The following is a 144,179-nucleotide window of genomic DNA, read 5'->3' as shown; positions in this document are numbered from 1 at the left end:
AAATGCACAACTTCACCCTGCATAATTGCATGCTAGATTCTTAGGCCTCCCATAAACTTATGCCAAAAGAAATTATGGATGCCCTGGGTTTAGATATCATTCAAGAGTATAAGGATATTTATTCTTTTGATTCCCGTAGAGTTAAATGCCTCAATATGATAAGAAACTCGGTAGTTGTCTTAGCGAAAGTACTAGTGAAGAGTGTAATTATGGATGTATGTGGAAGACGTCCCACCCAACTATGGGATGCTTTTATCTTGGTCTTAGGGAGCCAAGATAGGAGGTTCTCTCTAGCTTGACTTGTCCTATGCAACCATACATATTTTGGGGAGTGGTACGAGATGACTATATCGTATGTCATGGTTTACTTATACTATGAGTTTTGAGAACACTCTGGATAATTTTCTTGTTTACACATTTAATGATAATCTAGGTAATTGTGTATTAACCATAATAGATGAAGAAAAATACCTTTTAAATAAAAAGCAAAAGCTGAAAGAAGTTGTAAATATATATAAATACCAAAATATTATTTGCTTCAACCAACAAATAAAGAAGGATATATTGCCCGCATTTGATCAACCATCTCCCATGTAGCTTCATCGGGCCCAAAGTGCTTTCACTGCACTTTAACTTGCTCTATTACTCGGTTCCATAGTATGAGTTTTTTTCGCTGCAATATGCATTGTGGCTCTAGATGGAACTCTCTCGTAGGTTCCACCTGCAATATAGATCAATCAATTACATGATCAACATCCTGCACATATCTCTTAAGCAATGAAACATGGAAAACATCATGGAATTTGACCGATGGTGGCAAAGAAAGTTTGTAGGCCACTGGTCCAATCCTCTCAAGGATCTCAAAAGACCCACAATATTGAGGTGCAAGCTTGGCACATGACCCAATCCTCAAGGATCCCCTCTTGGGCTTGATGCATAAGTATACATGCTCCCCAACCTGAAACTCCTTGATTGTCCTATGTTGATCTGCATAGCTCTTCTTCCTGTCCTGTGTTGCCTTTAAATTCCTTTTAATAACCTGCATCTCCTATTCCATCTCTACCAACATATCTGGTCCAATCAACACTTTGTTCACTGGATCACTCCAACTGATAGGAGTATTACAACTCTGCCCATAGATACCCTCAAATGGACTCATCTTCAAGGATTCTTGATACCCATTATTATAAGAAAAACCCACCAGTGGAAGATACTCCTCCCACTTCCTCTGTTGATGCATGAAATACATCCTCAACATATCATCAAAGATCTTGTTAACCCTATTTGTCCTTTCATCCATCTACAGATGATAATTTGTACTGAAGGCTAACTTTGTCCCCAAGCCTACGAACAACTCCTTCCAAAACCTGGAAGTGAACTTGGCATCTATGTCTAATATAATCCTCTTGGGAACTCCATGCAACCTCACTATCTCCCTGACGAAGATCTGAGCCACTTCACTAGTTGAATTAGTATATTTCACTGTAATGAAGTGAGCTACCTTGCTAAGCTTGTTAACCATGACCATGATGGATTCATGTTGCCTTGATGTCCTAGGCAACCCTGTAATGAAGTCCATGGGAATGACCTCCCATTTCCATTCCAGAATCAGAATAGGTTGCAATAAACTAGCTGGATGTTTGCATTCAACTTTCACATATTGACAGTCTAAATACTTGACAACAAACTCAACCACCTCTTTCTTTAGATTCAACCAATAGTATAACTTCTTAACAGTTGTCAAAGTCTTCTGGTATCTTGGGTGGCCTAAATATGGCTTGACACGAAAGTCTCTCAAAATAAGCTTCTTCGACTTGTTGTTATCCAACACATAGATCCTGCTCCTAAATATGATCAAGCCATTTGTTGTGAGGTGATACTCCTCATCCTGATCACCCTCACCCTATTGTTGTAATCTCTACTTCAATTGTTGATACTTCTTATCATGTTGCCCTGCTTGTAATATTTGATCCTGTAAATTTTTCCAATAAGAGCTCACAACTAAAATATGATTCACCTACACTCTCCTATTGAGAGCATCTGTAGCCCAGTTCTCTTTACCCTTCATGTTCCTGATCTCAAAATCAAACTCACTAAGAGTAGCCAACCATCTTGCTTTCCTTACATTCAGATTGGTTAGTCAAACAAATACCTTAGTCCACTGTGATCACTCATCAAGATAAACCGCCTACTAAGGAGTAATGTCTCCACATCTTCAATGCATGAATGATAGTTGCCAACTCAAGATCACGAGTCACATATTTTTGTTTGTGTTCATTCAACTTCCTTGATTCATAACAAACCACATGTCCTTCCTGTATCAGGACTCCACCAAGTCCTTTCTTACAAGCATCTGTGCAAACCACAAACTCCTTATCATGATCTGCAATCTTCAAAACCAGAGCATTGGTAAACAAATGCTTCAACTGATCAAAGCTAGTTACACACTCAGTAGTCCATTCAAACTTATTCCCTTTCCTTTGCAAATATGTGATATGATATCCAATCTTGGAGAAGTTCCTGATGAACCTACTGTAATAACCTACTAGTCCCATGAATGATCTGACCTCATCCACATTCTTTGGAGTTGGCTACTCCATGAGAAGCCTTAATATTTTTTGGATCCACTATTATCCCTTCCTTGGAAACAACATGTGCCAAGTAATGGATTTGAGACTGAAAGAAACCGCACTTGCTGAGCTTGGAATATAACTAATGCTCTCTTAACAATATTAACATTGATGCTAGGTTCTCTACATTCTCCTCCTCATTCTTTGAATATATCGATATATCATGAACAAAGACTATCACAAAATTATCAAAATACGGACAAAACACATTGTTCATCAAACACAAGAAGGTGACTGGAGCATTGGTAAGACCAACAAGAACGACCACAATATCATAATGCCCATAGCTTCTACGAAATGCAGCCTTGTAGATGTCTTCTTCTTTGATGTGCACCTGATGATATCCTAATCTCATATCAATCTTTGAAAACACTACTAGTTTCTTTAACTGATGAAACAAATCATCAATCTAAGGCAATGGATACATATTCTTGATAATCACCTTGTTCAACTTCCTGTAATCAATGCACAATCTGGTAATATTATCTTTCTTCTTTACAAACAACACTAGTGCACCCCAAGGAGACACACTTGGCTTTATGTATCCCTTATCAAGCATCTCTTTAAGTTTCAACTTCAATTCCACCAACTCCTGAGTGCTCATCTTGTACAGTGCCTTAGATGTTGTTGATGCTCCTAGTACCAACTCAATAGAGAAATCCACCTCTCTATGAGGAGGCAACACTAGAAGATATGCAGGAAACACATCTTGAAACTACTACAAAACATGATACCTCCTTAGGACTTCATCATCGTCAACATCCTTCCCTTTGTCACTAGAAATTTGACTTGCAACAATACACACCCTTTCCTACAACTGCGTTAGCATAGCTGTAGTCATTCTCACTGATGTAGGTTTATTATTTCCCTGCAATATTTTCTTTTCTCCATCATCATCCAGACACTCAATGGACTTCTCATAATAATCTACCTTGGTCATGTGAGTACACAACCAATCCATGTCCAAAAGCTTGTTATATGTACCCAAAGGAAGCACATTTAGGTGTGTTGTTGTAGGCATATGATTAAGCTCAAATGCACAAGACTTCACCCAAGGATGAACTCTTCTCTTGGGTCCTATAGCCAATTGCACCAACCAATATTTTGCATGCAATTCTCTACTTAAACAACATTGATCCACCATGTCAAGACTAACATAGCTATAATTAGATCTAGGATCAATCAAAATGGAAACAACTTGATCACGAAGTTTACCTTCCATCTCAATAATAGATGCTTGATGGTCTATTTTCTTGTTATCAAGTGGCATAGATTCGGGGAATGCTTTGACCAACATCCCCAATTGTCTACGCCTCTTGAGCATTGTAGATCTGTGGCATGCCACCCTGGTACAATGGACAATTCTTCTTCCGATGGTATTTACCGCAAATCCAACACTTCAACAGTTCCCTACCATTTCCTTTATTATGCTGCTCTCCAGGCTGAGACCCATATCCTTTCTCAATTGCATTAAACTTCTTATGAGGGGATGCATTTTTTTTCTCACCTACATCCTGAGATCTTCCTTGCTTCTTGGGCCATTTTCCTTTAGTCTTCTCATTACCCTTCCAATCACGCTTGAACTCAGGCTTGCGCTTTGACTACTCATAATAATGCTTCAAATTCCTAATAGCTTCCTCCAATGACAGAGGGTCGTTAAACTCAATCTAGTCTTTGAATGATAATGGAAATCCATTGATGAACCATTGGATCTTTGCTTTCTCATCCTTGAGATAGGGCACATACCTCAACAACTCTAGAAATTTGGTTGTATACTCTTCATCTGTCATAGAACCCATCCTGAGCTCATAAAACTCCTTAGCCTTTCCATCATAATATCTCTCAAACAAGTACTTCTTCTCGAAGAGTCTTTCAAACTCATCCCAAGTTAGCTCTTGTTATCTGATGCCTTTGACATTCTTAATATCTTCCCACCAGATATTTTCTTTTCCTTTGAGACTGAAGGTGGCTATCTTAGCTTTCATGTTCTCTGAATAATCATGCAATCTGAAAAATTTCCTCATCCCAAGCAGCCATGCTTCTGCATCTTTTGATTTCTTCATTTCCCCATCAAAATTAGGAGGCTTGGCTTTCTTGAATTTCTCTGGAAAATGCTTGCTCCTGCTATGATGTTAATGATTATGGAGATGATGTCTCTTGGAAGAAGAGCTAGAATAAAACCCATGCATACCAGTCCTTTTCTCATGTGTATCCAAAAGTCTACCACTCTTCAATATATCATAGTTGTCCATCTTGTACCTTCTTTAAGACCTACTTCCATCCACCCCATTAGTCTTCTCCTCCTGCCTATCTCCATAACTGATCCCCAGTTGTCCCTACTTTTGTAAGTATGAAAGGCTTTGAAGAATCATTGCATTGACTTCAACTTGCTTTTATTGAGCCTTTGCAAGTCTTTCCTATGCCTCAATCAACCTATTATTATATGTTTTGTAACTTCTAATCTTTGCCCTCAGACTCCTCAATGTATCTGCTAGATCAAGAGAATATTCCTCTCCTTGTTGCTCAATTGACTTTTCCCATTCCATTGATTTCACTTCGGGCCTGTATGGGGAGTCATGTGAATTGTAATCCACCATTCCGCTCTTCATCTTTTGGCCTTCTATTTCCTATAAACATACCATGTTAGATAAACCAAATAGAAGACATAATCAAAAGCATACCTTAATGAAACTCAAGGGAGGCAATTACATCTGCACAAATCAGTCCATATTAGCACAATATATAATAATAACAACAACATATCAACATCATGCATGAATCAAGATGAAAATACAGAACTGAAACAATAATTGCATGCATGGTAACCATAATCATGTGCATTTACTTGGAGGTACAATACTGTAAACCTCACTATGATACCACTTCGTAACATCGATACCAGAGAAAGGTTTATAGGGAATGGAATTGCTCTTATACCACCCTGTAACACCCCACTCCACATTTACCTGCTTTTACAAGCTCTCTAACATAAACATGAGCTGAGAGTTACTATGCATGACCCGACATCCAAGTTCTAGTTATGGAAGTGGGACCTATTACCTTTAATCTTTATTGCAACCCCTACGAACACCAAATCATACAAATGTGAAGAACACCTATTGGTCAACTTTACCTTGACTAGAACTACCTTTTTGACTCACCTCACAACCTAGACGCATGCATGCCAAGCTATCCATGCATTGATCCAGGTGGATGTTGGTGGCCACCCACCTATCCCATTTGGACCCCCACAACTGTCTCTTTCAGTTTTTCAGTTTCCTTAATTATAGCACAGTTTACTATTTTTAGCAGTTTTTTGGGTCCTAAACTTCCGGAGCCGTTTTGAGGCCCTAAACGATGTTTTTTGGGTGTTAAAAAATTGTCTTTTTCGTCGTAGTCCTCGGAGAGATCTTTCCAACGAGCTATCATGCGCGTCAAACGGATATAATACGACCAATTCGCGACCCCGGGAAGTTGATGTACCAACTTACCCAAAAACGGGGCCCACAATTTGGCGTTTCATCTTCTAGGGTTAGGTTTTGGAATGTGAAGGGTTTTCCATTGTTTCTCAACAATAAATAGGCCTTCGAGCCTCATTGTAACCCAGTTTAAAATAGTTCAGAGGCATGTAGCCACCACATCTCTTCTCAGAGATAAGCTACCATTGCCCTAGCTGGTTTATTTTCATTATTATTTGTAAGCATATTTCAGTATTCCATTAATGAAATGAAGTATTATTTCCGCTGCATCTTTATGTATATGGTTATCTCTATATTTTGTTGCGTTCCTGTTTAAATCCGGATCAGTGGTATTAGAGCGGTCTGCTTTTTCTCTGTTTTTCTTTGCATGTCCCCAACGAGGTCAGGATATAAGGAGTAAGGGCTTGAACTGGTCGAACCTTTGCAAGACCAGCCTCGTAAATCTCGACGACCTCCCATGGCGGACGAGAAGAAGGACGATGGGGTAGGAGATCCTATTAAAATCTTGCTCGAAGAAGCCCTCGAGCGGCAAAGGAACACGATGATGGATAGCTTTGCGCAGATCCTTCAATGGCTACCTAGAGCCGACGCATCGGATTCCAACAACTACTCTCGAAACGCCACACCGTTTAAGGTACAAGTTAATTTTGAAATCCCCATCTTCGAGGGTCAAATAGACGCAGATGCCGTAGATAAATGGTTAAATCTGCTAGATGGGTATTTTTCTGTTTATGAATTTTCAAGTCGGGAAAAGATTGTTTTCGCTCTTCTCAAAGCAGCCCCCCACGTCAAGGACTGGTGGGAAACCTACTGCGAGCAGAAGGATGAAAGTACAGGTTCACTATTTTTAGCCGCACCCACTTGGAATGACTTCCGGGATGCCATCAAGGAGCAGTACTACCCTGTCAAAAGCTATGAGGACAAATACATCAAATGGACCACATTGTGGCAGGGACGAGACCAAGATGTGTTGGAGTTCACAAACATTTTTCATACCCTTCGCACACAATTGGGTATCAAAGATTCTGAGCTGCATCTGGTACTCAAATACCGCGGCTGCCTACACAGATACATCCAGGAAGAGATGGAGTTCTTGAACATCTCCTCACTCGGCACAGTGTACCGATACGCTGTCAAAATCGAGCAAAAGTTCAAACAGAAGAAGCGAGACTTTGGATCTGCAAATCCAAAGCCCAAAGGAAAAAGCCAAGGTGGGGTTACCCAAGACAACCCGTCGAAGCCACAAGAAAAGAACAACACCACGAAGCCGAAGAAGGACACAGGAAAGTGGTGTGAGTTCCACAAGGGTCCCACTCATAACACAAGTGAGTGTCGAACCAAGCAGTCGCTGGTGGCCGAGTTGAAGGCTTCCAAATTAGATGCATGTTCTAACCTTGAGCTAAAACCTGACAAGGGGAATGGCAAAGGGAAGCAAATCATTGATGCGGAGCCCAGCGCCACTGTTGCCACCACCAAGATCCAAAAAAATGAGCCCGAAGATCCAGAGGAGGGGGAATGTCTTTTCCACTCACAGATGTGAGTGAAGGGTTCGCCGCTGCAATTCATTGTCGACAGTGGCAGCCAAAAGAACCTCATTTCAGCAGAGGTCGTGAAGCGGTTGGGCCTACCAACTACACCACACCCACAGCCATACAGTATTGGGTGGCTTCATGAAGGACGAGATCTCAAAGTTCGCCAGCAGTGCCGCCTTCCCTACAACATCAAACCCTTCACAGACGAGGTATTGTGTGATGTTACACCTCTGGATGTTTGTGATGTACTATTAGGCCAGCCATACTTGTGGAGGCGACATGCTGTGTATGAGTCAAGGTCTCGCACTGTCATCATTTCTTTGGATAATTCATTATACAGGATACCGGAGGTGGCCCCACCTACCGCCACCTCTTTGATCACTGCTAAGAAAGGCAGCAAGCTCATCTCATAGACTAGGAAATTTATTTTCTGTCTGGTTCGCTCCCAAAGTAAGGGGATGATCGTTGCTACATCCATGACCCCCGCGAAGGGTTCCTCCACACAGCAGCAGCAACAGAGGGATACAGTCATGACAGAACACAGGAACAACGTCTCCTTACCCAGAGGGGTACCACACAAGTTTCAGGTGGGCGACAAAGTTTGGTTACATTTGCAGAGGGAGCGCCTTACCATAACCCATCAGAAACTCAGACCACTTCGACATGGTCCTTACACCAGTAACAAGGCTACGGGAAAAAATGCTTTGAAGCACAAAATTCCTCCATTCCTTTGCTTGCACCGAGTGTTCAATGTGGACTGTCGCCGACCATGCTCCCCACCATTTCTGGACACATCAGAGATTGCAGAACAGCTCACCAGAGACCCAGCTCAACAGAAGCTTCCTCATCTCAGGGAGGAACTCAACGCAATGGGGACCATTGCTTCCTAAGGGGGGAGGAATGATCCAGGTGGATGTTGGTGGCACCCACCTATCCCATTTTGACCCCCACAACTGTCTCTTTCAGTTTTTCAGTTTCCTTAATTATAGCACAGTTTACTATTTTTAGCAGTTTTTCGGGTCCTAAACTTCCGGAGCCGTTCTGAGGCCCTAAACGATGTTTTTTGGGTGTTAAAAAATCGTCTTTTCCATCGTATTCCTCGGAGAGATCTTTCCAACGGGCTATCATGCACGTCAAACGGATATCATACGACCAATTCGCGACCTCGGGAAGTTGATGTACCAACTTACCCAAAAACGGGGCCCACAATTTGGTGTTTCATCTTCTAGGGTTAGGTTTTGGAATGTGAAGGGTTTTCCATTGTTTCTCAACAATAAATAGGTCTTCGAGCCTCATTGTAACACAGTTTAGAACAGTTCAGAGGCATGTAGCCACCACATCTCTTCTCAGAGATAAGCTACCATCGCCCTAGCTGGTTTATTTCCATTATTGTTTGTAAGCATATTTCAGTATTCCATTAATGAAATGAAGTATTATTTCCGCTGCATCTTTGTGTATATGGTTATCTCTGTATTTTGTTGCGTTCCTGTGTAAATCCGGATCATGCATCCAGAAGGATCCAACCACACGCAGAGGCCATCCTCCATGTAGCTACAACCAAAATTTCTCAGTTAAGAGGTTGTAACCAGAAGCCTTGTTTCGTATTTGTAGGGCTAGCTCCGGCCCAACTGCCTAGAACTGCCTAGAATCTTCCAGAACTCTGTCACTAACCTATAGGAGTCTTCATTTATTGTTCTTGGCTTTATCCCTACTCAGACTTATCAAATACCTGAAAATCATTTAGACAAACACTTGGTAGAAAAGGTACCTATAGGTCATGAATGCATGAATTCATTAAGTCCATCAAAGAATCACCAACAAGGCTTGCTACCCTTTATTACTAGTTGCAACAACACACATTAGCTCAGGCATTTATACAAGATAACTAAGAGCCCACCAAACCATGGAATATATCCATAACTAGAGCACATCATAATATGAGAAATATACCATGCATGTAACCAACATTTAACCATAATAAAACCATGACAAACCAATCATAAAATCACACCTAAAATCAGAAATTATGTTCATTAATCACAATAAGAATCAACATATAATAACATATGCAAATGCCAACCAAGTCAAGGACTTCCATGTACCACTCGACCATAGATTAGTCTGAACCAAATCTCTCTTTCATACATTCATCCTTGTGCCATATTCCGAGCATGAATGTGGGATCTCATGGGATAAACCAAAACAAAACCAACCAGGACATCCAAAGGCTAAACCACCTCACCCTCAACCACTATGATTTCAGCTAAACCGGTCTAGAAATCACCAAACCAACACAAGCTTGGATGCCTCATAATTTCTTCACCATACCCATAGGAATTTTCTTGTCTCCACCCACTTGTCAAGGGATTCCCTGAGAAAACCATCTCCACCCCCAACCCTTGGGATTTTCCTAAGACCACCTCACCCGGATCCAAAATCTTCCAGCAATCCAAAGCTCAACCAAGAATGAATCCCATCACACCATGACTATCTAGGAAATTGAAAGCAAGGTTGTAACGCCTTTCAACCTAGAAAAATCTCATGCCAATGACAGTAAAATAATCATGTAAACCAAATGCATGCATTGTGCATTCAAATTACAGCAAGTAAATCTCACATGCAACCTATTCCTTGCAAAATTTTCCCGCTGTATGTAGCAGCCCTAGTTAAAAATCCATGTAAATATAACAATATAAGACCACAATCATGGGACACGTATTCCAAGTTGAATGGTGGGGAAAAACATCTTAGTGGATGTTCATTCAATTTATTATGGCTAAGGAAATTGGCAAAGGCAAAGGCAAAGAATTTGGAAAGGCAAAATTGCATTTTTGACACATTAATTTATGAAAATAATGGAAATTAGGAGAAAAGGAAGGTGAAAGGTCACAGGTTGCATGTGAGGAGGAAAATGAAGGAAAATAATGGCAAATGAAGAAAATAGAGGTCTCATTGATAAAAAGGCTTCTGAGGATGAGTATACAAACTTTTGTCAATCCAGTTTTGGAGATTTCTCTCTATTCTCTCTCTACTACTCTTAGACACTTAGAGTTTTCTTGGAGCACTCTTAGAGAGTGTGGCATACTAGGAGTTTTGGAGCAAGAAGGCAAAAGAAGAGTAGGAAAGCGCAAAACGACATCGAGATCAACATCTACAATGAGTTTTTCTTGTAGGTACCGAGTTGCATGTATTTTTTTCTCACTAGTTTTGGCATGCATGACATATGCATGTGGTTTATTGGTCATGATCTGTCATTGGCATGGAGGATTGTCTGGATTGACAATGGATTCACCTAGCCTTTCCATTTCATGGATAGCCACATTGTTATGGGTTTATTTCTTTGCTTTTCTGGTTGGTTCTCATGTTTCCTTTAGGTTGGGTTGAGTTACTAGTTCCTGGAGCCTTGGTTGGACAAATGCTCTGGAGCCATGTAACAACTTGGGTTGAGTTAGTAGTTCTGGAGCCTTGGTTGAAAAAATGCTTTGGATCCCTTGGTGGGTTGAGTTACTAGTACTGGAGCCTTAGTTGGACAAAGGCTCTGGAGCCCGATGACAGTTGTGGGTTGAGTTATTAGTCCTAGAGCCTTGGTTGGAACAAACGCTCTGGAGCCTTAGAAGGCTTGGATAGAGACCCATCTGGTGATGGTTTTGTGATGTCCGACCGTGAGGTGGAATCACTGTTTGATGGGTTGAGGTGTTTTGGCCTTTGGAAACCCTGGATGGTTTTTTATTGATGTGTTTTATGAGATCCCACATTCATGCTTGGAATATGGCACAGGGGTGACTGGCTGAAGAGAGATTTATCTCAACCATGTCTACGGTCGAGTGGTTTGTGGAAGTCCCATAACTGGTTGGCCTTTGCATCATTAATAATAGGTTATTTCTCCTTGTCATTTCTTGAGTAATGTACTTGTTTATATGTGGATTATATGGTTGTTATTTCCTTGGTATTTTTGTTTCTATTATGCTAGTTATGCACATGTATTATGACAATGGCTACGTATGGCTCTCATCATGTGTTTACTTGTAAATGAATGAACAATGTATCTATGACCTAATGGATGAAACTACAACTAATGTGTTGAGGCATCAATGCTTCTTAGCGATTCTCATATGAGTATGAGACCCCTATGCTTGAATATGTTGCTTAAACTTGTAGATTACATATTTGTGATATGTTTGATGAAATTCTTGTCATGGCTAGTAGGGTTCTAGTCAAGGGCTTGTTTAAGTAATTGCATTTGTATCATCATTCCCTTGCTACCTTTCCTTTGTGAAGGTGTCATTCAATTATGGGCAGTGACCTGGGCTCTGGGCCTGAAAAAATGGCTCAAATCCCGGGGACGCTAGCACAACACTGAGCAAAATAGTCCCTGGACGTTGGCATGCCATGTTGTGGGAGCGTCTAGAGTCCTTTGGATGTTGGCATGCCATGCTGTGGGAGCGTCCAGAGCCCTCTAGATGCTGGCATGCCCATATCATCGGAGAGTCAGGGGATTAATTGGTAAAAAAACTCAGTGGGACTCAGGGGCTGGTTACCTAAGAGGTGGGGATGGTTCCTAAGAGTCTTGTTGTTGTTGTGGAAGGTCTGTATGGTGTGTTTCCATCAGTTCCACTTCCTTAGCGTGACTTAGGAGGTTGAATGATATCATAGTAACTTATCGTCATATGTTTACCTCAGTTGGTCGGTTACTTGGGTAGATGTGGGAGGAGGGTGTTATAGAGTGGTATCAGAGCATGGTTCACCCCTTAGATTGGATGGGCGGTGTGTTGGTCATGCATTCATGTCGGTTGCATATGTGTTCCTTATGCTTATAGTCCATGTTCTTGTTGCATTTGCATGGTGTTGATCATGGTTGTAGTGATGTCGCCATGTGAAGGTTGATGATGTTGTTGTGGGATGTGTTGTCATGAGTGTATGGTTGTATATGCATTTGTTATGCATGTTGGTGTCTATATGTTGTTATGCATGCATTGTCATGGTTATGGTTATGCATGTATGCTAGGTCATACATGCATTGTGAGGTAATTGTATGCAATTAGGTCATCATGATGATATTGGTATGTTATGATGCTAACGTGTTGGCTAAGATAGAGCGGGAGATGCATATTATTAGAGTGTGGTTGCAACACTAAACTTTGGGGTAAGAGAAGATCATCATACATGTATTGTATGTTTGGCATGCATGAATGTTACTTAATGGATTTTTATATGCATTAGGGTTATACACATGTTTGTCATTCTATTATTATTATGGATACATGTATGATAAATGCTAGTTGATCAGTTTAGTCATATACACGTGTCAGATAGTCATGAATGATAGTATCATGTGGTTGTATCCATTGCTACTGTTGTTTTAGGTTAGATAACTTGATGATTATGTTATATGTTGTTGATGAGTATGTTATAGGTTAACTTGTTGTTTTATGATAGTTAGCTTGATGATTAGGTTATATGTTGTTGACGAGCATGATATATAACCTGTTGTTGTTATATGCTAGTAACTTGATGATTAGGGTTATTACATTAAGATCTTGATGTCATGTGTATCATGCTAAATTGGATTGGTCTATGCAAATGGTTAGGGTTATGACATTCTGGTATAAGTTAATACGTTGTGATATTACATCATACAAATCTAGACTGATCATACATACATGATTGTTATGCATGAACGACAAATGTTTATGAGCTTATGATGTGAACATGTTAGTTAGTTATTGTTATGGATACCATAATCTTATTTATGGTTGAGTTGATATGTTGCAAAGTTATATCGTGCTAATCTAGCTTGATTGTGCAGACAAGATAGCCTCCCCTGAGATACATTAAGTTATGAGTTTTCTTATGTTGTATATTGGGTGCTTGACTGTTTGATTATGTCATTTATTTGGTGTTTGAGTGTTGATGTCTATTATGTCGTCTATCTGTTGTATGTTTGATTAATCGCATGATATGAGTATGTAAGACTGCATCAAGGAATGATCTTGTTTTGAGATGGTTTTACTCACACATATGTGTTGAGATAGTTGATATGTACTTGAGTGTAAGTACGTGACAATTGTAGCATTATGTCTAATGACTATGAGTTGAATATAGATTATGACATGATTATTAGTCTTGGTAAAGGTTGATTTCAAATCAATAGATATGATTGTCTTGATATTTGGAACATGAGGTTGACATGTATGAGCGGTTGCAAGAAACATGCTTGGTATTAGCATGACAAGGTAATAGTTGATGTGTTTATATAAATAACAACAAGGTGATGTGATAGTATATAGTAAGACTCAGTTGCAGCAAGGTAAAGGTAAAATAAAGGAATTGGGTGAGAATTCCTTTGGCTATATTTGGAAACTGCAATTCCAAACAAATGAGTGTTTTGCATACAGGAATTCTTCTTAACCCTAATTTGTATGAAATTATGTGGATATGTGCTATATTCATGGACATGTATTTGACATGTATAACAACTGGTGTTTAGCTATAGCTATATCTGTCAAGGGAATTGGAAGACGTGTTCAACTATAAGGCAATGTGCTTGGCATAACAAGGTAAGCTAAATGGTATATTGTTATATTTATTTATACACTGACAATTACGTGTTTATGGTAGTGTGATGCAGGGGATTGCATGGCAAAAGAGATTGCCATGAATTCTCAAAGAAGGCTCGGGTTGAGCTTTCCTTGGGAACCATAGGGATTGAGTCACGGTGTCTATTGAGAGTCTTGTGATTTCGATTCTTTGTGCTTTGTTTGCGCTTGATTTGCAACTTTGTTTATGTCTAGTGTATGGCCATACCACTTTGTTTGTGATGTCGTGTTGTTATTGGTTTTCATGGTTTTCGCTTGTTTTCTTTCTGATTCTTTGCTTTTATGTTCGAGAGTCTTAGGAATTGGTTTGGGAAAGAGGAAAGTTAGTGGAGCTTGGGGAGAGACAAATGAAACCTAGCAGGTAATGTAAGACTTGGATGAAGCACGGTGCATGTATAAGGGCAATTGAAGGCAAGAGTATGACAACCAGTTGCAATGGTTGGGTCCATTGGTGTAAATGGATGATGGAAGGAAAGTCATAGGAAAGGTAATCAAGAAAGGAAATGTGAATGGATTTGAGGCATCATATACCTTGGCTATGTTGGAAATTGTTGTTCTCGATGTTGCGCATGTGTTGCACACATAAAGGGAGTTCTCTTAACCTTGACCTTATGATATCTAGTAATTATGTTGCGATCATGATTATGTTGATGTCTATATGTGTACACATGTATGCATGTATGTATGTCATGCAAGGCAGGGTCATCATGGATCATGATTATTAAGGCTAATATATATATATATATATATATATATATATATATATATATATATATGTATGTATGTATGTATGTATGTCGTTGTTTGACAGATTGTTTAATGCTAATATATATATATATATATATATATATATATATATATATATATATATATATATATATATATATCTGTTGTCTGACAGGGTTGTTAGGAATCATTCTTGTGGAGGAATGGTTGCCACAAGAATGATTTCTTATGCATGAGAATGACATGAAGAGGTTCCTGGTTTGTGAGGAATAAAGTGGAAGAGTAGTCATGAAAAATATACGAGGTCAGTATCATGTGGCTAGAGCTGATATTATGTGATTATATTATGTCTATGTTATGGACGGGCTATATCGAGGGATACATCAACGAAATGAAAGTAGTGTGGTTAGCGGGGTGTTGGGATAAGCATGGATTGCAGAGAGACATTAGAAGCAAGGTTACTTGGTAGAGACAATGTGGTTTTGGATGTGTGGTACTAATATTGTGCATATGTTGTTTATGTTGTACATATTGCATTTGTGATGTTGTGCATATATAGTGTGTGTACATGTTGTTTATGCAATGTTATGTAAAGGGTGGTACAGATAGTGTTGTGTGAATGTTGTATATGTAGTGTTGGGTATGGATGGTGCTATGTACATGTTAGATATGCAGTGTTGTGTACATATTGTACTGTGCGCATGATGGATATGCAGTGTTGTGCGCATGTTGGACATGCAGTGATGTGTACATAGGGTTCTATGTGCATGTTGTATATGTAGTGCTATGTACATATGGTGTTGTGTGCATGATGTACATACAGTGCTATGTATATATGGCATTGTGTGCATGATTGTACAAGTGGTGTTGTGGGCACGTGGTGCCATGTACATGTTCTACATATGGTGCTGCGTACATGTCGTGCATATGGTGTTGTGTACATGTGGTGTCATGTACATGTCGTGCATGTGGTGTTGTGTATGTCTGGCATCGTGTACACGTTGTACAGGTGGTATGATGTACATGTGGCATTGTGTACACGTTGTGCAGGAGGCGTTGTGTACATGTGATGTTGTGTAGGTGGTGTTGTGTATAGGTGGTATTGTGTACATGTTGTACATGTGGTATTAGGTGCATGTCATACATGTTGTGTTGTGTACATGCAATACTACGTATGTGCATTGTGTAGTCGTGGCATCGTGACATGTGTATTCGTTGTTTGGTACTATGTGTATTGTGTTGTAAATCGGACGTAGGAGTATGTATGTGTTGTGTCATACACTAGGTGTAGGTGTATGTGTGTATTGTGTTGTATCATACACCAAGGTGACATCGAGTGTAGGTGTATGTATGTGTTGTGTTGTACACTAGGGGTAGGTGTATGAGTTGTATGTCAAGTGTAGGTGCATGTAATTCATGGTGTTGTATGTCGTGTGTGGTTGTATGTGCGCGATGCACACTATGTGTAGGTGCACATGGTTGAGGAGAAGGTATTGGGTGTTTATTGGGTGTGGTAACCGATCCAGAGTGCATATGAAATAAAGACAAAGGTAGAAGCCAATGATTGATTAAAGGATAAGTATCAATATTTATTTCAATTTTATTATGCATGTGATTTATGATTATGGTCTATGATGATTACATGTGATCTATGATTCTGGTTTATGATGGTTACATGTGATTTATGATTTTGATCTATGATGGTTGTGTTTTTAGCTAATCCGATGTGATATGTTTATACATGATGATTTGGTCAAAGATGCTAGTTTGACTTGTTGTGATAGGAGGCAAACAAATTGCAAGTGTACCTTATTGACGAGCTACCAATGAGGTATGATGTGAATTCATTTCAATTGATTTTAAATCTAATGGAAGTTATGTGCTTGGTACAGGAAGCACGGAAATGCTCGGTTGGGTGGTTGAAAATGACTACAAGAATTAGCAGCAACAGTGAAAGAAATTATAATAGGCAATAGTATGTTGGTAAAGTATTCAGGAGCAAGGCCATTGTGGGACACTGGTACTCAATAATGTGCATTGATTCCCATGAGCATGATATGATTAGTATGATGGTTTTAAGGCAGGGATATGCCTTGGTTTTTGTATCTTCCAATGCAAGGAAGCCTTGCCAAGGGATGGACTGCTCGGGATGGGGGTGCAAGTAGAACTTGGAAGGTGTGTGATTGCACGAAAGGGGGTGACCGAATTTCCCAAGGGACTATGTAGCAAAGAAGAGAAGGTCGAGGATATATTTGTTTTGGTCATTAGCATTTCCAGATGGAATCAAATGCACTTCCGGAGTGCGCCCTGAAACAATGAGCTGATAATTGTTCACTGAGAGGACAAGTGGCATAGGATTGTAACACTGGACATTGGATGCAACTTTGACATTGACAGTGGATTTTGGACTTCCTGGGAAGGAGGTGAATCCTGGTACTACTTTTGAGGGTGGAGGTGTGAGCCTCTGGATTCCCTTGTTGATTGATATGGGCATCGTATCCTTTTATTTGTTGGTTGAGAAAATGTGTATATGTGTATATTATTGTAAATATTGTATCGAGTTGGTTTATAAATCTCCACAGATAATATGGTTATTTGCTGGGTGAAGCAAATGTGTATGCGTATATGTGGTTCTTGTATATACCGTAATGAGATGTGTTATAAAGCTCCAGTGAATGGTATGTTTGTCATGTTTCAGTAGTGATCATTGTAAATACTGCAACGAGCTGTGTTATAAATCTCCATGGGAAGTATGTTTTGTTTTCAACAGTCTTGTTAGTTATAGGGGTAATTGAACACCGAGGACGACCCCAAAGGGGGAGGGTTCTGTAACAACCCTATACATGTAAATATAAAATTATAAGACCACGGTCATGGGACACATATTCCAAGATGAACGGTGGGAAAAAACATCCTAGTGGGTGTTCATTCGATTTATTATGGCTAAGGAAATTGGCAAAGGCAAAGGCTTTGGAAAGGAAAAATGACATTTTTGGCACATTTATTTATAAAAATAATGGAAATTAGGAGAAAAGGAAGGTGAAAGGTCACATGTTGCATGTGAAGAAGAAAATGAAGGAAAATAATGGAAAATGAAGAAAATAGAGGCCTCATTGATAAAAAAGCTTTTGAGGATGAGTACACAAACTTTTGTCAGTTCGATTTTAGAGCTCTGTCTCTATTCTCTCTCTCATGCTCTTGGACACTTAGAGTTTTCTTGGAGCACTTTTGGAGAGTGTGCCATACTTGGAGTTTTGGAGAAAGAAGGAAAAGGAAGAGCAGGAAAGTGCAAGAGGACATCGAGATCAACAACTACAATGTGCTTTGCTTGCAGGCAATGAGTTGCATGTATGTTTTTCTCACTAGTTTTGGCTTGCATGACATATGCATGTGGTTTATTGGTCATGATCTGTCATTGGCATGGAGGATTGCCTGGATTGACAATGGATTTGCCTAGCCTTGCCATTTCCTAGATAACCATGGTGTTGTGGGTTTATTTCTTTGTTTTTCTGGTTGGTTCTCATGTTTCCTTTAGCTTGGGTTGAGTTACTAGTTCATGGAGTCTTGGTTGGAAAAATGCTCTGGAGCTCGGTAACAACTGGGGTTGAGTTACTAGTCATGGAGCCTTGGTTGGACAAACGCTCTGGAGCCCTTGGTGGGTTGAGTTACTAGTCCTAGAGCCTTGGTTGGACAAATGCTCTAGAGGCTGACGACAACTATAGGTTGAGTTATTAGTTTTGGAGACTTGGTTGGAACAAATGCTTTGGAGCCCTGGAAGGCTTGGGTAGAGACCAATCTGGTGATGGTTTTATGATGTCCGACCGCGGGGTAGAATCACTATTTGATGGGTTGAGGTGGTTTGGCTTCTGGAAACCCTGGATGGTTTTGATTGATGTGTTTTATAAGATCCCACATCCGTCCTTGGAATATGGCACGGGGGTGATTAGCTGAAGAGATATTTGGCTTAGCCATGTCTACGGTCAGGTGGTTCGTGGAAGTCCCACAACTAGTTGGCCTTTTAATCATTAATAATAGGTTATTTCTCCTTGTCATTTCTTGAGTAATGTACTGGTTTATATGTGGATTATATGGTTGTTATTTCCCTGGAATTCCTGTTGCTATTATGATGGTTATGCCCACGTATTATGACAATGGCTACATATGGATCTCATCATGTTTTTACTTGTAAATTAATGAACAATGTATCTATGGCCTAATAGATGAAACTGCAGCTAATGTGTTGAGACATCAATGCTTCTTAGCGATTCTCAGATGATTATGAGATCCCTATGCTAAGACTCGTTGCTTACACCCGTAGATTACATATTTGCAATATGTTTGACGAAATGCATGTCATGGCTAGTAGGGGGTCTAGTCAAGGGATTATTTAAGTGATTGCATTTGTATCATCATTCCCTTGTTATATTTCTGTTCTAAAGGTGTCATTCAATTCTAGGCAGTGACCTGGGCTCTGGGCCTGAAAAAGTGGCTCAAATCTCGGGGACGCTGACACAACACTGAGCAAAATAGTCCCTGGACGCTGGCATGCCATGTTGTGGGAGCGTCCAGAGCCCTCTGGACGCTGGCATGCCCATATCATGGGAGAGTCCGAGGGTTAATTGGTCAAAAAACTCAGTGGGACTTAGGGGCTGGTTACCTGAGAGGTGGGGATGGTTCCTAAGAGTCTTGTTGTTGTTGTGGAAGGTCTATATGGTGTGTTTTTGTCGGTTCCACTTCCTTAACATGACTTAGGAGGTCAAATCATATCATAGTAACTTCTCATCACATGTTTACCCCGGTTGGTCAGTTACTTGGGTAGATGTGGGAGGAGGGTGTTACACTGTTCCAATTTTCTCCTTATGCTTCCTTGCCTTCCTTTGCTTGTCCTTTGCTTGCTTACTTGTTCTTCCTTCTCTCTCTCTTTCTTGGAGTATGATTTCTGAAACTGATCAAAAGTTGCCAACTATTTCTTAGATGCCTTTTTGTCATTCATGTCTAGTGTCTCTTCCTTTCCTTTTTCTCTTTATTTTCCCTTGCATGCATATTTTTGTCTCTTCATCTTCCTTTTCGCCTATTTCCCTTCATTTCTTGAATTAATTACCATTTATTGCCCTTTGCCTTTTGCCAAGCCAATTTCCATAACCATTAATTAACTACAAGTGATACCCACTTTAATGTTTTTCCCTCCATTCAACTTGGAGTACATGTCCCATGACCTTGTTCTTATTTTTTCCTTTATAATGTCCTTCCATTTACATGGAAAATCAACCCGGGGTTGTTACATAAGACAAGCAAGTTTCATACTTCCACCTCCAAGATACACTGTTGTGCTACTTGGGACACCTTTGTGTTCCTTCAAGCATAGTAATGACTGTCTATTTGTGGTCATTGATAGATTTGCTAAGATGGCCATATTGGCTACCTTCAAAAAGAGTATCGCGATAGACGCCACTGCCAAAATCTTCTTCGAATGGGTGTGGGTACATTTTGGGATCATGCATACCATCATATTAGATCAAGATAGTATGCTCCTAAGCACATTCTAGACGAGCCTCTTGACATTGTTGGACACCAAGCTCGCCAAGTCAACTGCTTTTTACCCCTATACTAATGGCCAGACAGAGGTTGTCAATAGGATGATCATGAACATATTACACATGTACAAATCTAAGCATCCACGAACATGGGATGAGAGTCTTCCCTATGTTCAACAAAACTTTAACAAATCACTCCATAGCTCAACTGACCACAACCCCTTTCAGGTGGGTCTGGGATTTCAACCATTGCGTCCCACTAATGTTGCTATGACCATTGTAACTACACAGACATAATCTGCACATGTTTAATCCGAAGCTGATAAAGCCACCAAGTTTATTGAATGCATTTGACACATCCACCAGTAGGTTCATGATATCTTGCATAAAACCAATACTAAGTACAAACAATGTCATGATTAGCACCAAGTGCCACACAAGTTTCAAGTGGGAGACAAGGTTTGGTTGCATTTGCAAAATGAATGCCTTACAAGGGCCCATCAGAAGCTTCGACCACTCCGTTATGACCTTACACCATCACCAAGGTTATAGGTGATAACGCTTTTGAGCTCAACATTCCCCCATTTCTTAGCCTGGACCCAATGTTCAATGTGGACCACCTTCGGCCATACTTCCCACCATTGTTGGACACAACAGGAACTGCAAAGCAACTCACACTAAGAGAGCTCAACCCAGTTTGCATTGAACAAACCACAACTGATCAGATCATGGACACATAGATTAAGAACACCTGCCAACAAAGGATCCAACTATATCGGGTTGTTAAAGCAGACCAACTCCTGCATAAAGGCAAGTGGCTCAACAAGGACCGAGTTCAACAAAAGTTTCTTCATCTCATTTAGGAACACAACACAATGGAGACCAATGCTTCCTAAGGGGGGAGGATTGATCCAGGTGAATATTAGTAGCCACCCACCTATTCCACTGACTCACAGTATGATTTTCCTATTTTGGTAGTTTTCTATTTTTGGCAAATTTCAGGTCCTAAACTTCCAGAGCCATTTTGAGGCCCCAAATGGTGTTTTTTTGGGTAAATAGGCGATCATCATTCACATTGGTAGTCGAAAATTGCTCGCATTGGATAAAACTTTCTAATGGGCTATAATGCGCACCAAACAAAGATTCTATGCCAAAGTTAGGACCATGGGAAGTTGACATTCCAACTTACCCCATCGGAGCCCATAAGGCTTTGGTGCTTCATCTTCGAGTTTGCTTTCATTATGCATGTAATCAATTTTAACATTTGTTATTTATCAATTGAAGTTCAGTTTCACTATATCTTTGTGTTTCTATTTTAAATATGTATTTCATTTTATTCCTTCATAAATTTGGATTAGGCGTAGAGCTAGATGTGAAGTTCTTTGATATTGTTGCTAGTTGTTGTTGATCACAAGTTTTACTTTCTTTGATTCCCTTGGGGTGAGGCCTCATAACTAGGGCTGACCATCCACAAAATGTGGGAAAGTACTATGAGTTTCTAGTGTTTTCATTCCAAGTTAAAAAAGAAAGTCAAAGGTTTTTGTGTCAACTATGTATATATTATATATGTTTACAAAAAAATATAAAAAATCTATGTATATATTATATAAAATTAATGAAAAATAATAATTCTTGTGTTTGAAACATTTCAAAGAATTTCATTATTTTAAATTTTAGCTCTTTTTAATATATATAGAGGTCAATTTTGTCTTGTTGAAATTGCAAGTTTAAAAATGTTGAAGGAAATTTTCAAAGCATTAAATAATTTATGCATTCTATTCTAAAAAGTAATTTAAACAATGATATATATAATTTGTGCATTCTATTCTAAAAAGTAATTTAAACAATGATATAGAAAGGAAGAAGAAATAAATTATTTTAACGTCTACAAGACTAAAGATAGCCTATGGGAAAGATTGCTAAAGATAGGCCGTGGGACAGATTGCTTATTCATGTGCTTGATGTATTCAACCCTTTTCTATGAAGCTTCACAATAAATACTCCTAGCTTTTCAACAAACCCCTTACTAAATTAAAAAGATATCCATCAAAATAATTTAAATAATATATATAGAAAAGAAACAATAATAAAAGAAATATCGATAAATAATACCTAAATTTTGGTAAATTTTTTTCCAAGTTTAAAACTACCTTAATAATTTGCACTTCAAATTATTTTTATTGTTCCCTCCTTTTTATTGTATCCTCCTCCTCTGTACACGACATCTCTCTTTAATATAGATATAGGTACATCCCTCTGTGTTTAATATAGATCTAGTACTCTACATCCCTGTCTTTAATATAGATCTATAGTAGTTATTTATCCCCGAGTACACTACATCCCTCTCTCTTCAATATAGATGCATGACACGTTGCTCCACCTCATTCGTTTCTTCTTTCATTTTTTCCGCCTTTGGCCCTTCTTCATGCTGCTCTATCCACTGGATTTTATTCTCCCTAATCGTCGTATTCCTAAACCTGTACACCATCGGGGCTGCAAGGGGAATTTAGTCAACAGCTTGCGATAATTGAACGAAGAGGAACCTTCAATTTGATGGTCGGAGAAGGCGGTGAATGAGCTCTGGTTGGCGTGTCATCTTCATGCCTTTATCAGGTCAGCCATTTTTCTCTCTGCTTCCTAATCTTGACAACCCGTTTAAACTCTCTGGTCGCAATTAGTGTCTAAACTCGGATCGCGGCACTGATATGTGCTCATCTGAGTTCCAATGTTTGATACGTGGGCCATTTTTTCGAACTTCAAATAAGCATTCTCGGTGCCATATTATCCCCTGGATTGAAGCTCATATAAGCCCTTGGCTTAAATGGGTCCGTCATGGTGTCCTTATTCAGTGCATCCAATCCACTGTCTATATTCAAATCACCGAAAATTCAAATAATGGATGACCCAATCCCCAACCGGGATGCAGGACGCACCTGCATCATTTTGGTGCAACAAAACATTAGTGTTTTTCTTTAAGCATTGATTGGCTTTTTTTCTTTAGATGAACAAAATCCCTGAAATGGTGGAAAATATATATATTTCTTTGCTGGACAGATACCATTTCATTGCAGTCATCTCTCCGGACTGGTGTTCTTGTAAAGAGCTTCTACCCATTGTCTCATGGAAATTTTTTAGTAAACTTCGTTAAGATTAACAGCGATAAACTGCCTTCAAGATGGAAGACTGGATTGCAATTTTCCAGCCGACCAGCTGCCAAATTCAGGCATCTGATAGTGCTCGGATCGGTCGTGATCAAGGCTATTGCGGCAATTTTAGCAGTAGAGAATGTCTTTCCTGTATTGCAAGAAGAGAACATAAATATAAACAACGGAGTACAGAGCGGATTAGATATAATCTCTGTCAGTGATACGGAAGAAATGCCATCCAAGAAAGATGAACGGGGGATGAGAATCCGTAATGGCAATAAAGGAAAAGTGCCCTGGAACAAAGGCAGAAAGCACAGCCCAGGTAAACTCCCATAGAGATCATCAGGTACCGGATATGTATGTATGTTTGAGTATTTATATTGTTAGTTTTGTGTATCTTAGGCTACATCATGAGAATAGATTCTGTTTACTTGTTTCGATTTCCATACATAAGTTTCGTAAAAGGAAATTAGAAGGTGATCTGGGATTAAAGTATTTCAAAAGAGCACCCATCTGCATAACAAATTTTCTGTTTTTGTTCACTGAAGGGTTTTCGTTTAATTTAAAATTATCTGATCTAAGAGTGTATGTTTGACTTCTCTAGTTAGAGAGTACTGAGTATTTGTTGGCATTTACCATTAAGTTATATCACGACTCGTCTGGATATAAACAGATTGTTGTCCCATTCACTTATTCATATGCTATTATATGTAAGGCAATATTAATTGTTGTTGTTTTAATGCAGAAACTCTTGCACTGATACGAGAGAGGACCAAAAAGGCAATGCAAGACCCCAAGGTGATGTCATGTAAGGATAATTTTAGAGCCGAATGTAGTCGATAATGCCCACTGCAATAATGTCCAGAGATTTATGTTATTTTGGCAATTTCAATGTGGGGAACGTGCTCTTTTAACTTGGTTTTATTTAGATTTGCAGGTTAGAAAGAAACTCTTAAACTGTGCTCATCCTCGGAGGTAAGCTGGTTGTTTAAATTTGGTCGTATATTGCTCTCTGCTTCCACTCTATGCTTCATATTGCCTTGCGAAGAACATTTCTTGTTAAACTCAGTGTCTTATCAGATATACATGGTTTCACAACGTGCATAATCTTCCCCAATGCAATAGATCCATTTACAATGTACAATTAATTACACATGGTAAGGATAAAGTTGAAATTGGCCCAGCTCTCTTATACAAGGATGGCTTTGCTTAGGACTGTAAGAATGATATAGAAAGATGACTTTTGAAGGAATAAAAATTATTGGTAGGCGTAGTCCTTCTGAAGTGGGTTGGGACTTGGGAGTGGTATCCCGTGGGATTCTGTCATTGCTCCCTCAGAATACTGTGCATGTACGGAAGAAATTATAATATTATGATATCACTTATCAAAGTAAGGACATATGAAATACAAAAGCACAGGTGTAGTGTTAAATGTCACATGTGATATTAGTGAAGGGATGTCAAATGCTACGATGCCCCACTAGCTTTACATTTGATTCTAAATATTGAAAGACATAATATTATGATATCACTTATCAAAGTAAGGACATATGAAATACAAAAGCATAGGTGTAGTGTTAAATGTCACATGTGATATTAGAGAAGGGATGTCAAATGCTACGATGCACCACTAGCTTTACATTTGACTTTAAATATTGAAAGACATCCACTTTGACAGCACTGTTGAAACGGCAGTCTTATGTTCTCGTATAACTGCTTTTAGATGACCATAGCTTCCTGTACTTGCAGCAAAAGGACCGGTGCTAATGAATTAGTTTAATGAAACTGGTGAATGTGAGACAGTGTATAAATCATAGTTTCCTACCTTTCTATCTCTATACTTGAGCCCTTGATTCTGGAAATACATTTTGAATAATGACATTACTTTGGTTCCTTTGTGTATTTCTTCCATGAGTGGTTTGGCTATATTTTTATTGACTTGCGTATGTAGTAGTTTTCTTTTCTAGGAGACAGTGGCACCGATATTTAATGGTCTTTACTAGGGCCTACAGCTCTTTCCTGATCCTTCAAGGCTGACTAGGAATTAAGTATGTTAAGTGAAATCATAAAACCAATGCAACCACTTGATGAGATCATCAACATCATGAAACTTTCCCATGTGTTTGGTTATGAACCAAAACAAGGATGCATTAATCATTGCATGAACACAAGCTGGATTCTCCATTGTTCTTTGGTCAAAGGCTGAAGTATGATATTGAAATAAGAAATCAAAACCTTGGAAAGGCTGGTCAGTATTGCTGCAAACTTCTTCTATCCAACAATTGATGGGCTGATGTAATCATTCTTTCTGATATAACACTGGGTAGCCCGTTAACATCACTTATCGAGTCATCAAGAAAGAGGGACTTTCGAGGTGGCAACAATAGAAATCTTTGTTGCCTTTCTTTGCTGCCGGAATCAAAAGAAATGTGGGGGGGGTTGCAAATGATAATATCGATCAGATCTAGAAGAATACACATACCCACAACCGGAAGTTTGTCTTCCTTGACAATAAGGCTGAAAATCTCTGCATTAGATCCAGATTGAAAATATTGTTGCTCAAGAAATATTGCAGCCTCAAAAGTACTATTTCTGGATGGATTTGTATGCTTGAAGAGAGAATAAATTGTGACGCACATGACTGAAAAATTTATAAGTTTATTTGGCTGTGAAAATTCTCTTTGTGTACCACCAAATCAACTTCCTAAGTGTTCAAATATCATAATAGTTGTCTTGCTTGTGCTTTGGTGTTAATTTTAGGTATGTTCTATGCTGAGAGCAATTTACTTCAATTTTTCATTTTAGCCCAATGACAATATTCAGATTAGCAATCACATCAGCATGATAGTAAAGTGCAGATAGAATATAAACATAGACATAAACAGAAGATAAGCCACGACAAGAGGACACAAGATGTGGCACCAGCCAGGGACAAACCCCAATGTGGGGAAACCCTTGATCAATTCTTATATTCTTCAATAATTCAGCAGAGAGAGAGATAATACAAATACATTTGAAGTCAATACTTGACTTGCCAAAATAGAAGATCAGACATCAGAGATCTTTACCATGAAGATGACACAATGCAGCTGATGAGCAGCTCAACCAATTACCCAGAATACTGAAGCTTTCCTTCTATATAAAGCTCTTCCTCCTTTGCTGCTTCACTGATCATGTCAAGGCTGCTGATCTGGCACCTTTCATATGCAGCAAGGACTGATGCATTTCATGGCAGACCTGGACACTAGATAGAGCACAAACGCTGTGAGCTACAGCACTCTAAACAAACCCCACAGTCCACCTATTGACTGCAGCTTGCCTTCACACATTTGCTCCAACTGTCTGCTGCCTGAGGGGTTGCTATCCTTCTTAACGCAGTACTTTAATTGCCTCCAACTGCTGGCTATGGCCTGCAGCCTAGCCCAGCAGTGGGCTGAGACTTAGGTCCCTTTGATTAGTGCCTCAATCAGCCCTTAAGCTATAGTCTCTTGATCCTCCTTTCAGCGGCTTCTTCTGCCCTTCAAGTCAAGCTCAAAAACAATACTAATGTGCCCAAACAGCCTTAATAGAACACGCTGTCACCTACAAGAAATCAACGCAGATCCTTCACGCTGTAATACTAGGTTCAACCTTCTGATTAGGGTCTCACAAACTGTGGTTAGGAGGGCTATGTATAAGGCCTTTTGTGACAGCAATAAGGAGCCTTTTTGACATGCGTATGTGTCTTCTTGACAGCAGATTAGGGCAGCTGTTGCTGCGTAACTTGACCTGCGTTTAGGGCACAAGGGACTGCGTATAAGAGCCTCCATAAACAACGTATAAGGGCAGTTGATTAGGCCTCTAGTAAGGCTTGCGTTTAGGGCATAAGGGCATTTCTAAGACAGCAGTTGTATCTCCTCCTTTAGGACTGTGTTTAGGTCATCATTAGGGCTTCTTGAAACAGAGATCTTGGACAGCGTTAAAGCCTCTCCTTGCTGTGTTATAGAAGCCTCTTTTAGGACAGTGTAGGAGCCTCTCTTTACTGTGATAAGACTCCTCCATGACTGCGGCTAGGGCATGCTTCATTGACTGCATTTTAGACTTCTCTTTGACAGCATCTAGGGCTTCCATTGACAGCTATAGAAACCCTCTCCTTGCTGCTAGAAGAGCCTCCTCTTGACTGCATATAAACCATGCGTAGAGCCTTCTCCTTTTGACTGCATCTAGGGCTACGGTATCTCCTCTAGGGCAGCTCCCCTAGTCTCCTTTCCTCCTGCGTCTAGGGCTTCTCCCTCTTGGTCTCTCTAGCCACCAAAACCCAAAACAAGTGGAGAGAGATCTTAGGAGAAGTGTATGTATCAAAATGACTTGAAGACCTCTTCTGTTTATAATAAAACGTTGAGGGTAAGTGGGGGTAATTTGGTTGCTGGCCGACCTTGACGAATCGTCACATAACACAAATAAATTCATATCTCCATGAATACATGTAGAAACGGATGATGTTTAGATCAGTCCTACACCTCTCGACGAGAGGAATCCAAGAAAAATATCAGCTGCCATAAATATGAAGATCCACATGGAGTTTGGGCCTAGTTTCCAATTTTAACACTCCCTCTCAACTAGTGAGAACTCCTTTTGCTAATTCATCTACCAGTTCATACTATCTCTGCCATCAATGCAATGCGCTACACTGCTCTGCTGAACTATGAAGAAGAAGAAGTGATTGAGAATGTATCACACCATCCTCTACTGACCCGAAGTCAGTCCCATATAAAGAAAGTGTCTCATACCACTCTTATTGATCCGAAATCAGTTCTAAATAAAGAGTGTCTCATACCACTCTTACTGATCCGAAATCAGTTCCAAATAAAGAGAGTGTCTCATACCACTCTTACTGATCCGAAATCAGTTCCAAATAAAGAGATTGTCTCATACCACTCTTACTGATCTGAAATCAGTTCCAATTGATCCTAGATCAATATCATCCTAGCATAGGGAGTACGGTAGTACACGATGCGTCCATCGGTAGTACTATGGTCCCTATTCTCATTTCCCTACTCATTGGCCAGATGAGAGGTACTTCCCATGAGTCCCAGGTTGCATGGGTAGGATGTCTCAGCAAGAGAAGGATGAACCACTCATCCTGCCTACATGTCGCCATGGGGTATCCTAAGGGAAGGTTGAACCACTCACCCTGTACACAACAAATCACTAGGGGAAGGTTGAACTACTCACCCTATGATTGTGTCTTAGTAGGAGAAGGATGAACCACTCATCCTGCCTACATAGCAAACCACTAGGGGAAGGCTGAAACACTCACCCTATGGTTGCTCATCGCTCCAAGAAGTACCCCATGCCCCCCGAAGCTCCTAGAGCTCGATATATCATACAGGACCCTCAAGAGAGGGTCTCTCCATGACTCCTAGTCTCGGAAGGTCAAGAATTTGACCTTTCACAGGGGCTTCATCTGAATATCGGCGACCTGCACATCAGTCCCAATGTGTTGGAGCCTTCTTGCTCTTCGTTGTACCATATCCCAGATAAAGCGGTACCTGATGTCTATATGCTCAGAGCGATCATAGAACACGAGATTCCTCAACAATCGAATCCCACACTAGTTGTCACAGAAGATTACGATGGTATCCAGCATGTGCCCAAACAACTCACAGAAGAGCTTCTAGAACCAGACAGCGTCATAGGAGGCCATACTCTTAGCTATGTATTCGGCCTCAACGGTGCTCAAAACAACCATCTTCTGCTTCCTGCTCATCCAAGATATCGAAGCAGAACCCAAAGAGAACCAACATCCAGAAGTGCTCTTGCAATCCTCCGCGCTGCCTGCCCAGTCAGCATCAGAATAATCATGTAGCTTCACATTTTCGGCAGCGTATTTCAATCCATGAGAGATTATGCCTCAAAGATATCTCAAAAGATTCTTGGCACCAATCCAGTGAGGCTCAACTATATATGAGCTCAACATGCTAACTACAAAACATATATCTGGACGAGAGTTCACCAAGAACATCAATGTTATTATGAGTTGACGAAACTCAGAGGCATTTCCCAAATTAGATCCGGCAGTACTATCGCATAACGTTTTAAAGTTAAGCTTCATCGAGGTAGTCACGGGCTTGTAGTTCATCATTCCAAATTAGGAATCCAACTCCCTCTTACTTTTGCAAATGAGAGGGTCTATACCTGCCAGAAAGAGGTCATCCTCATAAGGTACTAGTATGAGAGGTCTATCATCCGCGAGCTTAAAGCAATGGTTTGGATCGGCTTCATGCCTAGTGAATCTCAGCTTCATCAGATAGCTATCAATCCTCTCACACCAAGCTCGAGGTGCTTGCTTTAAATTATAGGGAGTTTTCTTCAACCTGCATACATGAGATTCTCGATCATGAATCTCAAATCCCTCGGGTTGTTCCACATATGTGGTCTTGCTATTACATGAGGGGAATGGTCCCCTTGTAAGCTTTCCTTCGGTACATCTCAAACATGTACCTTCATGCTCTTCTTTGAATTCAGGTATCCCTGTCACCATCTGTCTCACATCGGGTAGGACCTTACAATGAAGATGGACAGACCTCTGGTGCCATTGGAGAGACGAGTCACACGACATGGTTCCTAGTGGACTTCCTGTAACTTGATACAAAGTGCCAACCCTGAACCCAAGAGTAAAAGCATCTTTTAAAATTCTTTTTCCAAACATGTACCTTTCCATTGAGGAATGCCACCTTTTTAACCTTTAACTTCCATTGCTGAAATGGACACCAGGTTCTTCTTGAGTTTTGGTACATAAAGAACTTCTTGCAGGTTACCCTTGAAGAGTAACATTCCCTACACCCTTTACGGGATAGGTGGCATGGTCTCCAAGAATAATCTCCAAGTTTGTTTCCTTCTCTATCATATTAGAGAGCGCTTCCTTGTATCCGGTGAAGTGCCTTGAGGCACCACTATCAATAAGCCAATTTCCCAAAGAGTCCGGAGGAGAGGTAATGGAGAGGGCCGACATAAGATAATACTCCTTTTGCTTATCAGAAACAACATTTGATTTCATACCTGGAGTTCCTTACTTTCTTGGAGGGTCGACCATTCCCTTGATGTCCTGCATTCCTTTTTCCTTTGCCATTGTACCTGTCATTCTTTCGATCATTGAAGATGCCCCTGGAATGATTATCATCATGTGATGTGTCCCTTCTCTTTGGACACTCCTTTGCATAATGGCCAAACTTATTGCAAGCAAGGCAACTACCCTTCCTTTCACCCTTAGATCCAGACATTCCATTGAAGTGACCTGCTTGTCGATGGAATCTCTGAAAATCTTCTTCGCTTCGACTTCATCTTTGGAGAAGCTGGTGCATTTGGTGGAGGCTTTGGGATTTTACCCTTCATGAAATTCAGCGTTGCTCTTCCAATGTCAGATTGGGAAGAGGGATGAGGAACCCATTGAGCCTTTGACCTTGTCCAATTGTCTTCGGTGATTGCTCTTTAAAGCATAAAAACTAATAGCTTGTTGACTTAATGTAAAAATACACAAAGGTATTTGAAATAATAATTTATTGTATATATATAAAATGTACAAGTGATGAATGTTACAATGAGGACCCGTATATATATACCTAAGCAGGTGTCCTTTTGTGACTAGGCATGTCTTTTAGACATGTCTTTTCATTTAACTTAATGACTATTTAACATTATTTGATTATTTAATATTTACATTTATTTTAAATATTTACATGTTAAGAATTATATTCATAACATAGCCCCTTCCTTCAGAGGCTTTGTCCTTAAAGCTGTATTGTTGGTAGTGTCCTTCACCTTAACTCCAAATAATTGTCTTCATCTGGCTCATGTCATTTTTAATAATTGGTCACTGGTACCTCCTTCTGTATAATTCGTTGGTATCCTTGTTTTAAATCCAAGGTTATTGATTTTTATTTATATATATATATATATATATACTTATATTTATTTATTATATAACTATATAATATAGTTCTTTTTTATATATATAACTATTTGATATAGTTATTTAATATATGCATATATGGTTCAACAAACGCATACGTGACTCCCGATAGGCAGTTGAAATGTGACTTAGATTGGTCAAACTACGTGATGGAGGACACAGATGCGTCTTTTGATGGGGACAAGGCTATCAAGAGACAGGCTACTAGTGCATTGATCGGAAACTGTCTTTTAGCGCTGCCGGGGCAAAGCACTACGGATAGGTCCGAATGTGTTGAGTACAGTGGCACGGTGGCTATCGAATACTCATTAACAACAATAACGATGGAAGGCAGAGTAAAATCACGCCCAGCGCTGCATTCTTTAATGTCATCCGCCCCACCCTAGTTCAAATTGAAGACGTGAACATTTTCTGGAGCCACCGCTACACCTGACTGCTCCTGCGAATCCAAACCTCGATTTCTTCCCAAGGAACAGGTATCCGACCCCACCGTAGGCACATGCGAACTGTTGGCGGAGTCTTGTGCTCCATTGGTTGAAACCCCATCCCTGCAGTCTGACGTCGTCCGCTTAATGTTGAACTTCTCTCTGTCCTTAAACCCCGAGGTGTTGAAGATGATGTTTATGGCAACTGTTATGTCGTTTTTGCTAGGTGGAGGGCTCAAATTATCTCCATGTCGGAGGCTTCGGAGCCAAGAACCGCTCGCATTGTAACCAAATTTTGCCCAAATCTGGTGCACTTTAATTCTGTCATTTTAGAATCCTCAGAAACTATCCTCTTTGTTGAATCACCTCGAGGCGACCGTTTCCCTTCCCTAAGCTCACGACAGCAAGAAAGATAAGGATCATACTCATAATCATCACAATTTGTGTGGAAACTTATGATAGATGTGTGGCAGTTGTCACAAAAATGACGCTCTACTAACTTCACATTAGACATTCGAATCTTCAGGCCTTCTGCAGGTTTTTTGTTTGTTTGTTTAATTTAGTTCTGAATTTTGGCCTCCACCTCCAGTTCTAGCATTTGCTCATCATGAATCTTGGGGTCTTTTGATCTATCAATTACATCTAGCTTTGCACCTCTGCCACCAGAAAATTCCTGAAGTTTTTTTGTTCTCTGATATGCAAAACCCCTATCTGGACATACAACATTACCTGACGGAGGAAGAACTGGTGGGATGAAAGAATAAATAGCTTTTAGCAACGCAACATTATTGAGAAACCAGTCATGATGGGAGACAACCAATCCCTCATAGGGTGCATTTTTAGGCCCTGTGGCATGCTTTGTGTTCAATAAGCTTAATTTTGAACGTGTTGGCAACATCAACATTCTAGTGACAGCTCTGAATTTTCCCTCCCCCATCTGATCATACTGAAATCTGTCTTCCTCACTTTCCAGAAATTCTTCAATGATTTCATTTAATTTTTGTCGATCTTGTGTTGTGCAAGATAACAATTGTTCCATATATGAAACTTTAGCGACAAAAGCCACCTCCCTTGGTGATAGGCCAATCATGTGAGAAAAGCCAAATGTACCACTTTTAACAGGTGAAACAGATCCAAGAGAATCTGCTTGTGGTGGAAAACCCGATGTATGAACATACTGCGTAGAAAACACATTCAACAAGTTGTCCAACCATTTTTGTCGAAACCCTTGAGCTGATCTACTATAGGACGTAGACAGGCTTAGAGTACCCTCTCTATAAATCAACTTGGGGACATTGTATGAGATAGGTCTTTGACTTCTAGCATAGTGTATTTCTTCCAGTTCACCAAAAGGAGGCAGTAAAAGAGAGTTTGGAATTTGTGCAAAATGTAAGAATGTGCGGCCTTCATTTCTTTCAAATAGATCCGGATGATTGCATACCTTCCTCAGCTGCATAACAATGTTGATGAGTTTACAAACATTTTTCTTCCTAGGACGAGCTTGAATGCTATCAAATAATTCAGCCATGGAGATCTTATTCTTGATGGCTCGATAAAATGCTTGTTGACAAAAGCTTAAAGTGCAACTCACAGTAACTTCCTTTTGTTAAGATATTGTTCATCTTTTTGTTTCTCAAGATAGTCCTCATCCACATCATCTTGATCTACATAATCTTCATCGACATCATTTTCATCTGGATCATCATCTTGATTTATATCATTCTCATCCACATCAAGATCAACTTTATTTGAATCCTTATCTTGATCTATATAAGCTTCCTCAGAATCATCATCTAGATCATTTTCCTTATTATCGATTTCCTTTCGACATTCTTTAACTTCTGCAAATAATTTTTCTAAATGCTGAAATGCTTCTTGAATTTTACTAAATCGTTCAATGCATTCAGGATGTGAATGTAATGGCACATTTTGCGGTGAACAACGTTCAAAGACCCGCATGATTATATTGTTTGCCATGACTCTGATACCACTGAAGCATAAAATCTGATAGCTTCTTGAGTTAATGTAAAAATACATAGAGGTATTTGAAATATATATATATATATATATATAATGTACAAGTGATGAATGTTACAATGAGGACCCGCATATATATACCTAAGCAGGTGTCCTTTCGTGACTAGGCATGTCTTTTAGACATGTCTTTTCACTTAACTTAATAACTATTTAACATAATCAATATTTGATTATTTAGTATTTACATTTATTTTAATTATTTACTTGTTATGAATTATATTCATAACACTCTTTCACTCTTGCTTGGGTTTTGTCTTCACCTCACCTCTGATACCATGTTAATTTTAGGTATCTTCTATGCTGAGAGAAATTTACTTCAATTTTTCATTTTAGCCCAACGGCAATATTCAAATTAGCAATCACATCAACATGATAGGAAAGTGCAGATAGAACATAAACATAAACATTAGAAGATAAGCCAAGAAAAGAGGACACAAGATGTGGCACTAGCCAAGGACAAACCCTAATGCAGGGAAAACCTTGATCAATTCTTCTTATATTCTTCAATAGTTTAGCAGAGAGAGATAATACAAATACATTTGAAGCTAAGTTGCAGGAAACGTTGCACAGGGGTTTGTTTCCAGCCGGAAACGAAACGGAAACGAGGAAACTCATATTGTATGGTATGGCCTGGAAACTTGTTTCCGACTGTACTGGCTCGTTTCACGCTGGGGAAACATGGCCAGTACGACCGGAAACAAGTTTCTAGTCAACACTTGACGTCTTCTAATTTTTTATTGGGTGACTAAAATATCTTCTGGATGCTTCTAGATGCCTCTCTCAAGCTATAAAAAAGATGATTTTTTTGAGTGGGGCAGCCTAATGTTCAAGCCTATGGCCCTATTGTTGATATGCAGTTCATGGTAATGTTAAATTCTTAAAGTAAAAGTGACATTCTCCTTTATCTTTCTTTTTCATCCTTTTACTTAAATTTTTAACATTACCATGAAATGACTTAGGATGTTTGAGAGTGGTTTCACCCTCATTGGATTTCATATGGAGAAAATAGAATTTTAGATCTCACTCAAAATCTAGCAGACTTATCTGCTTTTCAGGATTTCAGGATTGGGGGGATTGCAATGTTGCCATTGGATTTTGTCATGTACTGGGGTATGGAACTTGTATTTAATCAAGAGAACCAAGCCCTCTATGCAGGGGAGACTCCCAATAATCAAGAGCACCTAGGGTACTAGGGTATGGAACTTGTATTTAATCAAGAGCACTAAGGTCGTTCGACTATGTAGGAGGAGACTCCCAATCAAGCATGAGACAAGAAATTAGAAATTTCTTGTGGCTGATTTTGGATATTGCTATTTTCATTATGTGATCATTCATGAGTAAATGTGATGTAAATTTAGAGACTTATAGTTTATGCATTGACAATTGACAATTTAATCATAATGTAATAAATTATAATGTATCATGTATGCTTTATGATTGCACATATTTCTTAAATGTCCTAATATATATATATATATATATTGCGTTTCCCCGTTTCCAAAATTTGGTGGGGTGGGGGACCACGTTTCATACCCGTTCTCGTACTCGTTTCCCCGTATCATGCAACTTAGATTTGAAGTCAATACTTGATTTGCCAAAATAGAAGATCAGACATCAGATATCTTTACCATGAAGATGACACAATGCAACAGATGAGAACCTCAACCAATTACCCAGAATACTGAAGCTTTCCTTCTATATAAAGCTCTTCCTCCTTTGCTGCTTCATTGATCATGGCAAGGTTGCTGATTTGGCACCTTTCATATGCAGCAAGGACGGATGCATTTCATGGCAGACCTGGACACTAGATAAAGCACAAACGCTGTGAGCTACAACACTCTAAACAAACCCCACAGTCCACCTATTGCCTGCAGCTTGCCTTCACATATTTGCTCCAACTATCTGTTGCCTGAGGGGTTGCTATACTTCTTAACGCAGTACTTTAATTGCCTCCAACTGCTAGCTATGGCCTGCAACCTAGCCCAGCAGTGGGTTGAGACTTAGGTCCCTTTGATTAGTGCCTCAATCAGCCCTTAAGCTATAGTCTCTTGATCCTCCTTTCAACAGCTTCTTCTACCCTTCAAGTCAAGCTCAAAAACAATACTAATGTGCCCAAACAACCTTAATAGAACACGCTGTCACCTACAGCAAGTCAACACAGATCCTTCACACTATAATACTAGGTTCAACCTTCTGATTAGGGTCTCACAAACTGCGGTTAGCAGGGCTATGTATAAGGCCTTTTGTGACAATAATAAGGAGCCTTTCTGACCTGCATATGTGTCTTCTTAACAACAGATTAGGGCAGCTGTTGTTGCGTAACTTGACCTACGTTTAGGGACAAGGGATTGCGTATAAGAGCCTCCTTAAATAGCGTATAAGGGAAGTTGATTAGGTCTCTAGTAAGGCTTGCATTTAGGGCATAAGGACACTTCTATGACAACAGTTGTGTCTCCTCCTTTAGGACTGTGTTTAGGTCATCATTAGGGCTTCTTGAAACAAAGATCTTGGACAATGTTAAAGCCTCTCCTTGCTGTGTTATAGAAGCCTCTTTTTGGACAACATAGGAGCCTTTCTTTACTGTGATAAGACTCCTCCATGACTGCGGCTAGGGCATGCTTCATTGAGTGCATTTTAGACTTTTCTTTGACAACATCTAGGGCTTCCATTGACAGCTATAGAAACCCTCTCATTGCTGCTAGAAGAGCCTCCTCTTGATTGCATATAAACTTGCGTAGAGCCTTCCCCTTTTGATTGTGTCTAGCACTAGAGTATCTCCTCTAGGGCAGCTCCCTTAGTCTCCTTTCCTCCTATGTCTAGGGCTTCTCCCTCTTGATCTCTCTAGCCACCAAAACCCAAAACAAGTGGAGAGAGATCTTAGGAGAAGTGTGTGTCAAAATGACTTGAAGACCTCTTCTATTTATAATAAAACGTTGAGGATAAGTGGGGGTAATTTGGTTGCTGGCCGACCTTGACGAATCGTCACATAACACAAATAAATTCATATCTCCATGAATGCATGTCAGAATCGGATGATCTTTAGATCAATCCTACACCTCTTGACGAGAGGAATCCAAGAAAAATATTAGCTTCCATAAATATGAAGACCCACATGGAGTTTGGCCCTAGTTGCCAATTTTAACATTTGGCCTAGGTTGCGTGGCTGTGGCATAGTTTTAAAATCCGGAACTAGTGATTAGACCGGTCCACCTAATAAACCGGGTTTCAAACCAGAACCGGTCAAATCGAGACTGGTCAGATCTCAATGAACCAATTTAAAAAAAAATACATGAAATAAATAATTTTTAATGAAAAAAATATTTTTAAAATTTAAAACCATGATTCCAAACCAATAGAGACAAAATATACAAAGTTTTCTCATCTATATACCATGTAAATGTGAATATATCAAAATGGCACTGAGTGCAATACATATCATCGACAAAATACATAAGCAATGAGGCTCTAAATGGCCTATAAAGTCCAAAAACAATGCTACAAGCTATGGGGCCATTGGCCTACTACAAGACTACAAGTCTATTAGTACATATCAGTGATCAACATGATCATTCCTCATCATGATCAAATTCATCACCACTACTAGACATAGGATCATCAACAGGAGCTACATAAACATCATCTGGATCAGAGTCTAAGGATGCCTCAGCCTCATCTGCAACCTCAGTAGTAGCACTGCCACCAATAACAATAGAAGTGGACCTAATGGAAGCACGAGTTGGTCGAGTTGCACGACTAGTGCCTTCCATTGGTTGTTTGCCTTTGCTTGATGCAGCTACTAATTCTAGTTCTGATGGCGTTGCCGCTACCAAATCTGCTTCATCCCCCTAACGCCATGTCAATATCAAAATCAACATTAGAAAAAGCCACAAAAAAGCCTCCTAGTGGGTCTGCGGTTGATGTGGTAATGAATTGGCAGGTTTATGACGGAACCGACTGATTTACCCATAAACTAGCCGGTTCCATCATAAACTGGCCGGTTAGGCCCTATTTTTGTGAAAAAAAGGTGAAATCGGCCCTCTAACTTGATTTTTTGCCCGGTCCGGCTAGTTTAGCCAGTGAACTGACCAGTTTCCGGTTCAGACTGACCGGTTTTTAAAAATATGGGCTGTGGTGAATTCCCTCTTCACTGATGCTTCTACTTCTGTCTTAGTCAAGTGTATCTCATCCTACATATCCTAGTGCATCGGTCCGTTAGATAAGGGTGCCCCTGGCTCCTTATTTGCACATGTTAATGATGGAACTAAGGGTTCTTTGTTGGAGGTAACTCATGTTGTAGGGTAGGTTTGAGGCATTTGGGTACCAAGTGGTTCTAAGATGGTTAATAATTACTTTGTCGATGACTCTCTTCTCTTTATGAATGTTGAGTGGAGATTGCGGAACTCTTGTCTGTTTGGAGACATTGTGTTGCTTCAGGTTTTGTGGTCAATGCTCGTAAGACAAACCATTGGGTGACAGGGATGGATGCTCCATCGGATTGGGTTCTTGCAACTTGGATGCATATTCAGCTTGGGGTTATTTTGACATATATTGGCATCCTTAACCCTTTTGGGGTGGGCATGTCAATTGTGACCATGTGGGATTGGTGTCTTTAAACGCTTTAGGGCAAATTACATGCCTGGCATCATAAGGAACTACCCTTTGTTGGGAAGCTAACTGTTGTCGTATCCATACTTCAAGCCTATCATGTCTATTATGCCTCATGTTGGTTCCCTAATTTAACTTGGTTTCAATATTTAGAGTAGATTTTGTGAACCTACTTATGGTCTAAGTATGGTGGTTAGATGGGTCTTCCATTGGTTTGTTGGGATGCCTGCACTATACCCAATGATGAGGGGGGTCCTAGTTTGATCGATGTTGCGACTTAGGGAAGTATCCTTGCAACCAAGTGGGTGGTGAGAGTTTAGAGGGCTTTGCACCTTGGTAGATTTTGTTTTGGCATTGGTTGATGACTGCTTAACAGATGGTTTGGGTTAGAGTGGCATTTGGGTAATGTGATATCATCTCCCTTCTTCCTACTTGCTTTAAGTTCTTGGCTCCCCTATTTTTTGGAGTATATGGTTAGAATGAAGGGTTGTTGAAGGTCTGGTCCATTGACATTGGGAGGCTAGTAGATTCGTGGGGAATCTTGCCAATTGACCCATTTGGAGCTGGTAACTTTAGGGGTCTTATGTTGCAGTGATGCCTCATTTTCAAGTGAGAAAGGTTGAGCAAGGAAAGTATTTTCATTTGGAGAGATTTGTAGGAATCTTCTTCTCATCACTGGAAGAGTTGGCACTTCTTGTTGAAGAATACAAATTTTCTTGTACCTGACCATCCTTCTATCATGCAGCTAAGGATCTTTATTTTAGAGTTTGAGATGTTCAAAATGAATATTGTGATGGATGGGCCTTTTTGGAGAGATTTGAGATGGAGTTTTAGTTTTCCGTTTTTTCAATATGATTCTTAGTGTTTGTATTGTGTTCTTCACTAGAGGCATCCATTATCCATAACTCTTAATACATGGTGGATGTGGAGGAGAGATGGGTGTATCAATTGCATAGTGAGTGGTTTTTTTGGCTCTCAAATAGGATATGAGTTTTTGCTTGGTTGATGATCTTTTAGGGGATTCCATCCAAGGTTCAATTGGCCAAGAGTGGCATTTTTGATGGGTTATGCCTAATATGTCACCATTCAAAGACTATGAAGCATATTTTCTGGGAGTACCCATTTGCCAAATGTTGCTAGAGCTATGTGGAGGATCAATACTTAATGCTTTTTAGGACAGGTTGCATTGGTGTGCTAAATTTTTTGATGATCGTTATCTTGTCCGCACTATTTTTCACTTGGATTTGGCATTGTTCGCAAGTTTCATCTTTATTCATCCATGGGAAGGTCAAGTGTACTTCTATTTTGAGAATGAGCTTTGTTCTCTGCCTACTTTTTGTTGTTTGTTATGAGGTGAGCTTTGCCATTGACTATTGGCTAAGGGTACTCTATTTATCAAAGATCCCCAGTCTCTTGATCCGACAACATATTCTAACTTTGTTCTACTTTAGTTGCGTGAGGAAATTTTTATGAGATCCATTACATATACCCTTCCAATTTTTGCTCTACTATTTGTAATTTTTTTTTGTAAATACAAGATGCATTAAAAAAAAAAGATCAAACAAATAAAATAATATTGAACTGTATAAAAAAGAGATGGGTGTAAAATGCTAGCAATTGGTTTCCATGTGTGTGGGAATTGTTGTCGCACATAATGTCTAGGCACTGTGACAACGGCTTAGATTGGGGGCTGTCACACTGATCCCTAATCACTCCGTTTGAGTTGTCTCCCAATAGCAGACTAAGGGGGGTAGACCTTATGGAAATGGAAAAATGAAAGATTAGTTTGGAACCAACCAACCTGGGAGGACACAACTAAGAACCAATACTTGTTTTAGATTGCGCAAGATTTTAAGGGTTCAAAGTGATTTGAAGAAAGTGATACCAGTGCCTTGTGGGTCAACTATCTTGCGAAGAAAATAAGGTTCAAGTAAATGATGAGAAACTGCTGCTTAAAAGACTTGATTGTCTCATATGCAAATGAAAATTTAAAACTATGTGAAATGCGAGGACTTGGTTAATTATAGTTAAATGAGAGCCTAAAATTATTTCTGAAATATGTCTGAAACGTTACTTAAATTAAGGCTAAAAAAGGTGGTGATCCAAATGTGAAAGCAGGGATTTATACCAGCACTGCAAAATGTAAAATCTGCACAAATAATTACTGAAATGCACTATGGACTGAAATATAAAATGCTGGAAATGAAACACTTTTAAATTCAACAATTCATTTGTATGAAATACTCAATCAAGATCATTAGATGCATAAGTAAAACTAGATTAGCTCTACTTGCATAAGCATGTAAAAACAAATGAACTTCGAAGATTAAATTAAATGTTTTAAGCTCAAGTCATATTAATGAAATATCAATGTAGTAATCTACTTTTAAATCAAATGTTAAAACCAACAATATATTCTAAAACATCAGTCTTGTAACCATGCAAAATTTAGAAATCTCTATGTATAACAACAGAAAATTTCAAATGACAAACTGATAATTACAATTTAGAAAATTTTTGAGTTTAATTCTTTCTGATCTATTGATGTATTTAATCTAAAAAACTTAGAAATAAACTACTGAACAACAGTAAAACATTTTTTTTTTCAGAAATTTGTTTGCAAAAGTTATTAAAGCTAACTTCTATTATGCAATTATACAACAGTAAAAATGTAGATTAAATCTACTGCTAAATTCAGAAAATTTTTGAGTTTAGTTTTTTTCTGATCTATTGATGTATTTGATCTACAAAAATTCAAAAAGAAATTACTGAACAACAATAAAACAATTTTCAGAATATTGTTTGCAAAAGTCACTGAAGCTACCTTTTATTTCTGCAATTATACAACAGTAAAAATGTAAATTAAATCTGCTGCTAAACTCCAGCTAATTGCAAATCTATGCCAGTATTAACCTTGTTTTCAAAATGGAATGAGGAAAGATTAGAGGGTGTGCATCAATTTGCCCTTAGGGGCTTGAAGCCACTTGGAGGTATGTTGCCTGAACCACTGGAGATCCTCCAATTCCAAATGCCAAGTTTCATAATTTTTTTTGTTCTTTTTTTTAGTTTCTTATTTAAAAAAATTGTTAATTTTTTTAAAGGGATTTAAAAAATAAAATAAATTTAGAAACAATTTTTTTGGTGAGGAGGGAAGGCTTGAGGGTGGAAGCCATGAGGCTGCAGGGATAAGGAGGAGGGATTGCTGTGAAGGAGGGAGGCCGAAAATGAGAGGAGGGCCTCAGGGACTTAAAAAAATTTGCTCACGATCCTTTTGAAATTTCTCCTCAACCTGCAAATAAAATGGAGATGCCCTTTGGGGCTTGAATCTCTCTTCGGAAACCACAAAAATCACCTGCAATCTTCAGAAGCTGTTCTTGTACAAACAAAAGATAAAAACCCAAAACATGTATATGCTAAAATATGAAATACCCAGAACCCCAATGAATTAGAAATTTTCTATTTACAAATTTACAATAATATTCTATAGATCTAGTAGGTCTGTAGATTAAAGCTCTCTATTAAGCAGATTTAAATAAATTTTGCAAAATATTTAGAAATAAATTTGAAATTTTAAAGAGGCACAAGCCCAAGTAAACCCTGTAAGTAAAATATTCTATAAAATGACTTTAGAAATTAAAAAGACAGTGGGCTCTTTTAGATTCGGTGCAAACTGAGAGTCAGTTGGTCCAGCTGAGGACTTCTCCAAACGCCCAAATCCTGAATGATAACTTCTGCATACTTAGATCTGATTATTAGATTAATAGAGATTTAAAAATGATCATAAAATCAACAAGAAATAGAGATACCTGCTACCTCTATCAATTCAAAATGATATTCTAAAAACCCAGAAATTTGTGCAAGACACCTGTGCACATATCAATCATCAAAAGCTATTAACCAGCGAATGCAAATAAAAGCAACAAAATATTAAGAACAATATTACCACATAAATCGGAAAGAGGAACACCACGATTTGAAACCCCAAATTCTGTGTTTTATTAACCAGAAAAAAGTTACAAGTGCTTTCTTAGAGCAAGTACACGATTAAAAAAATGGATCCAAATAATGGAGAGAGGCCTCTAATAAATAGAAAAATTTTCTAACGGCTAGTTGGCTTGATCTCTGTTTAAGCAATCTCAACCGTTGATGAAGATCAAATGATCTTTTAATCATCACCGTTGAAATAAAATTACTTTTTAAAGAAATTTGAATTTCACTTTTAATTAACTCAAAAATGATTATTTTGAGTTAATTGCCCCGCAAAAAGTTGATTTTGATTTAACTATTATGGCCCAAGGGTTCAAAATATCTTGAAATTTTCTATATTCCCTCGGCCGAGGACCTCCAAAAATTAAAATTTTAATACCCACAAATTATAAATGTTGGAGAATTTAATTTTTCCTAGGACTTAAATTAATTAAATTTCTGGCTTTAACATTTTAATTTATTTTAGCTAGAAATTTTAATTAATTGACTCATGAGGGGATTATTAATTTTTCCAACCCTTTAATATTTAGTCATGACGTCTAACTATGAGGGACCATGCACTAAATATTATTTACATGAAATATTGCATTTCTAACCCATGAAGGGAGAACACCTGTTCGTTATAGCCCCTCAACATTTACTCATTTCTGCTACACAAAATATGATTTAGTGGACTAAGTGACTTGTAATAAAATAATCTAACCAAATAGTTAGAATTATTCCCAAATCACTTTACAGAGATTTGATAAATAAAACTAGGACTCATTTAAAATCCTAGCGACAAAATTCACCCTAGCTTTGGGGTGAGGCTGGAGGGAAAAGCTTTCCCAGTCGTCTGTGTTCAGAAACACACATGAATCAGTGAGACTAAAAACCTCCTAGGATAGAAATCATCATTAGAAAAATAAATTTACCTAGGTTGTTGCATGCATTTGTCTTACTAGGATTATTATTTACATTACAAAATGCAGAATGGGTTTACAAAACTTTAGTATACATATAGCTGATAATGATGAATCTGTGGATCATCTGAGTGCTCGGACATGATGGAAATCCATGCGCGAAAAAATGTACAACTATGGAGTAGTTGACATGGAGTGGTCAACATCTGGCTCTACTTGGGGACATGTTGCTTCATCGAAGGAATGTGAGAATCTAGAATCTGCACCCAAAGAAAACACAGAATGACATAAGTAGCGTCCATCCAAATATAATCCAAAAATCATCATATAACATTAAGTACATGGAATAAAAGCTCATCAACAATTTTATTAACATGAAAAGTAAATCTAATCCTAAACAAAAATGAAATGCTGAAATGACAGTGGAAATAAATAACAAGGGGTAGGGTTAGAAATACAATACAGAGGATGCCCTATGGCATTAGACGTGTTCAACATATTGCATACTGAGCATCTGTCGACTTTCAAGCAGATCAATGGGTTGTTTCTGTGATCTGCCATGTGTAATCTTGCATATCGAAGGTCTTTGTCCTATCCAAATATCGAGTTGTTCTCGGCCATCAGATGTATCAAACCTCTTCCTTCTTCTCTTCCACTTTGTACGTTTGCTTTCGTTAGAATGTGATGTTGATGATGATGTGGTTGGCATGCAACTTCCTTCTTGATCTGAAAAACGCTCATATGGAAAATTTGGAATGTTCAAGACTTCTATGACATGCGCTTCTTTATTTTCATGGACCTGATCTATTATGACTGGTGGATCAACTTCGCAAGCATCACCGTGATTCTTATCAATTTGCCTTTTATCTGGGTCACCTTCAATTAGCCACTTTTAAATGGAACAAATGGCCTCCTCATAATAAGATGGAGCTTGCTGCAGCAGACAGGGAGGCCTATGATCTGTTGATGTTTCCTTGTTTCTTTCATCCTTTGACCCATGCTGAAATTCTTGTATTTGTATCTTTTCCATTACTTGCAACTTATTCTGAAGAGTGATCTTTCCAATTGTTATGGTATCCATTTGGTTAGGGTGTTCAACATTCATAGCACTGACTTCCTTGGCATGGTTTTCCTCCATGGTCAATAACTTATTCTAAAGACAATCTGACCAGCTTCCATATCTTTTATTATTTTGTCACTATCTACTTTTATGGTCATCAAACAATTTTGCATGGAAGTCCTTTCTTTGTCATGATCTTCTTCGATGGCTTCTATCCTATTTTGAAGATTGATTTGGTTAACTTCCATGTTCTGAATCATTTGTGTATAATTGAGTTGTATGTCCTTAATCGTCTGAGGATGTTCATGATCTTCTATAGGCAAATGATATTTCTTACCAACAACATTAATTTGATTGCTCGCCCCTTCCATTCTACTATCTATGATTCTTTTGACAACATGGCAAGTAGCCTCTTCATGAAGAGCATTACAGGCCCTACAATAAGGCAGAGCCTCATCCACAAGATTGGTAGACTCAAGTGGATTTGGTGGTCTCTACTCATTAGATGGGCCTTTCTTATGCCAGGCATTATTTTTGTTTCTAAGTTAGAAACTCTGTGCTTGAGATCTTTCCATTTGGACCAACCTAACCGGCATGGTACTCATTTCCTTAGCATGATTAGATATTAAGTTTGTTTGATTAAGTTCCATGCTTTCTGGTTTTTGCATCAGTATTTGCATAGGGTCATCATCATATTCATTGGATTCTTTCGATTTACTTAGACCCTCATCAAAACTTGAAATTTCAATCTTCCTAGATGCTTTTTTATCCTTTTCAATTTCCTCAGCTAAAACTTGGGCAACCTTATAATCATTAGTTTTAGCTCAGCTCAACTCATAAGAAGTATCAACATCAAAGGCATCAACATAAAAATCCAAAAGAGACCTGGCAGGAGGTCTATAATCTTGAGGTAATTGTTTAATAATACCATTAAAGCTCTTATTAAATTCCTCTATGGTTTCATTTTCTTTCTTCTCTATGACGCATATAGCTTTAACCAAATGTTTTTCTTCTCTTTTGTCTCATACTTTTCCTTAAAGGCATTAATAATCAATTGCAATGAATTAAACGAATTATTAGGCTTTTCTAAAAACTAATCCAGAGCATCTTCCTCTAAGGAAAGAACAAAGAGGCTCATTTTCACATCTTCATGATTATAGTCAGCACCTCCAGCATATTTACCCAACCAAGAGCTAAAAGCTTTTAGATGAGTCGTAGCACTAACCGCATTATTTCCTTGGAAAGAAGGCAACTTGTCAAGGCCATTGTTAGGAAGGTCATTTGGATAACCTTGAATGTTAGCAAAGTTACAAGGGGCGAACAAGTCCATGATGTCTTGCTCAAAGGGAAAAGGAGGGGCCAAATGGATGCTAGAGAGAGAGATCCTTGCTCAAGAAAATCAATAGATCCACAAGAAGCGAGCTTCTAGCATAAATTCTTGAAAAAAATGAAAGAAGTGGAGTTACCACTTGAACATGAATCTAGCTCCAAGATCCAAAAGGCAAAAACCGAAAGGTTAGTCAGGGAGAAACAACTGGATATCAGGGAGGGCTTCTTGTCTAAGAAATAATGGATGAATAAGTGGAGTCGCCACCCAAACAAGAAACCAACTGAAATGTCCAGGTGCTAAAGGTGCAGATAGAGAAGATGAAAGGATTAGTGAGAGGAAAAAGATAAGGTGATGAAAATATGAAGAAATATAATGACGCCAGAAAATGTGGCATTGATGGGATAAAAAATGATGAAAAACTGAGAAGATAAAGATGATTGAGACGAATGTTGCAAAGCCAAGGTCCAATAAATTGGTCCCCAGCAATGGCGCCAAAAAATGTTGTCGCACAGAATGTCTAGGCACCGCGACAACGGCTTAGATCGGGGGCTATCACATTGATCCCCAATCACTCTGTTTGAATTGTCTTCCAATAGCAGACTAAGGGGGGTAAACCCTATGGAAATGAAAAAAGAAAAGGTTAGTTGGGAACCAACCAACCTGAAAGACACAACTAAGCAACCAATACTTGTTTTAGATTGCGCAAGACTTTAAGGATTCAAAATGATTTGAAGAAATTGATACCAATGACTTGTGGAGTCAACTATCTTGCGAAGAAAATAAGGTTCAAGTAAAGGATGAGAAATTGCTGCGGAAAAGACTCGATTGTCTTATATGCAAATGCAAAACTTAAAACTATGTGAAATATAGGGACTTGGTTAATTTTAATTAAATGAGGGCCTAAAATTATTTTTGAAATATGTCTTAAATGTTACTTAACTTAAGACTCAGAGAGGTGGGGATCCAAATGTGAAAGCAGGTAGTTATACTAGCACTGCAAAATGTAAAATCTGCACAAATAATTACTGAAATGCATAATGAACTGAAATATAAAATGCTGGAAATAAAACACTTTTAAATTCAACAATTCATTTGTATGAAATACTCAATCAAGATCATTAGATGCATAAGTAAAACTAGATTAGCCCTACTTGCATAAGCATGTAAAAACAAATGAACTTCAGAAATTAAACTAAATGTTTTAAGCTCAAATCATATTAATGAAATATCAGTCTAGTAATCTACTCTTAAATGAAATGTTAAAACCAACAATATATTCTAAAACAACAGTGCTGTAACCATGCAATATTCAAAAATTTCTATGTATAACAACATAAAATTTTAAATGACAAACTGATAACTACAATTCAGAAAATTTATGAGTTTAATTTTTTCTGATCTATTGATATATTTAATCTAAAGAAACTCAGAAATAAACTACTAAACAACATTAAAACAATTTTCAGAAACTTGTTTGCAAAAGTTACTGAAGTTAGCTTCTATTTCTGCAATTATACAACAATAAAAATGTAGATTAAATTTGCGGTTGAATTTAGAAAATTTCTGAGTTTAGTTCTTTTTGATCTATTGATGTATTTGATCTAAAAAAACTCAGAAATAAACTACTGAACAACAGTAAAATCTCTCCGGAAACCACACAAATCACTTGCAATCTTCAGAAGCTGTTCTTGCACAAACACAAGATAAAAACCCAAAACATGTATACAATAAAATATGAAATACCCAGAATCCAATGAATTAGAAATTTGCTATTTACAAATCTACAATAATATTCTACAGATCAAAACTCTCTATTAGCCAGATTTAAACAAATTTTACACAATATTTAGAAATAAATTTGAAAATTTAAAGAGGCATAAGCCCAAAAAAAACCTTGCAAGTAAAATATTTTATAAAATGACTTTAGAAATTAAAAAGACAGTGGGCTCTTTTAGATTCTGCAAACTAAGAGTCAGTTGGTCCAGTTGATGACTTCCTCAAATGTCCAAATCCAGAATGATAACTTCTGCACACTTGGATCTGATTGTTAGATTAATAGAGATTTAAAAATGATGATAAAATCATCAAGAAATAGAGATACCTTCTACTTCTATCAAATCAAAATGATATTCTAAAAACCCAGAAATATGTGCAAGATAGGTCTGTACACAGATCAATTTTCGAAGGCTATTAACCAGCAAATGCAAAGAAAAACAACAAAGTATTAAGAACAATATTACCGCATAAATTTGAAAGAGGAACACTACGATTTGAAACCCCAAAGTCTTTGCATTTTATTAACCAAAAAAAAGTTACAAGGGCTTTCTTAGAGCAAGTACACGATTGAAAAAATCAGATCCTAATAATGTAGAGAGACCTCTAATTTATAGAAAAACTATCCAACAGCTAGTTGGCTTGATCCCCGTCAAAGCAATCTCAACCGTTGATGGAGATCAAATGATCTTTTAATCATCACTGTTGAAATAAAGTTACTTTTTGAGGAAATTTGAATTTCACTTTTAATTAACTAACAAATGATTATTTTGGGTTAATTGCCGCAAAAAGTTGACTTTGACTTAACTATTATGTCCCAAGGGTTTAAAATATCTTGAAATTTTCAATATTCCTTTGGCCCGGGACCTCAAAATTAAAAACTTTAAAACCCACAAATTTTAAATGTTGGAGAATTTATTGTTTCTTAGGATTTAAAGTAATTAAATTTTTGGCTTTAGCATTTTAATTTATTTTAGCTAGAAATTTTAATTAATTGACTCATGAGGGGATTATTAATTTTTCCAACCGTCTAATATTTAGTCATGATGTCTAACTATGAGAGACTATGCACTAAATATTTTCACATGAAATATTACATTTCTAACACTTGATGGGGGAACACCCATTCGTTATAGACCTTCAACATTTATTAATTTCTGTGACACAAAATATGATTTAGTAGACTAAGTGACTTGTAATAAAATAATCTAACCAAATAGTTAGAATTATTCACAAATCACTTTTACAGAGACTCGATAAATAACACTAGGACTCATTTAAAATCCTAACGACACAATCCACCCTAAGGTTGGGGTGAGGCTGAAGGGAAAAACTCTGTCGATCATGCATTTTTAGAAACACACATGAATCGGTAAGACTAAAAATCTCCTAGGATAGAAATGATCATCAGAAAAATAAATTTACCTAGGTTGTTGCATACATTTGTCGTACTAGGATCATTTACATTACAAAATGCAGAATGGGTTTACAAAACTCCAATGTACATATAGCTGATAATGATGAATTTGTGGATCATCTGAGTGCTTTGACATGATGGAAATCAATGTGCAAAAAATGTACAGCTATGGGGTAGTTGACACGGGGTGGTCAACAGGAACATCATGGCAAAAGCAATCAAAGAACAAGTGGGAAAAAAGTTAGAGTAGCACCTTGCATGAGGACAATTAGATGTCGGACCACCATGGAAAATGGAATATTGGAGAGATGTCTAGCCAGTTACGTGTAGGAGGGTGCTCCTCAAGTAGATATTGTTCAATGGATTACGTCCATTTCGGTGCTCCCATTAGCTAGGGGCACCAAGAGGCAAATTGATAACAACATTGCCTCAGACTCCAGATTGGTGTAGACTCGAGGGATCACACCCCTTCCCCAGAGACCTTAGAGACGTCACCAGATTGGTTCTCTTATAGGAAGGCAACTAATATCACCTGGACACTAGTGGTGGGTTACTCCTTCTCGGCAACAACTCAAGAGGGCCCAATTCTTGCCTCATCTCTCCCTTAGGGAACCATTCTATTTTGATTTTTCTTCATTTGGCTTTAAGTGTTTAGAGAGAGAGATCTAGATCTAGTGGATCATAATTTAAGTCTTTAGCTCCATTCTTAGGTCGCCTGTAATTGGAGTTGCGGGTTTTCGATTTTTCATCTTATAGACTTTATGCTTCTACTTTATATCTTGCTCTTTATATAGGATATAATATAAAATAATTATATTAATGTCCAACAAATGGCCACAAAAATAGGTCAATGGGATTGTTGAGTACAATGATGTCATTACAAGGCAGGATAACTAAATTTTTTCTATATAAATAAACGAGAAGTAAAAACATGAATTCTATATGTGGAAACATGGGAAAACCCTCAAATCCAAGTGTGGGTAGCTGCAATGGGAGGGAGATATACATAGGGAAGCGATCTAGGGATTGGGTCATGGTCCACTAAGTCTACCTCCTAACATTCGAGGCCAAATGAAGAAAACTCAAATAGAATGATACCTCGAGGAAGAGTCGGGGGAAGATTTGGACTCTCTATTTAGTTGATTCCTAGTATCTATAATTCATTGTTGATGTCTAGGTGATCTCATCTGCCTTGTGGTAAGGGATTTGATTTGGTGATGTTTCGAAGGTCTATAGGGAGGGGGAATGGTCCCTTTGGTTTGCATTGATCTGGAGCTAGAAGCAATGTTGTCATCAACCTGTCTCTTAGTGGCCTTATTTGATGGGGCAACCATAAAGGAGGTAATTTGTTGAACAAGATCCAGGTAATTTGAGGGCTGCTCGCATGTAAATGGCCAAACATCTCTAGTTTGAGTATTGGAAGAAACTAGAAAGGTTTTGGGTTCCCCTAAAGAAGAAATGAAATCTACCACAAATCTCATAATAAATGGGGCAACGGAAGATGAAGTGCTCCTCTGACTTAGTATCTCAGAGATGACATAGTTGGCAGATCCTATTAAACGATCCATTTGGTGGTCTGTCTCAATGTATAGTCGATGAGAGCCAACTTTGGATTGTCCTAAGAAAATCCAAAGGGCGTGCATCTAATGGAGAAACTTGTAATTGGGATGAAGAATGAGTCCATCCCCTATCATCATGAAGTGCTTAGCATAGAAGACCATCTTTGGACATAACCCACCTTGAGGGTTTATTATTATTATTATTATTATCCAATTTTAAGGTCATGACCAAGTTAGACACTAAATTGGTGTATGAGACCCCCTTGTTTGTGGGACAAGGGACCTACCTCCACGCAATGATTTGACTACTAAGTCTACGAAGGCATACATACTCTACCCCCCTTTGGTTTTGAACCTGTGATTTCTTAGGAGGAAACATATGCTATTAACCATTAAGCCCAGTCAAGCTGTATGTATATACATGAACGATTGTATTTATCTCCTATTTGGTTGGTAAAAGGTGGTCGGGTGCACACAAGGAATATCTAAATGGAAGAAGTCAATCCAATGTAATACTAGCTAACGTAAGGAGATCTAAAACTTCAGTGTACTAACATTGAGACAGAGTTGAAGGACTAGCTACTACAATGGACTTTGATGAACACTAGGCCAAGTATGGATATCTGTTGTACTAACATTGAGACAGAGTTGAAGGACTAGCTACTACAATGGACTTTGATGAACAGTAGGCCAAGTATGGATATCTGTCATGCCCTTGCACTATATCAGCAAAACTCTAAACACAATGTAGAAGTGAGACTAGATTGAACACTGCCTCAAGTTGGAAGGGGCGAGTGCCAAACTCTGTAAGGATGATGGGTTGGGGAACTGTCTATTTACATTGAATGAAACGATGAAGGAGGATGGTCTGTACTCTCTCTATTGAGGATCAATTAGGCTCTAGTAAACCAAGTCCCCAAACCTCGAACCCATATAGAAATGTGGGCCAGACAAGAGTGACCATGAGTGATATCTAGGACGATATGTCTTGAAAGTGGTTTTGAAAACATTGTCTCTCAAGAAAGGCAAGGACCTATAGCCCTTGTTGATTTGGGGCTGAAGTGCATACTGCAAACTAAAGCGAGGACCTATGAATAGAACCACCAGATAAGTATATGTTTTGGTGATCTCATTCTCCTCACATTTGAAAAAGAAGTGGTGATCAAAGAGAATATTTTTCGATGCAGCGAAGATCATGACCTTGGTTTTACCCAAGTTGATTGTTAACCGAAAAAGATCACCAAATAGGGCCAAGGCATCCAATTGTCATTGCAAGCCATTTGGGGGTGAGGCTAGCAGGATCACATTATTTGCAAACAAAAGGATAGAAATCAGGACATGATGTAGAAGGAGACCATCACTATTCTAGATGTGTTCGGACAAGAAAGACTCCAACTCGTCAATGTAGATCTCAAATAATGTGTGGGATAGGGGCAACCTTGTTTAACCCAAATGGTACTCTAGATGAAATCTAATAAGCTGCATGTTGAGCGCAGGCAACTATGGACTGACTTGTATAGACGCATGATGGTTGACAATAGGGTCTCTGAGATGCCAATGTCTCGAGTCTTTGGAATAAATTTGTCGTATCCCCATTTTTATTTTCCTTCATAGTACAACCAGGGTGGATTTCTAGGGCACGATATCACCAGATCATAGGAGCATGTTTATGTCATCAGGGGTTTCGAGGTAGGTTTGAGGAGTTTTTATGGGATCTGATGACATTCGCTTGGCATATTCCATCACCCGCACAATTTGCCTTTCGTTCCGTTGCACTCTGACAACTTTCAAAAAATTGCATTATTATGGGGCCTAACTTAATTATGTTCGAGGTTGCATTCCGGGAGGATTAATTGATAGAACACCTCAGTATAATAGCTTGTTGGAACCAGAACAAGAAGATCTACAGGACAAGATGCTGAGAAGTGGCTTACAGTGGTCAGAGAGAGTGTTGATTTGGGGTAGCATCGAATGTGCTCTAGCCACGAAATTTGGTGGAGAAGCTAAGGCACATGAGATCTCCAATACCCAGAAAAGGTTTGGGCAGATTCTAAACAGTTTTATTAAAATAATTAATATTTTTAAATGGAGTCCCTAAGTCTAAACCTAGGGAAATTAAAATATTAATGTGAATTAATATAACACAGTGTTAGAATGGTCCAAAAGTCATGGATCAAGCCAGATCTAATCTTGGCCGTTGATTAGGGACTTAATCTCGGATGTTGATCTGTCAACGAGAAAAACAATGTTGCAGTAATCGTTATCGGGTTAATATCGACGAGGGAAAAAATTGGGAAAAATAAAAAAAATCAGGAATTTTTTTTTTTTTTCAATTTTTTTTAATATCTAAAGCATTTACAGCATAAAATAAATACATTGACACATATATATGATAAAAGAACTAATATATAAGATGTATAATATCATTTCTAGTGCTACATCACACATAACAATGAATCATGTCCTGAATAGTCAGTCCTGACTCTTGAGTCCCAACTCAGCGTCAAAATATGAGTCATAATGTCATATACAATGAAATGAACCAAATAACTAATACCATTGATTTCCTCTGCCCCTCTTGCGAGAAAATGCAATAGCTTTCCCTCTAGATGTAGATGCCGGTGGAGTTGGTAGTGGACTCTACTGTGCTCTAGAAGCTGAAGAACTAGGAGCTACAGGAGGTAGACTACGTCTTTTACTAGTGACAAGGGTAGCTTGCATAGGTTGTGTCACCTCCTTCTCCTGTTGCTCCTCCTCCTCATCAAAAAATAGGTAATTATATATATATATATATATATATCTATATATCAAGATTTATTCCCAAAAAATCGCGATTTTTTCATAAAAATCGCAATTATTTCAAGTTATCGCGATTTTTTGTGAAAAAATTAACGTAAAAATCGAGCGATAATATTGCCAAACTCAAAAAATCGCGATTTTCTCTAAAAAATCGCCTCTTGGATTATACCTTGCTATGGGCGTCCCGAAGAGGAGTCGCAGGACTGGCAAATGTCTATAGAGACGGATGAGGATGGAGCGGCAGAGAGAGCTACAGTGAAGGATTCTCAGGACAGCGCGAGGTTAGCAGGCTGCAACAGTGCAAGAGGCATGAGAATGTTGCACCAGTGCATGATGGCATAGAGAGGTGTGCAACGGTGTGAGATGCAGGGAGTTGTTGCATCAGCGCAGAGGTCAGAGGGAGCACTTGTCAGTGACAGAGGGAGCTTTAGCATCGGGAGTGTCTCTAGCCTGATAGAGATGTCAGAGTTGGGAGATTAGTTACTTACTTCTCAGTAACTAAGTTGCAGTGCAGCAGTTAGCAGTGGCGGTGCTATGGGCAGCACGATGCAACATGATGAGAGGGGATGCAGTGCAGACGCAACAGTGGTAGTGGCAGGGCCATGGGCAACAACACAGATGTAGAGGGAGTTGTCGTACAGATGCAGCAGTGGCAGTGGCAGAGCCATGGGTGGCAGTACAGGATGTAGTAGTACAGATGATGGGCAGCAGGCCTAGCATCAGGGACCAATGCCGAATGATCAGAGTAATACTCAGTGAGGAGTATTGCTAGAGCACAATCCTTGCTAAGAGGGAGTGTTGATTTGGGGTAGCATCGAATGTGCTCTAGCCACGAAATTTGGTGGAGAGGCTAAGGCACATGAGATTTCCAATACCCAGAAAGGGTTTGGGCAGATTCTAAACAGTTTGGGTGATATTAAAATAATTAATATTTTTAATGGAGTTCCTAAGTCTAAACTTAGGGAAATTAAAATATTAATGTGAATTAATATAAAACTGTGTTAGAATGGTCCAAAAGTCATGGATCAAGTCAGATTTAATCTTAGCCGTTGATTAGAGACTTAATCTCGACCATTGATCTGTCAACGAGAAAAGTATAAGAGGAGGCTTGAGGGTCACTTGGAGAACACACCAAGAGATCAAGATTTCGACTTTTTGGGGCTGGGTTTGCTGAGAAAGTTGAGAGAGTGATCAGAGTTGCAGCTGAGGGGCAGTGAATACAGAAGCAGAGAGGCAGAGATAGTGCCGGGAGGATCAGCGCAGCAGCCGGGAAAGTTGACGCAGAGGGCAGAAGCTGGAACTGCCAGGAAAGCTGACGCAGAGGGCAGAAGCCGGAACTGTCGGGAAAGCTGACGCAGAGGGCAGAAGTCGGAATTGCCGGAACAGCTGGGAAAGTTGACGCAAAGGGCAGAAGCTGGAACTACCGGGAAAACTGACACAGAGGGCAGAAGCGGGAACTGCCGGGAAAGCTGATGTAGAGGGCAGAAGCCGGAGCTGTTGGGAACAACTGGAACTGTCGGGAAAGTTGACGCAGAGGGCAGAAGAGGCTGACACAGTCCCTAGAGGCTGACGCTGGGGTTTTTCGTTGGGCAGATTGGAGCTAAGGAGTTGCCAGAGTGTTTATCTGGGGTTTCAGCCGAAGCATCTGTCTTAGAAGGAGAGGTACTACTGCTGAGATTATTCTCTGTTGGGTGAGCCGGTTTTGGCACCCAAATTGTATTCAGAAATTGCATAATAATAAAACCCTCAGATAGCTGCGTCGGTTTTCTCGCATTGGGTTTTTCTCGGGACAGTTGGTCCAAAAACAACAATGTCACTTGTGTGCTTGTTTTGTTTCCTTTAGTTGATGATCTGTAAAGTGTTGAGCATGTACTTGTATTTATTTCTAGTATTTACATGGTAAATAACTTGTTAATTAACAAAACAAGTAGGTAGGAATAAATCAGAAAGTACATGAAGGGTTTTCAACAGGTTAGGCTTGGAAATTCCAACAGAGAGTATGGTGGCCAATTTACCATTTGACACATTAAAAAGAATATTTTAATTGAAATAAAAAGAGGGAAAAGTGCTCCATGATTAAAATAATAATAAAATAGGACATTCTAGAGGGGTCCATTAGATTTATAAAAAGAGGAGGAGGAGGCCATTGGGGAACATCTTGGATTTGATATTTCTTCTTGTTTGAGAGGTTGAGAACTCAGTTCTCAACTTCATTGGTAGCCCCAGGACGGAAACCCTCGGGTGTGTTAGTGGGTGTTGGACGAAAACCCAACACTCTTAAGGAGATTTCACACAAAAATCTCACCGTGCTTCATTGGAGTTTTGGAGAGAGCAGTTTTGCTGTAATGGGTTTGTAGTAGTCTTCTCACCGGGCCATCTACATCATTGCCAGAGTCATTCATCAGTGGGTTAGAGGTCATTTTCTGGGTTTTGCTTGGTTTTGCTCGCTTGCTTGGCAAGCTCAGGTTCCACTATTCTTACATGTTGATGTACCCTTTTCAGTGGATTAATAAAACGACTCAGTGATTTTATTGGATCAAGTTGGTGGTTGTGTGTCTATTTACAATTATTTTGTTGTTCAAGTTCATTTCTAGTATCTACTGTTAAAATTTCCATTAGGGATATTACAGTGGTATTAGAGCCTTGGTCTTGGCTCAGTGTGCAGGTTTTTTAGTTTCTAGTTGCAGCGGTTATTGGAGAATTTTGCCGGAGGAATCGGAAACTCAGTTCCTGCGGCAAAATAAGAATTTGTTAAATGAGCTCGACAAAATTTTGGTGAAATTGTAGCATGAATATTCATTCAAATTCTTTGGCCAAAAATTATAGAGGGCCAAGAATTAAAATTTTATTAAAAGAGGGTCGTTTGGATAAATATTCTTATTTGGCCTAAACATTTTTATTAAGGTGCCCAAAGCCAAAATATTTTTCTTTGTTGAAGGGTCGGTTAGACATTCGCTGGAAGCTCCAACATCATTTGAACCGTAATTTATTTACCTAAGGGAGCTCGGTTTCATATTTGTCAGAGGGTGTAAAATTTATGTACCATCTACCCATGAATTTCCAGGGAGCCGAATACAAGTTTGAAGGAATGGGAGGCTGATTTGGAGAGAGCGCGTTTGGATGAAGGACGAAGTTTAAGCAAGGCGTTGAGCTCTTAAAAGAATCAAAGTTCGATGCCCAGCTGGTCGAGTTTTCCATGTACAAAGAGTGGAGCTGTCAAGGGGTCGAGTTGTCTGTTATTGAAAGGGGCTGTGATATTAATTTTGAGGGAGTTAAATATTCCAAGGTCCAAATATTATTTCCTCTGAAAGTCGAATTGCAGAAAATAGAAGAAGTCGAAGCCTGCGCACATGACAACAACCGCTTTATCAAGTTTGAATTTTCTAAGATCGTTGCGAGGAGTTTCTTAATAGAAGCTGAACCAGTAATTGTGGTTGTTGATCCATCGTAAGTCAAATTGCTTGCAACTTGGAGTTGGGAATCACGACGGAGCAACGAGAAGCAATTATATGCTCAATTTGGAGCAATTTTCCTGATCAGTGTTTAAACTATGAGTCACTCTAACTATCAGGGGATTGGTCGATACAGTCAATTGGTGAGATCTGGATGAATGAGTTTGGCATATTGATCAGCTAATCCATCTACAAAATTGATGGGTGCATGTGTTGTAACAACGTGGAAAGCAGCGGAAATTTTCCAAAGACCGAGTTGCATAGTATGCATACATATCGCTCTCTGTGTTGTGCATGTATATATGTGAATGCGCAGTAAGACAGGAGCATTCGTTTGAGGACGCGATTGCAGAGGGTCATTATACCTATAGCGTGTGTCAAATTATAGTTCGGGCACTGTTATGTTGCCCGAGCCTATGCGATTGATGCATCTATGTACAGATAGAGCCAGAGTATGGGAGCGTGGTTGTTGTAAAACAAACAAGTCAGGAAATCAAGTCCGTTGGCAGCAATAATGCATACCTGTGCAGTGTACGACAACAACTAACCGTTCAATATACAAAAGTGCGATGGTATGAGGTGAATTCGGTGCACGCTGTACAGAGTGGGATCAAAAGATAGAGTGACGGTTGTGCTAACAACGTTTATTGAAAGAGATAACAATCATAGGTTTGATGTATATGGATTGCAACAAAGCACTAGTTTTCGAAGAAATTGGAGAGTCGTGTGGAAATCTTGATGCAAAAGTAACAGTCAAGAAAAATCGTAGGGGCGCGCTTTCATGATTGCCTACATGTGAAAAGGTGAAGGAGCAACGATTGTTTCCACCTATGTACGCAGAACCACAAAAACCAAATGTTGAGGAGGTACTAGTGCTGATATGAAATGTTGTATATTGAGCCAATCGAAGTTCTGGGCATGAAAGTTGAGCATCCTTACTGGTAAAAGTCAAGTTTAAAGGTTGGTCTGTGGGAAATTAGTGCAACCCTCCTTGCTGGTTATACACAGGAGTTGTTGGTACATTTCCTTCATGACTGGGTCATATTGATGATGGGAAAGCACTGCTGGATATCACTGATTAGAAACTGATACACACACACACACACACATACACATATATATATATGGCTGGTTTCCTTGAGGAGAGCTGACAAAACGAAGGTTGTCTTGCTGGAGCGAAATAATCAGGTTCTTCTGATCTATTTAAATTCCAGTCCATTTGTATAGTGAATGTAAGGGAACGGTTCTAGTTTGCTTTAATTATGATAAATTTCTGAGTACTTAAATATATCAGTCAAATACTTTGAAGACCATATTTTGGGCGCATACTACTCACTGTGTGTTGAACTTGTGAGAAAACATCTACAACAGTGTGCAAAGGAACTCTTTGACAAAAAAAATAGCAGTGAGACTTTTATCACAAACCTAGAAATTGTTGAAATTTGTGAAATTTGAAGTGAAGGGAATTTTATAGTCAACAAACTCAGAAAAACCGTGACCTCATTATCACAAATGTTGTTTGGCCAAACCATGGAGCAATTCACAGAACTCTTGACAGGATTGAAGAAATTGAACCATACAGTAGACCAAAAAACCAAACAGAACAACAAACCTTTTTCAAGAGGGGTCTATGCCATCCTTCAAAAGGAACAACCAAGTGATTTGCAGAAGAAGCCGGAGATTGGACACAAAATCCTTGCACTTGGAACATATTTGAAACACATGAAGGTCACATGGAAAGTCCTTTTCAAACTGGATGAATTGGATGCACTCCTTTCTGAAGTGAACCAGTTAGAAGGGAAAAACTAATTTGGGTGCTAAAACCAACTATGCTTGCTCTCATACAACACAAGTTCTTGGAGGAACCTTGTGAAGGGGTTAGACTTCTAGTTGCATCTTGTCTCAGTAACATCATGAGACTAACCGCCCCTATAGCTCCTTACAATGATGATGTTATGAGGAGAGTTTTCAAACTGATAGTAGAGACTTTCTAGGACTTGGACAATAGTGTAGGCTCTACCTTTGGGAAGAATCTTGAGATTTTAGAAATCATGGCCATGGTCAGAACATATGAAATCATGTTTGATCTGGAGTGTGATGGCTTGATTCATCAGATGTTCTAATGCTTCTTTAGCATTAGGAAAAATCATCCTGATGCGGTCATAACACATATGCAGTCTATTTTGTCTTCATGTATGGGAGGTTGTGATGTCATTTGCAGTGAGTTGCGGACTAGATTGTTGACCATTTGGAGGAGAGAACAATTGGTCTCACCTGCTGCTTATGAATTAGCCAAAAGGTTGGTTGAGCAGAACATTGAGTTGTTTAGAAGACAATTGACTAGGGAGGAGCTGCTCAGGTTTGGTGGATCATGTAGCAAGAATGAACTGAGGAAGAAGGGACTTTGCTTAATCTACAAGGGGCTGTGGGGACCTGACCACTCATGCTTGAGTGACATTGAGGAGATGACATAGGTAGAGCAGGAGGAGATTCCTTTTGACTTTCAGGGTGAGGATTCTTCTTTGGATGAGTCCATGGGTTCATATGAGGATATGTCTTTGAGGAGCATGAGTCATGTGGAGTTGTTGACAGTAGGGTTGATTTATATTCCGGTGTGTATCATGAGCAGTCATTGGACCCTATGGGAGACATTCATGATGATGGGTCACTTGTGATGATTCAGCATGAGTGGCGTATGGTGGAGCATGAGTCAGCCGAGGATGATGATGTGCACAGTATGCATGATGAGCCTTTTGGGGAGAGCCAGTTGGAGGCTCATATTGAGCTTGTGATGTCTTTGGTGTGTGTTATATTCTTTCCATGACTAGCGCCAAGTAGGGGGGTTAGAGGGCCGGGGGGACGACAACCCCCCTATCGGGCCGCCCCTTGCATGGGGTCTAGGGCAGCGCCTCGGGATTTTATTTTTTTGGACCCTATATTAGGTGGGTGGACCTACCTATGGTTTTGTGCATGGGTTTCACACATGGTTTTAGGCATGATGGTTTTCTACCCATGGTATCTTGTAGATCTGGTCAAGGGAACTATGGTTATGTTCTAATCCAGGGTTAATGGATTGGGGTTTATGAATGCTTTGACATGTATATATATATGTATTGTAATATTGAAAGGTAATGAAAAAATCAATTTGGTAGTCCCGGTTTTGGGATCCAGGGGAAAATCTCTGTGTATTTGTTTTGTATTTCTCGCCATTATATATTTTTCTTTTTTTAAGAATTCGTTTGCAGATAATTTCTGTACAGGGTTAAAACCTACATGATGGAGGAGGATGAGCAACCACCCTTGGAGTCAACCATTGATGAGGAGTAGACAGATGTACAGACGACTAGCAGGGTGGCAGTGTTTGCAGACACTTGTCCTCAGGAGGTGTTGGAGATGGTGCATCTGTCTTTGGGCCGACCCACTGATGAGGTGCGGGAGGGCATAGGCAGCTGGCAGAGTTGCAATACTTTTAGGGAGCACCCCTCTCTCCAGGAGTACATAGATAGGGCTTGCAGCACAATTTGGCCACTTGTACCCATTATAGGGAGAGAGGAAAGGTTTTCTCGATGGATATTGTTGACTGACCAGGCAAGGTTGCGTGAGTGGGGCATAGTGCAACATAGGGGACTTATCACATATACAGGTGCCTATGCATCCGATCCTTCCCATAGGATGGATTGGCGAGAGATCATGAGTTGGTATCCTTTTGATGGAGTACCATCCTTAGTATGAGGCACAATACAACAGGAGCCCTTAGATGAGAGGGTTACTACATGTTTCAATGGGTAGTGGGATGTAGACCGACAATATTTCAGTAGCACTAGCCCAACATCAGCGAAGTGGGGTTGACCTTGACCTATGCCAGAGTTTGGATTGGAGAGAGCTGATGACTTGGTATCTGCTTGATGGAGTAGCAGCTATAGCCAGAAACAAAGCACAGTTCAATCCATGGGACTTGGGCGATGATTGGCCATGGTGGCATTAGGATCTAGGTGGGTCTACTGGTAGCGGGTTGAGGCAAAGATGGGCATGGGATCTAGGTATTGAGGGATCTAGGCATGTTTGGACTGCTTAAAGGCATGACCTGGACCAATTGTTCATATGGGATCCTGATATCGGTTTGCAGATGCCTCTATCGGATTGCTTGAGGGCAAGCAATCTTGGGACGGGAGGATTTGTCATATCCCCATTTCTATTTTCCTCCATAGTACAGCCAGGGTGGATTTCCAGGGCACGGGATGGCCAAATCATGGGAGTAGGTTTATGTCATTAGGGGTTCCGAGGGAGTTTTGAGGAGTTTTTATGGGATCCAATGGCATTCGCTTGGCATATTCCATCCCCCACACAGTTTGCCTTTTGTTCCATTGCATTTCGACAACTTTCAAAAAATTGCATTATTATGGGGCCTAACTTAATTAATTATGCTCAAGGTGGCATTTTGGGAGGATTAATTGATGGAACACCTCAGTGTAATAGCTCATTGGAACCAAAATGAGAAGATCTACAGGATGGGATGCTGAGAAGTGGATTTCAGTGGTTGGAGAGAGTATGGTGGCCAATTTACCATTTTCCCACATTAAAAAGAATATTTTAATTGAAATAAAAAGAGGGAAAATTGCCCCATGATTAAAATAATAATAAAATAGGAGGTTCTAGAGGGGTCCATCAGATTTATAAAAAGAGGAGGAGGCCATTGAGGAACATCTTGATTTGATATTTATTCTTGTATGAGAGGTTGAGAACTTGGTTCTCTACTTCATTGGTAGCCCCAGGACGAAAACCCTCGGGTGTGCTAGTGGGTGTTGGACAGAAACCCAACACTCTTAAGGAGATTTCACTCAGAAATCTCACCGTGCTTCATTGGAGTTTTGGAGATAGTAGTTTTGCAGTAGTCTTATCACCGGGCCATCTATGTCATTTCTAGAGTCATTCATCAGTGGGTTAGAGACCTTTTTCTGGGTTTTGCTCTGCTTGCTTGCAAGCTCAGATTCCACTATTCCTTCATGTTGATGCACTCTTTTCAGTGGATTAATAAAATGGCTCAGTGATTTTATTGGATCAATTTGGTGGTTGTGTGTCTATTTACAATTATTTTGTTGTTCAAGTTCATTTATGGTATCTACTGTTAAAATTTCCATTAGGGATATTACAAAATTCTTCCCAAGGATGGAATCAAAAACTTTCTGAAAGTCTACAAAACAACAATAAACTTTCAAAGAGAAATGACGTGATTCCTCAATGATGGTCGAGTATAAGAATGTGATTGATAGTCTGGTACTCAAGTCGAAAGCCAGCCTATCCTATAGGAGACCTTTTGGTACTCATGCTTGTATCGACATCATTGTACTCTGTAGTCCCATTGACCTACTTTTGTGGCCATTTGTTGTACATTAATATAATTATCTTATCTATCTTATCTTATTGGACTACCCACCATCTTGGAGAAGGGGTGTTGAGCTCAAGATCATGACTTGGAGGTTACTTCACTTTGTGGGTTGGATAAACCCTAGTTTGACTACATCCTTGTATTTGAATTTTGTACAACGCTCCATGTGGGGTTTCCATGTTGGCTACTTGTATGAGCACCTCCTTATTTTACATGAACTTCCCTCTCCTGCTTGTATATATAAGGGAATAGGGAGCTCATGTATTGATTCATCATTTTAACTCTTCTTCGTACTTTGTCTTATAGACATGAGGGTTCATGAGGAAGCCCTAGGAGCTAGGCACTAAGGCATTAGGGTTCTGTTAAAACCATGGAGAATATGAGAGATAGGTGAGAAAATATGAATGAACGAGAGAGATATATATTTCAAAAATGTATCTCAAATTACATAGGATGGTGCCATATATATATAGAGGAGGTTCCGTTATTCTTGTTAGGAACCAATCACCTAATTTATATAATCACAAATAACATAATTGTTATTTATTACTTAGAACTTTAGTATATTATTAATTAATACATGAAATCATCATTACGATATCTAACACCCCCTCTAAAAGGCGATTTCATTTTCCACACAACTCATAACATCTCTTGAAAATTTTCAAACTTCTCTTTATTGTGTGCTTTGGTTAAAATGTTTGCCACTTGATCATTGGACTTTGCAATAAATCAGCTCCCTTTCTTTGTTTTGCACTTGTTCTCCGATATAGTGTTGTTGAATTTCAACATATTTTGTCTTTAAATAATAGATCAGACTCTTAGTCATCTTGATGGCACATTCATCGCCATCGTGTAAAGTTGTATGCTGCATTTGGGGAAGCTTCAAATCATGTAAAATTCTTTGTAACCACGCTGCTTCACAAGTTGCTCCAATAGCTGCTTTGTGTTATGCTTCTGTTTCCAAAAGCACTACCGAAGGTTTGTTTTTACTTTCCCATGAAGTCGCTCTGCTACCAAGGAAAAAAGCATAACCTCTTGTAGATTTCCTTTCATTTGTATCACTTGCCCAGTATGAATCTGAAAGAACCTTTCAACATGAAGTTATTATTTTTCTACAATGTAATGCCAAATTGTGAGGCACCTTTAAGTACTCCCTTTGCTGCATTCCAACGTGCTTCATTGAGACAATTTAAAAACCTTGATAACATTGCAAGTGCAAAAGTGTCTGGTTGTGGCAAGGTAAATCAATCCTCCAACAAGTTGATGATAAAACAATTCGTTCACCATCTCAGATTCATCATATTTCAAAAGTTTTAAGTTTAACTTCATTGTGTTTTGTTGGGATTACAATCTTCCAATCTAAACTTTTCCAGCAATTCTGAAGCATACTTTGTGTGTGAAATGAAATCTTGTATGGTTGTTGCCAAACTTCAGTGCCCAAACAATAAAGTAATAGTACCAAGTCAGTCATATCAAATGATTTACAAAGACTATCTTTCTCTTTCTAGATCAAGTCATCATCTTTTCTTGTAATTATCAAGTCAGCAACATATACAACCATAATTATAATTTTTTCACCTTTTTCTTTGATGTATAAGTTAGGATCATAATCACTTCTTTTGAAATTTCTTGGTGTAAGATACTTATTAATATTTTCGTACGATGTTTGAGGTGCTTGTTTTACTCCATATAAGGCCTTCGCTGACTTACATACTACCTTTTATTTCCTTCAACTGCGAAGCCTTCAAGCTACTCCATATAAACCTACTTCTTGTCAATTCCCATTCAAGAATGCACTTTTAACATCCATATGGTGTACCTGCCATCCAAATTGTGTTGCAAGAGCTAACAACATTCTGATTGTAATTAATTTTCTAGTAGAAGCAAACATTTCTTCATAATCAATACCTTCATTTTGTGCATATCCTTTTGCAACTAGCTTGGCTTTATATTTATCAATGGAACCATTTAATTTGAATTTTGTGTGATAAACCCATTTACAGCCTATTGATTTCTTAGTTGGCGGCGATTCAACTAACTTCCAAGTGTTATTTTTTGTCAAAGCATCACACTCAACTTGCATTGCATCTTTTCTTTAGTGTTTCTGATTTGCTTCATTAAAAGAATCTAGATCATAATAATGCACAACTTAACTCATCAAAGCAAGTTTTGCCTAATGTGGTTATTTTGACCAATTTGGAGTTGGAGGGTCTAGGGGACATGAGTCATGGAATTGCCTTGTCCACTCCCCTAAACAATTATGGCGTACCATCCTTCCTCGACGCTCCCCTCTTCCACCTGACCTCGACCCTACATCCATGTTCTCTCACACTTCCAACCTTTATGATATTCCTGGGCAAGCCCAAATTCATGTTACCTCCCCACCCTCTTCCTGTTACCTATTCTCAGACAGAGATATTAGAGAGGCCATTTGGGTGATGAACAACAACAAAGCAACCGAAGAGGAAGGCTACCAAGCAGAGTTCTTTAAGCACGATCTTCGTGCTTTGGTTAGCTACTTGGCTGATTTCTTCAACCATGTAGTCCGTGCAGGATTTTTGCCGACATGGTCACACCACATCATCCACCCGATCCACAAATCAGGTTCCAACTCAAATCCCAATAACTACAAAATGATCATCGTGGGCCACATGTTCTCGAAGTTGTTTGCTACTGTTCTACATAGGAAGCTCTCAAGTGACCTTGAGCAGAGACAACTCAGAGTTAAGGGACAGACAAGTTTTTGACCGACTCATCAGACCATTGACCACATCTTCACCCTTCGCGCTGTGATTGAGGAGGCACGACACCGCTCTTCGAAAGTCTACTGTTGTTTCATAGATTTTTGGAAAGCTTTTGACTCTCTTCTGAGGGAGGCCTTGCTTCAGAGACTCAGAGATATTGGCATCTCTGCAACCCTATTGAACGCTATTATGTGCCTATATGAGTTTTTTCTTGGTTGTCTTCACGCGGCCCATGAGATGTTTGATTTCATCCGAAGCAATATTGGGGTTAAACAGGGTTGTCCATTGCCCCCTAACCTGTTTGGGATCTATATTGATGAGTTGGAAGTATTTCTACACGAGCATATCCATGACACTGATGGCTGCTTTCTTCACCAGGTTCTAATATCTATTCTACTCTTTGCTGATGACGTGGTCCTCTTCTCATCCCCAGAAGGATTACAGAGGCAATTGGATGCCTTAGCTATGTTTTATGATCATCAACAGTTGACGGTCAACCTGGGTAAAACTAAGGTTATGATCTTCAATGGGGTGAAGAAAACCTCAGACCTTCACTTTCTATTCAGAGGGGAGGAGATTGAGATCAACAACACATATACTTACTTGGGGGTGCAATTCTCAAGTCCTCGCTTCAATTTGCAACCAGCGCTTCAGCCTCAAATCAACAAAGGATATGGATCCTTAGCCTTTATCGAGAGACAGTGTTTTCGACATCACTTCCAGGACATCTCGTCTAAGATGAGCCTCATAGACACCTTGATCCGTCCCACTAATCTATATGGCTCAAAGATTTGGGGACCGTCTTTACTTGAGTAAGATTGGGCTTCAATTGAGGAGTCTAGATTCTTCTTCTCTGTCGCATCATTTGGTGCAAACTAACAATATCGCATCACATCATCCTTGCAGAGTTTGGAGCTCAGCCCTTTCGGCTTGAGACGATCTTCAGATTGGTTTCATTCTTGCATCGTGTCCAGAGCTTTGCAGACTTGATAAAGAGTAGGGACCAATATCCTGACTTGGCATATTGCTCTTCTGAGACCATTGCCCATTCTACTCCCTCAGGCCGAGCTAGATGTTGGTTTACAAGAGTTTCAAATCTCTTAGAGTCAGCGGGAATTCAGTTGAATTGTCTCCCTGCTTGATCCAAGTGGATATTGGTGGCCACTTGCCAATTCCACTTGGACCCCCACCATTGTTTCTTTTGGTTTTTTAGTTTCCTTATTTGTAGCACAATTTACTATTTTTGGTAGTTTTTCGGGTCCTGAACTTCTGGAGCCATTTTGAGGCCCTAAACGACGTTTTTTGGGAAAATTGGAAGCAACATGGGTCCATGTGTTGGAATATAATCCTAACATCTACATTTATTTTTTTAGCCTAAGTATCCTTGACTTAGCCACATGCACGAAAAATCACGTTCACACTTGGTTTTTGGTAAACTAGCTCGGTGGACCAACTTTCCCTTGTTTTTTGCCTTTAAAGGCTTAATATTATGGAAATATTGGTCCAACCACTTTCCTAAACCATTTAGACATCTAAGTGCATGTTCACACCTAACCACACCTCATCCACTTGAGTTATTTGAGGATTGGTGCCCCACATGAAGATTCCCCCTAAAATCAAAGGATTTGGTCGCCCAGACCATTTTAGCATGTTTTAAAGTTGCCTTCCTTGGGAAATGCGCCCCTCCTCATGCTTTCCTCATGGCTGATAGTTGGCATAGGTTGTCTTGAGTCATTGTTGCTATTTTAGGCCTCCCTTTAGCTTTTCTTAGCCTTTTCTAGTTTTTTACTAGTTTTTTTCCTAGTTTTCTAGATTCGGCAATTTCTATATAACCACCTCCCTTTGGGATTAGAGGTTTGGTTGCTCATGTATTACTATTGTTCATTAATTTAATACATTGATTTTATAGAGCAAATTCTTTCTCTCCTCTCTTGAATATTAGCAAATTACTTATGTTTAACTTAATTAGAATTCTAGATCTATCGGAGTTTCTGTAGGAATTCTACATGGTACCAGAGCTAGTTCGAATCTAGTGGATTGTACACGGTTTTATTTGCAGGTATAGATCATTAGGAGGTGCAACAAGCAATAATGGATCATCTCTCTCAGCCCACAAAACTCGTTCTAAATCCTTCCATTACTTCAAATGGAAGACAAAGATTACTCTGCTCCTCCGAAGCAAAGGGCTTTACAGGGTAACAATGAGAACGGAGACTGAACCGACTTCTGCAGCGGAGAAGATCGAGTATTTCAATAAATTAGATGAAGCAATTGGGCGGATATGCCTATCAATTTCCAGAGAACTCCTCTTTCATGTCAGTGGAGCCACTACTCCTGATGCAGTTTGGACCACGTTGGAAGGACTATTCGGCAAGTAGGATGAAATTGCAGTGCATCAATTGGAGAATGAACTCATATCCCTCAGTCCAACTCATTTTAGCAACCTGCAAGAATACTTCAAGTTTAAATCCCTCCTCGTTGAACTTGATGCATGTGGAGTCAAGAAAGAGGAAGATCAACTCATCCTTTCGATTCTCTCGAAATTAGGCCCTGAATATTCCGTATTTGTATCATTTTTTCAAGCATCTAAATTGATTCGGGAAAAATGGAAAATTCCTCCATTGAATGACTTCATTGCAGCATTGACTCAAGAGCAAGCTAAGTTAGTCCAAATGGGTGCCATCAAGCGTTCAAAGAACCAAGCATTTGCGGCTACTCTCTTTAATTTGTCGCGTTCTTGTTTAAATCCGGATCAGTGGTATCAGAGCGCTCTGCTCTTTCTCTGTTTTTCTTTGCATGTCCCCAACGAGGTTGGGATATAAGGAGTTAGGGCTTGAACTGGTCGAACCTTTGCAAGACCAGCCTCGCAAATCCCGACGGCCTCCCATGGCGGATGAAAAGAAAGATGAGGGGGCAGGAGATCCTATCAAATCTTGCTTGAAGAGGCCCTCGAGCGACAAAGGAATGCGATGATTGACAACTTTGCCTAGATCCTTCAGCGGCTACCCAGGGGCGACACATCTACTTCCAGTAGCTACTTTGGAAGCGCCACACCCTTTAAGGTACAAGTTAACTTTGACATTCCCATATTTGAGGGTCAAATAGATGCAGACGTTGTAGATAAATGGTTAAATCTGTTAGAAGGGTATTTTTCTGTTCATGATTTTTTCGGCCGGGAAAAGATTACTTTTGCTCTTCTCAAAGCCGCCCCCCTCGTCAAGCACTGGTGGGAAACCTACTGCGAGCAGAAGGATGAAAGTACGACCTCACTTTTTTCAGCCGCACCCACTTGGAATTCATTCCGGAATGCCATCAAGGAGCAGTAATACCCTGTCAAAAGCTATGAGGATAAATACATAAAGTGGACCACGCTGCGGCAGGGAAGGGACCAAGACGTGCTGGAGTTTACCAATATTTTTCATACCCTTCGCACAAAGTTGGGTATCAAGGATTCTGAGCTGCATTTGGTACTCAAATACTGCGGTTGCCTACACAGGTACATCCAAGACGAGATGGAGTTCCTGGACATCTCCTCGCTCGGCACAGTGTACCGATACACTGTCAAGGTTGAGCGGAAGTTTAAACAGAAAAAGCGAAACTTTGGATTTGCAAATCCGAAGCAAGGGAAAGGCGCCCCCAAACCGCTGAACAAAGGACAAATCCAAGGCGGGGTGGCCCAAGACAACCTGCCAAAGCCAGAAGCAAAGAACAACACCGCGAAGTCGAAGAAGGACATGGGAAAGTGGTGTGAGTTCCATAAGAGCTCCACTCACAACACAAGTGAGTGTCAGACCAAGCAGTCATTGGTGGTCGAGCTAAAGTATTCAGAATCAGATGCATGTTTAGACTCTGAGTCAAAACTCGATAAGGGGAATGACAAAGGGAAGCAGATTATTGATGCGGAGCCCAATGCCACCGTTGCCATCACGAAGATCCAGAAGGAGGAACCCAACGATCTAGAGGAGGAGGAGCGCCTCTTCCAGTCCCAGATGTGGGTAAAGGACCCCTCGCTACAGTCAGTTCATTGTTGACAGCGGGAGCCAAAAGAACCTCCTTTCGGTAGAGGTCGTGAAGCGGCTGGGCTTACTGACCACAGTACATCCACAACCGTACACCATCGGGTGGCTTCACCAAGAACGTGATCTTCGCGTGAGCCAGCAGTGTCACCTTCCATACAACATCAAGCCCTTCACGGATGAGGTACTGTGTGACGTTGCTCCCCTTGATGTTTTTGATGTATTATTAGGCCAACCATACTTGTGGAAGCGACAAGCTGTATATGAGTCAAGGCCTCGTGTTGTATTTGTTACTTTGGGAAATAAGTTGTACAAGATACAGGAGGTAGGACCGCCTATTGCCATCCCTTTGGTTACTGCAAAACAATGTGGTAAGCTCATTTCCAAAACTGGGAAATTTGTTTTCCTGATGATACGCCCTCAAGAAAAGAAGAAGACAGTGGCCACGACCTTCAGACAAGGTCCTTCCGCACGACAACTATAGATGGACAAGGTCGTGGAGGAGTATGAGGACATCTTCACCTCCCCCGCAGGGGTTCCTCTACACTGTCAGGTCAAGCACTCCATCGATCTGACCCCAGGTGCATCGCTGCTCAATGGACCAATCTATCAGCGCTCCGTTCTAGAGAACAATGAAATCAAGAGGCAGATTTAGGAGCTGCTGCAGAAAGGTCACATCCGACCGAATTCATCGTCCTATGGGAGCCCGATCATGTTGGTACAGAAGAAGGATGGGACTTGGAAACTCTGTATTGACTATCGGGCGCTGAACAAGATCATTGTCCGGAATAGGTACCTGATCCCATGGATTGATGACCTTCTGGACCAACTGAAGGGGGCAAAATATTTCAGTGAGATCGATTTGAAGTCAGGATATCACCAGGTACCAATCGAACCGTCCGATGTATGGAAGGCTTCCTTCAAAGCCAAGGAGGGCCTTTTCGAATGGTTGTTTATGCCTTTCGGGTTGACGAATGCTCCTGCAGCCTTCATGAGGCTAATGGATGACATCTTGTGGCCATTCACCAACTCATTTGTAGTGGTATACTTGGATGACATCCCGATCTTCAGCTAGAGTTGGGAAGAGCACCTCCACCACATCCGACAGGTTCTCCAAACACTGCGAGAACACAAGTTATGTGCCAATTTGGAGAAATGCACTTTTGGCATGACCCAAGTTCGGTATCTGGGATACATTATTGATGAACAGGGGTGCATGTGGATCCAACCAAGATCCAAGTCATTCAGGATTGGCCATCTCCAATCACTCTGACAGAGCTCTGCAACTTTCTGGGTCTTGCTAACTTCTACCACAGGTTTGTGTTGGGATTTTCTCATATCACTTGGCCCTTGAGTCAAATCACCAAGGGAGTAGCGAAAGCAAATTTCTTTTGGTCTGAATCTCAACAGAAGGCATTCACAGGGTTGAAACATCGCCTCTGCTCGGCACTAGTGCTCGCATTACCAGACTTGCAACAACCATTTGAGATCGAGACAGATGCCTCTGACTATGCTGTTGGGGTAGTCCTTACTCAACATGCGCATCCAGTGGCATATCACAGTGAGACACTTTCAGACACAATCCGAAAGTATCCCACTTATGACAAAGAGATGTATTCCATTGTGCAAGCCTGCCGACAATGGAAGCATTGCATTTTGGGGAAAGAAACGGTCATCCACACAGACCACCAGCCCCTGCAATTCATACAGACGCAAGGGAAGTTGCAGAATGATCGCCATCAGAAGTGGTCCACATACCTGCAACAGTTCCATTTGAATATCAAGTATAAGAAGGGCAACACCAATAATGTTGCCGATTGCCTCAGTTGACTACCGATCATGGCGTTAACCACCGTGCTCAACTCTTGTGGGCACGAGACTTCTGATTGGCCACTTCTCTACAAAAGTGACCCAGAATTCAGCCACACATATCAGACACTCTTGGAGGGTCAGCATGTTCTAGATTTTCACCTCCAGGATGCCCTGTTATGCCCCCTGGGTCACCTTTGTGTTCCTTCAAGCGAGCGTGCCAAGATGATTTGGGAAGCACACTACAGTTGGGTTGCTGGGCATTTCGGGGTCGAGAAAACGGTGGCAGTACTGCAGAAGTATTTCTATTGGCCAAATCTTCGACAGGATGTCGGAAAGTACATCAAATCCTACACTGCTTGCACCATTGCCAAACCGACCATCAAGAAGCAAGGCCTCTATACTCCGCTGCCTACCCCTAGTCGACCATGGGAATCCATCTCCATGGATTACATGTCGGGCCTTCCTTCTACGAAGCATGGAAACGACTGTGTTTTTGTGGTCGTCGACAAGTTCTCAAAGATCGCCATTATGGCAGTCTGCAAGAAGAATATCATAGCAGAAGCCACTGCTAAACTCTTCTTTGAACGAGTGTGGGTACACTTTGGGATCCCATAGTCTATCATCTCAGATCGGGACAGCAGGTTCCTCAGTACATTTTGGTCTAGCCTCTGGTCGATGCTGGACACCAAACTCACTAAGTCCATAGCCTTCCATCCCCAAACTGATGGCCAGACAGAGGTTGTCAATAGGATGATCGTACACATTATGCGCATGTACAACTCAAAGCATCCACGCACATGGGATGAGAGCCTCCCCTATGTTCAGCACAACTATAACCGGGCTCTCCATAGCTCCATTGGCCACAACCCTTTTCAGGTGGGCTTGGGATTCCAGCGACTATGTCCCATTGATGTGGCCATGCCATTTACAACTACTTAGGCAAATACAGCTCATGTCCATTTTGAAATAGATAAGGCAAATAGCTTCATTGAGCACATCCAACATATCCGCCAACAGGTCCATGACATTCTGGAGAAATCAAATGCCAAGTACAAGCAGTGACATGATCAACATCGGGTGCCACACAAGTTTCAGGTGGGCGACAAAGTCTGGTTGCATTTGCAAAAGGAACGCCTTACCGAAGCCTATCGGAAACTCAAACCACTCCGATATGGTCCTTACACCATTACCAAGGTTGTGGGAGACAATGCATTTGAGTTCAGCATTCCCCCATTCTTTGGCCTGCATCCAGTGTTCAATGTGGACCGCCTTCAGCGATACTTTCCACCATTACTAGACACATTCGACATTGCAAAACAACTCACACCAACAGAGTTAAATCCAGATTGCATGGAACAAGCTGCAACTGATCGGATCATGGACACGCAGATCAAGCACACTCGCCAGCAGAAGATCCAACTATATCGAGTTGTCAAAGCAAGCCAACTCCTTCACCAGGGCAAGTGGCTCACCAAGGACCAAGTTCAGCAGAAGTTTCCTCATAACATGGAGGAACTCAACGCAATGGGGACCATTGCTTCCTAAGGGGGAGGAATGATCTAGGTGGATATTGGTGGCCACCCGCCAATTCCACTTGGACCCCCACCATTGTTTCTTTCAATTTTTCAATTTCCTTATTTGTATCACAATTTACTATTTTTGGTAGTTTCTCGGGTCCTGAACTTCCGAAGCCGTTTTGAGGCCCTAAACGACGTTTTTTGGGAAAACTGGGAGCAACATGGGTCCTTGGACTGATGTTGCTCTTCCCAAAGTTGTAGTCCTCGGATAGATCTTTCTAACGAGGTATTGTCCACGTCAAACAAAGATCGTATGCCAAAGTTACGACCCCGGGAAGTTGATGTACCAATTTGCCCAAACGGGGCCCATAGTTTGGCGCTTCATCTCCTAGGGTTAGGGTTTTCCATTGTTTCTCAACAATAAATAGGCTTTTGAGCCTCATTGTAAGACAGTTTAGAGGCATGTGGCTGCCACATCTCTCCTCAGAGATAAGCTACCATCGCACGAGCTAGTTTATTTCCATTTTTGTTTGTAAGCATATTTCAGTGTTTTACATTAATGAAATGTAGTATTATTTCTGCTGTATCTCTGTATTTATGGTTATTTATGTAATTTGTTGCGTTTCTGTTTAAATCCGGATCACTGCTTTATGATATTCCTTAGATGCTCTTGGTCACCTTTTACCTACTAGACAGGAGCTAAACAAGATCATCAGGGAGGACATCTATAGGCAGTTCGTCCAGGTCACCTGGGTCAATCCTCGAGAGGGTTGCGCCCAAAGATGGCCTTCTACGCTGAGCACTTCTTGGAGTTGAGAGACAGGCTCATTGTTCGACCCCAGTATACGTTTCACCACTGGATGCATGCTCTTCGCATTCCTCTAGGCCAATTCAGAGTAGGTTCTCATAGACTTCGGGTAGAGACGGACCACCAGGTGGATAGACTAGAGTCTAGACAGACTTTGCCAGGTATGTCATTTACAAGAAGTGGAGATCGAGGTGCACTTCATTTTTGGATGCCCTGTCTACTACGAGATCAGAGGAAGATTTCATTGCTTGTTCAGAGATTCTCGGACCCTCACTGACTTTTTCAGGTATTCCGATTGGAGATGTTTGGCCCTACATATTCTTCAACCTCTCATTGGACCAGATCCCACACAGAGGATCATGACATTTTTCAAGGTACTACCTTTAGACAGGAGCACCAAGAGATCGATTGATACTAGTACGTATCCAAACTCCAGATCAGTGAGGATTCGTGGGACCTCACCCTGCCACATGAGATCTCAGCAGCAGATCTGTCTCAGATCCGTTCCTAGGAGACGGATTAGGTCCTCCAACATTCAGCAGCACGCGAACCCCCAGGAAACGATTTAGTGGATAGTCTGCACTTGCCATCGGCTCTTCATTGGGCCAACAGATTTTGTTGAGTTTCTTCAGTGTTATTCATTCAACCTCGAATGTTAGGAGAGATGGGTCTGATCCTCAGACCTATTAGCTCTTGGATCGATGTTGATTTACTTCATGCATTGTATCTTTTATAGAAGACCGTTTGGTTCTCCCGCTTTGTATAGACATCATTGTACTCAACAGTCCCTTTGACCTACTTTGTGGTCATTAGTTGGACATAAATATAATTATCTTATCTTATCTTGTTATCTAGTTCTCAGGTTGAGCAAGAAGTTTGTTTTGATTTTTCTTCGAAGCAAATTTGTGTGATTTTGCCTCACATTCCTTGAAGGATTGGAATTCTCTTGAACAGGAGGATGGTCTCATTGTCCTTGATAGTCTTTCACTTGTGCATTTAAGAGGCCTATTGTGGAGTCTAAGTTATTTAAAATGAGAACTGGGATGCCTGGGCTGTTTTGGAGGGATTGGGGGTGGAGCTTTGGTCGACTGCTTCTCCAATATGACTCTCGAATCTGTACTCAATGCTTCATCAATGACATCTGTTATTGGTGTTCCTTAATGTGCAGTGACTGTCCAATAATCTGAGAGGATAGATGGGTGCATAAGCTTCACAATGTTTGGTCTGTTTGTCTTCTAATAAGCTGAGGGTTTTCCTTGGATAGTAATCTATCACGGGATTCTGTCCAAAGCCAGGTTGGCCAAGAGTGGACTTTCTAATGGCCTCTATCCTGTCTGCCATTGCTTGGAGACCGTGAAGCATATTTTCTTTGAGTGTCAGTTTTCCAAATATTGCTGGAGTTATATAGAGGATCAGTATTGAGTGTTGCTTCAGGGCAGGATTCATTAGTGTTCTGCATTGTTTGGAGATTGCTGCTCTCTAGTTTTTATTGCATTCTCTAGGATATGGCAGTGCTTGCAGATTTCGGCCTTAATTCAGCGTAAAGAAAATTTGGTTAAGTCTGTTTTTGATCACGAGGACAACACTTTGCCTGCCTTCTGTTCTATGCGGAGGGATGAGATGAAGTATGCCATGAGATCCTCGCTAAGAGTACTCTCTTGATTTAAGATCCCCAATCTTTGGATACCAGAGATTATTCTGATTTTATCCGAGTCTTAGCAGCTTTAGGGAAGGGATTAAGATGTCTGTGATATATATTTTTTTCACTTTCTGAGAACATTTTTCTGTATTTTTTTTTCAAGGAAAGAAATCAGCCTTCCGCTCAACCTGAGGGCTAGAGTGAGGTTGTTGTTACCAGGCCAGCCCATAGGTATACTCATTTAAGAATTCACAAGGCTCGAAACCAATAAAACAGTATTTATAGACACAAAGCCATTACTACAATATTTCTCAAGGCATTATAACTCATGTCACTGGCAGGGATTTGAACTTGGGTGGAGTAAATAACAACCATTCCGCCCAACCACCTGAGATAAGCCCAATTGATGATTTTTAAAGGAGGACATGGGGGTGGGCTTTGATCCACTTATGTATGCACGGGTCAGGAAACCATTTAATATGGTCTCTTTTGGTGCAACCACAAATTTGACCACTACCTCAAAGTGCCTCCATGGTTCTAGGGAAGCCCTCATGGGAATTGAACTTTGCCCAATGGTGAAAAACTCCTCGCTTTCCACCATTGAATCCAACCCCTTTGGGCTATAAATATAAGACACATTTTTCAATTAAAAAAATTAATGTTCTTCAACATCTTTAATTGTATTACTACAATAGTCGTGATTGGAATGATATTAACTTTTGCCTTTGGATCAAAACCCAGGGTCCAAAACTTCATGAACAGGTCAGTTTTGCTCATAAGCCATGGTTGACATTCAAAAATAACATCTCTTTCCTTCGTTGAGGAGAAGACAATCGAGTCAGGAAGTAGCCTCTCCCTAGCAGGGACAACTAATAATCCCCTTTCAATTTTCAGTTGTTGCAAGTCCTGCTGGTCAAGGTCTTTTATGAGGCCCAGAGACCAATAGATCAGCAGATCATGCCTTATGCACTAACCTCAACAATTGGAGGTCAACATTTATTTGTAAGAGCTTGGGTTTGGAGTTGCCGGGATGGGGCTGTTTGTACAACTGTTTCCCAGCCCGCCTTCACCCCCTGAATTTGTTGCCATCAAAGGGCAGGAGGGCAACATTTATATGTAAGAGCTTGGGTTTGGAGTTGCCGGGGTGGGGCTGTTTGTACAACTGTTTCCCAGCCCGCCTTCACCCCCTGAATTTGTTGCCATCAAAGGGCAGGGGAAGGTTGAGTTGTCAACTCTAAACTATACCTCATTAATATATCATCGATTATCTAGCATCATGTTTAACTTTACGCTTGATACTTTCGATTTGTTTTCCTTAAGTTAATTACGGATGATACCTTTCTGCTTTCCTTCATGCTTCTCTATATTGCTTGTTATATCCTGTTTAACATTTTCTTAATTTATCATCGAAATTTCTTTTTCTTGCAGTGAGCACCTGAAGTTGAAGATTGGTATGGCAGTGAGAAAGGCCCGTGAAGAATGGCGTAAGAATATGAAATTTCAAAAAACATGTTTACTTGAGTGGGAAGATAATATTGCTGAAGCTGCTAGAATAGGTTCGTACCGTGAGGAAAAGCTACAATGGAATACTTATGTGATCTTAAAAGAAAAGATGCGTCAAGAATGGTTGCAGGCTCTCCAAATGCAGAAGGCAATGCGAAAATGTAAGGACAGGAGGGCCCCAAAATCAGTTGAGCACAAGAAGAAGATATCAGAGGCAATCAGAACCAAGTGGGAAGATCCTGTAAGGGCATCATTGAATTCTTAAGATGGATGTTCACATCTCTGTTTGATGAAAGGGTTCCCCCCATTCTGTATTCTACAGCAACAATTCCCAAATTCTTGCATCATGTCAGTGAATTCTAATATTTCTTTATGTACTTCCAGGATTACCGCCAGAGGGCGTGCTCTGCAATGAAAAATATATATCGAAACAGACCATGCTCCTCTGTCAGAAGAGTTGTGAGGAAACAGAATGTAAATGAATACAGAACATCATCATCTGTCAGAAGAGTTGTTAGAAAACAAACTCTACGGGAGGGTGGTAAATCATCTGCACTTAAAGCTGCAGAGAAAAATTATAAATTTTCAACGGCACTGAATGCTAGTAGACTGATATTCCCAAGTATTTTTTCAGATTCAATGGCAGATAAAAAATTGGACAGGATAAAACAACTCCAAGCAAATCTATCAGCCATTGAAATGATGAAAAGCAAAGCAGCTGAGCGGGCAAGGTAAAGACAAGTACAAATTCAGGCCTGGATATAAGTTGCTTTCCTCTTCTGTTTGGTGCATGTTTGTGTCCTTTCCGATGAAAGAATATTTGTAGACTGCTGTGCATAAAACAATCTGCACTGATTCAACATTTTGCGATGAATGCATTTGTGAACAGGTTACTAATAGTGGAAGCTCAAAAGGCTGCAGAGTCATTAGAAGCTGTTGCATTTATAAATGCTACTGCCCAGGCATCGCTCTTTGAAACTAAGAAGCTGCTGTCAGAAGCAATACGAACATTGCGAAGTGCTGAATCTGCCAGTAATGCTACTGGGAACGTTTTGCGAAGGAACCTAGGGTCAAATGGTGATGCAAAACATTTGCAATCAAATTATTACATGGACAACTCTCTGGTAATTCCTCTGGCAAAACGTGGACCGTTTGATGTTAATGACACCCATTACTTGTCTTCTAGGAACGATGGGAAACAAGATGACCATGATATGTATGAATACAGCTTAAATGGTATGTTGACTGATGGCATATCTCACCATGCCCATATATACAGTCATTCCACAGCAATAGGCAGAACAGAAGTCCCCGGTTATGTTAATTCTCTGTTTGCAACTCCTGATAACACACCGGAAGACACTACTAAAATCTTTGAGGCAATAATTGACAAAACAGCTGGAAACAGCACCATATCCCATCCAGACCCAAAATTTTTATGCCCTTCACTGAATCAATCATGCTAGTGTGGTGACGGACAATACTGAAGAGTTTGCAGGGAGACTTCTGCCAAAGCTCTTGAAATACATTACAGTGTCTGTAGATGCAATACCTGCAGCTTCTAATGGCCAAACAGAGAACATTGCTGGAATATCTGAAACAAGATCTGCCCACACTGGTAGCAGTGGCATTTTAGCTTCAAATAAGGGTGTCAAGAAAATGTGGGTCCGTGGAAGGTTAATTGAGGTAAAAGGCGATTAAATGTCAATCACACTGGGATAATTTATGTTTCTTCTTCCATAGTGGAAATTCAGTCTGTCACATACGGGAAGCGTTAGTTATATTTAACATTTGTGAGTTCAGAGATATGAGAAACATTGATGTGATCTAGAAACATTGAACGAAGTAGTTTGAACTGCTTCACATAGCCGCTCTGTTTTTATTCTAATTTTAGATTTTGTCAACAGTTTCTATCTTGATTAAGGTTTGAATTAACATAGTAGAGTCCAGGCAATCTCATCAATGAAATCAAGAAATTCAAATCATCTGGTAGTATAGTGACCTCTGTGTTACAGCCAAGCTGCAGTCCATCCCTAACTTCGCCAAGGAGAAAAAAATTTGCATGAAAGTAAGCGTTGTTGATCCAAAACCTTAAGCATTGGTACTTCAGGACAATAGGGAAAGTATTTGCAACATTATTTATACTTTTCTGAACAAGAGAGAAAAAGTATTTGCAACATTATTTATACTTTCCTTGCTATGTATGAGTTGGGATGCTTCAACTTTTCCTGAGCTTACAAACAAATAACAGTTGCATAATCTTAAGCAGTGAAGCCTTGGATGAAAAAACGTATGTGAAATATTGGTTGGACTTTTTTAAGTACCATTTTCTATTGGTTGAAAGTTGAAATGTCTAAAATTGATAGGGGAAGACTTACAGACGTGGTATTCGCTCGAGACGGAGAGTATAAATGAGTTAGACTCTTTTTTGGTTTGAATATTATAATAATTTAATTGGTGTATGAGAATTTTTTTTTGTAGGACAAGGTTTTTTTTTTTCTGCCCAAGAGTTGATTACTAAAATTCATAGAGGTAAACATACTGTCTCTCTGGATTGCCCATAACCTGTCATAAGCGAACACATTTTCTTAACTATTAAGTAATGATACTATTAATTGTATTATCATGATACTATTAATTGTATGATTATCACTGTGGATACTCTGAAATTCAACTCAATAGAAGTATTGATAATAATAAAGGTACTGAAAATACAGTTAATAATATAAGATATAGATGCAGAGTGAATATAAGAAATAATAATGCTATTAATAGAATATACATACTAGTAGGAGTATAGTTGAGCTTCTCATAATCTTATAATTTTTTTCTAGTTTGGTATTTTCTAAGGTGCGCACCTAAGGGTTGTTATTATAGTCAGGAGTTAAAAAGGTTTGAAAGACACAATGTTAACAACTCTTGAGCATTAAACTTTACAAAGGGGTTCTTATCTCGAGCTATGGAAGAAAGTTACAATATTTATCTATGGACATACAACTTCACCTTGGTAATTTTTATTTTTAATCATTGAGAGAAAAATATAATTGTTCTACTCACATGGGATATAATTCCTAATTGTGATTTTGGCTGATAAGCACTCTTATATGTCATCAGCTTTGAATAATATTTGGTCTTCTATGTAATATGCCTAGATTTATCACTTGCAACACCTTAAAGAGTATGTTGAAATTTAAATAGGGGAACATATCTTCATTAAAATTTCATTTATGTGAATTTGTCTAAATTTTTTTGTTGTTGAAATTTAAATAGGTGAACATATCTTCATTAAAATTTCATTTATGTGAATTTGTCTAAATTTTTTTGTTGTTGGTAAAGCATGAGAGATTAAGTAATTGTGCATACATGGCCAAAATTGTTGCAGAGAAACAATCACAAGGATTTGCTCAAATGGGACTTGGAGGTCACAAACAAAATATCATAATAACTCTACAAAATTGCTTTCAAAGTGCTTTTATAGTGTTAATGAAACGATAAGGGCAAACAAGAAGTTGACCTTGAGCTAACTAATTTATGCTCCCCAATCATGTAGTTGATATAGAAGGCTATGAAGTCCAAATAAAGGTGCCTTTATGGTTTCCTAAATGGGTAAGTGATCCAATTGGGTGTGCTAGTAGAATTATCACAAACACAACATATATTACAATGAATTCAACTTTGTATACACTGTCTCTAATTTATGGCATGGGATATTTGATTAGCTAACTAAGACATAATTAAAGCATTCATAACATAAATATCATTGTGATTATATATGGCAACAAATGTATTTTGAATCCACATCAACAAAATAAGAATGTGCAACAAGATATGAATATGAAGCACGATACAAGCAATATTTACATGTTTATAATGTTATGCCAAAGTTTTCAAAATCTAGCTAAGGAAATATGAAACATCTAGTTTCTTAGTTATTCATAGTCATTATTTTACATAATTTATTGAAATTTAGGAAAGATGAAGATATATGAAGGAAGATGATTTGTCATGATCGCTAGCCTTATATGCATTCATTGTTGAGTCATCCATTTGGATCAATGCATTGTGTTATTTTAATGTCTCTACAATGACCTCAACATGCCAATGTAGCGTGACCAAATTTTTTGCTTACATGATTAGATCACAACATTGGAAAAGGAACATTGGTGTATTTGCAACATTGTTATTTGCCACCACATGTTGAAAGTTAAACACTACAATATGCATCTGCACTCTAATACAATAATCAATTTTGTGTGCTTGTACTTAGAGAAATCCCAAGTTGAATTATGTTTAGTATGGTTTTAACAACCATGGACTTACTTAATTTTTTACTCTTCAATAAGCAGCTACCAAGCTCCTTCGGTAGGGAAGAAAAATTATTGATTAAACTAATAAAGGTTAAGGATTTCTTGAAGAAGTACTAAAAAGAGATAGGAAAGCAAACATTGAAAACATTGGAAACAATATTTTTGATGTTTTTTGACTTGCTGAAAATTCCAAGATGGTTGTTGATCTCAATTTTGTGTCTTTATGATCAATTTTATGTCTAGGAATATTTGTAGGTAATTGGAATGTTTAGGAGAGTAAAGATGTTAGTAAAAACATTTACATCTTGTACTTTGAGTGATCGAAAATGGAACGCTTCAAGTTATAGTTGTTGCTCTAGGACATTTAGACCAAGGCACAAAAAAGAAAAGGGTGAGGTTGGTGATTCTATTGGCTCCACACTATCATGGCAACATCATTGAATAAGTATTTTACACCACAAAATAACTTTATGGACTATTCTTTGCATGGGAGACCTTTGTTGGCTATTGACTATTTATTTTATTTCTTTTAATAAAGAAGTGCTTCATGATTTCTATGCGATACACCATTAAAGAACAAAAAATATTACAGAAGGTAGATAATATGTACATTGCTGTAGTAAGATGTAGATTAAGGGTTTATAAGAGAGGCCCAAATTAAAACACACACACACCCACACACACACACACACACGTCACAAAATCGGGGAGAGCCACAAAAACACACGACATGTTTTTCCATTTATAAGATCTTGGGATTTCACATAAAGGAGCAATGTGAGCCCATTTGAAAATACCAAAACGATGAACATAACATTGTAGAACACAAACTAAAACTTACTTTTAAATGTGGTTGTTGCCATTGAAGCTAGATTTGATTGTCCCCTTTGAAAATGCCAATGCTTGTTGGGGAGCACTCACCTCTTATGGCTACCATATTCTAGGAACTTTACATGACATGTTATTGTATTAAAAGAGGATATAAGTCGACACTCAACAAACCTTGCAATTTATGGTTGCATTAGTTGTGGTCATGCCTCACAAAAGCCCTCAAATTGCAATCCCTCAACACACAAGGTCTTTATGTTCGGTTTTGAAACACAACAAAGAGATATCTATAAATGGTGTCTTTCTCAACCATCCTTGAAGTTGTCTTTTGAGATACCAAGCACAAGGCATTATTTTTGCCACTTGCAAATATCAAGAGGGGTAGAATTCTCACAAAAATTATGGTTTGAACCTAAAACCACTAGATACAAAGCCATGTCTCAAACCAAACCAAACAGTGACAATAAGGTCTTTACTATTATCAAATAAACCCTCCATGAGTTGTGAAATTTCCATGAATCTACAGTAACTGGATAAATTCACTGCTGTAATTATTCACAAATATTAAATATTGGAACTAAAAAAATAATGCACACACAAAAAATTGAACACATATTTTTGGACAATCATCTTTGGAAAAACTCCAATGCGGGGAAAACCAATGTAGCAGATGAGGGTTTTATTATTAATAATCTTTAGCAAAATATAGAATAGAACTACTTGCCTATTCACCGGCAAAGCTTCCGATAAATTTATCTCAGCTGGAAAAATAACTAGGAAATCCCTTTTACCTCCAACAAACAACTCGGCTTCCTTTTATCCAACTCGCACTCTTGCCTAGAAATGCACATTGGTGGCTTTATAAAATGTGCATAGCCTTTGGGATCACTTCCTTACAAGTCGATTTGCCTCCTTCTGCTTCCTGAAGCTACTCGCACCTCCTTTGGAAATTCTTCTAACAATTGAAAGTGGAAATACTACTCTTGCTACACACATTGAGAAAACTAACTACTTGCACTAGCTGAATCGACCTCATTTGCTAGAAATTTTGACCTTCCTTCTTGTCACTGGAATGTTGGAAGCCTCTTGAGAATTTCTCTGGAAATTCTCACTATTGAAAACCTCGCTGCTAGTGTCTCCCTCTACTTCAACTACGCCCTTGCTGAATCACTGCAATTGGGTAAGTCGAATTGCTTAAGTGTTCTGGTTGCTTCTACAAACCCCAATGACTTGCTCTTATAATATTTTGTTGAGCAACCAATGACCATGATCTAATTACAATCGATGGCTAAGATCATCTTGACTCCATCAAATTATTTTTTCGGAAGTTTCTAGAGAAAAATAAAATTTCTTTAATTAATAATTAACTAGTTTCCCTAAGTTAGACTTAAGGCAAATATTTGATTATTGGTCAATTAATATAATTGAGGTGTTTCTAAGGCGTTTCTTGTGAAACCTTTTATGGGTTTTGGAGATCTTGTGTTCCTTAGCCTCTTAGGGGCCATAGAGACTAGAACACATGTCCATTTCTACCAAAAAATAACACTCCCTCTTAGAGAGAAAGATGTTCTCGAGTACTCTTATCTTATCCCTGCAGTAGACAAACTTTTCCTTACCTAAGGCCTTTGTGAGAATATCTGCAACCTATTGATCTATGAGAACATGTTGTAGTTGAATTGATCCGCACTATTGGTATCCAACATCTGTGATTGGAAAATATTCCATTGGTTTCCATAAATTAGCAAACCTCTGATAAATTTCATTTCTTCACTTATGCTTATTTATCTTACCTCTTGGAAGCAACTCGACCCATCCAAATCAATTCAACCTCCTTCTGAGACCCTAAATCAACCTCTGTAGCTGCATAACAGCGATTTACTGCATCTTCTATGGAAAACTCGCATTACTAGAAATAACCACGACCTCCAATGGAAAATCAAGCCACAAAATGGGAATTACTTCTCCTCTGCAAATTGATTTGACTAACAAAGCACCTTGTTTCCCCAACAACTCCCTCTACCTCAACTCGCACTAGTTGGAGAGACTACATCCTCCCATTTCCATGGAGAAAATGGGAATCTCTGCGAAGAAAATCCTTTGACAATCACTTTCCACCATGTTATCTTTGCGCTACTCTGATATCATATTGTTGATGCCCCTATGATGTTGCCATCACTACAATAGTGAGTCTCGATCTTACTGCTACTTTGATACTTGGGCTCTTGTAGAAAAGGTAATGATCCAATTGAGGAATCACATACACACCAATTAGATCTGATCTACCGATCAAGCCCTCCTTAGCTATGATCTAGATCTTTTGCTGCTCACTCCTAGGACTCTATCTTACTTGATATACTGCAGTGTCATACTCCTACTCCTCCCGAGGACAACAAATCCTCGATCTATGTTGAAGCAACTATATACTTCCTCTTCTTGTCCTTCTTTTGATTAGGACATTAGTTGACAAAGTGACCAAATTCACCACAACCAAAACACTTGACCTTTGGCAAGTCCTTCTTCTTCTTTTCTCCTTTCGAGTCTTGTCCCTTGCTGGGACCCTTCTTTGCTTTACCTTTTCTTGCAAGAGTGACATTTTCTTGCTCCTCCTTCACCTTTGTTGCCTTGCAACCACTGCTGGTAGTGCCTTCGACCAAACTGATCCTCGACTCCTCTTTAGTGAAATTACTCCATAGGAGATCCCAATTTGGAAGCTTGTCATGCCCATAGACCACTTGGATGAACATACCTCATTCCTTGGTAGACCCATTGAGTGTTATACACACTAGCTCATCATCAGCTAGCTTCTCTCCTACTATAGTGAGTTCATTTTTGAGAGACTGAATCCGGGTGAGATAGGAGGTTACATCTTCGTTCTTATTCATCTTGATGGTTCTCAACCTTTCCTTGAGGATCATTTTCCTATTCTCTAAAGGATCCTGGTATAGTTTGATGATGGCATCCCACATCTCCTTTGTTGTTCCCTTTTTTGCAATATGTGGAACGATGTGATCCCTGACTCTATCAAGAATCATCCTCTTGGCTTCGACGTTGTCCCTCTTGTACTCATGAAACTGGATGGGATATGTCAGTATAACAATAATTTTTGTATGAAACTCCTTCATACCATGCTTTTCCAATAGAAGCAACATCCTGGCCTTCCAGATACCAAAGTTGGAGGCTCCATCCAACTTGTCCTGATCTCTCAATCCTGCTGCGACCATCTCTGGAAAATGTGCAAACTCAAATATACCGGAGAAATTAATAAATTGGGTTAGAAAACCCCATGTGCTGCTCTGCGCTAAATATGCTCTGATACCATGTGAAATTTCCACGAATCTACAGTGACTAATAGTGATAAATTCGTTGCTGCAATTCTTCACAAAAATTAAATGCTGGAACTAAGAAAATAATGCACACACAAAATTGGACACCAATATTTTTGGACAATCGTCCTTGGACAAACCCTAATGTGGGGAAAACCAGTGCAATAGATGAGGGTTTTATTATTAATAATCTTTAGCGAAAATAGAGAATACATTTTTTTTGCCTATTCACTGGCAAAGCTTCCCACAAATTTATCTCAATTGGAAAAATAATTGGGAAATCCCTCTCCCTCAAGCAAATCAACTCGACCTCCTCCTAGCCAACTCACACTCCTCTGTGGAACTCGCACTCTTGCCCATAAATGTGCACTAGTGGCTCTGGAAAATTCACACATCCTCTGGGGTCACTTACCTGTAAATCAATATGTCTCCCTCTGCTTCCTGAAGCTAGTCACACCTCCTCAATAAATTCTTTTAGAAACTGGAAGGAAAAATATTGCTCCTGCTACACGCATTGAGGAAATTGGCTACTCGCACTAGTTGAATCAACCTCCTCTACTGGAAATTTCAGCCTCCCTTCTTGTCACTGGAATGCTGGAAATTCTCATTGCTAAAAGCCCCACTATTGGTTTCTCCCTCTGCTTCAACTGCATCCTTTTTGAATCACTGCAACTGGATAAATCAATTTGCTTAAGTGTTTTGTGTGTCTTCTCCAAAACCCATTGAATTGCTCTTGTAATCTTCCATTGAGTAACCAACAACTATGATCTAATCACAATCGATGGCTAAGATCATCTTGACTCCATCAAATGACTTTTCTGGAAGTCTCTAGAGAAAAATCGATTTTCCTCAATTAATTTGATTTAACTAACCAATTTTCCTAAGTTAGACTTAGGGAAATATTTAGTTATTGGTCAATTAATCTAATTGAGGTGTTTCTAAGGTATTTCTTCTGAAACCTTTTATGGGTTCTAAAGATCTTGTGTTCCTTGGCCTCTTATACACCATAGAGACTAGAATACCTGTCCGCTGCTACCAAAATCTAACATAGGAAACACTCTTAACAATAAGAAAGGGCTCTTCATGGTGTCTATTTCTGAGATAGTTTCACGAATAGCCTCATTTTATGTAGAAGAGTTCGCTAGGCTTGTCTCTTGTCCATACCTTAATCCCCTTCCCACTTTTTAGGGTTTTATATAGGGGTTTTAAGGTTGAGAGCGGTGTAGGCACATCGCTTCTTCCTTTTATCTTTCAGTAATAGGGCTATCGAAAGTTTACACCCTAATAATGATGTTAGGAAACTTGAATTTTTAGTATTGGATGACCATTCACCTTTGATATAAATCTGAAAAATCCATATTGATGTTAAAATAATAAAATAAGTTTGTATAGAGGAGCAAACGAATATGAAGATATAAGCCATTTTTTCCATTAACATCTAAAATATCATAGGAATACAAATTAGTGGTTTTCATGTTGGTGTTGACAATCTTATTCAAAAATTTGTTTGGACCATCTTATAATAGTACATTATAAAAAAGTATTAATATGACCCTAACATCATTTCATTACCATATGTAAAAAGAAAATACTTAAGATAACCATGTTTCCCATGAATCATCAACCCATAAGCTGTTGATTTTGGGTAGCATCAGATGTGCTCTAGCTTCGAAATTTTGTGGAGGGGCTAGAATACATGAGATCTCTAGAACCCATAAATCATTTGGAGAAATTCCACCCGGATGAGGAGTTATTAAAATAATTAATATCTTTAATGGGTTCCTAAGTCTAAACTTAGGAAAATAAAAATATTAATGGGAATTAATAAGAATACGGGTGAGAAACTTCTAAGTGACGAAGATCAATTCTGTTTTAATATTAGTTGTTGATTAGGGACTTAATCTCAACAGTTGATTCATCAACAGGAAAAGCATAAGAGGAGGCTTGAGGGTCAGTTGAGATACCATTGAGAGATCAGTCAGTTCGATTTTTTTGGGGCCGGGTTTGCTGAGAAAATCGAACAAGTGATCTGTTGCAGCAGAGGGGTAGGGATAGTTGAGGTTGGAGGATCTTCTCTAGGACCTCAAATAAAACAGAGAGAGGCAGAGAGACGCCAAAGGAGACAATGCAGACCAAGGGAGATTGATGCTAGGCCAGGAAGGGCCCACGCATTTCCAACGCTGGGGTAGAGCCACCCTCCAGCAGAAATCCAAATTCAGCCAGGGAGTAGCAGGATCAACCGAGAAGGCTGACATCAGAGCTCTAGGTGGCAGAGGAGGTAGCGCAGTGTTGACGCAGTGTCCCAGTGTGCTCCACGCAGGCCCACATAGCTACTGCGAAGGGGCAGCACAGTTGTAGCCGGGGGCAACTAGTCTAGTTGTCGAAACAGAGAGATTTTTCTGGGTGAAGTGAGGTAATCTCACTTAGGTTTCTGCCAATATATTTTTATCTCTGTAACTGGATAGCCAAGAGGGAATCTAGAGTTGTATTCAGAACTATTGCTTAATAATAGAAAACCCTCAGAGTTGTTGCACCGGTTTTCCCGCATTGGGTTTTCTGGGACATTTGTCCAAAAATAACGGTGTCCCTTGTGTATTTGGCTCGTTCCATTTTAGTTCATGATCTGTATGTATTTGTAGTATGCAATAGTGTTTTCATCGCTGTTTAAATAATTAAATAACTTGTTGAATGTAAAAACAAGTAGGAGATGATAAACCAATGATTGCAGTAGGATTTCTGATGTGTAGATTTAGAAATTTTCACATGGTATCAGAGCATTGCAGATCATAGGAAACTGAAGACACCAGTCGGGAGATCCAGAGAATTTGCTGCAGAAAGGAAGCTGTCCCGAGTGACAACATTGTTCCAGAGCCAGAGACGTAGAGGGAGAGTGACGCAGTGTAGAAGAGGTGACGCAGAGGCTCACACAGTGCTTGCGTCAACATTCTGAGCTAGGTGATGGTGACATAGTAGCTGGGAGGAACCCACACAGTAATTGTGTCAGCTGTCTAGGCCAACACATAAGTAGAGAGGGGAAGATCAGGCTAACACAACCACGTCATCTTTCCAAACTAGGAAGGAGTGACATAGTGGCTAGGGGGAGCTGATCCAGCGCACACACTGATTGCGCAGAGCCAATGGAAATCAAATTCTTCAGTTGTCGGGGCTGGGGGAGTAGAGAAGATTCGATCTGAGGAGCTGGTGCGATGCTACTGTTGTTGGTGCAGAACAATGTCTGTGAAGACAAAGCTGAGGTAGAGGGAGTCACTGCCTTGACAGATTTCTAGCTAAAGAAATCTAGATCTAGGTTGCAACAAAAAAGGAGAATTAGAGAGGAGTGATTCGACATTTGGCTGGAGGATTTCTGTGAAGGAAATTAGGACTTAGAGGGAGTCTATAGGAGCTTGTTCCTTAGAGGATTTCTAGCGCCAAATAAATCTAGATCTGAGTGTTGCTTAGCAACAGGAGAGGGAGAAGAGAACCAATCCTATTTTTAAGCGGAGATGGCAATCATTGGACTGAGGGATCAAGACAAATTGGATGGAGCATCCAATTTTGTCACCTGGAAGGCCCGGATCATGGAAATCCTAGACAAACATCGCATCAAGGACTGTGCCTTGAAAGTAGTTGTTGTTCCGATCGATGCTGATCCGCTGCAGAAGTACGGGAGGCCCAGGTGAAGGCTAAATGCATGATTCTAGACAGGGTAAAAGATCACGTGGTCCCACACATTGTTGAGAAGGACACAACAAGGAAGATGTGGGAAACACTGACCACCTTGTAACAAGGCACTTCCATCCAATGGAATATGCTATTAGAAAATTAGCTGAGACAGGTGCAGATGCAGAAGGGAGAAGAGATCGATCCATTCCTCCTCAGGTTGCAAGGGATTAGAGACCAGTTGACTTCCGCAGGGTCTACACTAGATCCTGAGTTCATGGTCAGGATTGCCCTGGATGCAGCGACTGAGGACTAGGAGACATTTTTCCAAAGTATCTTGGGCAGAGAGACTCTTGCCAGTTGGGAGGAGCTGTGGACAGCTCTTCGACAAGAAGAGATCAAGAGGTTGACCAAGGTGGCGGGTAGTGCCAAAAGAGCCCAGGTCAAGAAGGAGGAGGAGGAGGATGCAGCTCTCGCATCATTGGGAAAACAAGAGTAGTAAAAGTGTTAGAAGAAGGATATTTCCAAGGTCAGATGCTTCAAGTGTGGGGAACATGGACATTATGCCACTCAGTGCCCCTAGAAGAAGGGCAAGGAGGAAGCTTTTGAATCGAAGGCTGCTCCTGCCAAAGCTGACAGTGAAGGCAAGGATGACAATTGTGCCATCAATGCTCATGCGCCTCTGGAGAAGAGGTGGGGCGACATGGAGTTGTAGACGAGAGGATTGCATGATGGGAAGAATCCTTGAGGTGCCAAAACTCTTGGATCACATACGGCTATGGGAGCCCTTAATGACAGTACAAAAATGACGGGTGTAGGTTGGAACGAGGTGTAATGGAGCGACAGTGGAAATGCTAGAGTGCCAAAGTCTGAGGCAACGCAGTGGATGTTGTAGCAGTGCGAGAGGCACATAGTAGTTTGCAGCAGCGCAATAGAAACAGAGGGTCAAAACATATTAGAAACAGAGGTAGCTTCAGCCTTATGAGGCATCCAGACTAACCATCATGCCAGTTTTGGGTGAAGTTTTAGTTGCTTACTTCTCAGCAACTGAGTTGCAGTGTAGTAGTTAGCAGTGGCAGTGCTATGGGTAGCATGATGCAGCATTTAAGAGGGAGCTATAGTATAGATGTAGCAATGGCAGTGGAAGAGTCATGGGGAGCAGTACAGGAAGCATCAATGATGTGAATGAAGGGCATCAGGCCAAGCATCAGTAGCACAGAGCACTGATGCAGTGGATCAATGTAGTACTTATGTTGAGAAGTATTACTAGAGCACATTCCTCGCTAAGAGGGAGTGTTGATTTTGGGTAGCATCCGATGTGATCTAGCTCCAAAATTTTGTGGAGGGGCTAGAATACATGATATCTCTAGATCCCAGAAATTGTTTGGATAAATTCCACCCGGATGAGGATTTATTAAAATAATTAATATTTTTAATGGGTTCCTAAGTCTAAACTTAGGAAAATAAAAATATTAATGGGTATTATTAAGAATATGGGTGAGAAACTTCTAAGTGATGAGGATCTATTCTGTTTTAATCTTAGCCATCAATTAGGGGCTTAATCACAACTGTTGATTCATCAACAAGAAAAGTATAAGAGGAGGCTTGAGGGTTAGTTGGAGATACACTTGAGAGATCAGTCAGTTTGATTTTTTTGGGACAAGGTTTGCTGAGAAAATTGAACAAGTGATTTGTTGCAACAGAGCGACAAAGATAGTTGATGTTGGAAAATCTTCTCCAGGACCTCGAATACACAATAGAGAGAGGCAGAGAGACGCCAGACGAGGCAGTGCAGACCAAGGGAGACTGGCGCTGGGCCAGGAAGGGCCCACACATTCCCAGCGCTGGGGTAGAGCCACCCTCCAACAGAAATCCAAATTTTGTCGGGGAGTAGCAGGATCAGTCGGGAAGGCTAATGTCATAGGTCTAGGAGGTAGCACGTGTCTGAGTGTGCTCTACATAGGCCCACGTAGCTACTGCGACAGGCAAGCATAGTTGTAGCTGGGGACAGCCAGTCCAGTTGCCAGAACGGAGAGATTTTTCCGGGTGAAGTGAGGTAATATCACTTAGTTTTCTGTTACTATATTTTTATCTCTTTAACTGGATAGTCGAGAGGGCATCCAGAGTTGTATTCAGAACTACTTAACAATAGAAAACCCTCAGTGCTGCTACAACCGTTTTCCTGCATTGGGTTTTTCTGGGTATGTTTGTCCAAAAATAATGGTGTCCCTTGTGTATTTGCCTCGTTCCATTTTATTTCATGATCTGTATGTATGTGTAATCTGCAATAGTGTTTTCATCACTGTTTAAATAATTAAATAACTTTTTGAATGTAAAAACAAGCAGGAGATGATAAATAAGTGATTGTAGTAGGATTTCTGATGTGTAGATTCAGAATTTTTCACATGGTATCAATGCATTGTAGATCATAAGAAACCAAAGACACCAACTGGGAGATCCAAAGAATTTGCTGCAGAAAGGCAGTTGTCTCGAGTGACAACGCTGTTCTAGAGCCAAAGACACAAAGGGAGAGTGACGCAGTGCATAAGAGGTGACGCAAAGGCTCACGCAGTGCCTGCGTCAACATTATGAGCCAGGTGAGGGTGACGCAGTAGCTAGGAGGAACCCACGCAAAAGAAAAGAGGGGAAGATTAGGCACACGCAGAGCCACATCATCTTTTCGAACCAGGAAGGAGTGACATAGTGGCGAGGAGGAGCTGATCTCGCTCACATAGTGATTGCGCAGAGCCATAGGAGCTCAGATTCTTCAGTTGCTGGGGCTGGGGGAGCAGAGAAGATTCGATCTAAGGCGCTGGTGGGACGATGTTGTTGTTGGTGGAGAACAATGTTTTATGACAAGGGCCCTTCTTCAAAGAAATCCTTCTCCTAGAAGCCTCCCACTCTTGATCATCTTGCATGGCCATCGTGTACCATGACTTCCTAAACATGAAGATTGTATTTATGTTATTGACACCCTTTGAAGACTAAATCCCTCCTGAGCCTAGTCACTCCCTCTAAATCCTAAGTCTTTATGACTCCAGATCGCAGGATTTCTCAGCCCTCAAGGTCTTTTCTTGACCTTCACTCCAAGTTTCTCACTTGGATCTCCAATTTCTATCTTAGCCCTATGACCATCTTGATCCTAACTTCTTAGCCCTCTCCTATGACAAGAAAAAACCTAGCCCTTACTCATCCCTTAGAAGCTCAAATCTCTTCACAAGACCTTCACACCTATATCATAGTGAATCGCTCATTCTCATGTTCATCTCCTCTCAAGGTCCTAACACATCTGATGAATGAATCTATCATCCATTTCTCTTTGTCTACGTGCTAGGTTGCAATTTTGCATAACTTCTTGTGTGAACAATTTTCTCCATCTCACCATGCCTATTGATCATGGCCTTCATGGCCCACAAAAACAATCTTCCATACTTATCCAACTCTCTATTGGTTGTAACAAACAAATAGTGCTTGTATGTACTTACAATGTAAAATGCACAAATGTATTGTAAATAATATATATATATATAATGATAGATGATAGAATGACTGAATTGATTGAATGCTACATTGAGAGCCCTACTTATATATTAGGCAAGGTTCCCCTTCACAAATAATCATGTCCTTTGGGACATCTCTCTTCAATAACTTAATTATTATTTAATTCATATCATGTTTGTTAAATTGATTATCAAAACACTACAACTACCTGCAACAACTCCCACAACTCCCTCTTAGAGTTGTTACCTGTGAAAATCTCATATCCAACTTCCCTTCTCAGAGATCATGCTTTGATACAATTTTATATTTTGGGAAATAGACTCAGTGCACACACACACACACACACCAGATCTAGTAACAATATCAATTTAACTAATAAATTGAAACATAATAATGTGCCTAACTAGAAACAATTTTTTCACACTAGAACTTACAAAACCAAAAATCAGATCATGTACAGTAAACACAAAATTTAAGTCCAGAAACACAATTATTATTAGTTCTTCAACAATAATCTAGGGCTCTCGCACAAGGGAAGATGGACCTTTTAGAATTCTCTTTGAAATTCCAAATCACAAGGCAAAACTTACATGAAAAAGTCTTGTCCTTACCACTGAAACCCTCCTCGACCTCCTTTCCATAGTTTGCTTAGCCTTCATACATAGCTCCCCTTAGTGCTCCAAATATGAGGCCTACGTGGCCTGGTCAGCCTTCTAGGTCCTCCACAAGCCCTATTGGCCCTGCTCAACCCTCTTGGGACCCTACTCGGTCCTCTCGTCTTTGCTTGACCCTCTTGGTCCTGCTCGACCCTCTTGGCCCTCTCGATCCTCCACAAACCCTCTTGGGACCCTTCTTGGTCCTCTCGACTTTTCTCGACCCTCTTGGTCCTGCTCGACCCTCTTGACCCTCTCGACCCTCTTGGCCCTGATTGTCCCTCTTAGCCCTCTCATCCATCCACAAGCCCTCTCAAACCTCTTTCCCTCCATAGGTTCTCTCATCCCTCTCGACCCTCCACAATGTTGGGTGTGGAGCTTGATTATCTTCTTTATTCATAGGTATTTCCACATTGGACCCCTATTCATAACGGGGCAGCAATGTCGCCCATTGTTTAATCTTCGCTAGGGGGGTCCAAGTGGGGCGACGATGATTTTATGATCCCCCCTTGGTGGGGGTTCGGGGGCAGTGCCCCTGAAGCTAAAAATAGATGTAAAATTGCCTTGTAAAATATTGTAATTTCATAGTCAATCTGAGTTGTTCATTAGGCGGATGATTTGACAGTATAATTTATGCTTAATTTAGGATTTTTTTTCCCTATAAGGCAACCCCTTGCTATATATGAGGGAATTGTATTGCAGTTGGATATGTGTGTGTATTCTGAGTGAGAAAGAGAGAAGAGATTGTGTGAGAGCGAAGAGGGAATTTCAACGGATCTGATGTAGGTTGTATCTCTTCATTTTTCTAGATAATATAAAGGAAGGGCTGGTTGTTTCTTCGTGGACGTAACCCAAATTGGGTGAACCATGTATATCTGTGTCTCTCTTGTTTTATGTGTTTTCTGTGCTTATATTTTTGCAATATTTTATGTGTTCCATTGCTTTGTAATATATAATTTTCTAACACATAGGTCCTCTTGGGCCTCTCCATAAGCCATCTCATCCCTTTCACCCTTTCCATAGGTCCTCTCGACCTTCCATAGGCCTTTTCAACCCTCTCGACCTCTCCACAGGCCCTCTCGGACCCCTTGGCCTCTCCACAGGCTCGAGGCCTGTTAGTTTGTGTAGCCCGGACAAGTGTTCTAGTCTCAATTTGTGTCTATGAGGCTAAGGAACACATTTTCTCCAATACCCAAAATTGGTTTCGCAAGAAAAGGCCCTAATTAGATTTAATTAAGCAATTAATTAATTTTCCTAGGTCTAACTTAGGGAAACAACTTAATTAATCAGTATTAATTGGGGTAAATCGATATTCCTCTAGAGAATTCCAGAAAAGTCACTTCATGGGGTGAATATGATCTTAGCCATTAAATATGATTAGATCATGCCTGTTGATTCATCAATGAGAGATTGTAAGAGGAAATTAATGGGCATTTGGAGAATACATCAAGACACAAATTTCTAGTGATAGCAAGGGCACAAAGGCAGTGTAGGGACATCAACAACAGGGGTTTCAATAGAGAATGTCAGAGAGATTATTTACAAATTTCCAAGGAGAGTTGGAGATCAATTTTTCTACAGAGAGAGGATGATTTTCCAGTGGTACGAGTTTCTCCAGCAAGGGTATGAGTTACCCAAACAAGCAATGTGAATTTCTCAGTGAGGGGAATATCTAGAGCAAGGAAATTCGCATAAGAGAGATCTATTTGCACAGGAGGATCGAATTTCCAGTTGAGGTCAAAGTCTTCCAGTGGAGGTCGATATTATTTACCTAGTTAGTGCGAATTGCCAGGAGGGTCAAGTTTCTTAGCTAGGTCGCACGTGTGAGCCAAATCCATCTTCAGAGGGAGGCCAAATTGGTTTTGGTGGGTCAAATAGCTTCCAGGAGGTCAGTGAGATTTGTAGAAGTGATCAAAAATTTTTTCTAGAGGTTTTTCATCTCACGACAACCAGTTGTAATATTTTTCTGAAGAATTAATAATTAAAACCCTCATCTGCTGCACTGGTTTTCCCTTCGGGGTTTTTCCAGGGACAGTGGTCCAAAAATATTGGTGTCCATTATTTGTGTGTGTGTGCATAATTTTCTCAGTAACTATGGTATCTATTTTTTAGTGAAGCTGCAATTGTTTTTTATTCAGTATTTGTCGTAACTATTTTGCAGTGGAAAAATAATGTGAAAAGATAGGAGAATAACAACCAGTAATTGAAGCAATATATTTAAAATTAAAATTTCACATGGTATTAGAGAAGATATGAGGTGAGAAGGTAGATTTGCATAGGCTCAGGAAGATAAACACATTGGGGTTTTTACCTAGATTGATTTCTTCATATTTCCCCAGTTTATTTGAGTTCACAAAATTTTCCAAAGATTATGACATCATGGTTGAGAGATTGGGAAAGGTTAGATGGAGCCTCAAACTTTGGAGTTTGGAAGGCCAAAATGTTGTTCCTATTAGATGAATTTGGTCTGAAGGAGTTTGCTACAACAAATGTTGTTGTACCAGCATACCCCATATTGTTACATGAATACAAGAGGGATAATGCCAAATCAAAGAGGATGATTCTTGATGGATTTAGGGATCATCTCGTTCCACATATCGCAGAGAAGGATACAATGAATTAGATGTGGGACGCCATCGTCAAATTGTACTAGGATCCTTCAGAAAATAGGAAAAATATCCTCAAGGAAAGGCTGAGAACCATTAAGATGCAGAAGGGAAAGGATCATTAGAGGATTTTTGAGGTCTAAAATGGGCCTCCTAAAGAAATTGCAAAATAATAGTGGAAATAATAAAATAAGATTATATTACATCATCAAATTTTAGAGGGAAAAAGGACAAAACTATTTTTTCAACTCATATTTTTAACTTATCTCCATATGTGTTTACTCAAATTTCGAGCGGAAGCACTCGTTGGATGCAGAATTTGATTCCTCATCCAAGGGGTACCCATGTTTCATACTTTCGATGGACCCTCGTACACGAAAAATGAGAAATACATGAAAAACATGATCAATCACGTTTTTCATGTATTTCTCATTTTTCGTGTACCAGTGTCCATCGAAAGTGTGCAACATGGGTACTCCTTGGATGAGGAATTAAATTTTTCCTCTAACGAGTACTCCCTCTCAAAATTTGAGTAAAAAATTAGGGAGATAAGTTGAAAATACGAGTTGGAAAAGCAGTTTTATTATTTTATTATTTTTTAATCTTTGTACTTTTTTACTCCAAAAATGGTGAATCATCCCCCATGGTCGACGTCATCATCTTGAATCCTATTGGTTCTTATAAAGTTCATTTTGGTTGTACATTTTTCTTAGGAGGCCCATTTTAGACCTTAAAAATCCCCTAATGGTAATTTATTATCTCACTAGGGTTCACTCTTTTTGAGATGAACTAGCTACAGTTGGAGAAAAGTCGAGTGATGACGAGCTAATATGTGTAGCACTCAATGGGTTTACCAAGGAATGGCATATGTTAATCCAATTTGTTTCTGGGAGACACAAGCTTCTAGATTGAGATCACCTGTGATGTGGTTTCACTCAGGAGGAGTTGAGGCTCAACTTAGTCAATGGCACCAGTAGCAGTGGGAAGGCACCAAAGGTGAAGGAGGAATAAGATAATGTCAATCTAGCCATGAAAAGGAAAGGTGAAGAAGGGTTTTAGTAAGGGACCAAGCTCAAAAGGGGAAAAATGAAGAAGGGCCTATCAAAGGTCAAGTGCTATGGTTGTCACTAATTTGGCCACTATGTTAGTGATTGCCCCATGGAGGAAGAGGAAGGAAAAGAAGCAAGTTGCAACTTTAGCTGATGTAGATGAGCGCTCCAACAAGATGGATCAAGAGTTCAGTTTGATCGCTTTCTTGACTAGCTTGACTTCACTGGGTGTCTAGTATATAGACAATGGAGCGTCAATTTATATGACAGGAGTTATGGAATACTTTTCCAGCTATAAGGAGGAGGACATCAAGTTCCATATTCAGATGGGGAACAAGTCTAAGTGCAATCTTGTAGCATGATGGACTATTCTATTTCAAAGAGAGAATGGAAAGTAGATACCAATCCATGATGTGTTGCATGTGCCATGATTAGGGATGGAATTGATCTTTGAATCAGTCCATCAAGAAAAAGGGTATGATGTTCTTTTTAGGGGGGCTAGAGTGTTGTTACAACATGAGGATTGGAGGTCACCTATAGTAGTTGGGGTGAGGAGAAGTTGGTTATACAAGTTGCAGATGGACACACCCAAGGCACTAGTTAGCTACAAAAATCCACGAGATTTGGGAGAGCTATGACATAAAAGGATGGGACATATTCATCATGGATCACTTAGATTGCTTCGTGAGATAACGAAAAGTGTTCCATAGGTGAGAAAAAAGAACAGTGATGTGCGTAGCGTATGTGTGTTGGGAAAGTTTGTGAAAGCAATGTTTCTAAGGAGTGACAATAGATCGCAGGAGATTCTAGGCCTTGTACATACAAATATACAGGGGTCGATGTCATCGAAATATCTTAGAGGGTATGAGTAATTTTTTACTTTTATTGATGATTTCTCCAAGAATACTTGGATCTATTTCTTGAAGACCAAGGATAAGGGTTTCAATCGCTTTAAGGAGTTTAAGGCTCTAGTGGAGAATGTAACAAGAAAAAGGATTCAAACTCTTCTATTAGATAATGGAGGAGAGTACACTAGTAAGGGCTTCTAGTAGTTTTGTACCAGGGTAGTAATCAAGAGAGAATGGATGGTTCCTTACAACCCACAAAAAAATGGGGTTGTTGAGAGGAAGAACACGTATATTTTGGAGGTAGCGAGAGCGATGTTTATGATCACAATCTACCACATTATTTATGGGCATAAGGATGTAGTATAGCCGTTTATATTGAGAATAGGGTCCTACATAGAGCGCTTGGAAAGATGACACCCTAGGAAGATTTCACCGAAAAAAGGCCAGATGTCAATCATTTTTAGATATTTGGTTGCCTAGCATAATGACACATTCCAGGGAAGACATGTTCAAAGCTAGATCATAATGCAGAGTGGGGTTACTTTGTTGGATACAGGGAAACCTCGAAGGCGTACGAGATCTTCATCCCAAGGGCCAAGAGGATTATAGTCAAATGGGATGTCAAACTCATGGAGGACAAGGCATATAGAAGGGCCAAAGAGTTCCCAGCAACTGAAGATCAGAGTGAGAAACCAATAGAGGCTCCCATAGTAGAGCAACAAATCAGGGGTAGCGTTAGAGCACGAGTACAGTCACCAATACGAGCATGATTTTAGGTGCAAGTATTCCTGACGTTTCACAGAGCATGGAGCAACAGATGCAACAAATCAGGGAGATGCATCAAGAGGACAAGGAGGTGGATATTCCTAACTCCATTGTTGGAAAGAGGAACCAAGAGGTCTAGGATACACTCAAGGATGCTCAAGAGTTTGTGGGGACTCCTAGAATGGGAAAGAGAGAGCATAGACTATGAAAATTTCTGAATCTATACAAACTGAAATCCTACTGTAGTCACTGGTTTATCATCTCCTACTTGTTATTTCATCCAACAAGTTATTTAATTATAAACAATGATGAAAATCACTACTGCAGACTACACTGACATATAGATCATAAACTGAAACAATAGATGGGACAAACACACAAGGGACATCGTTATTTTTGGACAACGCGTCCCGGAAAAACACAATGCGGGAAATTGGTGCAACGGATAGAGGGTTTGTATTATTAAGCAAGCAGAATATGAGTATAACAAGTTGCCTCTCACACCGGCTAACCTTTCAGAGAAATCACGACAACAAGAAATACATATGAGGGTTGATCTCGTTCTCCAAGTCATAACTGATCCATTGAGTGGCATGATTCCGACAAACACTGCGAAATCCCAACACAATCCCTGCTTGGGCAGCGTCTTGCCTATAGGAGACTACGTCACCCCTTATGCTGGATTGATTTGCTGGAGGAAGACTGTCATTTAGCCATCCCATCTCAGAACCTCACTTCTCGAGCAAAATCTCGAACTTCTGATGAATATCCTGCACTGCCACTGCAAGAGACCCTCTTGGCCCATTTTAGCACTGTGTGAGCCTGTTCGTGGGTTGCGTAGGCCTCTGCGATGACTCTCTGCCTGGTACTATTTGGCTTGGAACTCCTTTCCAATCCAAATCTTTGCTTCTGCCCCTCTCACTGCGACTCACATCACTAGTTCGATTTTCTCAGCAAACCACGCCCTAGAAAAATCGAATTGATTTGATCACTTGATGTGTCTCCAACTGACCCTCAAGCCTCCTCTTATACTTTTTTGTTGATGAATCAACGACTGAGATTAAGTCCCTAGTCAACGACTAAGATTAAAACAAACTTGATCCTTGCCTCTTAGAAGCTTCTCGCCCATATTTTTATTAATACCCATTAATTTATTTATTTTCCTAAGTTTAGACTTAGGAACCCATTAAAACATTAATTATTTTAATAACTCACAATCCATACAGAATTTCTCCAAACGGTTTCTGGGTCTTGGAGATATTATGTATTCTATCCCCTCCACAAAATTTTGGAGCTAGAGCACATCCGATACTACACAAAATCAACACTCCTCTTAGCGAGGAATGTGCTCTAACAATACTTCTCAATAGAAGCATCACACTGATCCACGACATTAGTCCTTTGTGTTACTGGTGCTTGTCCTACTGTCCTTCATCCACTGCACTGCTAGATCCTGCACTACTACCCATGACATTGCCACTATCACTGCTACATCTGTATTACAACTCCCTCTCAATATGCTACATCATACTCCCCATAGCACTGCCACTGCTAACTGTTGCACTGCAACTCAGTGGCTGAGAAGTAAGCAACTGAAATAAGTCACCCAAAAGCTTACATGCTAGTTAGTCTAGATACCCTGTGATGTTGAAGCTACCTCTGTTGCTAATCTGTGCTGACCCTCTATTGCTACTGTGCTGCTGCAATCTACTATGTGCCTCCCACACTGCTGCAACCTCCAATGCGCTGCTTCAGACTATAGCACTCTAGCTTTTCCACTATTGCTCCATCATCTCTCACGCGAACTGACTCTTGACAATCTACTACTGTCATTAAGGGCTCCCATAGCCGTATGTGATCCAAGAGTTTGGGCACCTCAAGGATCCTGCCCCAGTGTAGTCCTCTCGACTACAACTCTATGTCACCCCACCTCTTCTCCAGAGGTGCATGAGCACTCATGGCACAATCCTCATCATCGTCCTCCTAGTATTTAGTGATTGCATTAAGGGAAGTCCTGACCATGAACTTAGGATCTGGTGTAGACCCCACAGAAGTTAGCTAGTCTCAAATCCCTTGCAACCTAAGAATGAAGTGATCGATTTCTTCTCCCTTCTGCATCTGATACTGTCTTAGATGGTTCTCAAGCAACACCTTCCATTGGACGGAATTTCCCTCATACAAGGTTGTAAAGGCCTCCCACATCTCCCTTGTTGTTTCCTTTTCAGCAAGATGTGGGACCACATGATCCTTGACCTCATCCAAGATCAAAAATTTTGCATTTTCTTGAGCCTCCTCGTATTTCTTGAGAGGACCAACATTGACTGATACAACCACCACTTTCAAGGTATAATCCTTGATGTGATTCTTGTCCAAGATTGCTAGGATTCTAGCCTTCTAGATGACAAAGTTGGATGCTCCATCCAATCTATCCTGATCCCTTAGTCCATTAACTTCCATCTTTGCTCAAACAAGTGTAGAACATGTTCTCTTCTCCCTCTCTTACTGCTTCCCCAGAAAGACTCGGATATGGATTTCTTTGGTGCTATAAATCCTCTAAGGAACAAGTTCTTTCTAGACTCCCTCTGAGTCTTGATTTCCTTGACGGAAATCCTCCCACCAAATAATGTCCAATCACCCCCTCTCTAATCCTCCTTTGTTGCTGCTCAGCATCCTGGACTTATATTTCTTTTGGTAAGAAATCCGTCAAGGCAGTGATTCCCTCTACCTCGGTTTCATCTCCACAGACACTGTTCTACAACAACAGTAACAACGTCCCACCAACACCATAGATCGAATCTGCACTGCTCCTACTTCCCCAAAAACTTACTGATCTGAGCCCCTCAGGGTCTGCGCTGGTCGAGAGAGCTGACATAGTCACTCTGTGAGCTCCTCTCGACTACTGCATCTCCTCTTCCTGGCTCAGAATGATGATGCAGGCACTGCGTGAGCTTTTGCGTCACTCCTCTGGCACTGCGTTACTCGTTTAGCTACCCCTTTGGCTCTGAAAAAACGTTGTCACTCGGGACAAATATTTGCAGCAGATTTGCTAGATCTCCCTAATGATGGCTTCAGTGTCCTATGATCTGCAATGCTTTGATACCATGTGAAAATTTCTGAATCTATACAAACATAAATCCTACTGCAGTCATTGGTTTATCATCTCCTACTTGTTATTTCATTCAACAAGTTATTTAATTATAAACAATGATGAAAAACACTACTGTAGACTACACTGACATACAAATCATAAACTGAAACAATAGATGAGACAAACACATAAGGGACACCGTTATTTTTGGACAACACGTCCCCCGAAAAAACTAATGCGGGAAAACTGGTGCAACAGATAGAGGGTTTGTATTATTAAGCAAGCATAATCTGAGTACAACATGTTGCCTCTCACATTGGCTAGCCTTTTAGAGAAATAACAGCAATAAGAAATACATATGAGGGTTTACCTCGTTCTCCAAGTCATAACTGATCCACTGAGTGGTCTGACTCCGGCAAACACTACGAAATCCCAACGCAATCCCTGCTTGGGCCAGCGTCTTGCCTCTAGGAGACCACGTCACCCCTTCTGCTGGATCGATTTACTGGAGGAAGATTGTTTTTTAGCCCTCCCATATTAGAACCTTGTTTCTCCAGTAAAATCTCAAACTTGTAACGAATATCCTGGACTGCCACTGCAGGAGACCCTCTTGGCCTGGATCAGCACTGCGCGAGCCCCTTCCTGGGTTGCGTAGGCCTCTGCACTGCCTCTCTGCGTGGTACTCTTTGGCTCGGAAATCCTTTCTGATACAAATCTTTGCTTCTACCCCTCTCACTGCAACTCAAATCACTAGTTCGATTTTCTCATCAAACCACGTCCTAGAAAAATCAAACTGATTTGATCACTTGGTGTGTCCCGAACTGACCCTCAATCCCGCTCTTATAATTTTCCTGTTGATGAATCGACAACCAAGATTAAGTCCCTAATCAATGGCTAATATTAAAATAGACTTGATCCTTGCCTCTTAGAAGCTTCTCACCCATATTTTTAGTAATACCCATTAATATTTTTATTTTCCTAAGTTTAGACTTAGGAACCCATTACAAATATTAATTATTTTAATAATGCACAATTTGGGCATAATTTCTCCAAACGATTTCTGGGTCTTGGAGATCTTATGTATTCTATTCCCTCCACAAAATTTCAGAGCTAGAGCACATCCGATGCTACCCAAAATCAACGGAGATAACCAAATAGGTACATTGGCTACATGGAATTGGTTAATTAGTTGGTGGATAGCAAGCCTTCTAGCTACCAGGAGGATACAAAACAACAGGTGTGGCGAGATGCAATGGTTGAGGGGTATTCCTGAATCATGCATAATGATGTTTGGGAGGTTGTACTAAGACTGTCAGACAAGGTGGTGGTTGGATCTACAAGATCAAGCATGTTGCAGATGGCGACATCAAGAAATACAAAGCTAGGTTAGTGGCGAAGAGATTCTACCAGAAGGAGGGAATGGATTAGGAGGAAAAAATTTCTCTTGTGTCCAGGTGCACTTCTATATGATTCATGATCTCATTAGCAACACAGATGGGATGGCAGATCCATCGGATGGATGTGAAGATGGCATTCCTAAATGGTGAAATAGAGGAGTAAGTATACATTAAACAATCAGAGGGATTTGTTGCACACAACGGAGAGACCCATGTGTGCAGGTTGAAGAGATATTTGTACGAGATCAAGCAAGCTCCCACGGCATGGTATGAGTGCATCAATAGATACCTTTATGGCATGGGATTTTTGAAGAGTGGGCCCGATAGTAGCCTCTACTACTTGGTCGTCAGAGGAGATGTTTTCATTCTTTTCATATATGTGGATGAATTTTTCTTGGAAGGTTCACTAAGGCTCATCGAGGAGTGCAATAGGGATCTTGTAGCAGAGTTTGATATTAAGGATTTGGGGATATGCACTATTTCCTAGGCATGGAGGTATGGCAGACAGATGGCGAGGTTTTCCTTGGTCAAGGGAAATACTGCATATATATCTTGAGGATATTTGGGATGAAGGATTGTATATCCATGTCTACACCCATGATAAAAAATTGGAGGAATATAGATGCATCCAGGGAGAAGGGTGTGGACCACACATTTTATAGGAAGTTGATAGGTTCTCTCATGTATTTGGTCAACACCAAGCCAAACATATCCTATGCAGTTAACTCTCTGAGCCAGCTCATTGTGCAGCTAAAGAGAGTGCATTGGATAGCAAAAAATCATTTGTTGAGATATTTGTGTGGTACAGTCGAGTATGGGATCAAATATGCTTGAAGTGATGGTGTCACAATAGTGGGGGATATGTTGATGCAAATTGCGCAGGGAACATAGTAGATCTGCAAAGCACTTCAAGGTGATGCTACAACATGGGATCATGAGTTGTTTATTGGTATAGCAGGAAGAAGAAGTATGTGGTACTCAGTTCAGTTGAGGCAAAATACATAACAATAAGCATGGATACATGAGAGGCCATTTGGCTTTGGAAGTTGCTAGTAGCCTTGTTTGGTCAGAGGATAGAGACCAAAGTGATACACTGTGATAATTAAAGTTGAATTAGGTTATCAGAGAATCTCTTGTTTCATGACAGGTCCAAGCATATAGACATCAAGTACCACTTCATCAGGGATTGTGTGCAGCATAAGATTGTCCAGTTAAAGTACATATTTACAGATAAGTATGTAGAAGATACTTTGACGAAGGCTTTGGGGAAGGCGAAGTTCATGTTTTCCAGAGACAAGTTGGATGTTATACAAAGCACCTTCCTCGCTAAGAGGGAGTGTTAGTTTGTGTCGATCGGACACGCATTCTAGTCTTATTTTGTGTCTATGAGGCTAGGGAATAAATTTTCTCTAATACCCAGAATTGGTTTCGTGAGAAAAGGCCCTAATTAGATTTAATTAAATAACTAATTAATTTTCCTAAGTCTAACTTAGGGAAATAGCTTAATCAGTGTTAATTGGGGTAAATTTATTTTCCTATAGAGACTTCCAAAAAAGTCACTTGATGAGGTGAAGATGATGTTAGCCATCAATTATGATTAGATCATGGTATTTGATTTGTCAATGGGAGATTATAAGAGGAAATAGATGGGCATTTGGAGAATACATCGAGACACAAAGTTGTAGTGATAGCAAGGGAATAGAGGCAACGCAGGGACATCAGCAACAAGGGTTTCAGTAGAGATTTTTGGATACATTATTCGCATATATTTCCAAGGAGAGTTGGAGATCAAATTTTCTACGGAGAGAGGATGATTTTCTAGTGGTCTGAGTTGCTCCAGCAGGGGGTGTGAGTTACCCAGACCAACAATGTGAATTGCTAAGTGAGGGGAATTTCCAGAGCAAGAAAATTTGCAAAGAAGAGATCGATTTGCACAAGAGGATCAAATTTCTTGTTGAGGTTGAAATTTCTAGTGGTGGTCGAGATTATTTACCCAGCCATTGTGAGTTTCCAGGAGGGCTGAGTTTCATAGCCAGTCTGCACATGTGAGCTAAATCTAGTTTCATAGGGAGGCTGAATTGGTTTTGGTGGGTCCAATAGCTTCCAGGAGGTCAGTGAGACTTGAAGAAGTGATCAAAAAAATTTTCTGGAGGTTTTCCATCTTACGAGAACTAGTTGTAATATTTTGCTAAAGAATTATTGACTAAATCCCTCATCTATTGCACTAGTTTTTCCTTCAAGGTTTTTCCAGGGACATTTGTCTAAAAAAATTGGGGTCCATTATTTGTGTGTGTGTGCATAATTTTTTTCAGTTCATGTGGTATTTATTTTTCAATGAAGTTGCAGTTGTTCTTTATTCATTATTTTCCGCAAGTATTTTGCAATTGACAAATAATATGAAAAGATAGGAGAATAACAACCAAAAATTGTAACAATATATTTAAAATTAAAATTTTGCAAGGCCTACTTGTCCTTCTCCTCCACAATATGTTCTCTTTTCAACCACTTTCCACAAGCCCTCTTGGCCCTTAGTGGTTTGAGGCCTACTCAACCTTATCCTCCACAAGATGATCTCTTGCCAACTACCTTCCATAGGCCCTCTTGGCCCTCAAGGGGTTTGACTCCTACTAATATTTCTCCTCCAAAAGATGCTCTCTCTTGTCGACCACGAGAATGAGTCACTCGCCCTTGTACTTATACTTTTCCAAAGGGTGCAATACCATGGGTTTATGGGTGAAAATCCCTATCACTTAGCCCGCTTTCCCCACACATGAGAATACTCTCAATGCTACCCAAAAACATCAACATATATGATGTCCCTCATTTTCTTATGAGCTTGGAAAGGTCCATAAAAGTAAGGTTTCATTGTGCACCTTTCCCTTTCCACGAGTCTTTCTTGTAATGCTAGAGATGAAAAAAATCCAAATCACCTACTTTAAGTTGTCACCATGATTGATGCTTGTTAACATGTTCTTTCATGCAAGTTTGTGCACAATCAAGGTTTTATTTGAGGATTAGTAAGAGGCTTGTAGAATTCCCTTAACTTGTTCAAGGAATTCATAACATAGGAGTGCATAGTCCTTATTTGAAATAAGAGAGTAAGTATACAAAGCTTGGAATGGTGGCATCCTCATGGATGCGTGGACTTAGTATTATAACACTCAATAAGGGTATCCATTTGAGCTATAAACATCATTTGTCACATGAAAATCTCTAGAAGTAAGCCCCAAGACATATATTGATAGATTTTGTTCAATTATTAGAATATAAGTGATAGGTTGTCCTCAATTTGTGCTAGGCGCCAAAAAGTCTTCTTAGAAAAGTGGCTACTAAACCAGGGTTTTTGTCTCTATAATTTTCTTCAAGAGAATATGTAACTTATGCATTTATTTAACAAAGAGTTCAACCAATTGACTTGCTTTGAGGACTATTGGATGGGAAAGACATGAATATATTTAGTTGATTTATCTACAGCTACAATTATCCCATATAAAGTTGTAAATGTCGTAAATAAATCCATAAATATCTCTTCCCATTATTGACCAAGGATATAGAGAGATTGGAGGAGTCCTGGGGAAGTTGTAGCTTTTTTTTTTTTTGGTCTAACATGTGTAGACATTTAGCTTTACTTTGAGCTAGTGAGAGGAATGATAAACATTATAACATACCTTCAACATCCATAAACGTTTTCCGAATAGAAATTCAGAGATGTATGCTTTGAAGTAGATGTGATATTTACATAGAAAGACCATCTTGATGATGACAAGAGGGATGAAATTTATTGGGTGGCAGTGAAAGGAGGTGTTTAGTGTGGGTACCCTCTTTATACTCAAATTTGGAAATTTGCAACTAGCTTGGAGTTATGAAGATTATTAGAGCCATGGAACACTACTCACCCAAATGTAATGCATCCTTCATGATATTTTTCTTTGTTTGTATATATTATTAAAGTTCAAAAACTAAAATTTACAATTTCATTTTTTTCTAGACACGAGGTTTATTAAGGAAGTAAACACTAAAAGATATTATGGTATGTTTCTAGTGTGAATTTTTTCTAATTAGGTTGTTGTCATCATTTGACTAGAGTGCGTTATAAATATAACATCCCTTTGTCATAGGAAAACTTGTGGTATTCTTACACTCTTAGCTCTTGAATTTCAAATGCAATAAGTTGGCATTCTTTCATTAAGACAACTCTAATCCATGTGATTGAAAAATCCTATTTGATTAGAAAGGGTGAGTACAAATTAGGGTCACGAGGAATCATAATGATGGCATGACCACCTTTAGTGTATTGAACAATTCACGGTTTAGGTAGACCAAGAAACAACATCTTGTTAAGTTGTTAACTATGACAATGAGGTTAAATTAATGGTAGGAAAATTGTTGGTAATAATCCAAAGGCCCCAAAAATTCTTGAATTATGAATATGGTTGTTGGTGTGGTGATCCAAAATAGCTTTAATTTTAGCTAGCTTGATGCACACTAACTCATTCAACTAGGATGATGTGGCTTAGGGACTCAATATCACACTAGTTAAGGGGGAGTTTTGATTGGTTAGCATAAAACTTATGTTCATCAAGAAGTGGGCGGACAAGGTTATCATGTTGAATATGGGGGGACCAAGCTTGGGTGTAAACAAGAATATCATCAAATAAAAGGACAAATTTACAAAGAATGGATCAAAGAATTCCCTCATAATCACATGGAAGGTAGCAAGCATGTTGAAGGGACTTGCATTGATCCAACATAGATCCTAAAATGCAAATAATAAATATTGTAAAACACTACTAGCAAACATGTTGTGTTTTAACAATGAATTTGATTTCTTTAACATAGTACACTACAAAATTAAACACTCAACCACACATGCATAAAAAAGCACAAGAGAACCAGGTATATGAAAACTACATTGTTAAAATGGTTATATTGATTTGGTTATTCTTCAAATTAAAGGAAATTTATGGATAAAATGGGCCAAATAAGAAAAACCATGTTTTTTGAATTGGGAACCCAATAAGCAATAGAATTTAAAAGAATCACATCAATGATAATTATTGAGATGGGTATGTAAAATTCAAGGATGATTATGTGTCATGTTTCTATTTGAATTTTTAATCATATATACACCTCACCTTCAATAGGATCTTGGAAAGTGTCAGATTTGTTAGTAACTCTAAAAATATTTACGCCATGTTTGGAGTACATAGTGTATGTTTAACCCTTTATGGTCTAAGGTGGATTGTTGTTAATTTTAGGTATGTTCTATGCTTCGAGCAATTTATTTCAATTTTCACAGTTAGCTCAATAAATTTTCCAGATTAGCAATCACATCAGCATTAAAGTAAACTGCAGATAGAACATAAACATAAATCACAGAATACAAGCCAAGACAAGAGGACATAAGATGTGGTGCTAGCCAGGGAAAAACCCCAATGTGGGGAAACCCTTGATCAATTCTTCATGTATGTTCTTCAATAGTCCGAGAGAGAGAGAGAGAGAGAGAGAGAGAGAGATAGAGAGAGAGAGAGAGAGTGTGAGAGAGAGTACATTTACAACATAAGTCAACAATTCGCCTTATCTAAATAAGAGCATAGATCATCTCTAAGAAGATGATACATGAGATAGATGAACTCAATTGAAGACATGTTGCTTCAAACGATTCTCCAAGGTGACTCCTTCACCTATCACTGTGCTGCACCTCGTCATCATGCTCCACTTCACTGCGCTGCACCATGCTGCACCCATCATCACTATGTTGGACCTCATGACCATGCTGCACTCATCATACTGCTGCACCTTATGCTTCCACTGTTGTCCCATGTGCCATGGTTACACCATGTTGCCATAATAGTCCCATGTGCCATTGTTGTACCTTACTACTATCCAATGAGTTTGAAACACCATGCTTTTACAGATGTCCTATTGTAGCCTTTGCTTCCATGTCATAGATGTTGTCCCAATTGTGCCTTTGTTGCCATGTCATAGATGTTGTCCTATTGCGCCTTTGTTGCCATGTCATAGATGTTGTCTTATTGTGCCTTTGCTACCATGTAATAGTTGCTGTCCTGTCATAGCTGTTGTCCTATTGTAGCCTTTGCTTCCTTGTCATAGCTGCTGTCCTATTGTTTAGCATTCCTTTGATGTCCCATTTACTAGCACTGTTGTCCCTTCAACACTGCTCTTTACTGATGCTTATATTTGTTATAGACATATTTGGGCACTGCAACCCCAATCTTATACATCGATAAACCAAGGGCTCTTTAACCCCTAAAAGTGTTGTTTCATGCCCTAAAGAATCATGGTCAACTGATTACATCATTCCTCAGAAGTTCCACTTGAAAAACCACTCAGAATTGGCCAAAACTAGACCATACTGACTACTCCACTGTCAAGGTGCGATGCATACTGACTCCTACACTAGCTAGGTGCAATCCATATTGAAGAGGCCTTCTGTGGGGTACGATGAATGAGAATGGAAAAATGTCTGAGACAGTTTGCTAAGTGGATACTCATGGAATCTTCTAGAAACTTCTCCTATGACACTTGCCTCTCTGAATTCGCCCAGGGATGAGTAAGAGATCCAAGAAATCTCCAAGTGGAACCAAGAACTACAAGTGGAATGACACTAATAAAAAACCCAGAGATGACTCACACCCTTGCAGACATCTATAAATGGATCCCTCATCTAAGAGATCTAGAGGCTGGAATTTTGTAATTTGTAAGGAAGTGCTGATAGTTTGTCTTTGAGAGGGAACATTGTATTGTTGGGTGATCTTTCTTTTCATGAGGTGAAGAGGGCTTTGATGCTGGGAGGATGATGTTGGATCAGACAGCTGGGTTGTAATCCTCTCTTCTATTATTAATAAAGTTCTTTGAGTTTTCCTCCATATAATCGTGTATTTGTGAATGTTCTTATTTGTAAATGCTATTGTATTCTCATTGTATTTCGGATTCTGCAATGCTTATGACATCATAGATTGAGATGCTTTGATGGTGTTGTGTTACTTCGTTTCTATAGGTATTCTCTAAGCGGGACAAGTAGGAGAAGAGTTGCAAGCTCTGTCAAGGAGGAGAGAAATCAAGCAAGGAGTCAAGCGGAAGATCCAGGTTGGTCCCTTTGCTTCTCTCTTATCTATCATACATAGAGGAAATTGCAAATTGCTTTGATTGTTTGTTTCTTGGATAGCTGCCAATCCTAGTGAGACTAGCAGATAAAAAAGACACCGGTTTTCCCAGAAACAAAATGGTGACTCCACTAGGGAGCGAATAGTTTGTTTGTTTGTTGTTGTTTTTTGCTTTATAAACTATAGACGAAGCTTGAAGTTAGCCAGATAGCCTTCGAATTGCTTTTGCTATGCAATTACAAAGTAGATGAATGCTACTTCAGTGAATCTCCGGTTTAGTTTATGATTTGAACATCTGACTTACAAGCATTCTAGATGCCCTGTTGGTAGCTCATTAACCTCCCAAGATCATACCCCTATAATTTTTTCTTTACTGTCTATCATAGATCAACTCAACTCACTGAAATTAGTTGCAAATTTGAGCCAAAAACCATCTCAGTTGCGCTCCCTGGCCCATCACACTGTCTGTAACTGGAAGCCAGTATGCATTGCACCTCCCATATGTAGTAGGTGAGATGCATCCCTATTTCTATGAGGCACAGGTGCGATGACTGAGTAATCCTATTTCTCTCCTTGAAATTTGGGGTTTTTGTCCTTGTTTTCAACTTTGTTTGATTGTTTTGCTGCTTATGAACAATATCTCATTGCTGAAGTGTCCTTGCATTACATAGATCAGCCTCCATTGATTAGTATTAGTAAATGTTTTTATGTATTTGTCCATCATTTATAGTCCTTCATCAAAAGTTGCTTAAATTGAATTGTTGTTTTGGTGCAAAAAGTGTCATGCTGTCGTTTTTTGTCAAAAAAGAGAAGTGTCGTAAAGTCTTCCTTCTCTAGATAGTCGATTGAACTTTTTGTCATGTATTTGATTTGAATTGTTAATGTTTGAAGTGTCGAAAGAATTTTTCTATTCGAAATCGAAAAGTGTCGTTTAGTCTTCCTTTCATTTTGAAAAGAAATTGTCAAAATGTTGCTTTGAAGAAAATAGTTTAGATCTATACTTAGTTTTCCTTTTTGGCATTCTTCACATTAAGGGGAACGAAAAACAAATACATGCATTTGCATTTGCATTTAGACTGTGTGCGAAAAATGATTTAGGAAAAGTGCATTTAGTGTGTGCTCTTTGCTCTTTGTTTGAAAGAATCATAATCTTCTTTCCTTAGTAATTAGGATTCTCATTGCTAAAAATAAACAACGATTGTTTATCATTTTAGATTGCATATTTAGGAATTTTACCTCTATATCACACAGTGAACCTTGAAAGACAGAATTCTAAACAAGATCAACTCTAAAATAAATCTCAATGAACTTAACAATGCTTTGGAACCTAACGCAACACATCTAGAGGTCTAGGCTAGAGACGTGTTCCAGCGTCGTAAAATATAGTAACTATCGTTTTCATCAAAGGTTGGGTGATTCCTCCTCTTTGATACGAAAAGTGCTAGCACAGACTTGTGCTCCCCGTACCGTTGAGTATATATTTGGAGACCACAATAGGCTTATATCCTTTATCCATAGGAGGCTGTGTTTGCCGCCCTATTGATCACAATGGACTGAACACAACATTCTGGAAGATTGACTACCATACATAAGTCCTTGGTAATTTCTCTTTAATTTATCACCAAGGTGTATATTGCAGTTTTGTGATTGGTTTGGTAATCCCTCTGTCTAGATTTCCAGAGTAGTCACGTTCGTTCCTTTTCGACTCTTAAAAGAAAAGGTCCATCTGAGCACTTGTCACTTTAGGCTCATTAAAAATCAAAGGGGACTAGAGTCATCTTTAGCTGTTTCTCGACTCTTAAAAATTGAAAAAGCAAAGTTGTGTCAAAGCGTCATTAAAATTTATTAAATTCGGAATAACATCCCTGTTCCTTTCTTGATCTTAGGTTGAGATAATGGAGTCCACCAATCATGGAATCCCTCTCGAGGGGAATCCTAGTCCATTTTATTCTTGGGGAAATATTGGTGCTTCGTATATGGCCACATTGTCCCTTCCAGGAGTCACAATTGGTCTGCCGATATGACTATTCTCAACCTTTTTCGTTCAAAATACCGTAATTCCTCAGCAATCGAATTAGCAACCATTTGATACTGAAGTTGACCCTTCACCTTCTACTTCGTTTGTTTCTCCCTCCCCTTCTTCCACTTCGCTTGGTGAAAATAGTGACACTAGTAATCAAGTAGCTGAGAAGAAGAAGAAAGGGAAGGAGAAGAAGAAGAAGAAGTCAGTTAAGCAAGGGGGAAACCATGAATCATTTGGTGAAAATTCGCACACTAAATCTCCCAAATATCCTTGTGTAATTTGCAGATGAAACCATTTTCATCGAGATTGTCCTTGCATTCCGCGGATCTTGAGAGAATGGTCTCCCAGTTCGCACCATTTGGTGTCATCAACCTCTGGTGATCATGTTGACAACACACCATCAACTAGTGAAAGTGAAGTTCCTGGACGGAAAGGAAAGGTTAAAATTCCATGTGGATTATGTGAAGGGGACCATCACCTTCCCTGTTGTCCTTTTTTAGAGTAGGCGAAAAGACTCTTGCGTAATCGTCCTGCTTCACCGCAGGGACTTCCACCTGGATACAAGAAACTCTTACCAAGTCCTTTACTAGTTGAAAATCTGACTGACTGTTCAATTGTCGGTCGAAACACCTGTCGTTGAGGATGAATCTTCTGAGTCCACACCGGACCAAAGTCAACAGGTCGAGATGGCAGTTGACCTAGTTTTACCTTCAAAAGTTCCACCGTCAAATGATACAATTTCCAAAGAGAATGAGAACAATACCATTCAAATTCTTTTTGTTAATACAAAGTTTGATGAACTTGGGGGCAATCCGCCCGTTCCTTTACGACAGGAAGGGAATCCCCTAGTTCCCGCTACTTAAGGGGTTAATTCAACCGTTTATTCGGTACCCCCTCCAAGTAGTCTGGTTGCTTCCTTCGATTGGAATCGACTAGCAAGATCCCACCTTCCTTCTAATGTACCATTCCGAATCATAGTACAATTTCAAAGAATGATCGTGTCTAGCACTATCATAGATGAAGGGGATTCAGTGAGTATTCTTTCCTCAACTGCTTGGAAAGCACTTAGTTTGCCATCGGTTATGCTTATTACTCAGAATTTGTCGGGCTTTAACAAAGGAACCAGTCGACCATTAGGGATCCTTCCTAAGTTGCCGATAACTTTGAGAAGGAAAACCATTCACTTGAACGTGATGGTAGTCCAAGGGCCATTAGATTACAATCTACTCCTTGGACGTGACTATGTTTATAGCATGGAAGCTATTGTTTCCACACTCTTTCAAGTGATGTGTTTCCCGCATGAAGGCAAAATTGTCCAGCTTATTGACCAGCTTTCATTTCCCGGTTCAAACACAGCTCCAAGTCAAACATCATCCCTAAATGGTCTCTTTGCATCAAGAGTGTCTCTTCAACCTTCATTCCATCCACCTGATTGCAGCGAGTAGTCCGGTATATGTAACAAAGCTTAGGGGGCATGCACCCTTATCTATTTGGCAGACAAACCCAGCTGAAAAGATAGGTTTCCCTGTAGGTTATGTGATTGTTCTGAAACACAATTCACCTTTGTCTGCGCTATGGATGATGCCAAGGAAGTGTTTTTACTACTCTGTGGATGAAACCATCCTACCATATGAATTTCCCTGTAAGTTAAGTGATTGGTCTGACACACCACTCACCTTTGTCTAAGTGGCGGACAAAGCCAAGGAAGTGTTTTTGTCTAATCGCTAACAAAAAAATCCTGCTTAACCACATTGATTTCCATATGCTTACTGGAAACTCCCCTTTTCTCGATGCCTGGGGGCATGCAAACCTTTCTATGCAAGCGAAAAATGACCAATTTCATTTTTTAGCTTTTTAGTTTTTCAACTTCTTAGGTTAGTTGATTGGTCTGATCCACCATTCACATTTTTCCAAGTAGCAGACGAAGCAAAGGAAGTGTTTGAACCATTCCGCGGACGAAACCATCCTACCTAACCTCAGTAGTTCTTTAGCTTTCTAGTTTTTTTAGCTTTTTAGTTTGGTCATTTCTAGCTTACATAAAAAGCAAAATGAGCAATGTTTCCGCAAGGTTCAAGCTCGTTAAAAAATGAACCTGCCAAATGAGCAATGTTTCTACAAGGTTCAAGCTCATTAAAAAATGAACCTACCAAATGAGCAATGTTTTTGCAAGGTTCAAGCTCGTTAAAAAATGAACCTGCAAAATGAGAAATGTTTTGACAAGGTTCGAGCTCGTTAAAAAATGAACCTGCCAAATGAGCAATGTTATCACATGGTTCAAGCTCGTTAAAAAATAAACCTACCACTGAGCATATGTTCCCCCAGAGTTCAAGCTCGTTAAAAAATAAACCCACCTTTGGTAAATAACCTTTGTGATTGCCATAATGTCAGCCTTTTGAGCCTTGGTTGTGTTCCTGCCATCACCTCCATTCTTTTGGCCGATTATACGCTTCCACTTGATTGTTTACCCTTTTGAGGAACAGCTGCGACGAGTGGTCCTGTTAGCCACCCTCTTCACATCACCATGTTTTGAGAAGTTCCAAGCTCACCTGGAACTAGTTGCTACCCTAAACACCACTCGTTCCTCAAAAAACGAGTCCACTTTAAACTCTTTTCAGACTCGTTAAATATGAAAAGATTGTCGAGCAATTGGCCTCTCCAGCTCGCTAAAGTGATTGGAAGTGCCATCCCTCCTACATATTTTAATCTTTTTGGACCTGAGGGATTATCCCACAAAAATATCGAGCGCTTGTTTTTTCGGCTCGCTAAAGTGATCGAAAAATCATCCCTTACGTATTATTTTATACTTTTTCAGACTTAAGGGATTATGCTACGAAAAAGGATTGCTGGAGTTTCCTTTTCGTCCCTTTTCAAACTCTCTAAACATGAAAAGGACCGAGTTATCCTTGTCGTTAAACTTGTTAAAACAATAGTGACAAACCTGTTCGCCCAGACAAGAACGAGTTTCACTGTCGCTAGGCTCGCTAAAACATAGCGACAGGTTTGTACGAAGGGCAAATTATAGATCAAGCATATGTTATCCTCCTCAAGCTTGACAAAAATAAAGAGGTACTAGTCAGCAATGACAAGGGAAAAAGGGAAGAAAACTTAAAGAATTTTATTGGTAGCAGGTCGCTCTTGAACATGACACTTTCACTCCATCACCATGATTGAGTCGGGTTAGGTTATTCTGTTCACTGGTCATATCATCTTGGGTCCGCCACACCATCCATATTTTGGGGTTAATGCTACCAATCCATCTCAGTGTCACCGATATGTTCAATAGAAGTCATTCAGAGAATTCACCATCCAGTTAATGCCTCATCCACTGCAATACCTTCACCCTCCATTTTTCATGACCGCCATTCGTGAACCTTGTATCATCAGATCGTTTTCACCTCCACAAAATAATTTGCTTCGTTTTGTGTCGTTGATGTGGGATACATTAAGGCCCTCCTACGACGGCTCACTTCTTGTCGACATCAGCTCATTATCCAAGAAGTTGACTTAGAAACAACCCCTTCAGTACTTTGAAGCTTGCATGCCTCAATGGCAAGTTTCTCACTTCCGGCGATAGGTTTACATCAATGGCCTTCGACTGAGAGATTTTCCGTGGTATTCGACATCGGATCATATATTCACGCCACGTAAATTGTACTGTAGTACCTTAACGGTCATTATCATTATTGGTGATTCCTCTCGCGCCTGTCAACTGCTTACATTATTGGCTGGTAATCAGGCAATGTGTTTCCATGTTCGACTTCAAGACATCTTTTCACATGGATCGACTTGTACATCGGGCGAAGATTGAAAGAGTTTGAAGACTCCGGATCTAGTTTCATCCATCCGGGCTGCGAAATGTTTAAGAATACAAAGACATCAAATGTACACAGAAGCTGCATAGATGATCATCCAAGCTAAGGGATGATGACTCTACATATAAAGAATCACCAGTATGCAATTGCAGATGATTATCTATTCTATGTACATGAAAATAAATTTATAAAGCTGAGCATGGGAATGCCCGCCTCAGCTAGATCATGAAAAATTATATTGTGATGATGTGTTGTATTGTATCTTATACAGGTCACCTTCCAATTCGAATACCTTGGATACTCATGATAAAGCATTTCACATGACATCTAAAGATTTACGACTTCATGCTCTAGGGGGTAACTGTTATAGACATGTTTGGGCACTGCAACCCCAATCTTATATGTCGATAAACCAAGGGCTCTTTAACCCCTAAAAGTGTTGTTTCATGCCCTAAAGAATCATGGTCAATTGATTACATCATTCCCCAGAAGTTCCACCTGAAAAACCACTCAAAACTGGCCAAAACTGGACCATACTGACTGCTACACTATCAAGGTGCGATGCATCCTGACTCCTACACTAGCCAAGTGCGATGTATACTGAAGAGGCCTTCTGTGGGGTGTGATGAGCAAGAATGGAAAAATGTCTGAGACAGTTTGCTAAGTGGATACTCATGGAATCTTCTAGAAACTTCTCCTATGACACTTGCCTCTCTGAATTCGCCCAGGGATGAGTAAGAGATCCAAGAAATCTCCAAGTGGAACCAAGAGCTACAAGTGGAATGAAACTAATCAAAAACCCAGAGATCTAGAGGCTGGAATTTTGTAATTTGTAAGGAAGTGCTGATAGTTTGTCTTTGAGAGGGAACATTGTATTGTTGGGTGATTTTTCTTTTCATGAGGTGAAGAGGGCTTTGATGCTGGGAGGATGATGCTGGATCAGACAGCTGGGTTGTAATCCTCTCTTCTATTATTAATAAAGTTCTTTGAGTTTTCCTCCATACAATCGTGTATTTGTGAATGTTGTTATTTGTAAATGCCATTGTATGCTCATTTTATTTCTGATTATGCAATTCTTATGATATCATAGATCGAGATTCTTTGATGGTGTTGTGTTACTTCGTTTCTACAGGTATTCTCTAAGCGGGGCAAGTAGGAAAAGAGTTGCAAGCTCTGTCAAGGAGGAGAGAAATCAAGCAAGGAGTCAAGCGGAAGATCTAGGTTGGTCCCTTTGCTTCTCTCTTATCTATCATACATAGAGGAAATCACAAATTGCTTTGATTGTTTGTTTATAGGATAGCTGCCAATCCTAGTGGGACTAGCAGATAAAAAAAACACTAGTTTTCCCGGAAACAATATTGTGACTAGTTAGGGCATCTGGCAAACCTTACACATCCATCTATCAGTCCAAAAAAAACCACTTAAGGACTACGACCCACCTTGGCAAGCTTCTTCCTTGGCAACGTTGCCTCCTTAGGATGTGTATCAGCCCTTAACACCCCTAACGTAGTAAAAACTATGTGATTAGGCTTGCAACCAAGCACAACATCAATCCTGTAGATGTTGCCTCCACATAATGGTGCGCAAAACAACAACGTATTTCTCCTATTATCCCCGACCTGGCTGCTTGCCTTTCCTACTCTTAATCATACCTGGAAAAAACCCTAAACTTTCCCTTAATAGATCCGTTGTCACCTACAGTTGTTGTTCCTACCACAACCCTCCACGTTGCTCCTTAAGCTTCCCCACACTGTCCCTTTGACCCTTCAAACTACGGCTAAGACTACGTTGTCCATACATCCCTTTCACGTTGTCTAGGGCAGCCTCCTAACCACGGTTCCAAGCCTACGCTGTCCATACATCCCTTCCATGATATCTAGGGCATAAAGACCAGCGTATAGGACTATAGGATTCCTTCTAGACTGCATAGAGACCAGCGTATATGTTAGGGCTCCTTCTTGATTGTGTAGACACCAGCGTATAGGTCTTCTCTTCTTCCTAACTTGACTACATCCTCTTGGTTAGGGAAGACTGTGGCTAGGGCATCCTCCTCCTAGATCTCTCTTCCACTAAAAACCAAAGCAAGTGGAGTGAAATCAAGAGAGAGGTGTGTGTAGAAATGACTATTAAGTCACCTCTTTTTATACTAAATCATGGAGCACATGTGTGGGTTATTTGGTTGCTGGCCGACCTTGACGAATTGTCTTATAACATAATTAAATTCATAACCCCATGAATACTTATCAGAATCAGATGATCTTTAGATCAATCCTACACCTCTCGGTGAGAGGGATCCAAGAAAAATATCAGCTGCCATAGATAAGATGAACCACATGGAGTTTGGCCCTAGTTTCCAATTTTAACACTCCCTCTCAACTAGGGAGAACTCCATCCGCTGATTCATCTGTCCGACTGTACTATCTCTGCCAGCAGTGCTCTGCACTGCTGAACCATGAAGAAGAAGAATTGATCGAGAATGTCTCATACCATTCTCTACTAACCTGAAGTCAGTTCCATATGAAGGGAGTGTGTCATACCACTCTTATTGATCCCACATTAGTTCCAAGAGAGTGAGTTATGTCACTCTTATTGACCCGAAGTTAATTTCATTGATCCCAGATCAATATCACAAGAGAGTGTCTCAAACCACTCATATTGATCCCAGATCAATGGAGGTCATCCTAGCATAGAGAGTATGGTAGATATGATGATGCGTCCATTGATAGTACTACTATGGTCCCTAACCCCATTTCCTTGCTCATTGGCCAGATGAGAGGTACTTCCCATGAGTCCCAGATTGCATGGGTAAGATGCCTCGATAGGAGAACCACTCATCCTGTCCCTAAGTCGCCACAGGGTATCACAGGGGAAGGCTGAACCATTCACCCTATACACAATGCACCATTAGGGGAGGGTGAGCTATCCTATGGTCGCTCGTTGCTCCAAGAAGTACCTCAAGCACCCGAGAGCTTCCAGAGCTCAATGCATGCATCATGCAGGGCCCTCATAAGAGGGTCTCTCAATGACTCCAAGTTGTTCGGGAAAGTTACAAATTTTACCTTTCCCCGAGGCCTCAATAGAATGCCAACGACCTGTACATCAGTCTCAATGTGATGGAGCCTCCTTGCTCATCGATGTACCATATCCCAAATAAGGTAGTATCTGACATCTATATGCTGGAGCAATCATAGAATACGAGATTCCTCAATAATCGAATCCCCCTCTGGTTGACACAGAAGATCATGGTGGTATCTATAATGTGTACAAACAGCTCACTGAAGAGCTTCCCCAACCAGGAAACTTCACACAAGTTCATACTCTTAGCTATGTATTCAGTTTCAGCAGTGATCAAATCAATCGTCTTCTGATTCCTGCTCATCCAGGATATCATAGCAGAGCCCAAAGAGAACCAACACTTAGAAGTGCTCTTGCGATCCTCCACTATTCCTGGCCTGTCAGTATTCAAATAATCATGCAGCTTCACATTTCCGGTAGTGTATCTCAATCCATGAGAGATTGTGCCTTGAAGATATCTCAGAAGATTCTTGGCACCAATCCAGTGAGGCTCAACCACATATGAGTTCAACATGCTAACTGCAAAGCATATATCTGGATGGAAGTTCACCAAGAACATCAATGCTAGAATGAGTTTATGAAACTCAGAGTAATTTCTCAAATCAGGTTCGACATCCCTACCACATGACTGCTGAAATTTAAGCTCCATCGAGGTAGTTATGGGATTGCAGTTCACCATTCCAAATCCAGAATCCAACTCCCTCTTACTTTTGCAAATGAGAGGTTCTGCACCTGTTAGAAAGAGGTCGTCCTCAGAAGGTGCCAGTATGAGAGGTCTATCATCCACAACCTTCAAGCAATGGTTTTGGATCGGCTTCACTCCTAGTGAATCTTAGCTTCATTAGACAACTATCAATCCTCTCATATCAAGCTCGGGGTGTTTTTCTTCAAGCCGTAGAAGGATTTCTTCCACCTGCATACATGAGATTCCTGATCATGAATCTCAAACCCCTCGGGTTGTTCGAAACCTGTGGACTTACATGAGGGGAATGGTCCCCTTGTAAGATTTTCCTTCGGTATATCTCAGACATGTACCTTCATGCTCTTCTTGAATTTAGGCATCCCTGTCACCATCTGACTCACATCGGGTAGGGCCCCATAATAAGTAGACCTCCGGTGCTATAGATGAGATGTGACAACTGACATGGTCCCCAATGGACCATCCCGCAACTTGATACAAATTTCCAACCTTGAACCCATGAGTAAAAGCATCTTTGAAAATTCTATTTTCAAACACGTACATTTCCATCGATGAATGCCACCCTGTAACCTTTGACTTCCATTTCCGAAATGGACACCAGGTCCTTCTTGCGATCAGGTGCATAAAAGAGATTCTGTAAATGAATCGAGTTACCCTCATTCAATTGAGCGGTAACATTCCCTACATGCTTTCCAGGATAGGTGGCATTGAATCCAAGTATAATCCCACGATTGTTTCTATCTCTACCAAAGTAGTGAGAGCACCCTTCTATCCGATGAAGTGCCTTGAAGCACTACAATCAATAAACCAGATTCCCAAAGAGTCTGAAGGAGAGGGCCAATATAAGATAACTCTTCTTTATCTTATCAGAAACAACATTTGATTCTTCATACATGGGGTTCCTTGCTTTCTTGAAGAGTCGGTCATTTCCTTGATGACCTAAATTACCTGTCATTTCTCTGATCATTGAAGATGTCCCTGGAATGATTGTTATCATCATCAAGTGATGTGTCCCTGCCATTTGGACACTCCTTCGCATAATGGCCGAACTTATTACAAATAAGGCATCTGCCTTTCCTTCCACCCTTAGATTCGTACTTCCCATTGAAGTTATCTTTAGGTAGGCCATCAAAAGCTTCCGCTGCACCATTTTGATAATATTCTCTGCTTCGATTTCACCCTCGGTGAATTTGAAGAGGGATGAGGAATCCATTGATTCTTTTGTCCTTTCCCAACAGTCTTGGGTGATTTCTCTTTCACTCTTGCTTGGGCTTTGTCTTCACCTCAGTTCTGATACCATGTTAATTTTAAGTATGTTCTATGCTTAGAGCAATTTATTTCAATTTTCACAGTTAGATCAATATCTTTTCCAGATTAGCAATCACATCAGCATTAAAGTAAACTACAGATAGAACATAAACATAAATCATAGAAGTCAAGCCAAGACAATAGGACACAAGATGTGGCGCTAGCCAGGGACAAACCCCAATGTGGGGAACCCTTGATCAATTATTCTTATATGTTCTTCAATATTTCAACAGAGAGAGTGAGAGAGTACATTTACAATAGAAGTCAACACTTTGACTTATCTAAATAAGAGCATAGATCATCTCTAAGAAGATGATACATGAGATAGTTGAACTCAGTTGAAGACATGCTGATTCAACTAATTCTCCAAGGTGACTCCTTCACCTATCACTGTGTTGCACCTCGTCATCATGTTGTACATCACCGTGTTGCACCATGTTGCACCCATCATCTCTATGATGGACCTCATGACCATGCTGCACTCATCATAATGCTGCACCTTATGTTGCCACTGTTGTCCCATGTACCATGGTTGCACCATGCTGCCATAGCAGTTACATGTGCCATTGTTGTGCCTTGCTGCTATCCAATGAGTTTGTAGCACCATGCTTTTACTGCTGTCCTATTGTAGCCTTTGCTGCCATGTCATAGCTATTGTCCCAATTGTGCCTTTGCTTCCATGTCATAGCTGCTATCCTATTGTGCCTTTGCTGCCATGTCATAGATGTTGTCCTATTGTGCCTTTGCTTCCATGTCATAGCTGTTGTCCTACTAAAGCCTTTGCTGCCATATCATAGCTGTTGTCCTATTGTTAGCATTCCTTTGTTGTCCCATTTACTAGCACTGTTGTCCCTTCAACATTGCTCTTTACTGCTGCTTATATTGTGACTGGTTAGGGCATCTGACAAAACTTACCCACCCATCTATGAGTCCATAAAAAACCCCTTAAGGACTACGACCCACCTTGGTAAGCTTCTTCCCTGGAAACGTTGCCTCCTTAGGATGTGTATCAGCCCTTAACATCCCTAACGCAGTCACAATTGTGTGCTTAGGCCTGCAGCCAAGAACAACATCAATCATGTAGCTACTGTCTCCATAGAATGGTGCCAAAACAACAACGTATTTCTCCTATTCTCCTCAACCTGGTGTCTTTACTTTCCTGCTCTTAACCATACCTAGAAACAACCCTAAACTTGCCCTTAACAGATTTGTTGTCACCTACATTTGTTGTTCCTACCATAACCCTCCACGCTGCTCATTAAGCTTCCCCATAATGTCCCTTTGATCCTTCAAACTGTGGCTAAGACTACGCCGTCCATACAACCCTTTCATGCTGTCTAGGGTAGCCTCCTAACCACGGTTCCAAGCCTAGGCTATCCATACAACCCTTCCACGTTATCTAGGGCATAGAGACCCGTGTATAGGAATATAGGATTCCTTCTAGACTGCGTAGAGACTAGTGTATAGGTTAGGGCTCCTTCTTGACTGTGTAAATACCAACGTATAGGTCTTCTCTTCTTCCTAACTTGACTACATCCTCTTGGTTAGGGTAGACTATGGCTAGTGCATCCTCCTCTTAGATCTCTCTTCCACTAAAACTCAAAGTGAGTGGAGAGAAATTAAGAGATAGGTGTGTGTAGAAATGACTATCAAGTCACCTCTTTTTATACTAAATCATGGAGCACATGTGTGGGTTATTCGGTTGCTGGCCGACCTTGACGAATTGTCTTAAAACACAATTAAACTCATAACTCCATGAATACTTATTGGAATCAGATTATCTTTAGATCAATCCTACACCTCTTGATGAGAGGGATCAAAGAAAAATATTAGCTACCATAGATAAGATGACCCACATGGAGTTTTGCCATATTTTCCAATTTTAATAATTGTAGCATGAGAGATGGTCCATGATGGATATGCACAATTGAGATAGATTGCTCAATGGATATTTGAACTTAGTTGATTGATGGTCCAAGGTTGGAAATGTAACTAGTTTCGGTCTTCATAATTGTTGTTGTACTCATTTCAATATGTACCCTATGTAACAAAAGAAATAAGAAAACCAAAATTTATTATTATTAAAGCATGGGTTTCATGCTTCTTATTGATGGTATTCTAGGGTATTCTAGGTAAAATCATGTTCTTCATGATTCTAGGGTTTTTCGAGTCTTAGGATTTATTGTCCTGATTCAAAGGAGTCAACATCATATTTATAAGACCCTTCTAGCAAAAATGTAATTGAAAAAAGAATTATTTTTGAGTCTAGAAAGTCTTGGAAACTCCAAAAGTACAAGTCAGCCTAAAGGAGGCAATTTGACACCTTGGAAAGGCTATAAATACAAGCAATTCAACATCATTTGGGACTCACCCACAAACAAGTTCAATCTCAAGAAGAAAGTTTGAATTGTAGCTGGAAAGTAGGAGAAGAAGATAGTGAAGTTTTAGAAGAAGAAAGGAAGGATGAAAATTTTGTTTTTGGGCTCTATCTCTCTCACACGTGTGAAGGATTAGGGTTTCTGCAACTCCCAAGAAGGTCAAAATTGTAGGTTCAAGTTTCAGTATGACGAGTTGCAGTATCAAGTAGCTAGAAGAGGAAGATATTTTGTTTTGACTTCATTGGAATTGGAAGAAGTTGTCTTCATGAAGAAATGACTATTAAAGAGTTGAGCCAGGATTTTTGCAACAACTACAAGGTCAAAGTTGCAGATCGAAGTAGCAGTATTGAAGTTCGCAGGTTAAAGTTGTAGTTTGAACCTGGTTGGTGCTAGATCAAGGAAGGACTTGTTAGAATGTCTAACTTAGTACTTCGAGGATGAATTGGTCTAGGATCGCGTCTTTTTGTCTCATTGGAAGAAAATTCTATAAGAAGAGAAGAGCTTTATGGGTTTTCTCCTTGGAGGGATTTTGCCTTGGCCGAGAGCCTAATTTTTATGTCCTCTGTTATTACTATTTTTGTTATTGATATTTGTTTGATGAAAATATCTAAATAAAGAACATAAGAAGACTAACAAAGTTCACAAGCAAATATTAAGGTTAAGGAAAATTGATTTAATAAGCCGACACTTTGAATTTTTGATCATGATATCAAAGCTTAGGTGAACAAGAGAAGGCAGTTAATGGGACACAAAATAAGAAATTCATTTTCAAGGTTAATAATTTGTGGAAGGATACAAGAAAAGAAGTAGAAGACCTATTGATCTGGAAGGAGGGTTTCTACATTGAAGAAGATCAAGACTACGTCAAGCTCTCATCAAAGGAAGGATTGAGAGGAAGGCTACAAGAGAGGTCGTCTCTTGAGAGAAGGAGAATTATTTAAAGGCTAATTGAAAGGAATCTTTGAAGGAAGCATCAAAAGGATCTTGATATCATTCATCACTCTTTAAAGTTGTTGTTGTTGGAGGAATCCTAGGAAACATCATTCAAGGACATTATTTAAGTTTCTTCAAAGTTCTTGAAGGCATCAATAAAGTTTGAGACTATATCAAGAAAGAAAAATAATATTGGTTACGAAGTATCATAGTATTATTGTATCTTTGAATCAATAGGTCATATGGGTTCTTTTTGCAAGGAAAGAAATAAGCTCATTGGAGCATCAAATTTTCTAGCATGGAAGAAAAGGATTGACCTAGCAGTTACAGGACATGAGGTAATGGAATATGTAATTGGGGAAATTATTGAACCTAGAAAAGAAAAGACTCAAGAACTAGCAAGTTAAAGAAAGGGGAAGTAAGGGTACAAAGGATCATAGTTGAATCCATTAAGGATCCTCTTGTTCCATTTGTTACAAATCAAAAAACTTCTAAGGCTATGTATGACAAGTTAGTGAATTTGTACTTTGTAAGCACATCAGGACAAAAGATGTCTTTGCAGAATAAACTATACAAGATGAAAAAAAATCAAAGGATGAGGATATGACATCGTTTCTAATGAAGATCCCTTAATTAAGAGATCACTTGCAGGGGCTTGGAGAGACAATTTCTTATTCATAGATGACCATCTATGTATTGAAAGCATTGCCACCAAAATGGAGTAAATTTGCAACTAGCATCTACTCCAATAAATGTTCAACTCCTTTTGATGAGTTGTGGGTTCAATATATTTTGGAAGAACCTAGGATCAAGGTAAAAGATTGCATTGGATTAGATGAACAGTCTCAAGCCTTTATGTCTCAATTCAAGAAGCTGAAGAAGGGAAGTTCGAGAAGTTCAAGAAGAAAGATGTGTCCAAGGTTCAATGCTTTAAATGCAATGAATATGGACACTATAAAAGGGAATAGAGAAAGGAAAGAAGTGAGGATCACATAGTTGAGGAAGCAAGAGAACCTGAGAAGTCGAAGAAAGAAGATGTGAAAGATCTTTACTGTTGAAGAAAGAACATTGTTTGTCAGGTTCTTTATGAGGATTGATGTTTCCTTTAGGTCCTTTAGGATAGTATGCATTGTTTTTTACTTTAAAAAATATTGATTTTGCATAAAATCATAGAGAGAATCATGTGATAGTATCTTATGCAAAGTATACTTGGTTAAGTTTCTTTGTAGAAATCATCTAGTCTTTAAAAGTAGATAGATAGATCATTTTGCATATTATTCATCCAGCCATTATCTAACATTATGTTAGAGGAAATCATCTTGCTTAGGTGGATCATCATGATCCTGGAAGAACCATCATTTTGGAAGGTTCTTGGGAGAAGAATTATGACAAGGATAGTATGCATTCTATATTGTATGGAAACAATACTCTTAAAGGGAAGAATGAATGCAATGGGTCAGGTTACAGGTCGATTATGAGACGTATTACTAGATGATAGAATAAGAGGCATAGGAATACACACTAAAAGTGACTCTTGGATAAGATTAATGTGGGTATAATCTTGTAACATGCTTTGTATGATTATGTGATGTTTTAAAGGGAATAATTTGGCTTACTCAAGGATGAATAAAGAATTAAGACTTTCTCTAGATTATAAAAAATAATGATTAACATCAAGTATAATCTCTCAAAGAAAAAATTCTAGCTTGGTAATCAATTTTGATCATTGGGCACTCTGATGCATGAATGAAAATTCATATAGAGATGGACCATGAGGATGTTGATTGGATGAGAAGGTCATGTGGATGAGGTATTTCTAATTTAATTATTGTTGGTTATTTTGTTAGCATATTATTTTGCTACTTGGAAGGATGTTCCAGGAATACATGATGACAATTCATGTAACTTCAACTGTATGAATGGGATGTATGAAGTATGTTGAGGGAAGCTCAATATCTGATACTTGGAAACTGTGAAGTAAAGATATGCTCATATTGGGATTAAAAGGTAGCACCACAAGAATATAACCTGAAGGTCAACAAGAGGAATCACTTTCAAAATTAAGTTGTGACCAATTTGAAGTTTGGAAAAGCTCAATGCAATGCCTTCATATATGATGTCAAGATGAAAGTGATAAGTAGGAAGAATGACTTGGATCCTATTGCAAGATTAAAGAGTGTAGGTGGCTCCATGATACCTTGAAAGGAAGCAGGCTTGTTACGATGAGATGCGAAGAAAAGAGGGAGCCAAGCAGCTATGAAGAACTGGTAGATGATACTCTTATGAAGATAAGCTAGAAAGCTTGTGGATATGACTTCCTAATTTGAAAGTAAGTTAGGATTCTCCTCTAGATTTAAGAGGGAGTAAAGGAGTCTCCTTGAATAGGAGCAAGGATATACTCTCTTATCAAGAGAGAAAATAGAAATATCCTATTTGGTTGAGAAGGAGTGATATTGGACATCACATTTTCATTATCTTCTTCTTTGGATGAAGAAAGAATGGTGGAGGATTGGATAAGCATATTTGGTTTCCTTAAGGATAAAGAATCCAAGAAAGGAAAGGTATTGACACTCTTTGAGGATATGACAAGTATCTAAGAGAAGAGTGGTCGAAGAGGACTAATATTTTTTAAGGGTTCAAGATTGGAGATCCAAGATAAGAATAGTCCTAAAAGGACATACCTTGTGAACATCTGAATGGGGTATGTGCCTTGTAGAGGTAGTGCAATATCACACGTAAAGCCTCCCAACATAATGCTCTTGAATGAAGTAGAGCTTGTCTAGTTAGGCCTCAAAGACAATGTTGGTCATAATGATGATGCTTACAATTGGATTATCAATCTAACTCTTCTTATGAGAACTCTTTAGTTTGAGAATGATGTTGTACTAGTTGTACAATTATGAATACCTCCCTAGTTAAGAGGGAGTGTTGGAAATGTAACTAGTTTTGGTCTTCATAATTGTTGTTGTACTCATTTCAATATGTATCCTATGTAAAAAACAAAATAAGAAAAGAAAAGTTATTATTATTAAAGCATGGGTTTCATGCTTCTTATTGATGGTCTTCTAGGTGAAAGCATGTTCTTCATGCTTCTAGGGTTTGTTAGGTATTAGGATTTATTGTCACAAGTCAAAGGAGTCAACATCATGTTTAAGACCCTTCCAGGAAAAATGCAATTGGAAAAAGAATTATTTTTGAGTCTAGAAAGTCTTGGAAACTCCAAAAATACAAGTCGGACTTGGCAACTTCAAATCAGCCGAAAGGAGGTAATTCGATGATCAGGTGATCAATTTTTAGCTCAAAAATTAAAGTGCACATAAATTCTTGAAACTAATTCCAAATTGAAGTTCTCGTCGTTCTGAATCCAATAACGTTCGTTTCACCTCAATCTGACACCGTATGCTCTAGATATCACGTTTTGATTGTTTTCCCAAACAAGTAAAATTTGAGCAAGGAAATTGACTGGGATAATCATATTGCTGAGTGAGCAAAGCGACCGTACATGTACAAGCCAACCAAAACCTAGCAAGTGGAATCATCCTGTTTGTTTTTGGGCGCATTTGATTGGTTTGTGGTGGACCATTAATATGATGCCACATGGCCCAGTCATGGGTTGCCACGTGGCATTCCGGGGTCATGCAAAATTATGGTTATGGAAAGATTGAGGTCCAAGTGGTTTGAAACCTCAACCTCCCACTTCACAACAGAGCACCTTTCCAACTTCCCTAGCTATGGTTCATATCATACTATGGACAAAACCCATATTTAAAGTTTAATTCGACACTCGTTGGGGCAAAGGGTCGGGCTGCTAGTCCCGACCTCTAGTCATGGTGGTCTCATATTCCCTTGGCACAAAGGGTTTGCAGCTCGTGGAAGAGGGGGATAATCCGTAGGCCTAGCACTTGGTTCCGTCGAATGCCATGATACCATGGCGCAATGGTGGAGAGGGCTTGGGGTTTAGCCCAGCCCAAGGTCACGATCTTGACACGAGACCACATGCTCCGGGGGAAGGCACTAGTATGGAGGGGCTAACCCTTAATGTTGACCCTGGTCACGACTTCAACACATGACCACAGTGTGGAGTTTTATGCGCTCGGAGGTAGGTGCTATGAAGTGGTGGCCAACCCCAAGGTCATATGCCACCCATAAGACCATGCGCTAGAAGTTAAGGGGCCCGACAAGAAGGGCGGGCGGTTAACCCAACCCTTGGTCCTGTGGCACCCAACAAGACCATGACCCCATGTTTAGGGGTTTAACGGGTGGTGGCAAGCGTTAAGGCCCAACCCTCGACCTTGTGTGGATCATATGGCTGTCATTTTTGGAGTTAAGGGGCCAGAGACAAAATTAATGATCCTACAAAATGCACCAGCAGAGGGTGGAATTATCTTTCTGTTAGTCAAAAATAGGGTGAATTTGTAGGGCAGTTAGACTGTTGGTTGAATTTGTAGGACACTTAACAATTTAATTCATATGGAGCTTTGGAGAGCCATAGCTTTTGAAGTTTTTGGCCAAATTGAGCTAAGAAAGAGTGCACTTAGGGGTTTTTGGATGTTTTGAATCCATTGGTGACCTTTAATTTCTGATTTGAGCACACCTAATTAGTATTTTTGTAGGTTTGAGGCTAAGGGTGTATGGATCAATCATGGTTTGGAAGTAGTTCTGGAAGGTGTTTGGGCATGGAGTAGGCCTTGTAGGGAAATTCTCATCTTCAGAAGTCTACTGCAACAGTTGTAACTTGTATGGTTTAGCTCATGTTCACTTTTCTCATTATGTTATGTTGAGGGAATTTTTGTTATGTGATTCAATGTGGAATTGAACAACTCACATGCTCATTTTAGTTGATTTTAGTTGGAGTATGACATATTTGTAGGAGATGCCTTGAGTTGCTGCTATTTGTGAGAGTTTTTTGTAGGAGAACATTACCTTGTAGGGGTAATAGCCACTTGTTTATCATCAACTAATTGTTTATGTACTCCAACGTTTCTACTGAATATATGAGTGGTCTAGCTATGTTGGCAGGCCCAGAGATGTAGCCCAGGAGGGGTGAACTCTGTCAACAAATCTTTTGTTATCTCTTCATTATGCCTGGATGATTTATATGCTATTATGTTGCTTATATTAAGTTACATGTGAGGATTAATTCATGACTTGAGAGACAGTGGAAAAACCTATTTGTTTAAGACCCATTTTGCCTTGCAAAGCATTAACACAATCCTATTTTTGTTTTTATTTTTTTATTTTGGAAAATAGGAAGAAATCACCTACTCCAATTTTAGATCATTCGACCCTTTGGAAAGGTTATAAATACAAGCAATTTGACCTCTTTTGGGGCTCACTCACAAACAATTTCAATCTCAAGAAGAAAGTTTGATATGTAGTTGGAAAGTAGGGGAAGAAGATAGTGAAGGTATAGAAGAAGAAAGGAAGGAAAAAAAATCTTGTTTTCGGGCTCTATCTCTCTCACACGTGCAAAGAATTAGGGTTTCTGCAACTTCCAAGAAGGCCAAAATTATAGCTCTGAGTTGCAGTATCAAGTAGTTGTAAGAGCAAGATATTTTTTTTGACTTCATTGACCTTGTAAGAAGTTTTCTTGATCAAGGAAGACCTCTTGAACAGATGAGCTAGGGTTTCTACAACAACTACAGGGCCACAACTGTAGATCGAAGTAGAAATATTGAAGCTAGCAGGTTGAAGTTGGTTGGTACTAGATCAAGGAAGGACTTGTTGGAAGGGTTGAATTTGTACTTGGAGGAGGACTTGGTATAGGATTGGGTCTTTGTTGTCTCATTGGAAGCAGATTCTATAAGAAGAGAAGAGTTTTCTAGGTTTTCCCCTTGAAGGGGTTTTTCCCTAGACAAGAGCCTAATTTTTGTGTCCTTTGTTGCTACGGTTTTTGTTCTTGATAGTTTTTTGATGAAAAGATCTAAATAAATAACATAAGAATACTAACAAAGTACACAATTGAATATCAAGGTTAAGGAAAATTGATTTAATAAGCCGCCACTTTGAATTTTCCAACATATGTGTCATGTTTCTTTTTGATTTTTTAATCATAGATACACCTCACCTTCGATAGGATCTTGTAAAGTGTCAGTTTTTTTAGTAACTCCAAAAATATTTACATCATGTTTGGAGTACATGGTGTATCTTCAACCCTTTATGATCCAAGGTGGACTGTAGCATGAGAGATGGTCCATGACGGATATACACAATTGAGATATATTACTCAATGGATGTTTGAACTGAGTTGATTGCAAACTCGATGATCTTCCTTTTGGTGTTGGAGATATATTGGTTGTTTGGTGGATTACCTTTATTGAGGCCTCATGGAGAAACCACTTGTTTAGAGGGTGCCCTACATGGTCTGTCGAGCATTGTGCATCATGAAGAAGTGCTTCAAGCCCTAGTTGGCATGTGGAAACTTGATTCCCTATTCAAAGGATTGGAGATGTCTCAGGGATGCCTAGGGGTTTAATAATGTTCTTGTAGCGGGTAATTCAACTAATGGAGTACAATGATTTGGAGGATAGATGGAGTCCATGGAGGCTTGTGATAGAGTGGTGTGGACTTGCCTTGTGTGGCTACATCACCTTGGAGTCATTATTGTGCATGACATCACTGTTGGAGCATGAAACTTTGTGTTATAGAGTAGATGTATCGGTTGTTTGGCGTATAAGGGGTCATGTAGGTACCTTGTAAGGGCTAAGGTTGACATTGTATTGCTTGCCTCCTTTACCTCACATACAAATAGAGGAAGGATAGATCATTTCCACTCATATTCATTCACTCTTTTGATGAGATGTGAGAAGATAAAAGAGCGAAGAGATTGTGCACGTCCTCCCTCTAAAACTTTACTTAAACTTGTATCTTTTCTCTCTTGAAGTGCTAGGGATTCTTGGAGCATCTCGGAGTTCCATGGTTAGGCCTTCTCCCTTGGAGATTGGAGATCAATATTTTGAGAGAAAACCCTAGGGTGGATTTGTGAAGATAAAGAGGAAAGAAGGACATCTTGCCTTGGAGGTTGTGTTGGATAGATTCTTGCACCTGGATCTTCTTGGTTGAACTAGGGTTTGATGATTTACCTTAGCTAGGAATTTTTGAATAGTTCGAGTTTTTGTACTAGCCATGAACGAATGTTATTGCATGTAATTGTACTTCATCTTGAGCTTATATATATATATATATATTAGATTTTTGCATCTTTTATCATTTTCATATTTTAATTTCAGCTATATATGTTCTTTACGCTTTGTTCTTTAAAACCATTTATGTTTTTTTATTGGACATAAGTAAACGAGAATAATGTTAAATTTTTTTCCATCTAAGAAATGATAAAAGCGGATCATTTTACTATTGTAAAAAGTGCATTTTGAGATATGATTATTCACTGATAAGTTCCATATAAGGGGTTGAAACTTATCTTTTTGTTGGTAAATTTTCCCCTTGAATTGCTAGGAAGTTTGGAGTTGTTTGAAGTGAATTATTGTGATCTTTCTAGTGTTGTTTTATGCTAATTTATAGCAGTCCTAAAAACTGAAATTTCTAAAAATAAAATCTAAGATAAGATCTAGGAAACCTTCTGGAAAATTGAAATTTCAATTTTGCATTAACTTCCCAAGTATATAAAATATTCACAATAAAATTATCTCCCGATATAATAATATATTTAAAATACTAAATATGGAATATAATATTTTATATTCTCAATAGTTCTGTTATTTATTTTATGATATATTTTACCATTTATTTATTGTAATTCAACTATTATTTCATATTATTAATAAATTGTGTGGCTGTCTTTTAAATAATAAATTAATAACTGTGAATTTATTCTAAGTTGAAAGAGAAATACATTTTTCAAATGCTTACCACATTGAAGGAGATTCAATGTTTTGCAGGTCAAGAAGAATATGAAAAAAAAATGACCAATCTAATGTCGAATCATTACATGTCATCGTTATAGTAAATTTCAGGTAATAGTGATAAATGCGCTCCACCAACTATATTCCTGCTAACTATCCATACATAAAAAAACTTAGAAATATACTTCATGTGATATTTATGTGCTTCAACCGTCTCAAAATCATGCATAAACTATCAAAACCAATCAACATTTGAAGTTTTTTTTTTTTTTTTTTTTTTTTTTTTTCAGACAGAAAATCAGAATATATTATATTAAGGAAATATAATTATTAGGTACATATAAAGCCAAAACATTCGGCCAGCTGATAGGCCCTGAAAATGAGCTATTACCTGTACCATATGAGGAATCCAGAGAGAACAAAACATAACCATGACAAACATCCAAAAAGGATAAACAGATCCGGAGGAAGAAGTTCCGCATGATGCGCATAAAGCTTATATGAGAAGAAAAGATAGACCCAAAACATTTGAAGTTTAGTTGTCAATGAAATCCTTAAATAAAGGTGGGAAATTGGTGTTCACGTAGGATGAATAATTCATCCTTGATGTCTCTCCAAATCCCTATACATGGAGGAAATTGAAGACCCTCTTTGGACAATGTTTGCTTCCTAGTTAAATTTTTTTTATAGACATGTTCAAAGAAAATTGTATTAAACACAAATAAAATATGCTTTAATTTATTCTTATTCATGTATTGGACCTGGCACGAGGTTTTCCAACTTTCTCCTTTTTCACTTATCCAATTTCGAAAACTTGAAATTTTGATGTTCCTTGTTGAGTAACCAATTTTGAAAGAAGTTTTATTGCTAGAATGTTTCCATAATCGTTTGTTCCTTGCCATAATCCATCTTGGAGTCTAACCATCTTGGATTCTAATGCTATGGGAATGGATTCATTTGAAAAGAATATATTTCCAATGGGATTACCCTTTTTAGCTTTGTTGAAATACTTCAAAGCTTTAGTTTTATTAATAGGAATAGTTTTGTTGAAATATTTCAAAGCTCTAGTTTCATTAATAGGAATAGGTAAAGATTCAAAATTAGATTTGAAAAAAAAAAACCACTTTTTTGGGAGGCATATTGGAGGGGGGTTTTTATCCTAAAAATTCCTCACATTCTTAGCTAGCCTAAACACCCAAGGGACAATTAAAGGGAGATGAATATAAATATCATGTCCTTGCCATAATCCATCTTGGAGTCTAATGCTATGGGATTCATTTGGAAAGAATATGTCTCCAATGTCATCTTTAAGGGATTACCCTCTCTAGCTTTGTTGAAATACTTCAAAGCTCTATTTTTATTAATAGGAATAGGTAAGGATTCAAAATTAGATTTGAAAAAAAAAAAACACTTTTCTTGGGAGGCACATTGGAGGGGGATTTCTATGCTAAAAAATCCTCACATTCTTAGCTAGCCTAAACACCCAAGGGACAATTAAAGGGAGATGAATATAAATGTCGTGTTCTTTATTATTAATTGAAAAACATATAGTATAATATATTTTATCCATATTTATTGAAAAAATAATAGATTACAATAGCAATAGCCAATAAAATAGATAGATTACCACAAAATATTGTACCTTTATTAATAAATAAAAAACAATGTTTACTTACCTCTTTCAAGGGTCAACCTCCAAATGAATAGAACTCTAATTATAATATACTTCACTAGACATCTAATTACATTGTTTCTACTTCTCTATATAGTTCTATATACCTCCTATAAACATTCTAGAAAAGAACTTTATAGCAAGAAAAATATTATGGCAATCCTTTTTATAATTTTTGCTTTCACACTATTACATGGGTCTTATTTACTAGAGATGACCTTTATACATATAAACCTATCTACTTAAGGGAATCAGTTAGGACCCCAACATGCTCTTGTCCTTAAAAAGTGGAATTGTCCTCCAGGTTAGAGATGAGGGAATTGTTAAGCAATTTTTGACGGTTCCCATGTGGAATCCTTTAAGGTGGTGTATCCTTCCACTATATTAAGGCCTATTTGATAATGCATTAGCAAACATGACACTCTCTTGTTTCAAGGTTGACCTTGAATTGCAACCAAATGGAACTTTCTTCATCTAGTTATTGTTAGAATATTTAGACACATAGGAGTTAGTTAGGTTCAACTTGGTATAATGTGTTATTAGGTAAAAGTGTGTTTCTTGAAGTGTTTTTTTAGTATGCATTTGTTGCATTATACTTCAACAGTCACAATATGTTCTAGACATGAAGTGATATGATGACTCATGTTCTCTTCGATACCATTGATTAGGATTTTAACATGTGATTGGTCCATGATATCTATTTAAAGAGCATGGAGGGTCATGTTTGATGATGTGAAAATTTTAAAACTAAAATCATATTGCAACAATTGGAATTAATTCTTCCAATTGGTAATTAATTTAACAACTTATTTACTATGAAAAGTACCAAATTAATCACACTACAACCTTCACAGATAAAACTGCAAAAATAAATAGCGCTAGAAACTGAGAAAATACTAGCACGCACATAATAAAAATGACACCGTTATTTTTGGACAAAAGTCCCTGGAAAAACCCAACTTGGGAAAACCGGTGCAACAATTGAGGGTTTTTATTATTATGCAGCAATGAAATTCTGAGTACAATCTATGGATTCCCAACTGGCAATCCAAACATCAAGAAACATTGGCCAAAGTTATCTAAGGGAATTTCCATTCTTCCACAAGCGACCCCGACACAACTTCCCTTCAGAAAATTCATCCTTCTGGACCCTCTGCATCAACCTCTGTGTAGTGCTTACGCAGACCCTTGGATGTATAAGCCCAAAATTGCCTCTGACAAAGTCGTTTTGCTTGTCTGTTGAGGAAATTGATTCTCCGACCCTCTAGAAGACTTTCTTGGCCTCTGGAAGCTTAATCAATTTTTCCTCCAGCCAAATTGAATTGCTTTTCTGAAGCAAATACGAAATCCTATGTGTTGCCTCACTGGGAATAACTCGGCCTCCTTGTTGTTGCCTCTCTGGATTTGGAAAACTTCCTCAGGATCACTGTCTCTGCTTCCTCACTGAAGCTCGAACTCTCTGGCAACTGACTGTTGCTACTCTGGAAAATTGAATTATCCAAGTGACTCTGGTGTATTCTCCATCACCGCATCGATACCTTATTATATCTTCCTGTTGGGACTCCAATGGACAAGATTAACTCTTAATCGATGGCTTAGATCATTTATGGATTGATCCGTGTGAGTTTCTAGACTATTCTCACCTTGACTTCATTAATTATGATTAATTAACCAATTTTCCTAAGTTTAGACTTAGGAAACATTAAAAAATAGGTAAATAATCTAATTAAGTCATCTCTAGGTGGAATTTCCGAAAACGATTTCTAGGTTTTGGAGATCTCATGTATTATAACCTCTCCACCAAATTTCATGGCTAGAACACATACAATGCTACAAAAACTAACAAATGATAGATTATGAGAACTCTCTTACACATTTTCTTCTTCTTCTTTTGTAGTAATAAAATTTCCTCAGGTGGCCACAATGGTTGGGGGCATAGATTGTTCCCTCTTAGATGGTTTTAATCATGCAAAAATATCAGCAATATGATCTTTGATTTGGTTGTGTGAGTGATTATTGGAGTTGTTCATCCTATATGGAATACCTTGTTTCTCGAACATGGTATTATAACCTATTTGAAGAGTTTCCCTCATTGTTGACTAAGATATTGAGCACGTGTTGTCACATTTCCTATATTTTAGATTTCCATACATTTCTATCCGAAATAGACTATTTCATTTTGTTTGAAATGCCGTTTTTAGTTAAGAATGTTATTTTATCTAAAATGTGTCTAATTGTCCATGATACAACTCAGTTTTGTTAGATATGAAGGTATACAATCTGAATACACTCTTTTTTAAAATTTCTTTTACATAGTTCATATTTCCATTTTCTGTTTTTATTTCCAGTTTATGTATGCTCTTTGGCTTGCACTTTGTGTGATTTTGAAAAATAAAAAACATAGAAAAAAGTGTTTATGGTGTGTATATGCTCTTTGTCATGCACTCTATGTGATCTCAATAAATAAAAAATAGAGAGAAAGCTTGCATTTTTCGAGTACACTCGTCGAGATCTAACCCCATTGTTGTTGAGTTTTGAAATATAAAACACTTATACATTTACTTAATACCGTCAAGTTGATCTAAAGGATGACCAATGCACATATATTATTCTTTTCAATCTTGGATCTACATATTATGTTTTCGTATTTACATGTTATGTCACTAGAGAAGCTCTAGGGGTTGCATATCAAAAAGTTATTCTTGAATCTTTTTAAGACACTTGATTAGAGAGTAAAACAAACTCTTGTATATTGGAGTGATCAACACTGTAGGTACATTTAACAGGGCCATAATGGCCCAATTGAAATATAAAGCCAAGCATACAAAGAAACAACATCCTCGCAACAACAAGCAAAACAAGGGTCTGAAACCCTCTCAACTAACTTCTACTTTGAATGGCGATAAAGAATCAAAATCAAAGAGTAAGAAGACTCATAGATATTGTAGTTATTGTGGAAAATAAGGTCATTTGGAGTCTAAATGTTTTAAAAAGATGGAGGTCTTGGAAGTAGCAATGAAGAAAAACAACATCAATCTTGATTCTTCTTCTAATACTTCTTCTCATGGACATGCACTTTTAGATTTTGGTTTCTTGTTCAATGCAACCTCTACTTCTTATTCTTATGAGTGGCTTTTTGGTTCTATAACATCTTGTCATATGGTGAAAGATAAAGGCATTTTTTCTACTCTTAATAATTGTAACACCAAACAAATATTTGCTAATGATGATATATCTCTTAATGTTGTAGGGTATGGAACAATTCAAGTAGATAATGGTTATTTAAATGATGTATTATTTGTTCCAAGTCTTTACTACAACCTTTTATCAATATATTTAATCACTCATTTAGGTGAAGGTAAAACAATAGATTTTTCACCTCACTAAGTTGTACTCAAAGATTAAAAAAATCCTAAGCATGCCCTTGCCACTAGAATAGTTGGTGATATATTATTAAAGTTTTACAAGTTTGAAAAATTTGGGTTATCACCTTTTCCTTCAATTTGATCACTCACAAGAATGACTTGAATAAACTTTGGCATAACCAATTTGGTCATGTAAATTATCGCTCATTGCAACAATTATGTAATCAAAATATGGTGACTAGTCTTCCTCTTGTTTCTTGTAGAGATTGTGTTTGTGCCAATTATGTTCTTAACAAACATCATTAGGACAATTACGAAAAATGTGCGTCTTGTCATGCCTTGACCCCTTTGCAACTTGTTCACAGTGATTTGTGTAGTCCACTTTCTTCTCCTTATTTCTTTGGGTGTACTTTTTAACTTCATTAATGACTTTTGTAGATGCACTTGGGCTTAAACCTAAGAGTGAAGTTCCTGACTTGTTCTTGACTTATAAGGCCCTTGTAAAAAGACAATATGAATATCAACTGCAAAGTTTAGGAACATATAATGGAGGTGAATATGTCAACAACAAATTCACAACTTACTGCACTACATTGGGCATTCAAATGCAACATAATGTTTCATATACATCACAACAAAATGGTGGTGTTGAAAGAAAAAATCACACAATAAAGGAAAGACTAATTGTATGATTTAATCTAAAGGATTAAGTCTTCGTTATTGGGTAGAAGAAAACTGCTGTGACAATAACATAGTAAATCACACTCCCACAAAGGCTTTAAAAAATATAAAACTAGAAGAAGCATGGATTAATATTAAGCCATATGTAAGCCACTTCCATATATTTGGTGATGTAGCATGAGTTCACATTCATGATGGGAAAATAAATTCCTTATTTAGACTTAGTTACTGGAGAATCCACAGTAAAAACCATTTTCCGTCAACGTTTCAAATGGTTTTTACTGTGGATTCTCCGGTAACTAAGTCTAAAGATATATACCACATATGTCTTAAATCCAAATTCCTTATTATTGGATTGTAGAATATGAATAAAGACAAATGTGATTTATATGTTATAAAAATTATAAGACCTATAAGTATGCCTTTGACTATTGAATTTATATTCCAAGGTCTCTTAGTATCCTAAATATTCTTATTCCTCACCATAACCCTAATGGATCAAGTGTATAACATTCCCCACCTTAACCCAAAGGGGTTCTTGTGACTCCAAGCAGAGAGATGAAGACAATTGCTAATGGCTAAATGTGCTTTCTAAATTTAGTGGTTTTGGGATGACCATGAACCCAATGGCTAGCAGAAGCCAAAGGAGTAGTCTAACTAGGCGAAGGAATTGCCTGGTTTCCGGGGCCGCCCGGAAAAACTTCCGGCTCCGGCGATCGGGAAAACCCTCCGCCACCCTTCACCACTTTTTCCAACTCCGAATTCCTCCACCACTTTCACAGGTCTAATGTTAACAATGCAGATCTATAGTCTCACCATTTTCAAATTGGGATTTGAAGATGGGGAGTTATGAGGTTTGTGAGCAATATGATTGACCCAGATCGTTCAAATTGAAATCTGAGCAATAGAAATAGCAATTCGAGCATTTCTTAGTTGGTGAAATACCGATGAGCATCACCGCAAATGAGTCAATTTGATTATACTCCTCAAGAAATGGCGATCTTTTCTCAGATGAGTGAGAGGTGGGAAGCTTATGGCTGGCAGACTATGGCTATATGAAGCCTAACAAAGCGATACACCATACATATTGTTTCATTTTATTCTATTTGGCACTACTACATATACAAGCAGTTATTTCTAGAGGAACCTAGTTGTGCCAGAGTCTAGTTGTCCTCTACCACTAGCGCAAAGACTTCAATGTGAACTTAAGCAGAAACTATAAATGTCCTATTTCGTTTGATTTTCTTGAAATATCACTACCTCTATGGATATGACTGTAAAAATCAGCCTTGGAGCAAGTTGTGCTTTGTGTAAAAAGTTGCATAAAACATTCAACCCTTGCCCCCAATAGATGGAATTGAACAAAGTTACCAAACTTGTCTTAATGAAGCCAAAAAGTATGTGTTCAATTCCAGAGGCCAATTCCATTTCAAAGAAGACGAACTTTCTTTTATAGCAACTCCATAGCCCATGTACTCTCTGTTGACTACTTTCATACCATCTGTAAATGGATAGAAGTTAGAACTGTATCTATGCGAAGTTTTTTTTCACTGAAGTTACTTTAGCTCTAGCTTTAGCCTTTCCCTAAACTTTGAAGTTCTTGAAAATTTTGAAGTAAGCCACAGTCACCTACCGTTCCAAAAGTATATTACAAGGTTGAGCCTTATTCACCTACCGTTCACAGTGATATTAACTGTTATAACAAAGCCTTTCTGAATAATGCCAATTTCACTTTGTAGTGTACTTTTCCTTGATTATACTCCTCAGGAAATGGCGATCTTTGCTTAGATGAGTGAGAATTGGGAAAAATGGCGATCTTTAATAATCTGGTTTAGCGACGTGACCTGTGCAAGAAAAATGCAGAATCTGGTGTATCTCTGTGAGATGTGAAAAATGCAGAATTTGTAGTATCTGTGAGTGGTTTAGGCTCTGTCTAGTTGCAAGTTCTGAAGGCGCGTGATGGGGGCTCCACGTGTGGTTGAGGCCTCAGTTTGAATTTTGGCAACTAGATGCAGATGCCCGCAGTGTGACGTGACCCTGAATCATCCGGATGGGAGGATCTGTTAGATAGATACTGGTCGGAGTTAATGCAAAAGGGTGGAAGGGTGGCGGAGGAATGCGGAGTTGGCGAAAGTGGTGGAGGGTGGTAGAGGGAATTCCCGATTGCCAGAGCCGGAAGTTTTTCGGGCAGCCCCGGAAACCGGGCAATTCCTCCACCTAGTTAGACTACTTCGAAGCTAAATCCTTCTACTAAATGGTGGTTTAAGGTTTACCACCAACTCTAGAACTTGAGTGTAAGGTTGAGTAGTTCTCATAACAGTTCTTAATTTGGGTAGAATTTGATGTCTTCTACTAATTTGAAGTGCTCACAAATGGTGATTTGAAGATGACTAGAAACTGTCATTATGGGAATTTTGAGGTCTAAAATGGGCCTCCAAAGAAAAATGTACAACCAAAATAAACTTTATAAGAATCAATAAGATTCAAGATGATGATGTCAACTATAGGGGATAATTCACGATATTTGGAGTAAAAAGGTAAAAAGCTTGAAAAATAATAGAATAATAAAACTACTTTTCAACTTATCTCCCTAAGGTTTTACTCAAATTTTGAGTGGGAGTACTCATTGGATGCAAAATTTAATTCCTGATCCGAGGAGTACCCATGTTGCATACTTTCGATGGACCCTGCTACACGAAAAATGAGAAATACATGAAAAAAATGTGACTGCAATCACATTTTTAATGTATTTCTCATTTTTCGTGCAGTAGGTCCATCGAAAGTATGCAACATGCGTAGTATTTGGATGATGAATCAAATTCTGCATGCAACGAGTGTTTCTGCTTGAAATTTGAGTAAACCCATAGGGAGATAAGTTGAAAATACGAGTTGAAAAAATAGTTTTTTCTTTTTTCCTTTTAAAATTTGATGATGTAATCTAATCTTATTTTATTATTTCCTCTATTATTTTATAAATTCCTTAGAAGGCCCATTTTAGACCTCAAAACTCTCATAATGGGAACTTGGCTCAAAGGATCAATGGTTCTTGAAAAAATTCTCAATTTCGTTGAAAATTGATGTCTTCTACTTACTAGAAGTGCTCGCAAATGGCTATTTGAAGATGATAATTGATGTCTAAAAGACAATATAAGTGTTCTACTAAATGGTGGTTTCAAAAGGCCAAAAACCAAATCAATCTCATGGATTTGATTATGGTTACAACTCTGGCTCTGATTTTGGCTAACTTTGGTTCTAGGCTCTCATTGTTGGTTTTGGTTCTAGCTACGGTTTATGCTTGTTTGTACATGCTTGATTGATAAGGCTTCAAAACTAGAAGCTTCAAAATCAATCACTAGTATTATTTCTCCCCTACTAGATACAAAGTGAGAAGATGGAAATCCTTCCACAATGCTCACAAGGATAAGATCAAACACTATGATCCTCCATGTGACCAATTTGATGAGGGTGTTGGCTTCTACAAAAAATGTACCTATTTACAATATAATTTCAATGGTAACCTTGCAAAAGACTATTTCTAAGTTACAATGTTTCTAGAGTTGAATTGATTCAAATAATGATCACCAAAAGGTTTCCCAATAACATGAAAAATATTTTCTGCATAACAATAACAGGCATAATTTCTGCCATGATTCCTCGGTTGGCAGTTCTACAAGTTTCTTAAAACAAGTGAGGATTTTAATAATGTTACTTATAGATCAACCCTAAACATGCTTCAATCTACCAAAAAAACTATCCAACTGTTTGTCTCAATATGACCAACACAAATAGGTGTTGAGATCAAGATGTTGGCTTTCATCACCTCAAACTTATTAGGTTTTTAGCCTAAATGGCATCTAAATGCTCCTTTGATAGTCACTATTCCAACAATAGAAGCCTCAAAATATTTTGGACCTAGTCTACATACTCGTTGTGATGTAGCATTCATTCAACCATTCTTCTCTAAACTATGATGAAAACATTTCGTTTGTGGCATATGAAAACCCACATCAAATTTCCCAAACTTAACTTGATTAAACACAAATATTATTGTAGAGGTGGGGGCTACTAAACTCGACTCCCATGTGAATAAATGAGACAATATGATGTGTATATTGTAATGGTAAGATGAGGCCAATATCACATGGTTCGGGTTCGAGTTTAGGTTTGACAATGATTAGGTTTGGTTTGAGTTCGAATTTTTTCATGAGGTTCACCATTAAGTTCGTCTATATATATATATATAATGAATAGTAAGAAATCAAACATAAGTAAACATCAAAAATGTTATCAGGGACATGGAAATTGCAAGAATAAATTACAAGTTTGAATTGTGACATGAAGTTATGAATTTTGATCTATGGATTTGGTTAATGGCTATGAGAGGTTTGACAAGGTTCGTCGAACCTCAATTTTTTTTAAGATTCGCCAAAATTCAAACCTCAAAATTAAAATTCGATAAACTTTATGACATAAGATAAGGCAACATGATGGGTATGAACATAAAAAAACTTCTATATTAAATGTTAAAACCCCTCTAAGATTGTAAATTACTAAATACAACGAACCATAATAAAAAACCACCCCGCTCTCCCATCACAAGAAAATCATGTAGACTTTCGACCATCCCCCATCTCTTGCAAGAGGAATCATACATTTCCACGATCCCTCTGCATTGTAGAATGAACAACAATGATCCTATTGAATATCGCAATCTTCGAAGAGTATGAAATCCAGTCCACTGGAAATGAGAATCGAGTATGAGATCCCGTAAAATGAGAAACTGGATAAGAGCGAATAGGGTTTTGATAATGAAGAGCAATATAAGAAAGTAGACGAGCAAACCGTTAGAATTCGGAAATGGGTGCGAGGGTTTCAAAATGTAAAGAGAGTAGCGGAGCACTAAGTAGATAAATGGATTGAATTTGGTAGAGGGAAAGCCAGGCCAGACCAGAGAAGAACAACCCTAACAGACTCAGAATGATAGATCTGATGGGCTCAAGATGACAAAGAGGCAGAGATGCTTTTCTGAGCTAGACCTGCTCCAATAACATCGTCATAAATTTAGCTAGAATTGGCTGGCCATGGCCATTCAAAAGTTGGGTATTTATCCCAAGTATCGTTGGGGAAAATAGTCTTTCAACCCGGGGGCTTGTCTCTTTGATATATGTTGTGTTTGACAGAGAACATGGCAGTATTTCGATTTCTCTACGCGCAGGAGTTGAACGGTCACCGTTCTTTCACCTTCTGAGATCTGTGGTCAAGGCCATTTAACGTAAAAATTTCTGACAGTAACTTGGGATTCTTGAAGCCCGCAGGAGCCCATTATATGGCTGACTGTCCCTTGGCAGCAACGAACTCTTGTGCTAGTAGGGAAAACCATTACAAGTTTCCAAGGCTTAACAAATAGCAAAAAGACTTTTGACACGTAGAACTGAATGAATAGAGCCAGAAAGCGGAGGAGGGCAGAGATGCGAAGAAGCTCCTTCTGTGAAGCGAGCGACAAATCCGTTCTAAGAGAGAATTGTTAGGGTTAAATCCAATCATGTGTAGGAAAAGTAACACAACTATTTATGCACAAAGAGAAATGATCATGGACAAAGCTGAGGAAATGCTAGAATTGAGAAGGGTATAGATTTGACATGTTTTGTAGAGCGTTTAGGCTTTAATATCATTGTTGATAGATATTTAAATACATCACTTTGACCATTGGATTCATATTTCAAGGTCTATATTTAAATACATCACTTTGACCATTGGATTCATATTTCAAGATCTTATAGACTAATTGTTCATATTCCTCGCTATAACCTAAACAGATTATGTGGTTAACACTTACAACCTAAAAGTAAGAAGTGTATTTTTATTAGATATTTTGAAGATGCAAAAGGTTATAGACTTCTTCAACCTCATTCCAATGAAATAATCATTAGAAGATATGCTAAATTTGATGAAAAAAACATTGCCTACGAGTCTAATTCAACGGTTGTGTCATCTTCAACCTACGAACCATCTTCAGCGTGTGATCTATCTTCGGGCTCAGAACATCAAGCTGGACTAGCATCACAACTTCCCAAATGGGTTCATTCAACACAAGAAGCAGTTGGTGATCTTGCTAATGATCTTGCATATCAACTCATACTTGTTCACAATTCTAGTGAGCCTCCTCTCTTTTGGTTCAAGTTTCAAAAACTCGTGATCTCGAAATATTTGCTGAAGCTTGAGGCCATCCAAATTGGGAAACAACAATAAATGTAAATTTTCAATCCTTGATGAAGAATAATAGTTCAGAACTTGTCCTTCTTTGAAAAGGAATGAACTTCTTAGATTTCAATGGGTGTATAGAACTAAGTATGCATAAGATAGAAGTATTGAAAGACATAAAGCTCAGATAGTCGCTAAATGATTCTCTCAAGTTGAAGGAATTGACTACAATGAAAACCTTGCCCCTATCGCCAAAATGAATTCCATCCACCTTGTTCTAGCCTTTGTTGTTTCACATGGACGGGGGTGGGGGGTTCATTAGATGGATCTTAAATTTTCCTTTTTGCATGGGGATATACAAGAATAAATCTACATGGAACAATCTCATGGCTATATTTAGAGTGACTCCAACCTTGTTTGCCACCTTAAGAAATCTCTTTATGATCTGAAACAAGCTCCTAGAGCTTGGTATGAAAAAATGGATAGAGTTTTTCTTAAATTCAAATTCGCTAGATGCCATTTTGACCCCAAGGTCTATACAAGAAAATAGGAAGCCATCTCATAATCTTTATTCTTTATGTTATGTTGATGTTCGAAAAAAAAATTCCAACAACAATGGAGTATCCCCTGATGGTGAGTCCCAATCAAA

At 39.1% G+C, this 144,179-nt stretch overlaps 1 pseudogene across 1 annotated transcript; it reads left to right on the top strand.

Annotated features, from left to right (window-relative positions):
* The first annotated feature begins 22,843 nt into the window (after positions 1–22,843).
* Positions 22,844–78,568, top strand: LOC149175030 (uncharacterized; annotated as a pseudogene). The gene is made up of 7 exons (XR_016257960.1): positions 22,844–23,110; positions 23,552–23,965; positions 24,389–24,441; positions 24,581–24,618; positions 76,294–76,609; positions 76,753–77,099; positions 77,258–78,568. The product of XR_016257960.1 is annotated as an uncharacterized LOC149175030 (transcript).
* The last annotated feature ends 65,611 nt before the right edge of the window (positions 78,569–144,179 follow it).

Source organism: Pinus tabuliformis, chromosome 4_1 (assembly GCF_031772625.1).
Source record: "Pinus tabuliformis cultivar Carrire ecotype Pingquan chromosome 4_1, CPIR1, whole genome shotgun sequence".
NCBI lineage: Eukaryota > Viridiplantae > Streptophyta > Pinopsida > Pinales > Pinaceae > Pinus > Pinus tabuliformis.
Note: the sequence above shows the minus strand (reverse complement) of the source record. Positions and strands in the feature narration are given on the sequence as shown.